Source organism: Triturus cristatus, chromosome 6 (assembly GCF_964204655.1).
Source record: "Triturus cristatus chromosome 6, aTriCri1.1, whole genome shotgun sequence".
Classification (NCBI taxonomy): domain Eukaryota; kingdom Metazoa; phylum Chordata; class Amphibia; order Caudata; family Salamandridae; genus Triturus; species Triturus cristatus.
The window spans coordinates 192,434,807-192,578,985 of NC_140589.1; the positions used below are offsets into that span (position 1 = coordinate 192,434,807).

Here is a 144,179-nt window from a genome sequence, read left to right on the forward strand (position 1 = left end):
ACTTTGCGCTGTTTTGCACTATTTTCCGCGTACTCTTCACACACTACGAGTAAAACCCTTCTGCTTACTCTTCATACCCTACGAGTAAAACATTTCTGCTTACTCTTCGTACAAGCATCAGAGAACCTGCTACTCCTTCAGTATTACCCTTTCTAGGTGATATAAGACCAAAGTTTCACCAGCGAACTCCTTTGCTACCAATTACTCTCACTTTTATGCGAAAGAAAAATAATCCCTAAATCAGTGCTTTTAGTCCTGCGTAAATTTCAGCACTTTCCTGATCCAGACAAGTAACCTCACTGCAGTATGGCTTCTATTCGCCACCCGCTATTCAATAGTCCCAGGAAATTCCAGACAACATAAAACAATACATAAACATTTAATGAATAGCAGTTGTTAGTGCATAAATCAAATAATTCAATCCACAATTTGTTCTACCTAACTAACCAGAACCTAACCATGCCTCTGCTACCAAAGAAAAACTGATAGAGCATGCGTTACCAGCTCAGGTTACACACACACATACACAATACTCACCTGGGCCCATAACATTCACACAAATAAGCTAGTAAACCCCGCGGACATCAATTTTGAGTTTTACCTGTAATTTGATTTTCACCTTTACCAAGTCTTACCAATTTGATCTCCTTATGATTCCTTTACTCAATGAATCAGGGTGCTGAGATAGTTTAAGCTAAAAAATAACATTTAACTTTAAACTTGAAATAACCACAAACTCGAGAAGTTTTAAAACTTTATCTAAATCAATAATTTTGTGAGTCAGAATCAATTACAGTTTAAACACATTCTCTCAAGAGACAAATTAAAGTCAAATATAGCAAAGTCAATAAAAATGATCAATGAAGACGGTACCTGCAAGAGGGAAAAGAGAGAGAGAGCATGTACAAAGACAAGTTTCGCTGAATTATATTTACCTAAAGTGATAGATGAACCCAACTCCTTAAAGATAGACCAGATAGAATCTCCCAGGACAGGATGAAGACAGAGGATCGGGCAGATTCAGATCTGGGAAGGTGACCTTTTCTAAAGTGCAACGCCAGCGTCGCACCCCTCTCTGGCACTGCTTCCCTGGGGTGTCCCTCTTCCGAAATCCTCTACTACATAATTAGATTATCAATCAGTATCTCATTTCTCAAGCAGAGTTTCTGGCAGCAGCAGGGTCTGGGACAGTGTCTCGGACAGAATCTGTAGCAGCATATATGTTGGGTCGGTAACGAGTCGGAATGACGGATCTGACAAGTCTGACAAAGTCTCTAGCTAACTTACCTCAATTATACTATTCTGTATTAGTGTACCACCCCCAAAAGTTTCAATCTTCGTGTTTTCCCCTATTCTGATTGGTAAGGGCGAAGAGGTGAGTTCATCACACTATATTAAAAGTAATATTTTTCTCTTTAGACCATTGTTCTATGTTTCCACCCCTTAATTTAATTTCCCATAGCTTTATTCCCACCCGCATTTCACATTATGATCAATACAAGTTATACATTTTATTCAAAATTGTTTTTCTCGTCAGGTTCATTAGTTGGCTTTCTCAGGCGTCTTTGCCCGATGTGGCCTTGGCTGTGATTCAAGTGTGTCATCATGGTTTCCGGGAAGTTTCTATGCGCCTGCTTGCGGATCAGGTGGGCTAGGGATTTCAGTCACCTTCCGAGGCCCAAATATGAACCAATAATAAAGTCAGAAAAAGACACGTTAGAATGCAACAATAAATGATTTTACTGTATACCACTTATCTCTACTCTATCCCCATTTACTTATTTTAATCTTTTCGCATTAGTGCTTAGTAGAACTTATAGGTTTAGTTTATGCAATAGCATGTGCATTACCATGCGAATTTCAAGCGGCCATTTTTAAAGCTATTGCGCAGCTGCAAAGTTTTCCCACCAAGCGAATACTATGTAGATGCAGTAGACGCATGCGCAGAGACTTCCCCGCGTTTTCAGGGGCCATTTTTTGACACTCAGGTTACTTGTTAGTAATACACGTAGGCAAGCATCCCCTGGATAAAATATAATGAATGTAATGCAATATTAGTATTTTACAAGACTTGTTGGTTTCGTTGTTACATGTTATTTGAGAGGGTTGCATACAAGCAAGTTTCTTGAATACGAAACCTTGCTCCATTAAGGGGCTGTCCCATGGATGATACCTGGGCATTCCCACGCTACCACATGTGGCTTTAAGACTAAGACATATCTACTAGACTGTTAGACAGGCACCAAAAATGAGAAAACTTTTATATTTTACAAAGCTTTCACTCACTGCATATGTACTGCGCTCTAGCCCACAAATCCAATGTGTGAAAAGCTTAAAGCTTTCTGTAAGCATGGTATTTGGAACTGAAAGGCAACCTGTAGTAGTCTTTGTAGTCTCTCCCTGTAGTTAGTTCCTTGTTTCTATGATGTCACTATTTCTTTTTTTTTTTACGATGTTTTATTTAGCACAAACTTGACTCGAAGGTATCAGGTATCAAAGCGCTTTCCATGAGCACCAGTTGCATTTTACATGAGGACACATTCAGTTTTTTTTTGTTAGGCACGGGTAGATTAAGTGATTTCCCAGAATCACAGGATGTTGGCGTCCTTGCCGAGACACAAACTCAGTTCCCCAAATTTGAGGTTGACCGCCATAGCCGTTAGGCCAACTCCTCTCCTTTCTCTCTTTCACTGTTATTGTGACCAAATGTGTATCTTTGATTCCTGGGGGGGCAGTTACTGTTATCCCCGAAAGGTGTGGAGATGAACAGACATTAAACATAGTGTTTCCACCTTACTGCCTCAGTGTGATCACTACAAAATTGGCAACGAATTGGCCTGTTCCTCTCTCCACCCACATGTGCTGCAGTCTCCCTGGTCGCGTTCTAGCTTTTTTTTGGCTGTGGTTAATTTTCTCTGTTTTTCTCAAGTTCATCATTTTTGTAGTTTGGTTTGTATTGGAGTCTCCTTCATATTGCCTGACATCATACTGTCTCTGGGCTCTGTTGGACTTCTGCTTCATTTCATCTGCTCGACCTGGCACAACATTGGTTCTCTCAAGGCTGCTCTGCCTGTCCCGGCTTTTGAGCTCTGTGGTGTGCCTGAGAGTCACATCTGTTGGTAAGTCATATCCCTGCTTCGGAGGATCTGTTTACCAGCTGTGCAGACTGAATTCTGATGACGTTGTAGAATCCCCATCTGTGTTGGCGATTCCTCGGAGTGTGGTCTCGCTCGTTCTCTCAGAGTCATTGTCGGAGTTTCCATAGCTTTACCTTCTATTTTCTGGTTGTCTGTGACATTTTCCCTGCTATATATAGTAGCACACACGTTTTCCAGCATCTATCTATTCCTAATACCGTTTCTCTAGTTACGTTGCTACTTGCGTTGTTGTGCTGCTGGGTAATCCAGATGTTCTTCATCACTGTGCGCCTAAGCACGTATCATCATTGCGCAAACACGGAAGCTAGCGTCATCAGCTACTGGACGCCATTTCCATTATTAAGCGGTAGCTTCTGTGGCTCCTCACGACGTTCTTCCTTGCTGTGCACATCAGTGTGTCTTCGTTAAACACACACACTTTATGCAACTGTGAGGACACTGTTTGCTCCTACGTGCCTTCGTGAAACATACAGATTGACAACTACTGTGAGTTCTGGCATTCTTGGAATTTATTCGTCTTGCTCTGGGAAGATTGTGGACCTCGATCAACGTTCTCATGAGGGTCCTTTTAACCATCATGATGATTTTCTTTTTTGGTTGTGTGTGTTCCCCGGGCCAGGAAATGTACCTTGCATAATTTGTCATTGTTGTTTAGCCAATTTACAGTACTTTCTGTTCACAGTATTGCTTCTCCACTTCATTTGGACCTTCTGTGGGAACCGTGTGGGTGAGAGTGCTTTATTCATTAATTACAGTGTTTTGTTTTCTATTTGAAAACACATTTAGCACAAGTTTGAATTTACAATGTGCATTTTTTTATGGTTCCTGGGGAGCACTGTTTAAAGTTTTAACATTGGCAAATTCTGTTTTGTTTGCACAATTTTCTGCTGTAGTTGTTGCTCATGTTAACAGTTTTCTTTTACAGATACAAGTTTCTTGTTTGAAGGGATTTGACGATTTTCTTCCACGTATATTTTGTTTTTTATCTAAATCAAATATGCAAAACGTTCAACCTCCTCCTCCCTTTTTACAGCTTCCAGGTGATCCACCTGTTAGGTGGAAGGTGTGGTATAGGACATTTGTTAAATATGTAGGTGCCATGGGGGGGGACATGGTTTAGTGTTGAGCATAAGAGATTTATTTTAAAGCACAATTTAGGTTTTGAGGATCAGGCTGTTCTTGAGCATTTGCCTCCTCTTGATCTGGTCGAAGGTGAGGACGAATTGAATGAATCAAGCAGTAAAGATGTTGGAGAAACAGTTTGACATTGAAGGCAGTTTGGTGGTTGCTAGGCATATGTTTTTTACAAGAGAACAAGACACTGATTAGAGTATTGTGTGCAAGGAGGAAGAGGAAGGTCTCTATTGTATGGGATCAATTGTGCAATGATGAGTTTTTGCGCATAAAACAAGAACTTGGCTCCTGTGGCATTCTGACCCTTTTTGGTCCTCATGTGAAATGTGTGGTGTAAGCCTGGGCGTAAGTCGGGGAGTTTTGCTATGTCGAACTTTGCCAAGTTACAAATAAACTCCACGAAGTTCCGCAAATGGTGGAGTGTTGTGCAAACAGCTGTCCGCGCTGGCCTTTCTGCAGCTTGGTTAGAAATTCTACCAGAGCTGCAGCTTGCGCTCGCGAACTTACCGTTCACGAGCGCGAGCTGGTAAAGCATGTTGCAACTCGCCTGTTTCTGATCTGGATGAGTTTGCTTCAAGTGTCAAAGTGGGTCATTGGGTTAGAATTAAGTCACCCCATAGTGTGGCAAAGGGTGTTTCCAAATTTGGTCCCCCTGTCAGAGTGCTACCTCTCGTTTTGCTGTTCGGGTAAATGGGAGGAGTTGGTGGAATCTTTCTAAGATCTACAAGGTTCCCAGGAGAGTTGTGTTGCAACTGGGGCTTTAGTCGGGTAATGGTGGTTAAGCTCTCCAACATTCACTTCGGCACAGTTCACAGTTGCCTCAGAGAGGCAGGTTTCCTTCATCTTCTCGGCCTCACAATTATGCTCTTGAGTATGTTTCTCCTTGCAGGAGTGGCAGGAGAGTAATTGTGCCCAAGCGCTTAGATCTGTGTTTCTTGGTCTGTATAGGTTTGCATTTGGTATTTTTATGCAATGCTTTTATTGTTTGGTATTTTTTATGCAGTGCTTTTATTGCGTATTTCATTGTTTTTTTCTGTTTAACCTTTTTTTCTGTTCTAGGTGCTCTTCTCTAGTTTTATTTAATGCTTTTCTTCATGTTGTGGACAGAAAGGAGATGTAGTAGTCTTTCTAGTCTCTCCCAGTAATTTGTTCCATGTTTCTATGATGTCGCTGTTATGGTGATGGAATGTGTATCTTTGAATACTGGGAGGCAGTTACTGTTGTCCCTGGAAGCTGTGTAGATGAAGAGACATTAAACATAGTGTTTCCACACTTACCTGCCTAGGTGTGATCACTACAGAACCCTTCCAGTAAGAAACCTATGGTAGATATTACACACATGCCTTTAGACTCTGGCGTTGAACTAACATCTATACGTTATTCCTCTACTGTGCATCATGGCTAATAACATTGGTAATACCAATAGCTTTCATACTTGTTATATGTTTGTCCTAGGCTTGGCCTTCACATTTTAGTGCTCTTGTATCACTACATGGGTACATTGTCTAGCTGGTATGGAACTGCTGCAGGTGACATATGGGCGATGCTTCATGTCCTGCATACTAAATGAGCTGGACATTTATCATTATAGGCAGAAGCTGTTCTTTAATAGTGTCTGCCACATGGCAATGTATAATTAATGTATAATGCATATTGAATATTAGAATCTTTTACAAATTGCGTAACTGGTTGAATGGGGTATGAGCCAGGCTCCAGCAGCAACTACAATTCAAGTCAGGGTACGGCACAAGCATACCCCAAACTAACCTGTGCTAAACCATTTGATAGCTTAGCACCGAGCAGTCTCGCTTAATTTAAAGGCAACGTGCGCAGTATTTGTGCAACACTTCAAACAGTGAAACAGTGAAAACACCAAACAAATAGCTCCCACAACAAGTTCGAAAAATAGAGCAAAATCTAATAAATAAAGCAAGACCAAATCAACAAACTTTCAGTCAGTGGAAACCAGAGTTATGAATTTTTAAAAAATTAACTCTAAAATAGCACCTAAAAGCATAAAGCACCAATAGCAGTTATCTGGTCACGCTGGACTGGATCAAAGTCAAACGTTCAGGCAGACCGCCATGAAGTGTAGGTCGGACACAGTCCCAGATTAGTCCCCCTGGAGTTTCACCTTCTCAGCTTTGTGGCAAGAGTCCATTTCACACTGGACAGGGTCATCAAGAGCAAGGAGAGCATCGCTGGTGGTGGTCAGAGTGGCACGAAGAGCATGCCGGGAGTTGTGGACGGGCGGGTTGGAGATTCTCTGTGGCAGTCCGTCATGGCATCAATGCTTGCTGTGTGAGGAGACAGGCTGGTGCCGTCTTACACTGAAGTTTGGTGCGAGCAGCACGGTTCAGGTGCGAACGGGCCTGTTCCCAGTTGGGAAGAGCCAAAAAGCTTACTTAAAGAGCTTATTGACCCACACCAATGGTCCAGGACCTGAGGTGCACCGCTTGAGGGTCAGGAACCCACTGAAGATGGGTCCAGGAGGTATTGGGGAGTCAGTTATTTTGCTGAGACTAAGATCAGAAGATAGGCAGACTATCCTTTGAGTCACTGTGAGGTCCAGGTTTCAGGATGGGTTGCAGGTCCAGTTCCTAGTCCCCAAGCAACAGGTAAAGCAGATGTGCACAGCAAGCCAGAAACTCCTTCAGGTTATCAGTCCAGCAGAGTGACAGTCCTTGTAGCAGCACATCAGTCTTTTTTTTATGGCAGAGTATCCACAGGTCCAGAATATTCCTTCTCGTTTTTGAGTGAAAAGTAAGTTGCTGTTTTGCCCCTGTGTTTGTTTGGTTAAAAATGACAATACTAAAAAATATACACCCGTATGCTTAAATGCGCTTACGTTTGTACTTCTTATAGATAATACCCATTAGGGAAAGCACGCCCGTATCTGAGCAAAATGAAAGTCGAGTACATTCAGAGTTTTGAATTGGTGAAGATGCGGTAAAGTAAGTCAGCTTATTAATAGTGTTTTAAAGTGCTTCATGCATTTTGCCTGTTTGGATACATTGTTAAATGAGGACAATATCGTTTTTTCATTTGTAGAATAAAGAGTCTTCAAGGATCTCAGTCCTGCCCATACTCTGCAGTAAAGGTACATATCTTTTTGGTGCTTCCCTCTGGGGGTGTAAGTCGAGAGTAGCAGTAGATATATTCAATACTTTGGTTCTTTCATTTCAGAAATTCATACTGGCAAAGTGTTAAGGGAGCCTCGTAGGCAGTAACATAAACGAGTCCAGTGGCAGAAAAGTCAAAAACTCTTGGAGCAAACGAGCTGGAGCAGCCGCTCCATCTCTAGAAAACAGGTACTCACTAAGTTAGTTACATGTACAAGAGAGAGAGTTAGTTCGGGTTGACGCTGTTTTTGCATCATTTATTTATTCAGTTTTTTGTAGAATATCCGGTCCATTTATATGAAGCCCTGATGATAGTCCCAGTACTATTCGCCTGGGTCTTAAAACGCGTTGGCATTTTGGGAGGCATTTAGTTAATTCTGAATGCGGCGAGAGTTGAAGGAAATTATTGGATAAAGGATTGATATAGTATTCAGACACTCTTTTGATGCTGGGGTTGGAATAACACATGTGGTTCAGAACATCGGATATTTTCATGTTTATTACTAAATTTTGTATATGATGTACATTTTCCTAAAAATATGCTTTGCATCAGATTAATGTATGAATTCATTTGCTGCTTTTGTTATGTTGTAGGCTGTTGACAATAATTTTTTCACAGTGTCTAAGTCCATTTTTGTCTTTAAGTGTATGTTAATGTGAATTGTATATACGTGTAAGTTCATGTGTGAATTTGATAAGTCTGTGTTTCTTTTTCAGTCCAAAAAATTGTTTTGATCAATTTTTAAATTAATAAGAAACAGGAATGGTCTAATAAAAATTCCATTCGGACAGATAAAAGAGTTGACTGTTAGTTACTCCATGAGTAGTAGGAGTGTACGGTAGTACGGAGCCGGGTTCATTGTTTTGTGTTCTGAACCTTACTAAAAGTAGCATTTTCAGAATTGTAATTTAAAATCCCACTTCATCACAAGTAAGGATTTTAAAGTAGTATCCCAGGGACAGTAAACATGAACCAGTCATCATTTCGCATTTGAAAATTGCACTTTTAAAATGTCATACTGCAACTCCAATATCATCCTACAGGAGAGATAGACCTTGCAGTAGTGAAAAACGAATGTAATAATTTTTTACTATGAGGACATGTAAAACATAAAAGTACATGTCCAACTTTTAAAGCACATTGCACCCTGCCGTTGGAGCTGTCCATAGCCTACCTTAGAGTTGACATATTCATTAAAAAGAAGGGTTGGGACCTGGCAAAAGGTTTAATTTAGTACACACAATGTAACAGAGAGGGGGAGAAGCATTAACCCTACCTCCTCCTCCTTAAACAAGATGCAAAAGCACAAAAAGAGGTAGAGCAATTAACAGTCGTCCTTATTCTGTTTGTATGAACGTAGTTAGCCAGGGGAACACACCTGATTTGTTAAAACTACCCTCACCCACAACAAGTTGTGCCATGCTTCATGATAGGACTGCTACTAACGCCTCTGCGCAGACCAACGCTAGAGGCGGAGCAATAGGGAAGGATAGACAATACAACAGTGATAAAGAAACAAAGGAAAAATACAGGATCCTATGAAAGTGCAGGAGAATGGTGATTTAAAACTAGCTTAGGAATATCAGTATAATATTTTTATTCCTTGATTCCGTAGTCAGAACTAAAAAATGGTATACTAAAATATACCTACGGATGATGGTGGTGTGAGTGGATTAAGTGCTCACCACCCTTCCGTCTGCATAGAGGTCGACATGTTTCAGCTGGTTATAGGTTCTTTATCCGGCCTTCATCAGGCCAGGTTGGATCCCTATGCTGTTTTTCCTAACTAAACCCCTCTTGTATACCCACTGTATGGGTTTTACTCCACCTGTGAGTCTGGAGTTGTTGGTAACATAACTCTTCCATTGGAAACAAGTTTATTTGGTCGATCGCTAAAAATGGCACTGGAGAAGAGGGCGACCCTCTGTAATCACACATTCGTCAAGAGTGGTCCGCCGCCAATATAGTAAGTCTCTCTCAGTGCCGTGTAGGCTAGTGGCGGCGGACCGTACCGTACCCGTTTTTTTGTGATTCCTACGTGCATAGCATTTTTTGATTCCAAAATAGTGAATTAGTAAAATTCACTATTTGGGAATCACAATATGTGGTCTTGATGCATGTGCCCCTAAATGCAGCCCTTTAAAAAATTTTAAGCAAGCATTGGCACAGCTAATAGATCTCACCTTTGGGACCTACTGCCTTTGCCAATGGTTTTAGCATTGCTGTACAGCATCCCGGATGCTGTGTAGCATAGCTGAAAAATAATTTAAAAAAAAACCTATGTTATGGCATGCATGTGCCTATAAAATTACGTGGGTGCCTTTTTTATATATATATTCAATTTGAAGCAGCAATAATACATGCGAAAGCAGGTAGAGGGAAGTAACACGGAAGGGAGAAGTAACAGGGGCAATGGAGAGGGATGCAAGCAACTTGCGGGAGCAGGTAATGGAAGAAACACAAGGGACATGGGTGGGGGAAGCAACACAGAAACACGTGGGGGGCGCAGACCACTCTTCAGCTTACCACCAGGTAGCTCTCCATCCTGACTCTAAAGCCCTTACCTTTTTCATTACCCCCTTTGGGGCACACCAATTTTGTAGAATGATGTTCGGTTTGGCATCTGCCGCGGCAGTATTCCAACATATCATGCAAAACATTCTCCAAGGGACTAACAAGGTGCTGTGCTTCCAAGATGACATCTAATGTATGGGGAGTCAAAGGAGGAACATAAAAAGGTATTAGGGGAAGTTTTTGGGAAGTTAAGCAAAGCAGGGTTCACTAACATAAGGACAAGAGCAAAATAGGTGTTGAATCCGTTGTGTATCTTGGTCATTCTATCTCTGGCGAAGGGATTAAACCAAAAACAAGTTTAGTCGATTCTGTCAAGTTGGCTCCAGCACCTACTAACAAAGAAGAATTAAAATCATTCCTAGGGTTAGTAGACTACATGTCCAAATATGTTAAGAGGTTTGCAGATCAAGTACATTCTCTCAGGAAATTACTAAAACAAAGTACTCCTTTTGAATAGATCTCCCAATGTCAAAAAGATGTTGCACACATCAAGCAGTCAATCATGGAAGCTTCCTTCTAAAGTATGTTTCATCCCAATGCCAAAACCACTTTGACTACTGACACCAGCATGAAAGGGTTGAGAGCCTCCCTCACACAGAGTATTGATGGGCAAGAAAGAGTAATCGCTTTTGCGTCTAGGACATTGGAAGATCCAGAATGCAACTATTCTACCATAGAATCTCGCGTTACTGGGCCATACATCATTTCAAATTCTTTTTGTGGGGAATTCCATTCACCGTAAGAACGGACCATAAACTTTTACTGCCCATGTTCTCCGCCAAATGTATTGAAAAAGCCACCCACACCTCTCAAAATGGGTGTTAGCTTTACAAGGCTTTAATTACACTGTGAGTTATGTACCTGTTAACAAGAACCAAATTGAAGATTGTCTGTCTAGACTTCCTATCACCAATGAGAACTCCCAGTGTAAACCCACTGAAGAAACCATACTGTCTATTGATATTCCGACTATTAGTAAGGATGAATGGGAGAAATGTAGGAAAGATGACACCAGTCTTACTGATCTTAAGAATTTCATTTGCAAAGGGGGGCCGAAGAATTGTAAGGGCTTATCTAAAAACCTTGGATATTTCTGGATTGTGAAAGACGAGTAAATCCTGGTAGGAGCATGACAAAAAGCAAGATTAAACAAGATTATGGGCTCCCAACATTGACTCCATGGTGGAGAGGTTTGTGAGGGATTGTTTAACTTGTGGATCTAGTGACAAGGCTAAAGTCATTAGTAAAGCCCAACTTCTTCCTGTATCAGTTCCTTCTAAACCTTGGGACAAGTTGGGTCTTGACATTATAGGTCCTTTGAATCTACTGAACTTCTCCCAAAGAATCATGTTTGTACTTTTTGCCATTGGATTTCCACCAAATTTGTCTCAACCATTACCACCTCATCCCTCATAGAATTTTTCAAGGATGTTTTTTCTAAAGAAGTCATACCGAGTAGTGTAATTACCGATAACGGGATTCAATTTACCTCAGATGAGATGATGCTATTCTTGAGTAAATTGTCCATTTCTCATCTCAAATTCCCTCTCTATTGTTCCAAAGCTAATGGGTTGGTAGAGAGAGCCAACAGGATGATAAAGAACCCCATTCAATTAGCCCCATCTTCTCATGAACCAGTAGAGGAGGCTATAAGGAAAATGCTATGGTCATACAACAGCATGTCCATTGCTATCTCTGGGGGGGAACAACCTTTACAACGCAACTTTTACAACGCACTACCTTTACAACGCATTTTTTACAACGCATAATCCATTACAACGCATGACATTACAACGCATGACACTACAACGCATTTTTAAAAACTACCTTTACAACGCATTCCATTACAACGCATACTACCATTACAACGCATACCATTACAACGCATAATATTACACTACACTATCCAACACTTACCCTACTGTTGCACCCCCTGGAGTTAGAATAGTAATTTTTACCCCTATACTATCCAACACTTACCCTACTGATGCACCCCCTGGAGTTAGAATAGTAATTTTTACCCCTATACTATCCAACACTTACCCTACTGTTGCACCCCCTGGAGTTAGAATAGTAATTTTTACCCCTATACTATCCAACACTTACCCTACTGATGTACCCCCTGGAGTTAGAATAGTAATTTTTACCCCTATACTATCCAACACTTACCCTACTGTTGCACCCCCTGGAGTTAGAATAGTAATTTTTACCCCTATACTATCCAACACTTACCCTACTGATGCACCCCCTGGAGTTAGAATAGTAATTTTTACCCCTATACTATCCAACACTTACCTTACTGTTGCACCCCCTGGAGTTAGAATAGTAATTTTTACCCCTATACTATCCAACACTTACCCTACTGTTGCACCCCCTGGAGTTAGAATAGTAATTTTTACCCCTATACTATCCAACACTTACCCTACTGTTGCACCCCCTGGAGTTAGAATAGTAATTTTTACCCCTATAATATCCAACACTTACCCTACTGTTGCACCCCCTGGAGTTAGAATAGTAATTTTTACCCCTATACTATCCAACACTTACCCTACTGTTGCCCCCCCTGGAGTTAGAATAGTAATTTTTACCCCTATACTATCCAACACTTACCCCACTGTTGCACCCCCTGGAGTTAGAATAGTAATTTTTACCCCTATACTATCCAACACTTACCCTACTGTTGCACCCCCTGGAGTTAGAAAAGTAACTTTTACCCCTATACTATCTAATACTTACCTTAAATGTAATTTAATATTATGCGTTGTAATGGTATGCGTTGTAAAGGTATTTTTTAAAAATGCGTTGTAGTGTCATGCGTTGTAATGTCATGCGTTGTAATGGATTATGCGTTGTAAAAAATGCGTTGTAAGTGCATGCGTTGTAAAAGTGTGCGTTGTAACGTCATACATCCATCTCTGGGGTCTCTCCCTTTGTCTCCCTCAAGGAAAGGAACCTGGGTTACAAACTTACTCCCAATTGGCTCCATGGGGGGTCCCCTATTTGGGTAGACAGGGATTCAGTCATGGGAAAGGTTGGAGGTCATCAACAAGATTACAAATCCAGATACGACCAGAAATGGGGTACTGTCAACAAAGATTGGCAAGAAAGTCAATGGGTGGTTATCAAGAAACCTAATGTATATTGGTCCAAAGTTTCTTCATTCTCAAAACCTTTAAGAATCAATAAGTCTGTAGTGCTCCAAGATGGTTGTACCTTGAGCAAGGACAATTTGGCTCACTGTCCTAAAGTGTGTTTTCCAAATTCTCCCAATGAGAACACTCCAGAAGCATCCACTTCGAACTCTCAAGAACCCAAGAGAATCAGGATTCGTCGACCACCCTCTTGGCAAGCGGATTATGACATGTAATCCTCTTCGGATAGTCTTCAGGTGTTTTCTGTTTCTTTCCGCTTCATTACTAAGTTATCTTCCCACTTTGTTTATGCCTTATGCATAGGGAGATGTGTTGTAATGTATTTATCACATGTGTATGTATATATCACACACATATACACCCCTTTCCTTCCCTTCTCCCTTCCCTCTTTTGTTCTATTCCACCTCTACTTCCCCCCTCTCCTTCCTCCCTTTAGTACATACCCATCTGTATAATCTTCAGGTGAAGTCACTGTCGAAAGTTGAGTGTGCTTCATACGTTAGCTGGTGCTTGAGGATCACGGGTGAATAAACTGACTTCTCCACCTCATCCTGTGTCTGTTGTACTTTCAACACATGGCATTGAATAAAAAGCATGCAAATGAGACTGACAGTGAAGCCAACGCATGGTAAGCAATGGGCAGGCCACCTCTATTTGCATCGCAAACCCACATATGTTCTGCAAACCTGGTAGGCTTAACCTGAAACCAGCCCTGCCCACCCTCTTCTCCGCTCTCTCTTTCCATCCAATTATTTTTTGTCCCCTCTTCTCCAGTGCTTAATTTATACCTGTGTTTTCTGAGGCTCGGCACCAGCACTTATTTGTAAACACCAATACGCATTCATGAGAATCCACCACATGCCGCTGAGTGTTTATTTTTTTAGCAAAGTCCATTAATGGAGCATTTATCTGTTTAAAATATCTTTGAAAAATGATAATGCTCAGACCTAAACCTGAAGATTAAAGTGACATGCGGGTTGTAACAGCTGCAGTGAACTGGTGTTAAATACCTTGTGCCCTCAAACTTTTTTTGCAAATTAATCACTGCTCCTGTCTCTCTTTTCCTTCTCTATCTCATCTCTCCTCTTTTTCCTTCATTTTGCTTTGTCTATGCTAGCCACCTCATCTGCATCAATAAAGTGACAGAGGTACCAGCTGTGTTTTAAAAACTGGTCTCTAAAGGCTTCCGTCCACCAGGATAGTGTCTGCTGATATAAACAGCCAGTTAGGCCAATCCTGTGAGAGAACGTGTAGAGCTGATCAACGAATCAAAATGTAAGGCTTTTTTTCCCAATGCTGAGTACTGTTGGCTAAAAGTCAGTCTATTTATGAGGGACAACTGCTCTGCAAGTCCATGAACTTGAGGAGCGAGGTCTGTCCATACACTTGACAGAAGTCTGGTAAGGTGTGATAGACCTCCGCCTATGGTTAAAGGTCTACTGAGGAGAAACCGGAAAGATAGGATTTTGTCAATTTTTCTTGTCAGAGTTAAACCTATTCACCTGGTAAACCACTATGTTGCTGTATGAGCAAAGTCTCTGAAAGTAACCCCTTCTAAAAGAGAGACAATCTCGAGGGAGTGTATTTGTGAAACAGCCAACATGAAATAAGAGGTCTCCATAAACGAAGGGGCATGGTCTGCCATCAGGCTCCTGGTATCCCTGCATGTGAGAGGGCAGCACCCTAAAAGATATAAGGCCTGAAAAAGCCACAAAGACGCTAACCAGGTTACAAATGGAACTATTAACTTCAAAGAATATGGTTTAAAGGTGTGCAAACCAGCGGTCTGAGGGGAGGTAAAGCAGGTGGACAATGGAAACGGAAGTGATAAACCTCAAAGTCATAATGTTGTAGGTTTTCAATGGTCATTCCTGTACTCTTCACACTATACTTGCGCACTTAACTTTAGCGCAAACAAATGTTGAAATGAATGTCACAGGAGAAGTGACAAAAAAATGCAAGAACCCGTATATTTTCTGGGGCCTTATGGAAGAAATTTCTTTACATAGAAAAACATTTTCCAGGCAGGTGAAAGAACAGAAAAAAAAGCTAAGGCATACTTTATTTCTAATGACAAACTAGGGTTTTTTCCGGTGACAGAAGATTTGCCAGTTTAGGACTGGTTTAGGATTAGAGAGAATAAGTTTGCTTTGCACTGAAACCTATGTCTATCCCATTCAACCAGTAACCTCTGTGAATCAGCCAGTGCACTGTTAAAAATATATGTTGAAACTGGGAAAGTTGTTAAAAACAAGAGGAAAGTACTGAATAATAACTAGGAGTGCTAGCTGCCCATGCTGTTTCAGATATACATCCCGAACTGTGAATCAACCACCGTATAAAATATATGTTAAAATATGGTAAGTTATCAAAAACAAGCTAAAAAGTGCCATCTACCTCTGGTGTTGTAGATGGTTGTATGTGATTTTGTAGAAAAACTATTTTATTGCATGCCATTATTGGGACACCATTTCACCTAAACTGTTTACCAGAAATTTTCAGAATGCACGGCACATACCATTTCATAGTAACCAATGCATAGACTATGTTTTTGTTTGAAATTGGCTTTTACATGCTTATTTTTTAAGGTGTAAATACAATGGTTGCAGATCTTATTTTCAGAAACAGTTCTGTTGGAGGTATTTATTTCAGTGCTTTAATTCAGGGTATATTATATTCGATTTCTATCTTTTACACTGTCAAAGAATTACTTCAATTGCTTTTCTTTGTCTGACCGCTCACCACCCCTAAACACCATCTTTCCCTGACCTCTCACAAACTCCAAACACCATCAATCCCTGTACTCTATAAAACACTCACCACACCTAAACTACACCCATCCCTGACCAGTAAAAGCCCTTTCTACCCTTATACCCCACCCATCCAAGAAACTTAAAAAACCCTCACTATACCTAAAATACACCCGTCCCTTAACCCTGAAAGCACTTTTGCCCCTACACTTCTCCCAATCCGGAACCATAAATCCCTAATTACCAATAAACTCCACCCCTTCCTCAACGCTACAACCACCTTTCTATGCCTAAACTCCACCTATTCCTGACCCCTTAAGCCCCTATTTACACCCAAACTCCATTCATCCCTGAACCATAAACACCCTTTTCTACTCCTAAACTCCAGCTTCACTGAATTCTTAAAACTCATTATCTCCTTAAACTCTACCCAATCCTCAACTGTAAAAAATCATCATCATCCCTAACCTCCACCCAATACTATACTTTAACCACGCTCACAGCCCTAAGCTCTGCCCATCAATGACCCCTAAAACCACTCACAACCATAAACTCCACTCATTAGTGAACCCTAAAAATCCTCACTACCCCTAAATTCCATTCATTCCTGATACCTAAAAACAACCCTCAACACCCCTAAACTCCATCCATTTCTGAAACCAAAGACACCCTTTTCATGCCTCAACTCGACCCATTACTGACTCCTAAAAACCCCTGATCACCGCTAAACATTGCCGGGGTCCCAAAAACCCCTTTCTATTCCTAAACTCCACCCAAGGTTAATGTAATTTTGGGGTTTTCCTTAAAATTATCTTTCCTTAAAATGTTTCCTTTACTTTTTGATTTATTTGTATTTCCTTAAAATTGTTGTTCCCTAAAATTGGGTTTCCATGATTTGGTTTCCTCCAATGTGGTTTCTTTGTTTTCATTTCTCCATTAATTCCCATACATCAGTTGTAGATAACGATACACGGTTAAATATATATTTTGAAAAATTTAAAGGTAATAACTTGGTATGCTCATTATTCATGGTGTTGACAAGGAAACTGTATTAGAAACCATAGGCAGACATACCCACATCTTCTATAGACATAATTTGCTTGATTAATGTTACCTGTTGCTGGGGGGGCGTGGCCATGCGCCGCGATAAGATGGTGGCTTTGACGTGAGCCCCGTGTCCGAGCAGAGTTCTTCTTCTTATGGCAGCCTTTTCCTGTGACGGTTGACATTGCTAGAAGCCGGTATTGTGCTTCGGAATGTGCGGAGCAACGTTTGGAGCCGTTCCGAGTGAGAATGCAGTCAGCTGTGACCGAAGGGCAGCGGCGGTGATTTTCGTCATATTAACGTGAGCAGACGCCATTTTGTGCCTACCACTCGCATTAATTAACTCCTCTGAGGTAAAACCGGCGTTTCTATTACTAAACGCACAGCAACAATTTTTTTCTTCTTTTTTTTCTCTTTGCCTGCTTCTCATTTGCTCCTCCTCAGGAATAACACCAGTGTATGCTGCAGAATGCAATATTTTAACCTCTTCAGCGCTGCGCGGATTCCCGCGCAGTGCTGAAAGATCTGTAATAGATTTCCTATGGCTGTTCCTTCGTCTATCTCTTAATTTTACTCCTCTGCTGTTTCATCTGTTCTCGGTGCTGTTAAGCTCCATGCTCACTTTGTTTACTCTTCTACTTAGATCTGGATATCTTTCCTTGGTCAATCTTTTTTTGTTTGTATCCTCTTTTCTTTCTTCATTCTTTTCTGTTTATTCTTTCTTTTTGACAATATGTAGTTTGATGCACATGCCTATTGCAGTTAGTTGTTGTCATACATTTTGTTTTTTGTATTCATCTAATAAGTGGTCTTTATCTGCTTCCAGCTGTTCCCCTGAAGTGTATCATCTCCATCCATGTGTTACCTTCCCCTCCCTCCATTATGTGTAATGTTGTCACGTGGAATGTTCGTGGTCTTGGAAACCCCATCAAAAGACAAAAGGTACTTTCTTATTTGTCTAAACTGAATTCACATGTTTTGTTTATACAGGAAACATATTGTAATGATATAGAGTCACTTAAATTGAAGAGACAATGGGTGGGTCAAGTTGTTTATTCTCCAGCCTCTAATCGGAAAGGTGGTGTTGCTATACTATTTCATAAATCGATACATGTACAAATTTTATCTGCAAAATGTGATAGTGATGGACACTGGGTAATGGCTAAGGTTGTCATACAAAATAAAGAACTTGTGTTATTGAATATTTATGACCCCGTTAAGCCAGACCCTGACTTTTGGAATAATATTAAGATTTTAGTCTCCTCTATGGATGGCCCAAATATTATTGTGGCTGGGGACTTTACCCATGGTTGGACCCATTCTCGGATAGACAATCTAAGTGTAAATTTAATCCTGATAAATCTCATGAATCATTTCAATCAGCCATTGCCTCTCGTTCATTATATGATGTTTGGAAGACCTGTAACCCTGATACCCTTGAGTTTACTTTTTTCCCAATGTTCATCATACTCGTTCTAGAATTGATTAGATTTTGGTCAGCAAACCCTTACTCCCATCTATTCAATCCTCTGAGATTGGATCTATTTTTATTTCTGATCATGCCCCCGTCCTTTCTGTACTTGACCTTTCCCTGAGTTCTCCAAAATTTGGTCGTTGGAAACGTAATAATTTTTTGTTATCAGACACTGCTTTTGTAACTGAAGCTACTAGTTTTATTAACACATTTGTTACTATTAACAATTCTTTGGACACCTCCATTACTAATAATTGGGATGCCTTTAAGGCCTCCTTCCGTGTCTTTACGATTTCATACTCAGCAAAAAAGAAGAAAACCGCTAAGGCCAACTATACAACTCTACTACAACAACTCAAGCTGCTGGAACATAATTACTTTACTTTTAGATCTTACTCTGTTCTACATGAACTAATTAAGGCCAAATCTGCTCTCAACAAGCTTACCACAATTGATGCATGTAATGTCCTTCTTAAAATTAAGTCTAAATATCACAGAGGTCAAAATAAAGCTGGCAAGAAGCTGACCAACTACTTAAAAAGGTAATCTGAACGTAAAAATATTGGTCCTATTCTTAATCAATCTACTAAATATTTAGCGTCCTCTGATGAAGATATTTCTAATGCATTCCATTATTATTATCAATCATTATACACTGATGATACGAATCCCTCCAATCAAAATGTATACACCTTTTTTCCCGGCCTCCCTAAACCCCCTCTGCTTCCTGATGAATTTGAATTACTAGAAAGAGAGGTTACTCTTCAAGAGATAACTGGAGCCATCAAATCCTTAAAAAAATGGAAAGCACCAGGTCCTGATGGTCTTTCTATTGAATTTTTTTTCACTTTTTCCTCTATTTTTGCTCCTAAACTTCTAGCCCTTTTTAACTCATTTATTGCTGATTCCAAAGCTTCTGGTTCCTTTATGGAGGCCTTTATTGTCCCGATTCCCTAACCTGATAAAGATCATTCCCTCTCTAAAAACTATCACCCCATTTCATTAATCAATTATGACTGTAAGATATTTGTTAAAATAATTGCCTCTAGTCTTGAGACTATTATCCCACTATTGGTTAAGACTGATCAAGCTGTTTTTTTTAAGGGCAGATTGGCTTCAGACAATGCTCGCATGTTCGCTAATGTTATCTCCTTTGGGAAAAAGTACAAATCTCCACTTGCAGCACTGTCCTTAGATGCTGAAAAGGATTTTGATTGCATAAACTGGCAATTGATGTTCAATACACTCCAATGGTTTGGGTTTGGTCCAAATTGTATTTCTTATGTTAAACTGCTATATTCTTTTCCTCGTGCTAGTGTTTTTGTGAATAACCATTTTTCGAAATCTTTTCCATTATATAGAGGTACACGCCAAGGTTGTCCCCTTTCGCCCTTGTTATTTGTGTTATGTCTTGAACCTTTCCTTGAGCGTATTCGAGTTAATTCACGTATTTCTGGTTTTTCACATAATTCTATAGAAACTAAATTGTCAGCATACGCTGATGATATTTTGGTATATATGTCTGATCCTAATAGCTCCCTTCCTCCCTTTTTGGATGAGGTTCTGTTGTATACCAGTATATCTGGATATAAGTTGAACTTTTCTAAAACAGAAGTCTTACCCTTGAACTCTATCTGCTATCAATATATGTGTAATAATACAAATTTTACCTGGTGTCCCACAAAAATTAAATACCTTGGTATTTGTTTTTCCTCTACCTTATCTTCCACCATTAGTTATACGTTTAATGTACTAACGACCAAAATACAGTCACTCCTTCTTTCTTGGTCCCCTCTTCATCTGTCATGGTGGGTTAGATTAGATACTATTGAAATGATGATTGTGCCTCCTGTCCTTTATACATTATCCATGTTACCTTTTCGGATCCCTGTTTCATATTTTTCACAGATTAGTTCTATTTGTATGAAGTTTTTATGGAATAACAAATACCCTCGCATTGCTCTTATAAAACTCAAAGTTCCCAAAGCAGAAGATGGTGTGCGTTTTCCTGACTTTAAATCTTATCATTCTGCATTTTTAATTCGTCAATTTTTTGCCTTGACTTATAATTTTGCTAATATCCCTATCCCTCGTTGGATTGTTTTTGAGCGTTCCGTATAAAAGATTTTTCTTTTCGAACTATAATATATATGTCTAATTGCACCTTCATATCAGATAATCCTATTCTAAAATACTCCCGACAATTATTATATAATATTTTTTCCGATGGTCTAGATTCATATCAATGTATTTTATCCTCCACTATTTGGTATAATATATTTATCAAATATAAACGTAAATCATTTTATTACAAACACTGGAAAGAGAAGGGAATTCTTTTTATTCATCAATTAATCCAGCATAATTCTATGATTCCCTTCCATGAATTACAATTATATTATAATTTACCCGATTCATTTGTTAATTAATACCTTTCAATATCAACAGCTTTGCAGTCTTATTTATCTTCCAACAATTTCCCTTCAGCTTCTCCCTTACTCACTTCCCCCTCACCGTTATATAGTATTTCTCAGGAACATAGGCCTAAGGCTGCCTCTATTTATAAGATGTTGTTATCGCGTGTTACTGAACGACCTAAATCCAATGTAGAATCTCTCTGGGAAGCAGACTTGTCTTTGTCACTTCCTATCTCTTCTTGGGATAAATTATGGCTCAAGTTATTTAAAACCTCTATTGCCGCACGTATTACTCAATCCCTATACTTTATTTATAGTAGAGCTCTTATTACCCCTGTTTGTATATCCAAGTTTTCCCCTACTTCCTCGTCCCTATGTTGGTCTTGTTCTGAGTCCACTGGGACTTTAATTCATCAACTTTATGATTTTTCTAATGTATTGAAGTTCTGGCAATCTATTTGGTCTAAATGTATGAACATTTTTCAATGGAATATTCCATTATCTATACAAAATGTTTTTTCTAGCTTCCTCCTCACCTGATTTTGATGTTTCTAATCATATTTCTTTGCTGTTTACTTATTTATTTCTCCAGCATTTAAAGTGATTCTGACCTGTTGGAAAGATAACTCTAAATTATCATTATTAACTTGGTGGAACTATATTTGTGACAAACACATAATTGCTACTGTTACTTCTCTCACTCTTTCTCAGAAAAATAAATCCAACCTATTTTTGCTATCATTTACCTCTTATATTTCTACACATGCACCTGCATCTTAATTGCTTACTTTCTCTTAATTTCTAACTTTCTTTTATTCATTTTTTTCTTTTCTTTCTTTCATTTCTTCTTTTCCTCTCTATCTCTTTCTTTCCTGTTATTTTCATTCTCTCTTTCTTCACCTCTTTTTATCTTTTTCTCTTTTGAATTATTTGCTCATGTTTTGCTCTTATATATTAATTGTTGTATTCTATTCATAATGTGTTCATTCGATTAATAATGTTTCTCTTATTTTGAAAACTTAATAAAAAATTATTAAACAAAAAAGAAATGTTACCTGTTGCTCCTTGATCCGGAATACATTTATGAAATTTCTCTTGTCATCACTATTCAGTTCATTTCTACTCTTCATGAATGGTTTGTGTAGAAAAGTGTGAATATCTTGTACATTTTGAATGACAGTTTTGTGATTTCTGGGCAAGAATTCCAAAGAAGGATATAAATTGTAGAACTACAATTTGGATAAGTAACAAGCAATATGGAACATTATATCTCAAAGCATGCATTATAGTAGTTAATAATTGATAGCTTTTAAAGGCGGTACAATATATGGTCAGCAGAAATGCATGTGTAATGTTTATCTTACACATGCATCTACAACAACAAAATATTTTCCTGTACCTGCTACTTAACAGGGTAATTGTAAGAAACCAGTAATGATTACAAAACAGTGTTGACATGATCACTGTGAAAAGGTACATTATTAGTTGGGGTGGATGGTAACCTACTATAAGTGATAAAGTACCTGATTTGTTAGGGCTAGTCAAAGCTTTCAAGATTTAAACCTGAGGCCACATCCTGGTAGCTGTGGCACACAGCAGACAGGCTTTACTTAGATAAAATGTGTAAAGCATTTAGAAGTATCAACACAGTTAGAAAGTCAAAACACATCACACTAAAAATCACACTCCAATTTAGAATAATTTTAAAAAACAATAATAATAAAAATTTCACATAAACAACAAAAATAAGGAAAACCATATATGTTAGAATTAGCCAACGGTAGCCAATAATCACTGTAGTTCAGAAACTTGAAGCGATTTGCACAACCGAGTGCGGTTCAGATGCAACCAGTAAATTGACTCCACTAGAACCGTGAAGCAGGAAAGTAAAAAAAGTTTCCACGTCCCAATCGGAAAAAGTACTTTGTTCTTTTTCTGAGGAAAGATGCTTGTCCACACATGACAAACCAGAACTAAATGTAATTGAACTACAATCAGATACTTTTTGTGGTTGGTTCCCATGATTTTTTCGAGCAAAATATGTCCAAAAGCTTCAAACCTTTATTGGTGCACAAGCAATCACAAAAATACACTTCCAAAGCCCCCAGGACTTCTGCAGGAACACATAGAGTCTTGTAGGGTGTTAGGAGGAGGAAAACAGCAAAGTCCTTGGATTTCAAGTGGAATGACTTCCAAAGTCTACAAGTCCTTCTCACAGGTCCCAGATCCCAAATACAGCATGCTTAGACAGCATGACAGCGTGATACCTTTTGCATGTCCAGCAGTATTTTTATGAAGGTGCCTTAGGGTGCCACATTTATGCTTGGCACCAGATAGATGGTAGGAGTGAATCTTTGGCACTCCCTAACCAATGGGCTGAAAGTTCCTGGGTGCAAACCAACTCACTTTTTCAGTAGTTTCTGTTTGCCTTACTACAAACAGGCCCAAAATGTAATGTACCAGGGCATTTTCAAGATGGCAAAAGTCTTCAGCAACAGTAGACTTGGGCTCTGAGCACTGGGGGTGAGTGTCGGAATTTCATAGGGAAATCACAGTGTCCTCCCACATCCAACACTAAAATCCCGTATGAAACAGTAGTCTAGTTGGACAAAAAAGGGACATTAAGCAATCATAAAGCAGACATGCAAGCAACAAACATGTTAAGCAGGATTTAATAGTGTGTGTAGGAACTGGGGTCACCAGTTCCCCGGGGGGGGGGTAGCTTGGCGCGAGCAGGCAGGCACCCGAAAGCTTAGGTGTAAAGTGGCCATACAGCACACACAACCACCGAGACAGGAAACGCACACAATGACTGACACCACACCAGTGAGTTTGAGTAAAAATCAAATAGCTTTTATCTAGATCAGAATCAGGGTAATCAATAATCACGGTATTTCTATTTCATTAAAGCATTTCATCAAGGATAAACATGTCATTGGGTCATTGGAGGCAACTAATCAACATCTCCCTCTGCAAGAGTAAACAACTCCTTTTGCAGTACTAAACATTTCAGTATAAATCAGACAACTTCTCATTAGGCAAGAATAAAACCTTTCGCCAGGCAGGAATAAACATTTCATTTAACCTGGGTAGCATTAGCTCTCTCAAACAGTATTTCCTTAGGCAAAAATAACCAGCTCATCAGGCAAGGATGAGCATTTCATGAAGCAAGAATCAACATGGCACCGGGCCGGAATGTCCACAGTTCCTGGGGCAAGAACAACTTTTCCCTAATCAGGGCCTGGCAATAGCCTGTAAGGAACTATTCCCCAGCTAGGGGCTAACTCTACTAAGTTCAGGCCCCGTTCAGGATGCCTTCCACAGCAATTGGGGGCCAACAGGGCCCAACTACAGTCTTCCCCAGGGGAGGGGCGATCTCGGGGCCTCCCTCTGGCCTTCCGCCCTCCTCCCCGGGGGTTACCTTTTTCTTCGGCCCCCTCGGGGCCCTTGCAGCGTACTGCAGGCAGATCGGGGGCTCGCTCTCCCTGGAGCCCCTCTCGCCAGCTGTGCGGACTTCCTGGCAGTGACCGGGATCAGCAGGGGTTACGTGGGGCCACCGGCGGGTCTGGATTAGGCCGGGGAGCCCCGCGCTCTCAGGGAGCCGGTCCCGGGCCCTCCTATAGCTCCTGGGGTCCTGGGACCAATTGCAGCAGGCCTCGATGAAGGCACGCCCGCAGCCACCAATGGCAGCGCAGCCTGCGGGGGCACGGTCGCGAGGGCCAATGGGTGTGCGGCGGGGGCGGAGTCCGGGAGGACGCCCCCGTCCCGTGAGGTGGGATGACGGCCTCAGGGCCTAGCGCGGCCCACTCTGGATTCCGGCGGCCCTCTCCTGACGAGGGCCTCCGCGAGGGATGAACAGCGGCAGAGGCCCACGTCAGGGGAAGTGCCCAGGTCGCGATGGCGGAGCCCCGAACCCCTCAGAGGCCCCGGCGATGACAGCGGCACCGGGCTGCGACGGTGAGTTCGCCTGCAGCGCCTCGGCAGGGGGGGGGCTTCGGGGACAGTTCAACAGTCCTGGCAATATCGCTGGTAACACAGCGCTTGGGGGAAAATACAGCGCTTTCTTGGCACAGCAGTTCTGGGCAGGAGTCCAGCGCTTCTCCAGGCACAGCAGGGGAGGACTGAGAAGCAGCGCAGTATGGTTCAACTTTAGGCAGGTTAGCAGTTCAGGCAAGGCAGGACAGGCCACCCGACAGTGGCAGTTCAGCAAAGGGGACCCAGGTGCAGTCAGGGAGCGCAGGGGTGACACAGCGCCAATACCTGGTTGATCCCCCAGTAGTCCTGTGGGCAGTTAGAGGGTCTTCTCGGCGAGTGTTGGTTCCTGCGCCCTTGGTAGGGGATTTCTTGAGGGGGGGGTTGAGTTTGTGGCTGAAGGCAGGATAGTCTCAGTAGGTCACTGCAGATGGTCCCTGGGTTCCCCTCCCGCCGGGCCAGATCAGTGGGCTAGTCCAGTGTTCCTCACTCAGCTTGGAAGGCAGCACCTAAGCCCTGTCACTCCCAGTGGTATAGGTTCCTTACTAGGCCCTACCGCCTAAGTCTCCTGCGTAGGTTCCCCCAGGTCAGTGATGCCCCAACTGACTAAAAAGTTTCTCTCCTTCCCTTATACATGCCCAGGTCAGGTGACCACACTCTCAGGCGGCAAAATGCAGACCCCTCCCCTGTTCTGGAATGTTCCAGGAGCTTCCCTATTCTAACTATCGGAGAAAAAGGCGGGCTGGTGTTGCAAGGGTCCCAGCCAGCTCCTGGCAACTAGGGCGCTACTAAAAAGACCACTCTGCAGTAGCAGGGGCCTGTGGCAGCCATGTTGGAAGAAGAGAGCACCTGCCCCTTAGCATTGATTAGCAATGGGAAGGCGCTCGGAGACCTAAGGCCAACGAAAAAGAGGGTGGAAAAAATGAAGCAAGGCTGACAGGTCTAACAGTGTGGGTCAAAAGGATACCCACAGCCCACCCTCTGAACATTCTTTGGAGTTCAGAGGAGTCATAACTTCTCACTCTGGTCAGCCTATTGTTTGCTCCTGGGAGGCATTTCACACCTATTTCACACCTATTTCCCAACTTGAGTACATGCTGCCAGCTGGTAGAGGCTTATACTAATTCCTAATGCTAGTGCTAAGGCTATGCCTTCTGACAGAAACGTTCCTAAAACTTTCTAAAAGTTAATTTTCTTCAGTATTTAATAAGAAATCTGACTTCATCATTAAATTGGATTTTCTTGCTTGTCCCGTTATCCAGATAGTAGTATCAGAATTGTATTCTGTACTCTAGTTTTCTACATAGTACATCTAGACCTGCCACAGTGAAAATAGCTTTTAGGGCCTTTTCACTGTAGGGCCATGATATAATTAATTTTCTATATGCCTCAGTCTTAAATACCATGCATAATACCTTGTGGGCTACAAGGATTACATCAGGTTGACTTACTAACATTTAAAAAGGAGGCTTCCACCTTTTAAATGGGTTAATTTAACAGGTGGCACTGCAGGTTTTACAATGCAGCAGGTTACAATAGTAGACGTGAATCTGTGTTTTCCTTTGTCACACAAGTGGATGGCAAAATAAGTGCTGCAGTCCACAGATGACTTTTCACTTTTTAAGCCCTGAGTGTATTTCTGCACCACATACTGTCTTATAGAAAAGTAAATAGGCCAATCAGGCATTAGCCAATGTCCACACGTTTTAGGTATCAGAGCACATACACTGGGCACTGGACAACAGTGCCTCAGTGAGAAGAGTCTAAATATCAGCAATAAAAATATGTGAAGAAAGTGGGGTGATCAAGCAAAGAGAGTCATTATCTCAATATAATATATTATTATTATCATAATAATTATAATAGTAATACTAATAATATTATACTACAACAACATCAGTAATACTATTAGTATCACTACTGTTACTCATAATAAAAAACAACAACAATAATATAATTATAACAAGAGGGTTACTCTTTGCTATGTACACATCCTCATGCAAAATAGGCTAGACTCTTGAAACATGAATTTGAGTCTATCTCAAGTGTGCTTGTCTACCGATCTCCAGGTTTCAAGAGTGGTTGTGTCTGTGCAATTGTCTGTTATGCTGTTTCACCTGTGGTACTTGCTAATGTTTTCTGTTTGTGCACATTTGCAAAGGTGTCCAAGTGCGCGAGCTTGTCTCAGCAATGTTGCATCTATAAGTCTAGCTATGAGGAACCTGTGTTTGCATTTCTGCTTCTGGTCTGAATGTGCCTCAATAGTTGATGTGGAATTGTTTGTGTGCCTGTATCTGAGTACCTGTCTCTGTTGTCTCAGTTTTCTGTGTGCTCAGCTTTAACGTTCTCAGTTTTTTGTGTGCATTTTAAATGCAGTGCTTAGTGTACATATATGTGGCCAACTTTATTGGTTCTGGTAAAGAGTCCCTGTTTTTTCTCTTCTTAGTTTTGAACTATGCTCAGACTTCTACCTGCTAACCCGGAGTTTTGCCCTGGAATAGGTTTGCAATGGCTTGAGTCTGGAACTTCAAGGTGTATGAAACGTAATTATTATTATATTGATGCAGTGTAACTGTCAAAAGCATCAAAAGTCTGTTCAGTTACAAATATGTTTAGTTATGAAAGGTGACAACTCGCAGAAGAATTCGTCTGATATCGTAATTATATTTGCAACCCCACAGGCATATTATGTTAAAAGTAGCAGTATTTCATTTGCTTTTCAGTGTCTAAGTTCATAAGTTCAGTCTTGGCTACAGAATATCCTGTTATTGGGGCCGATTCACAGAACTAATCTGAGATAAAATCCTAAACGTACTACTTTTGGTATTCACAGAAGGCGTTTAGTAGTAGTAAAGTTAGGACTCCTTACTTTACTACTACTAAAATGAGATAAAATCCTAAATTCACTACTTTTGGTATTCACAAAAGGCATTTAGTGGTAGTAAAGTTAGGACTCCTAACTTTACTACTAGTAAATGCCTGTAGATTGGGGTAGAGTTCCTGGCTGCATTTAACTGCAGGAGGCAAGCCCCATTTCTGTAAGAAACCCATTAGAAATATGGTGCTTGGAGGGGGGATCTTGTTCCTATTGATTTCTTTTCTGTAGGGAGCTGGCTGGCATATCCAATTTTGCAAACAAGTCTGTTGAATGTATGCAGCCTGGAAGGAAACTCAACAGTACCTTACATCCTTATCCATAGCATATTGTCTAGGTTTAGAGCCTCATCAGTTGCTCCATAATTGGCCCTTAACGAAACTGTGCAGGTGTGCAGAGCATATATGTTACAAAGGTTCATGGGTGCTGTATGTCATAATTTCTTTTATTTCAGCAGAATCTGCTTCTTTAAACTGGTATTTTTTTAACCAGGTGTTTCGAATGACTTTACATGACTTCAATAAACAAAATTTTAAAAAGCCTGTCCGCTCTGTGATATAGCTACTAGGGGTTGAGTTTAGGATTAAATTATTGAAACCTTTACTGGACCTAACAAGAATAGGCCAAAATAAAAGGCATTTGATGTGGTGCACTTGCCTTTTCTAGAATGTACTTTAATCAAATTTGGATTTGGGACGAAATTTCGGAAATGGATAGCGTTATTGTATAGTGAACCAATAGCAGCAGTGAAGTTCAACAGGAGGTTGCCATCGAGATTCCCAGTGCATAGGGTGACCAGACAGGGATGTCCATTGTCCCCTCTCCTCTTTGCGCTTACTATGAAATCCTTTGCGTGTGCCATCTGACAACACCCAGGATTAAGGGACTCTGAATCACTCCTGAGGATGTAGAAGAAGTAAATGTCTCTCTGTAGGCTGATGATAATCTCCTATGTGTGACGAAGCATGTGATAACTATCCCTGTCCTCTTTCACATACTGGAAGAATACGGGAGACACTCTAGATATAAGATCAACTGGCACAAATCCATACTATGCTGTCCGGGGCATGTACACGACTGGCCTGCCTTGCGGGGGAACTTGAGGGTGACCACTGAGGGCTTTCAGTATCTTGGCATCCTTATGACACCTCAGGGTCATGTGTGTCCCCTCTGCAACATTGGGAGGGTATTATCTAATTTTAAGGGAGAGGTCGAGCGATGTGAGGACCTGTCCCTTACCTTACTAGAACAGGCTGCCATTTTAAAAAAAATCACTTTACCCCAACTTATGTATGCCCTCCAAAAAACGTATCACCCACTCCCTAGGACAGTGTACACTAACCTTGCTGGAGAGGTACGATCATTGCTATAGCAGGGTGGACACCTCAGAACAGCGCTAAACAGCTTATAGCGCAATCACTACAATGGTGGGATATCGCTGCATGATATCGAGGCATACTACTTGGCCCCATTAATGAGTGGATACATACACTAAGACTTTATTTATGAAGGTTATTTTCCACAATGTAAACTCCCCTGATAGCATGGGAGCAGGGAGAAAAATCACTTGGATGGGGCTGCAGAGTCACCTGAGAGACGCCATTATGCTAAAGAACATGGCTTAAAGTTTGCTGGTAAGCTGCTAACCAGTGCTAAAGTGCTTGTTCTTACTCTACTAAACATGGCTAAATGGGTTTACACCTGATTGGCAAATTTGATTTACTTATTAGTCACATGTAGAGTGGTATACCATATACCTAGGATTTGTAAATTAAATGCAACTACATAGTCTTCAGCCCATACTGTGCCATTCACTTACGTAGTGCCGTAAAATATGCTCGGATCTGCCATTGCAGCCTGAATGAGGTTTTAAACTGCTAGTTCAACTTGGCAATATAACCTCCTTCCCAAGCCCCCTTTCATTGCATATAAGACACCCCTAAGGAAAGGCCCTCAGTGGCCTATGGGGCAGGGTACATTGTAATTAAAAGGCTGGATAAGTACTTTTAAGTTTACATGTCCTGGTAGTGGAAAAACTCTTATCAGTTTTTCACTACTATGATGCCTACATTACCATAGGATAACATTGGGTTGCCTTATTACATTTAATAAGTGCTAACATTTGAGTGGGACAATGTAAGCAGTTCATACTTAGTATCTATGGAATCGTAATGAAACATCCTATTTAATGGTAAAGTAGGATTTTAAAGTACAATTTTGAAAATGCCACTTTTAGAAAGTTGCTATTTCCCTGGCCTTATGCATTTGATGCCTGCAGCCTCTCTTGGGTCACATGACTGGGTGTGTAACTGACAACCTTTGTGAATTGCTCCCAGAAAGTCACACAATAGAGGGATTAGGTGTGCCATAAGGGGCAATCTGCTGTCAGGTATAGGGGGCAGAGCTCGGCTCAACCCCACTTGCAACTGAATAGGCTGTGCTCTGAATTCACACAAAGGGCTTGTCACCTCCACAATGTCTCTGCAGCCAGCTTGCAGGCAGGGTAGTAGTGTTAGGAAATTCCAAGCACTTCAAACAGAAACCTCTAGAAACTTGTCCCAACTTCAAAGGAAGCACCGAATTTAAAAGTAGGGACCTCAAACACACTCTTCAGTTCACATTATGGACCTGTGGAAGAACTCTCAGAGGACTGACTGCTACTGTGACATACTGTGCACTCTGAAAGACTGCTCTATTTTACCTGTAAGGAGTACTTCGCTGCCTGGAGCATGCCTTGAACCCTCAGGGGCCAGGCCTACTGTTTGAACCCTGCATCTTCACTTGAACTCAGGACTATGAAAGTCACTCATAGGGCTTGTTTGCTCAGCTCCTGTTCAGAGTCACAGTGACAGAAATAACTCCTACAATGGGAATCCACACCTGGGCCCAGCGTGAGTGAGTCCTGAATTACCATGTGGTGTACCGCCAGTCCTGGATGCTTGGTTGTGGTGCTAAAGCCTAAAGGTTGCCAGATAGCCAAAATCCCAAACTTGGGAATTTTTGGCTAAACTTGCTCGTCGATCTGTCCAAGGTGCATCACAGGTCTGCCTGACTTTGCGGCTGCTCCCTCTATGTTCTTGTCCGCAGCAGCATCGCCTTTTTAGCAGTCCTTTTCTAAAAGGGTATTCAACATCTGTGAACTGTCTTCGGCTTCACCCTACTGTCTTATGCTGCTTGAGATGACAATGCTCCCTCCTGAAACACTGACTGCAGCCTTGCCCCACTGAACTGTTCAAAATAAATATTCTTTTAAGTCAGAAGGTAAGCACTGACCAGACCCTATTGTATCGGAACTGTGCTCCACTGCAGTCAGCCATATTGGACTCTAACCCAGTTTGTGCAGTTAGATGTCCATGGTTGACTCTTTGATCTTTTAGACACTAGTTTTTACTGACACATTTAAAAACATAACTCTGGTTCTATTGATTGGATTTTTATTGTTTTCATGTCAAATTATTTGTTAAAATGTGCTCTTTTTTTCTAATTTGGTGTGGGATTTTTCTTGTGTTTAGTTTTCACTTTATTACTGAATGTGTGCTGATAAATTCATTGCCTCTAAGTTAAGCCTGACTGCTTTTTGTGATGAGCTACCCAAGGTTAACCACAGGTTAATTTGGTGATTATTTGTGATTCACCCTGCAAGAGATGCTTGGCATTGGTGGACCAGGGCTCACATCCCAGTCAGCCAACGACCCAATTTCTCACAAAGGGCAATAGATGTGGGAAACCAGCCTTAAAACTTCCCACTCCCCAGATGGAATCTGAACCCAGGGGAAGAAACTCAAGCTTATTGGGTAAGATGAGCTTCTCAGACACCTGCCAGAACTCTCTGAATTGCATGGGACAGAAGGACCCTCTACAGATAAATCTTGCAGTCCAAAAGAGTGCCCAACTCTTGAAGACCTTCGGCACCAACCTGAAGTTCAGGAGCATGAGGGTAGCAGTCGAACCCATAAGAGTTACTGGGATGAGGGTGTCCGGTATAGTGAGGTGACAGACACAAAACCTGGGCAACCAGAAGATTAGTAGTCCCCCAGTGTTACCTAACATTCCTCTTATACTTACTCTACAAAATCCCCTTGGATGTGCATTTGGGGCAGACCAAAATCTGGAACAGGTTGGTCAGCCACTTTTACTTGCCCCAGATGCTGTAAAAAAGGTGAAGGAGTTATATTGCTCCTGCTCTACCTTTCAAGCCAGTGGAAAGACACAAGGCTCCCTTGATCCCACTACTTCTGGTGGGGATGCCTTTTGAGAGGGTGGGGATTGACACTGTCAGGCCCCTAGACTCCAAAACAGCCTTAGAGGACAGGTTCATTTTGGTGGTGAATCACGCCGTCAGGTGCCCTGCTTAGTATCTTTACCAGAGTAGGATTCGCAAAAGACGTAAAATCAGATGGGTAGACTAACTTCATGTCTGCCTACTTTAAGCCTGTGCAGGATGAGTGTGAGATGACAGATAAGTTCAACACTCCTTTTCACCCCCACACCAATGGGCTTGTGGAGAGATTCAACAAGACCGTAAAAGGTATGAATATGGGGTTTTCCGAGAAACTCTAAAGGAAGTACTCTCCCATGCCTTTTATTTTTCTACGAGGAGGTACCAGAAAAGGGAATGTCTTTCACCACTTTGACCTTTCATGTGAGCACACTGTCAGGGCCCCTTATAGCTTGTCCAAAATGGGTGGTAGAAACTTCTCAAGGAACAAAAGCAGGACATTGTGGTCTATGTGTTAGGGTTGCATTCCCACGTGTCTGAGGATAGGAAATGGGATACCAAAAACTTGGAGCTCAGCTTGGAGCTTATTATGCAGTGGTATTACCATAAAGCAACCTTAGTGGAATACCAATGGGTGGGTGGAGGAGCTTTGGCTCCCAGGACTCCCCTGTACAAATTGACTTGGCCACTTACAGTACTGGAGAGGTCACCTACCTTGTGCACCTTGGTACCCCCAAAAATTCAACAGGGTGATCCATGTAAACCGTCTGAAGCCTCACTCTGACAGGGCAGACATTGCCATGCTTATAGTCACAGATGGAGGAGAGGAAGGGGAGTGAATCTCTTCCAGAGCTCCTATCTCACAAAACCAAGGATGATTCAATGGAGGGAGTAGTGTTTTCCCCTACAATTGACAGAACAGCAGTAGAGACTTGCCAGTTGCTAGGGAAGTTTGCTGGCCTATTTTCAGTGACACCTGTACTGATCCAGTGCTGTTTGCATGCCATTGACACTGGTGGCAGCTTACCTGTAAAAACCCAAAATCTCTGGGTTGCCAAATGAAGTAAGGGCCAGGAGTCAGGCAGTCATTGCCAAAACTTTGTCCTTGGGGTGATTGAGTCATCTAGTAGTCCATGGGCCAGCCCAGCGGTGTTGGTGCTCACGGCCAGCCCAAAAATAGGGATCCCAGAACTCAGATTCTGCTTGAACTACAGAGGAATGAATGCCATCACCAAGACTGATGCACACCCAATTGCCAGAGAAAATGAGCTCAACAACCATTTGGGGACTACCACGTATCTCAGGACATTTGATCTTACCTCCGGATACTGGCAGGTAGCCTTGACAAAGGAAGGAAAAGCTTCTCTCTGCATTGTGACTCTGCTAACAAGGCACCAGTGCATGTGCTCTGAACCATAAAACATTTTGACGTTTGCTATAGTACTAGTAGGCATATTTAACCTACCTTTAATTCTCTCATATATACTACAAAGTTCATCCAGGGCCTGTAGTGTAAATTTCACTAGTGAACTGTAGCACCATTCTGCTACCCATTGCAGTTAACAAGTAAAGAAGTTCCTTTTAAATATGAATATTTCTGCCCTATGTAGGGCAGATAACCCCTAAGGCAGGGTGAATGCTATTTAAAAGTAGGACTTTAATACTTGTTGCACATGTTCGTGTAGATAAGAAGTCTCAAAAGCTATTTTCACTGTAGCAGGGCTGGTTGTTCCATAGAAAAGTACTGGGCTACAATATTACATTTAATAATGCTAATTTTGCTTAGGAAACAGTTAGGAATATAATTCAAATTTGTAATAGTTATTTTGAATACAATTCAATGGAAACATTGAGGGGCTTATTTATGAGCCCCTTGCACCATCAGTGAGTCACAACCTGCTGTGTGAAATTTACAAGCACACGTAATGCCACTCTGCATGGCTTTTTGTGTAAATATGGCCCTATTTCACGCAACAAGTTGCATGTTAGGGGCGTGACATGGGTGTTGCTGTGAATGTTCTCCTGCAACTCCCATGTCCACAGATGCATTTCCAGATTTGCGAGCAATCGTAAACCTGGAAATGCATCAGAATGCTACGCCACCCCCAGAGGTGGCTTAGAGAGGTGCAGAGAGGAGAATTTTTTGTATTTCTCCTAACTTTTCCCTCTTTCAATGCATGCTGCATTCTACAGCACACAGTGGAATAGGAAATCACCTCAAGTGATTGTTATTATGCAGGAAGGTGCCCTTTCCTGCACAAAAACAATCTCCCCACTACTCAGGCATCCTTACACCATGGTGTAAGGGGCCTGCATCTGCGCATGGCAGCAGTTTGTGCACCAGCATGGGGAAAGTGACAGAGATTTGACTTGTTGCTGTAAATAAGGTGCATCTTTGTGCCTGGAAATTAACATAGTGTGGCACAGAAAAATAACTTGCGGCACTGTGCTGCATTACTTTCCCACAAATAAGCACCTAAGTTTGCAATAACTATTAAGGAAAGGTACTTTTTGCAAATTACCTTTTTCCTACCTAAAGCTTCTGGAGGCTGCGTTACATTAGCTAGAACAGTCGCTTGGTAGCTGAATAGTTCACCAATGTGGTGTTCTTAGAAAAGGACAATGGCCTTGGGTGTGGTTAGGTGTTTCTGTTCCTCTGGCAGGATGGCCATCAGGGTTGTTACCAGAAATTTGATTAACTTGATTAACCACAACGGGAATCTAAATTAGCCCATAAATCCAAAGTAAAACGTTCAACCAGGCCAAATCCGGTCCAAATACGGTTTCCGAATCTGACTTGCCCTTCATTTCAGTTGGTCTTAAATCGTGCCAGGGTACCAGTCCAGCTCAAACAGGTTACCATGGGTGCCCTTTAACACTTTTTGGCCCTAAGTTTAGTTGAAATTTAAAAAATGGATATATCCAGTTCTCCTTATTAGATTTTTGTCATTTTTTTGTTCTTTTGTTTATTAAATTAGTCTCTACTTTTTTGGAGTGGAATTTTTATTGTGATGTGTTTTTGACTTTTTAACTGCTTTGACACTTCTGTATGCCTTACAAATTTGTTTAAGTTAAACCTGTTTGCTCTGTGACATAACTACCAGGGGTTGTTCTCAGGTTTTAATTACTGAAACCTTTTCTGGACCTAACAAGAATAGTGATATTATTACTTGTGGTGAACTACCATGCATACCAATCAATAATCCACTTATTGCAATATGTCACTCTGCTCTACAGAAAAAAACTACAGGAAGTTTACAATCGGGCAACCTGAATTATATTTGGACTCAATTATTGTGGTCATTTCAGAAGCTGTCTTGAAACTTTGGTCTGAATTCCAATCAGAGATCTGATTATCTTTTGTACAGTGCTACCCTGCATAAATATTAGCAAATTTGGGTTTCAATATTTGAATTCTTGTTTGTACCAGTTTTACACTGATAAAATTATACATATGTATGTTCTGTTAATGACTTATAAGTAAACTGAGATTATCCATGGGTGTTCATATTAACCTTAGGCTTTCATTAAACAGCCAATTCAGCTTCAGCAGTGCGGAATCATCATATTCAAAGCAGTGTCCAAGCACTATGGAGGTGATGATATTGGGGACAGCAGAATTTATTAGCACACCGATGTCAAGGGGCTTTCCTAGGAAATTTAGGATTGAACAGAGTCAATTGAACGTAATGATACATGATATTTCATAGATATGTTTGTAGTGATGCATTTCTAATAGCAGAATAGTTGAGACATGCTTGTTCATGTGAAACCTTTAAGTGAAAGGGTTAGTTTTTGCAATATGTAAATGAACCAAACATAATTTCATAAAATGCTCAAGACCAAGACAGAAGAATGAAAACACTAAAGGTAGTTTACATCAGTGTCATACATAAGATAATTAAAACAACGTATGGTACCCATTGGCAGATCCAAAAGCAGCCGGTGGTCATAACGTAATGTTGTTTTGTATAAGCCCAAGATGCAATGTTATGATGGAAAGGTATAAGAATTTGTTCACAAAATAACAGCCATGCAATCTAAATAATGGTTTCCACTGATGCTCTCTAGATGTAAAAGCAAATATCTTAACGAAAATGTTTCACAGTAGGAAAACAACTTATCAAATACAAATAACTGTTTACATTCCAGAATACTTTCACATTCATTGTCCTTTAATCGTATAAGTTCTTTTTTTCTTTTTTTAAGTGAATATTTAATTTTCTTTCCATGAATACTTTGTAAATGCAAATCAAAGTAGAATCTAATTTGCTTTAAATAACTTTAGTTCCCAGACAAGTAAAATAATAAATAATGTTGGGGCCTATGTTTAGTAGTACTACAATAGTGCTACTAAAATGCTACAAAATTCTATGAACAAATCTACGAGTGTAAATATCCATCTCGGCCCCTCCTATCTTTTCTATGCGGAGATCCTCACACATGTGGGAGGGACCAGGTGAGTAGCTGGAAAAAGGAACATATTTAGTTATAAGTGGGAGGGGTTCAGGGAGAAGTAAAGAGGAATTAAGAGAGGGATTTGGGAGGAGTTTAAGGAGGGGAATGTACCCACCCACAAAAGAGTAAACCCATGCCCTAACGACTGACAAATGTTGCCCTGTGTGTAGGAGTGGAACTAGAAATCAAAATGGCAGAAACTTGTGAAGCAAATTAGAAGATAATAGCTACTGGCTGGCAGTTTGGGAACAGGCCATGCACTCATCGACAGAGTGGAAACCGTGCTTGGATACTACCGGTTTGAAAGTCAGTGATCTCTCGAAATGTGAAGATTGGAAAATCTTGTCCCTTGTTGGGAATTGAGTGGATGTCACTGAGCTGACGGTGACTGGCACCTGAGATGGAGCTGGTTGTGTGGGATATTTTTGCTGCTGGTCATGTAAAGGAAGCCAAAAATGGCAGCAGACATGCGCTGTATATATGCACAGACCCACAACAAATGCACATAACCATTCGGTTGTGCACCCCCGCCCCCAAACATTAAATAGGAGAACAGCGACACTGTGAGGAGAAGGTATTGGCAAAGATCCTGACCTCTCTGTGAGTCTAACCTCCACTGGTGTACTCTGCGATAATAGAGGTATTACTCACCCCATACTATCCCCACATCTCGACAATGGGTAAACATGGTGGCAAATAGCCTAGGCTGACATTTGAAAGGGGTAAGAAAGGCCCTCAATTGCAGGATCATGAGAGCGAGCATGATGGCGCCCCAGGAATGGTGCAGGTCACTGAATCTGGAAAGGGTGCAGACATCTGCACACTATTACTGGGTAGGAACGTTAGTCTGACAGCAATAGATACTAAAATATAATCGCTATTACAGCATATCAATGACACAACAAAATGTCTTGATAAGAAGCACACATGCTTAGATATGGCTGAGTGCTACATCTCTGACATTGAAGATGACAATTAAGGCCAAAGTAAACTACACAATGAAACATAACATAGGAAAACAAAAGCAAAGAATGAAGACTCTTAAGACCACTCCTGAAGGAGTAATCTACATGATGTGGGAATTCCCAAATTGACAATATGAAATGTGATGAGGATTATATGGAACAGATGCGGATCAGTATTTGTTGGGATGAAGCCAGATTCCAGAGTGCAAAAACTTTATTCAGTATTATACCATCAAAGTTCATGAACATCACATTATAAAAGAATTTATAGAAGAGACAATTGTTAAAAATTGGATTTCAGATAAAATACATAAAATATAAAACATGCATATGCTAGACAAAACAAGTAATGCAAATATAGCATGAAGAATAAGAGAGCTAGGGAATTAACCGGGCTAGATACATTGTTAACATTGGACATTGCTGGGCAGGATACGTTTTTTTCCTGATCCTCCACATCGCCTGCAAAGACCACAAAGACCACGCATTGGCTACTATCAGTTTTAAAAATTCTCAGAGCCTCTCTAAGTATCCTGATCCCAAAATTACAACAGAATGTGATATGTTCTAATATTCTGGTATGCAGGACAAACAAATAGAACATTCTCTATTGTTTCTTTAGGGTCAGAACATGATGGGCACAGTTCCATACTTGATCTAGAAGCATCCCCCCAAGTTGCAAAAAAGCAGGAGAGAGGCAGGGTCCCATATTTTAACTGTAAGTAAAGTTTTATAGCAATTGTGGGCTTAATTTCATCTAGAAACTGCTCTTGTGAAAATCCTTTCTTCTGCTGAAGAAATATCATGGTCAGGGAACCTAGATTAGACTGGCTGTACAGAAGGCTCAATTTTTAATGCCAGTATGTGCTCTTTTTTTGGGCATTAGGGATCGCACAAGCCTCTAAGGGAGCATCGTTTAACTGCGTCAATCTAATATTTGTGAGGGTCAACTTCACATACTTCTGCGAAGGAATGTCTCTGGCACCCACCAGGCTTAATATCTCAAGCAAACCTGCCTGGTAAGCAGACCGTTCAGGGTTAGCCCAGAGCCTCTTCCAATACAAAATTGGACTTAGGCCAACTACAACTACTATATATTTTTTTAACACTACTATATTTTTTGCCTTATGTTCCAGCTCAAGGGGAGCAGCAGGGTTCTAATGGAAAGCCGTTTTTTTCTCTCATGGGGTTTCAACTAAGCTGAGAGTGGACACATTCCTATGTCACCATAGCTCAGCACCATAAACAGCTGAGCCTAGTGCCTGGTAGTTATAGACTTGTAATGCAGGGGAAATGGGGCAAAAAGGTGAGACCTTGTGCAACTTGACTATACTCCCTGATGTTTGCTTCAACCTGAGTCTACACATTGCAATGTGTGTTCCAATTAAAGTGTTCAGTAAGGGTAACTCCCAAATAATCAAAGATGTGGATGCGATCTAATGGAGACCCTCTAAGTGTGGGATTTGGGCATGTGGTGCTGCAAGGGTTGAAAACCATATATTTAGATTTGGCAACATTGATGTCAATGAATCAATCAGTCAATGTTCTGATAGTTGCTCAACTACTCATCTGTGAGGGTCTCAAGGTGCTGGGTGGGGGGAGTTGTCTGTGGTTGTCGAAGAACCAGGAATTGAGGTCCTTCCTGAATTTGGCAGAAATGGTGGTTACATGAGGTACCGAGGTAGGGCATTCTAGGTATTTGCTGCGAGGTAGGAGGAGGATCTTCCTTCAGCCGTAGTCTTGCGGATCCATGCGATGGAGGCCACGGTCAGTTGCGTGGAGCTTAGATGTCTGGTGTGAGTTAAGAAGGAGAGGCAATGGTTGAGGTATGTAGGTCCGGTGTTTTAGAGGGAATATAGGCATGTTTTTGAAGCTTGCAGGTGATTTTCTTGTTGACACGAAGCCAGTGACGTCTCTCAGGTGGCCGGTGATGTGGTTGCGGCGTGGGATGGTCAGGATGTGTCTGGCGCAGTCGTTCTGGATGGTCTGCAGTTTTGTTTAGGAGTTTATAGGTGGAGCCCGCGTAGTGTGTGTTTCTGTAGTTGAGTCTGCTGCTGACGAGTGCATAGGTGCCCTTTTTTCTGGACACAGTGGGTATCCACTTGGATTTCTTATAAAGGAGGCACAGCATGTGGAATCAGGAGGACGAGACAGCATTGATTTGGCCATCATTGAGAGTGAGCAGTCCAGGCTGATACTGAGGTTTTGTCTGTGGGTGTGGGGGGATTCCAAGCAGTGTGGGCCACCAAGAGTCGTCCCAGGCAGAGGGGCAGAAGCCCAGGATGAGGTCTTTGGTCATGTCTAAGTTAAGCTTTAGGCAGCTAGTCATCATCCAGGTGGCAAATGCCTTCATCCCATTGTGGAAATTACTCTTGGCGGATGTGGGTTAATCTTTGAGGGAGAGGGTTAGCTGGGTGTCTTCCGCATAGGAGACGATGTTGAGTCCATGGCTTCTGACGATGGCCGCAAGCGGGCCATGTAGATGTTGAAGAGGGTGGGGATAAAGGAGGATCCCTGATACACTCTGCAACTCATCTCTGTGGGTTCTGAGTTGAACAGTGGAAGTCTGACTCTCTGCGTTCAGCCGGTGAGGAAGGAGCACATCCATTCTATGGCTTTGTCACAGACGCCGGCGGCGTCAAGTCTTGTGCAGAGAGTGTGGTTGGAGATGGTGTAGAAGGTGGCTGAGAGGTCCAGGAGGATGAGGGCTGCAGTCTTGCCTTGGTTGAGGAGGATGTGGGTGTCATCCGAGTGGCAAGGAGAGTGGTCTCAGTGCTGAGGTTGCTTCTGAAGCCCGATTGGGGGAGGTCCAGGATGTTGTTTATTTTGATGAACTCAGAGAGTTGGGCAGTGATGGCTTTCTCGATCACTTTGGTTGGGAAGGGTAGCAGAGAGCTGGGTCTGTAGTTCTTGAGGTTGGTAAAAGGTTTCTTCAGCAGATGGTTGATCTCTGCATGCTTACGGCCTTCCGTGAAGGTTGCGGACTCGATGGGGCAGTTGATGGTGCAGCAGAGTTTGAGTGCGATTGAGGTGCCAGCTCTCTTGAAGATGTGGTGAGGGCCAGGGTCTGAGTGGGCTCTGGAGTGGTTGCTCTTCATAAACCTGAGGTTGTCATCCAAGGTGCAGGTAGTTTAGTTGGTCGAGGTCTGCTGAGGGTTGGAGCCATTGAGTGCTGAGGTTGTGGGTGGGGCGGAAGAGTCTTTGCTTGCAAACCTGGCATAGATCTCCTCGATCTTGCCATGGAAACAGGTTGCGAGGTTGTCACAGAGGTCTTGAGAGGGGGGATGTCTGCTGTCTCTGTGCTGGGTTTCGCTAATTCTTTGACAACAGCACACAGTTATTTGCTGTTGTGTGCATTGGTGTTGATACATTCCTCGATAGCTGCTTTCTTTGTTGTTCTTCTGATGAGGCGGTGGTGTGTGCTGACACTGGATTTGAAGGCTGCATGGTCTGCTGTGATCTTGCTGCTCCTCCATCATTTCTCGAGCTGTCTGCAGGTGAGCATGGAGTCTTGGAGGGTAGAGAGAACCAGCTGGAATTCTTGGAGGGCTGCTTGCCTGAGGGTGTCCTGAGGGGGCTCATTGCAATGGTGCAGTCGGAGATCCAGCAGTGGAAGTTGGCTGCTGAGGTGTTGGTGTCTGTGGATGTCTGCAGTGTGGTCTTGCTGAGGGAGGTGGTTGTGATAATGTGATTATCTGTTCTGATATCACCTGGAATGGTAAGGTAGTGGGATTCTAGATTGGAAGAGGTTTTGAAGGGATAAGAAGTCAGTTGATGAATGGAGGTTTAGAGCTCCAATAAATACAATGTAACTAAGCATCTCTGGAGGTCTGTTTCTCACAGTGGTGAGCTGGTCTTCAGTGACCTTTTTCCAGTTTCAGTGTGTTGAGTAGGATGTAGCTGAGGTGGTCTGGTCCAGTTCTTGATGGTCGTGCGGTCGGTGAGTTTGGTGTGCGGAGTCCGCCAAAGGTGCAGTTGCAGATGCGGCAGTTAAAAGGGCCTTGGGTGTTCTTCGGTGATGCGAGGTGGCAGACAGAGTGGTGTCCAGTGGGTGCTGGCGTGGCAGCAGTGGATTGCCCGAGGACCAGGGTCATGGCACTGGGTGCAATCTGGGCATGGCTGGGCTTCCATTTGGCGCGCCTTCGGCATGCCCGCTGCATGCTGTCACCATTAAGTAGTGTGTGGGAGGGTGGACAGCTGGGAGATGGGAAAGCGGTGCTGGAGGGGGGCGGGGCTGCGGGAGGTGGGTAGTGATAGGGACACAGAGGAAAAAAGGTATAAAAAGTGAAAAAAGTGCAGAAACAGAAAGTGACAAAAAAGCATAAAAGATGAAGGTAAGGAAAGTAAGAAAAAAGAGAGATCAGAGGAGAAAAGGCAGAAAGCAGAGAGACAGAGGGCATAGCACCAGCATAGCAGAGATGCTCCCCACTGGACAACCAGGGATGAGATGCAAGCGGGTGCCTGTGAATGGAGGGGGGCTTCAAACTCGCACACCTGCCTTGGCAGGAGCTACCAGGTGAGCTGCGCGAGAAAGGAAACAGTTCACTGACAAGGTCTAGTCCTCCTTGTCTGCAGAAGAAGTCAAATCTATCAAGAATTTTTGGGTGGCTCATGGGATATTTTGAAAGGAGCAGCATGTCATCAGCAAGCATCAGGGCCAGCACCCTGATGTTTGCAAGAGACGTTGCATCTGACTCATGATGATGATCCACATAGCTCACTAAATAATTGAGAAAGAGGGTTGGTGCAAGTAACCTCCTTTTGACTGGGAATGAGTCTGGCATTTCCCCCTTCTGGCCTCATCTAACTTGGGCAACATTGTTATCATGCAACTTCATGATTATGCTCAATAGATACTGTTGAAACCCTATTTCAGCCAAAATTCTGCCACAACTTCGGGCGAGATACAAGGTCAAATGCTGATCTAAGATGAAAAAACACCACATAGAGGCACCCCCCGCCCTAGGAGAAGGAACTTCCTGTTATGGCTGTCCATAACCACCAGCTCAACACCCTCACTGTGAACCCCATCTTTGCTCCTACGTGGACGGGCAGATACCGGCAATGGCAGTCCATGCACTACTTTGAGGCTCCCCCCTCCATGCCCATAGGGTTTAGGCCGCTGAGAAGCATGACTGCTTGCTAAGTGCTTGTCTTGTTGGGGTTATCTACATTGTTATTTGACCAGACTACATTTCCCAGCATGCCACCCCGCCTACAAAAGTAGTGAAGAAATACTTCACAGGAGTATAACCCGTTAACCCAGGTGAGTCCGGGTAAAGTTTGTAACATACAACAATGTCTCAACTGGAAGTCATTTAATTAGGACAAATACAAAAAACGTGTTGGACATCACAGACGGAAGGGAATAAAGGAAGGCAGACCACAACGGGGATGGTAAAGAAAGGGAGTTCTTATTTGTACATGGTTATAACAGCACTACAGTACAGATTGATATACAGTGACCATTAACACACAAAGTGAGCACTGGACGTGGTAGTGATAGTGAGCAGCGCAGTGGCACAAGGAAGAGGATAACATCATAAACGGCGAACAGAGTGATAATAATACTGTGGTCAAAATAATGTAAATAAGGGTTTATATACAAAGTAGATATTTAGCATTCAAGACCGGTAAAATGACCACACCAGCGCCAATGTTTTTAGCTGGGTAGTCAACGGCGTTTCAACCTGATTGATTTCAGGTCATCCTCAGGACAATGATCAATAATTTAAAGCAGTGCTGTATAGAGGGAAGGAGAGAGAGAGAGAGAAGGATAAGTAACTAAGCAGCCCAAGAGTAAAGCAAAGGGAGAAGAGGATGATCGTGGTGGTTAGTAATTACCTCAGGTAGACGTGGAGTAACTCAAACGTCCTGGTCTGGTGAAACAAGGGTTTCCACGAGGGGGGCGACGTCAAGCAACTGTGGTGAAACTGCATGGGAAATAGCATGTGTGAGTACAGGGCCTAAAGTGTAGGCCAGATGCAAAAAATGGAAATTCGCTAAAGAAGCAACTTTACTTAACATGAATGAATCGGTGGGTGGGGGAGGACAGTGAAGCCCCGTGGTGTAGTTTACTTCTCTGCCGAGGAGAGATTATCTTTGTGACAGGAAGGAAAAAGCATCTTTTTAGGCCTGGGACAGACAAATTAACTGAATTAACTAGGAGACCCGGAGGGGGGACGAAACGTACTTGAAAGTTGATGTGAGGTGCTGAAACCAATACGGGAGCCATGTCGCTAAGTAGCAAATGTCGGGGCAGGGGCTGCATGAGGATACCTCTGCGCTGTAGCCTGCAAACGAATTTAGCGTTCGAGGGTACGACGTGAGTAGACCGGCATTAAGAGCCTGGTGCACCAGTCATGTGACAAGGGTCACATGGTGTAAAGAACTGGACCGGGAGTAGTGTGGGGCTAATGGGAGCCCCAAGGGGACCAGAAGGAGTCAATCTTAAAGGCGCTAGGCAGAATAGAAGACACCGACCGTGAGCGGTTCGAGACCCCAAATGGGGTATTTACCGTATTTGGCAAGAAATGAATTTGGAGCGATTACAAAGTTGGACCAAGCACTTAGCTGTTAAAAACAATCACTTATTTGTTGGAACTGAGTTATCATGATTTAAAACAATATAAAGAATGCTAAAAGTTGTGTAGTAGTGGCATTACTTGACTAAAGATATAAGTCATATTTGTCAATGGGCGACGGGGGAGGCGGGAGAAGGGGGGGAAGGGGCGGGAGAAGGGGGGGAAGGGGCGGGAGGGGCGGGTAAAAAAGGGGGTTGTGGGGGTTTTGGTAGGGGAGGGGGAAGTGGTCACATCATAACAACATTATTGTATTGTAACTCTACAAGACATAAACACTTTAATACGAGGCATAGTTAAGAAGGACACAATTGTATTTGAATTAAATACAGAGGGAAAGTAAACCCTCTGTGTTGGAAGGATAACCAAGGTAGTCATCTAACATTCATTTGGTAACACTTGGACCAGAGGAGTGCGTAATCATATAAGGATGACAATTAGCAATCCTTTGGTAGGGCAAACCTATGGAGCGAGTGAAATTAGGAACTCTATTCCACTCGTCCAGAGTGTTTAACCCATTGGTGACAGAAATGCAGCGTGCAATCCATCTGCACTCGCATTTGCTGAGCAGGAGTTGTAGGTTTCCACCCCTTAGCGGAAGTACTGTGCGGTCAATCACCTGCCAGGTTAGGTCTGTTTCAGAGTGTTTTTTTTCTTTGTAGTGTCCCACTAGGGGAGCTGTTTCAACGTTGCATCTGATGCGGCTTTGATGTTGGAAAATCCGCTGTTTTACCATCTGCGTGGTCTGTCCAATGTCTAATAGATCGCAGGGGCAATGTATGGCGTATATGACATTCGAGGTACCGCAGTTGGAAACGTTTTTTAGTTGGTAAGTGTGTCCAGCGGCAACAAATTCCTCGGTATTGTGGGTCAGATTACATGAAGCGCAAGTTTGACATTTGTAATGGCCTAGGATTGGCGGTAAGCCCCACAGCGAGGTCAGAGTTTGAGTTTTTTCATTTTTAGGCCAGGTAATGGCATGGACCAATTTGTCAACTAGGTTGCTACCCCTCTTGTAAGAGAACAGAGGTGGTTCTTTGAAGGGTGCATGGGTCTGCAGCACGGGTCAGTTCCTTTTGATAACCCTGCTGACCGAGTTGCTTGAAGGGCTGTAAGTGGATACAAATGGGATGCGTAGATTGGTGCGCCTGGGTGTCGGGGAGAGAAGTACCTACCTATGGCAATACCATGCATGTTTGGAAGCACGGGAAACAATGTATTTGGGGTTGCCCCTGTTGATCAATTTCTCAGAGAGGATGGCAGCTTCCCTGAAATAACCCTTACGCAATTTACAGTTCCTTCGGATGCGAAGAAACTGGCCATAGGGTAATCCGTCTCTCAGTCCTCTAGGGTGGTAACTTGAGTACATTAAGAGGGTATTCTGCTCTGTAGATTTGCAGTATACAGCTCTGCCCATGGCGCCTTCCTCTGCGTGGAGAGTGAGATCTAGGAAGGGGAGGTCATTGGTTCTTATATCAGAGGTGAATTTGAGATGATTTTGGCAGCTGTTGAGCCAAGCTATAAAGGTTGTTAAATCTACACATGTACCATTCCAGAGTAGAAGAATAACATCAATGTAACGATGCCAGAGATAGATATTTTTAAGGAATGGATTTTGGGCAGAAAGGAACTGGGTGGTTTCGAGATGGTGGACATAGAGGATGGCAAAGTTAGGGGCGAAGCAGGCACCCATGGCAACACCTTTGATCTGCAGAAAAAAGGGTCTTTGTAAAGGAAGTAGTTGTTGGTGAGTGTGATGTGTAGTAAGTCAATGAGGAAGTCAGTAGGGATACGATAGGGTCTTGGTCGTGCGTGAAGAGGTTGTGATATGTTGGTCAGGCCTTCAGAGAGAGGTATATTGGTGTACAGTGATTTGATGTCTAAACCTATCCTGAGTTCATTGGTATAGTCAAATGGTCTGTCTTCAATGATGTTGATGAGGTGTGTGCTGTCATTTACAAAATTGTGAGTGGCACAAATTCCTTCAGAAATTAATTAATGTATTTACCCAGGGGTTCCAGAATGGAACCACAGCCAGATACTATTGGACGCCCTGGGGGACTGGTAGAGTCCTTGTGAATTTTCAGTAATAACTGGGGTACAGGGGTGTGGGTTATTTAAGAAAGCGTGTTCCTTTTTGGAGATGATGTTGGAGTGTAGAGCTAGGGTGGTGACTGTTCGAATTTCGTTATGGATGTCGGGGAGAAGGTCTGTGGGTAATGGGCCATATGTGGGAGGCGTTGTTTAGTTGGTGTAGGACTTCAGTGTCATATTTATCCATATCCATGATCCCTATACCACCCCCCTTGTCCGCAGGTTTGATGACTATGGGTTGATTCTCACATAAGCTGTCTAGGGCCTGATTCTCCCTGATAGGTATATTATATGGGACAAACTCAGGTTGAGACTGTAATTCCTTGATTTCATGCATGACTATTCAGCATAGAAGCTGGTGGGAGGAAAGTTGAGGCTGGATGAAATTGTGTCTCATAGGGTTTATTTGAGTTGGGTTTGTCAGAGAAGAATTGTTTAAGGCGGAGGCATCTGAAAAATAGGAGAAAATCCTCTTGTAGTTTAAAGAAGTTGCTGCGATCTGTGGGGATGAAGGAGAGGCCTCTGCTGAGGATAGAGGTCTCATCTAAATACAGGATATGCTTGGAAAGATTGAAGATAGGAATAGGGGAGGCATTGGATGAACCATTGTCTGTATAGATATTGATGGGGTTGTGTACAATAGACAGCTGGTCCGTTCTGGGGTGGGTTTGTATGGTCAGCATTGGTAATCAGCTGGATGGATTCCTCATCATGTGTTACAGTGCCCAACCCAGGAGAGGCAGCAAAGTCAGCATTGGCAGTCAGTTGGATCAATTCAATATCCCGTGTGGCACTTTGGGGAGACATCATTGGAGACCGCACAGATAGAATGTTCGGCGTGTTTGTCGCTCGCCTGCGTATTGATATTGGTAGTTGGGTCTTGTTTGTCCTCGGCCACGTCCACGGTTTGCTCCTAAAAAAGCAGATGGTAGTAAGGGTTGTGGGTGGGGTCTGTTCTGTGAGCGTTCTGTGTCTGGGCCTTCTCCTGGGTCAGAGTCTTCTATGGATGTGTTGGAGGAGTCTGAGAAGGCGATGGCTTGATTGTTTCTGTATCTGCCTCAGTTCATGTTTCTTGGCGGTTGACAGGGCGTGCTGAAGAATGCATCAAGAAGGTAGGGGTAGGTTGTGTCCTTGTAGTTTTTTATGTCTTTTTGTATTTTGTTTATCTCCTTATTTTGTTCAGAGGTGTAAAAAGTAGCGATGGTACTGTTTACTTTGTCCAGTAAAGCTTTTGCGGCAGCTATAGATGTATCTCTTCTAGTTCCTTACGACTAAACACTACCATCCACAGGCCGAAACATGTTGATTGTTTCTAGATACAGCTGCCTATACTGTCGGCAGCTACATTACAAACTATTTGTTTTTACTCCTGCCACAGGGTAGTAGAATAAAGTTTGCCTAGGCTAACCTTGTAGGCAGTTTTAATCACCATTTACTATAGCACTGCACTTCACCCTAAACACACCACGCTCATGTAGGGTTTTAGGACCCTTCTCTCCTACAAAAACATCCCTGAGCTCCTACCTCGTAGTGAGGGGGTTATTGACATGAGGAGGCACCCATATGATGAAGCATAACACGTCTGGTGTGTGTGGGGAAGTGTCCTTTAAAAGGGATCCCCGAGCATGGTAAGCAGTTTCCACATGCCCAGCAGACTTACCAGTAGGACCAGTGGGCTCTTTTTGTTGGTTTGATTGTGAGTTAGTGGGGAGACGGCCCACGCAAGTCCTTTAAATCTCCTCATAGCCCCCCCATTTGTGAATTCTTAGGGTAAAACAAGGCAGTGCAAGGCATTGCATTACTTGGTGGGTGAAAAGTGACGAAAGGCCACCCAAATATTGATTTGTGTAGCTTGGTAAAAGTCATTCATGCACTTGCGTTACGTCGCATGTCAAAGGACAATGCAATTTTTGGGGGAAATTTGATGCTAGATATAATGGGTATTAGTCTAGTGGGAAACATTTTTCTTGACACATTAGTCAGATTAATTCTCATAAAATTGTACCACTGATTTTCTTGAACTTACACTTAATGCTTCAAATATAACAAGTGCAACACTTTGAGGTAATGTGTTCTTCTCAGAAATAATTGCTTTTCAGGGCACTAAATTCATGAATTTACTCCCATTTTATAAAGGTTTAACATTCCTAACAGAAAAATCTAATCAGGGGATTGTGCATGATTCTGACAACATGCTATCATTTATCACCAAGTATTTATTTTTGAAAACGGTATCAAATACCATCATTTATTACTAATTCTCTCCATTTGATATTTTGATGTACAACCTTCAGGTTCACCTAATGTTGATCTTTGAAGCACAGATCCTTGTATGAAAGAGCTCAGCCAGCTTGTAAAATTATTCAATGACTTACTGAGGTTGTGACTTTGGGCCTGTGGAGATCGGAGTGTGAGGAATTGATGGAGAGAGGCAACAATCTTCATGTGAGCTGTGAAAGAGCTTCCACAATGATCAGCCAGCTTGAATCAGTTAGGTAAAGGGGTTTGTGTGAGGACCTGCTGAATCACACTTGGTAGTGTGTATCAAGCGCATGCAAAGAAAATGCATTCGAGATTGTGTTACACTCTTCAAGCGCTAATGAAGTTAAGAGGTACAGAATTTAAATGAAAAGGGCAAACATCATAAAAATGAAGACATTCAGATCAACAGGGCAAAGAGTATAAAGGCAGCAAAAGAAATCCTACAGGAAAGCATTGGAAAAAGACAACCTATGTTATCATAGGCGAAATATAAAAATGTGAACAAGTAATTAACTGAGATGTTACAAATTGGACAGCATGGCCAAGAAATCTTCTGTGCCCAACACATCTGCAGCAGACAAACCACAAAACCTAGAAAGGTTCTCGGTGCTGACATTAATTTATTACCATTAATTAGTTTCAGAAGTCTTTGAAGAGAACATAAGGTGGCAGTTTAGCTGTGTCATGTTTCAATTACATCACGTATGTGTTTTATGGCTGCAGACTCCTATGTCCATATCACCTTGCTATGATTCACCTAGCAATTATCCACCATGTGGTGGATATTTTTACTATGCATTTTGAGAAAATGTTGCCACATTTTACTCTGGAAACACCACAGTTTGCTTTGTGATCCTAAAACAAAGTGCCACCTTTGGAAATGAAGTTGGAGGAGCTACCTTTGGGAGCCCATCTGAAGACATTGCACACTAGACACAGGCCCCCATGAATACAACCTTCCCAAGCATTATAGATACACCAGGGGAAGACAGAGGTGGTCAGATTGGACATCTCCTACTTTTGGGAGATGTCTCTATACTGCACCATGAAATGACCCCCCAAGAGCGTTGCATGTAATTGGCAAGGAACTATGCACATGTGGCTGACTCCCCAAAGAATGCAGTCGGATAGAATTTGGCATTTGGTTTAGCTAAAACCCTTCAACGTTTGACTTACACTGTTTTCTGGAGGTAGAACATCTTGCATGGATCAATCCGAAAAGCAGAAGCCGAAGGGAGCTTCATAAGGTTGGATAGGTTGAGCAAGCAGTTTTTGCTAAGGTTGTGTTTTCTGAGGTAAGAACTGGAAATGTGCCCCAGTCCTCCAGCGGTCAGATTGGCAGCAAAATGTAAAGTTTTCCTCTAGTTCTCGTACCAATCTTTCTACGAACATAAGTCATAAAATCTTCACCTGGCTCGCCAGACGCCTGCCACTTGAAATGAACATTAACAAGCAAGACACAGTACAAACCTGGCTCAATGACATGATTCTTGACAGTTTTGAACCGCAACTCTCAGCGTTAACTTGGATTTACCCTGGACACAACTCTTTCCCTCAAGGAGCACATTGCCAAAAAACAAAGACTGCCTGGTACCAGCTCTCACTTCTAAAGAAAGTAAATCTGTTTCACTCAGATAGCGACTTCAGAACTGCTGTTCAAGTCCTTGTACACTTGCATCTGGATGATGGTATTGCCATACTCCGCAGCCTTCACAATGGCACACCTGATGGACATCTTACACCCTGCAATTTGTGTTATCCAGGATCTGAAGAAATATGATGACACCACCTGAGCCTGATGGAACACTGTTGCCTCCTCCTGCCAGCCTTCACCATCTTCAAAACTAGCTGCATCATTTACAAAGCCATCACAACTAACACTCCCACTTATCTTTCAGACAAGCTCACCATCTCGGGTGGTTCTCAGCACTTTTGCAGGCAGGATAGCAGCAGCCTACAGACAAGGAAGTATAGCAAAGAAAAAAAAACAATACAGTAGGCCTTTTCCATCTATGCACAGAGAATCTGGACCCCATACCCATCAAGACTGCACAAATGATGCTCCAATTTAGGAAAGAGCTGAAGACTCACCCCTTTCAGGAGCACCACATCACAATGCATTAACCATGTGCAAATCAGCTTCCTCTCCTACTATTCCCAAATTTAAGCTTGCTTTTGGCCATGTACAGTGTTCCACTGCCTTTTGGTTATCTTTACATACATTAACCATAAGGAAACAGTTATCTTTTCCCACACACAATCATATTAGTGCCATGAATGTATTCTGCAAATTGTTACATATTCTCACTGTCATTTGATATTATTGTGTTTTATTCCATGACCTTAATATATGCTTTCAAATACTACATCAAATTAGTGATTTTATTCCTCCACCAGGCAGAAAACATGTCACCAGCAGCTACTGAGAAAACAATGTTGGGAGGGCTGTGGTCAGAACGTACGTTTGTCGTACAGTAAGAATAAAAACATTAGGATCTTGTGAGATGTAAAAATGCTTAGAATCTCTTTCCAATAAGCCTGCACTACCTCCCTCCCTAGCTGTACTTTGTTTTTGTAGTTTTTACAATAGATTATCAGCATACATAAGATTTGTTTAGTTGAAGTTTCTCTTAACTAAAGTATAACTAATTCTAATATTTGTTAGTGTTTTGGTTTACACATGTTGCGATTCAGGTATTGCCTTTTTCTGATTACTCTAATCAAGAGATGTTCATATATCTTTTTCTCATTTAAGAATATTATTTAACAAAAACTCTCTATGACCTTAAGATTTTCATAAAGAGGTTAGACATTAACTTCCTTAGTTTGAGGGGAAAATTTATCGGTTAGTTTAAGCTGGTGACATCCTTTCTAGCTGCTTCTGTGATTATGAAAGTCAGAAACTAACAATGAATTTTTATGTACGAAAATGCTTTCCTGCTCCATCAGATTCAAAACTTTTTTCCATTGTACAAAGTTTCTAATGTTGCCTTTTTGGATCGGTGATCATACAGCACTTTATTTATCCCCTATTTAGAAAGTAGAAAGTTTTGACTGATGAAAAAATACTACTAAATCATGATTTTATCTTTGGTAATTCTCTTTACTGCTTCTCTTGGAATTCAGGCTGCTGCTCTGGCAGCTACTATTGGGGTTGCCATCATTGGTGGCGCAATCAGAGGTAGGTGCACTGCAACAGTAACATTGGGTTACTTTCTCCTGATTTGTCCATGCGTGCATACTATATTGCGTCTAACATCGCGAATCAAAGCGTGAATCGATTTATGAGCTTCAACTTAGTTCAAATAATAAATAACAGCCAGAATTTACTGGCTCAACAAAGTGGCACGTATTAAAGTGGAAAGCTAAAGATACATACATCAATGAATTGCTATTCTACGTCATAGATGATTGTCAGGAGTCAGATTTCTTCTTTATCAAATATTAACTGAAGATCTTTCCTTTTTGATGTGAGTAAATGGAGAATTTTTCCTATGTCAAATGACTACAATACTTTTGAAGCTCGTCAAAAACACAAAATAGAACTCAGAAACTAGGAGAGCAGACATTAACAAAATAATGTTTACTTAGCAAGCCTTCAAAATGAAAAAGATACAAAAACATGTTACTACTAGAAGTATTCCTGGTAAATGTTCTCACTCTCTGTATTGTGTCTTACATTAAATTTAAGAGGAAGTCAATTTAGAGTAATCCTTGGGTCCTCAATAGAGTTAGTCAAGAAATGACTGTTTTGTTCTTTGTTTCTTTTCATGTTTTGCTTTACTGCCTGACGTTTATTGACTTTTGAGAAACAATTCGATTGACGATGTCAATGTTTACGATGTTTATAAAACCTTAACTTTTTGTTATTTAATTAATACTCGAACATCTTCACAACAGAATATGAATATATATATATATATATATATATATATATATATATATATATATATATATATATATATATATATATATATATATATATATATATATATATATTCACTTAAAAAACCATAGGTTTCACACATGTTATAGTTAGCTGGACATTTCACTCGTAAAAAACCATTGTAATTCCCACGTTATAGTTAGTTCAGTTAACTATAACTCGCGCACCCGCAATCCACTGCTCATGACGTCACATATTACATCACTCATGACATGGTCAGTGGCATCACTCATGATATCACTGATGACATCATCCTTGTGATAGAGTGGCGGTCGCGCGAGTTATACTTATCTGAACTAACTATAACGTGGGAATTTCAATGGTTTTTTATGAGTGAAATGTCCAGCTAACTATAACATGTGTGAAACCTATGGTTTTTTAAGTGAATTTGCAAGGTTTTTTAAATGCTAATTCCTAACTATAACGTGTGTGAAACCTATGGTTTTTTAAGTGAATTTGTAAGGTTTTTTAAATGCTAAGGTATGTATGTTTTTTTTATTTTTATATATATATATATTTTTTATGTTTTTGACGGTGCGCGCACCGTGCACGCACCGTGCGTGCACCCCGCGATTTTTTGAAAAAAAAATAAAATGTTTTTTTCACCCTTCGGGGTCCTTCAGGGACCCCCTGACAAAGACTAGGGGGTCAGGAACTCTCTACCCTGCCCCCTTCTCACGTTCTCCACCTTTCTTTTTCACTGTCACACACAAAACACACAAAATGGCGGCCGACACTTCCTGATTTCAACCGATTCGAACGTTGACTGACATGTAACCACCAATCAGAATTACGCTTGCGCACGTTAAGGTGCGCGCACGGTGCGTGCACGGTGCGCGCCTATAGATATTTATGTACTTTTAACTGCAATTTTCTCAGGAACTACTGAACAGATTGACACCATATATGCAAAAGGCACATGCCTGACCTGAGGACTACCTCTTTGCCAAATTTCAAGTAATTCTGTTCAGCCGTTCGGGCTGTACCTTCGACTAAAGGTCCTATGGGAAAATGCATGGGGAAAACGTGTTTTGGGACCCCCCTTTTTTCTCAGCCCCCGCTTGACGAATCACCCCGAGACTTTCAGGGTAGGAGCTGAGCGGAGCGCCCCATTATTTTTTAAAATTTCGCGAGGATTGGTCAACCGGCGCCAAAGTTATTCAAAATCGAAATTTCAGATTTCCTATGGAAACACAGTCCTAACTATAACTATCTACTGGCGACCGCCAGTAGATAATATATGTTCATATATATATGTATTAGTCACAGATATATATATCTATAAATATATATGTATTTGTATAGATATATATATATATATCACATTTTACTTAATGATGTAAATTGTGTTTATAATTTTACTACATTTCTATTGAAATGTTATTTATCCATTGGCAAAAATGATTGCTATTGTTGCCTTTGCAATCACTGATCTTTATTGTAATTCCCAATTTGTTAACTTAAAAAATTCTTATTGTACTATATTTAGCAGTTGTCATGAAATGTACCTCAACATATTAATGTGTGTTGTCATGATAGAGGAAAATTACAGTGATCTGGTTAAATACTCTGATGTGAAGCTACGATTATCCTATTTTCCCAGAAATTCAGTTTAATGTTGCTCTTCCCTAAGGTAATTCGAATGTGTAGCTCAAAATTTGATTCACTGTAGTGAGAATAAAAATTACTTAATCTAAAGGAGCTTGCACTAAATCATCCCTTTTTTGAAATTATACAATATTATTAGAATGTATGCTATGCTTGTGGTGTCGTAATACACATAATCACAAAGTATAGCCAAAATAGTTCCTTAAAATGTAATCTCTAATAATTCAACATCTCCCTACAATATTAAACTGATCAGGAAGGGGATCTTGTTATAGGTTCTTTACAACTTTGTAGAAAAAAGGAAATTGACTGTATTCATTTATTGTATATTTTGAGGCTATATTCTATGTGAAATGGGATCTGACATTTATTGCAATAGAAGGTAACCCCTTTGTGGCTTTTGATATATACCAACCTAACCATGTAGCTCTCTGTTTTCATGTGAAATGTTCATAGCATTTGAAAGTTTCTGTTGGAAACAGACCAAATGTTGTCTGCTAGTGAAGGATGGTTTCAGTTATGCCAGTGACTGCTAAACAAACAGTCAGGTGTAAATTCCACAGAGACTTTGTATTCCTTGGATTAAATGTGACTCTCTTCTGTATATTCCTTATAGACAGACACAAGTTCCAAATACTCATCATTATATATTAATGATCACAGTCTCAGTTGACCACCCCTTATTACAACTCATCATTCGCATTCCTATTTTTGGATGGTGTGCATCCTGCATATATAACCCCAAACATTTGTGGGACAGATTTATGTGGCATAGTATTTTAAAAAATATTGACGGGTAAGTCTTGATTTTCTATTCCTGATCTCACAAATATTTACCTACGCAGTACATATATATTCAATATATATTCATCTATGCTTCCTTATGTGCACTTACCTTTTGATATTTTGCCCCTCATTATTCTGCCCTAAATATTCTTCTATCTCGATATTATTGCTTCCCATCTTCAGTAGTACAACCCTTTTGGATCACATACTATTAAAACCGTAAATGATAAGAGCAGCTAAAAAGAAAGTTAATACTTTTACTTTCACTTTATGTTACTTGGTACTCACCAAATAATAGGAGGATGAAAGATCCTTTGCAGCATTTGCAAAATGCTGTTCAATCATCCTGATGCTGAAAACAATGATAGTGTGGTTTAGTATAATATTTTGCCAAGTCCTCAAACTACCATTCTCAAAAAAGAGATTCAAGGGGCAAAATCTTCCCACTTATTGCCCCAAATCAGGAAACACTGGATATTTGACAAATTTCAATTTAGTTTTCGATCTTGATGCAAAGTACTTGATGATGCACCTCAGTTTCTCAATGATTTTGACACCAGTAACTTACTTTTATTCAGCTTTTAGCCTGATTATTATAGAGCTGATCATTTGATATTGTTTATTAAGTTTCCCACTAATAGACTTCAAGCCACAGTCTTTAATAGTTGTCCTCATCTTCACAATTCTAGTTCACAATTTATGAAAAGTTAATTTTTAAGGTCACAGACTCATCTTCCTTCTGTGAAAGGTTTCTGAGAGTCCCTAATCCATCCAAGATTGAGAGCAAAGGTCGTAAACAAAGGTTTAGGATACTAAACATATTAATTGCAGTAATCTTTGGTCTTATGTTTCTACACTACTGCTAGGCCACAACTCTATTCAGGGTTTTAACATTCCCACCTCTGTCTACCTTGAAAGTGGTTCTCACAGATCCATATCTGACAGTGAAGATATTAGTTGATGTACAAGTACACCACCCCCATTCCCATGACTTCTTTGGTTTTGAGAGAGCTGAGTGAAGGCTGGGAGCGGGCAGACTACATTTTAGCATTTCACTGCCTTGCTTGGGTTTGAGACCTGAGTGCATTCCTGGAATTGCTGCAAAAGACTCAGAAAGTGACATCACACTATTGAAGAAAAATATTATTTTTCATATCTGTAATAGAATAGCTAGATCTATCCAGATTTTAAAAATTTGAACATGAAAATGATACGCAACAAATTATTTCAACTGGAGAAAAAGAAATATGCATTTAATTCCTTAACCCCTCCCATTAACTGGTAAACCAGCACTTTTTTCTTTTATTGCAAAATACATTTAATTGCAGTAAGACATATAGAGCTAGAAATGTTTTTTAACTAACATAGTTCCATATATGTGCTGTGAGAATTTCTGTGACTCTTAAACGCTTTTCTGAAAACATATTGACCAATCATTGTGGAGTAGAGTTCCAACTTTTAAAATCATGCAGCTGAATCACCCTTTGAGACCAGAACCTCATGACAAAGAACAGAAGAAGTTTATTCTTTAACTATGAGCACAAACGTTGTACACCAGTAACAATAGGACTTAAATTTTGACACTCCAAAAGTGACAGATTTTTTAAAATAGTGAAATGTCACTGTTGATGCATTACAAGCATAGATATCAATTTGTGTTAAATTTACTGTTCAACGGGCTTCATTCTAAAGATACCCATCTGGGGAGAGCCTCCTGATCAGAACTGTTGTGATGATTCCCTCTACTGGGAGGTAAGACATCTGCACTTCTCCATTTATGTATTAAACCACAAATGACTGCCCAACCCACATTAGGACTGCTAAGTTCTCCATATGGATCTAAAAACAAATAACCATAGGGTTTCATGACGGACATGACTGACAATCATACCGAACTTAATTTAAAACATCCTCACCGTTTTTCTTTTATTCACATTTGCATAAAGTGTGTTAAACAAAAATGACCTGGTGTAGATTTCAAACCTGTTTTGATACATTTAGGGCTGTTGTCACTGTAGATGTGTAATTTGTGATTTGTGTGGTGTGGGTGTGTATTTAGTACTAGCATAGCACTCCCAAGCCCAACCTTAAATAAACTCATCCCAGTTAGTAGTATTTATTCTCATTTTCGGACCATCCCTCCTGGTCCCTCCCTCCCCACCCAAGTACCCTGTTTCCACCGCATGTGTGGAGAGATCTCCATCACTGAGGCTTATTCTTATGCACTGGACATTGCCAGGAAAAGGCATCATTCAAAAAAGTATTTTCAGTCGGACCTTTTTTCTTGTAACTAGTTCATGTCAATGCCTTCAAAACACATTTTGTAAATGTTGCATAGTTTGGTGAGATTATCTGCACCTTTGGGAACACCTGCCTTATTTTCATATCAATGTTGGACACAGTACTGGTAGCTGAAACCTGGAAGAGTCTTGATATGAGCAATAACTCAGATCTCACGTCACCAGAACAGAAGTATTCTTAAATGTGATTCAGGTTCCTTCAGAATAGCCTTCGCTCACTTTTAGTTCCTTGGCCTTAACTTTAAGTCCGAGAAATGTGCAGGAGGTACACTATGTAGGGGTGGGTGCAAGTCATGGAGCTTCACTCATCTGAATTCCGTGGACTTACCTAAAAACTCTGTGGAGGTCCACAAGCGGTTTGTTGCATTGCTTGCACTGAAAAATCAGTGCAAATGGAGCCACACAGTGCGCCAGAGGGCTCTGCTTCTTTCTCTCGTTTGATAAGATTTTCTACTCAATCACAGCTTTCTCAATGCGAGCGTCCGCTTTCTCAAACCAAGCAGTAGTGACCTGCGCAACCGACCGCCCGCATTGAGATTTCCTCCCAGGAGGTGGTCTAGCACTTGATTTTCTTGCTCGCAATTGTCAACTAAACTTTGGTGAGCTACGAACAAGAAAAAACTCCACTACGCTGTGGTTTGTAGAGTTTTTACGGCACTCCGGAAGTGGAGCGCAGACCACTCGTACTATGTAACAAGCCATCCCAGGAAACAACACTACAATAGAAAAATAACACTATTGTTTACTCAGAAGACAGATAAAGTGTGAACCAGGCAGCAATATCCTCTTGCCTAGACTCCAAGAATGACTAATAGTTAGGCTTGCCCAGATTCTTACTCAATAAGCTGCAGAATACTGTGGCTCACTTCCTTTTTACACCAAAGAAGCATGATTCCTGGTCTAGATGCAAGAGAGCTCCAAAGCTCTGGGGGCATTTAAACTATGGCAGACTGGTCCCCATCCCACCAGGGTGGCAGAGGACTCGCAGAGGATCCGCCACCAATTTTTCAAGGGCCCACAGGGCAGGCGTTTTAATGTAAAAAAAACCCAACTAATTTGTATCTTTTTTCAAGACAACAAATAAATGGCCCGATGCAAAGGCGATTTTCTCCCTACGTGTTTATGTAGTTCCTGCCCGTGCCTACTATGTCTTGCAAGGAGGACAGGAACATAGAAAACTAATGATAGTTATTCAGCCCTAAATAGGGTGAAACAACGTTCACAGTGCGTGGTAAACCTTTGGAGGGTGGACTGCTAGGTCAGAAGTTTACATTGACAACCCCAGTTGTGGGTCTGCCGGTTACACATAGTGCATTTGCGACTTAAACTTGGGTAGGGGAATTGTGAGATTAATAAGGCAAGAGGACAGCTGACTTATAGCGGTTCTCCCATTCTTGCAAACTCTAAATCGGGGCCTCTGACGGTACTCTAATGACGTTTTTTGGGCTGCCTGTAATCACAGCAAATTCAGGCCTCATGCACACCCTGAATTGTGACACCTTGACTCTTTCTTTGGTCCTGTAAATATGTCAATATCTGGTAGGCTGTCTCTAGAACGATTCTTTCACTTCTTCAAATTCTTTTTTCATGGTACTTTGCTGAATTATGGACCATCTTTCTTTCCATAAAATGCTGAAAAAGATGAAAACATCTATGATTTCTATAAACTTGTTTTTCTGCTCACTAGAATCTAGAGCCAAAACACCTTTTATAACCCACGTACTTTACAAGCATATAACTACATAATTAAAGGGAAATGAAATAAAAAAACTGAAATTATCAATGAGATTGAAGCAAAATTGAATTAAACCAAAAAAAGGTTCAAGATATAGTTAAGGTAAAAAACGTACCCAAAAAGAGCAATCAAAAAATAATCACTCATGTTTGATTGATGTAACCAATTGTGAAAATTCAGTCAAGATATCCTCCTGGTACATAGGTTGCAAGTGAGAGTGGCCTGTAAGTGTATTGCGGCCAGGGTCATTCAAGATTGTAACCTTGTGACACTGAAATATATCTAAAAGTTAACCCTTTTCTGCAGGCCCAACCAGGAGACTGTTTCGTGTGAGGAATGTTTAAGCTCGGACACATGACTTAAAGTCTTGTGACCTCAATGCAGCTGTAGTAGGACCTTTGGAAAGTGCTTTACTGAAACTGACTATTAATTAGTGGACCTGTTCATTCCACCCTATGTTGAAGGTTCAATGATTCTAGTGTTCTTCACTTCATTGCATAGAAGAACTAAACAGGCAACCCACAGGCTGTCAGCCTTAGCAGGATCAAAGATATGAGGAATAGAGAGGGAGTAGGAGGTGCACAAAGTCTAACTATTTATATGCTAGGAAACATTAATCACTGCTAATGCCAACAACAGGTGGCAATGATACTTATGCATACAGCCTATTGTAACAATGTTGAATTGCACAGGGATCATATTTAATTTTATTGGCACTGTAGACTGAACAATCATGTATTGCTGATCTGATTCTTCTTTCAGGTCCCCTTGGACGAGGAGGAGGAACACCAGAACCACTACTCAGAAGATCAAAGCAAAATGAAAGTGGAGGCATAAACGCTTCATTAAATCTGCAGACTTCTAACCTACTCAACATTTCGTAATATTTTTGATAAATAGATACCACCATATTATAGTTAATCACTGGCAGAAAAAAATGAATGTTGTCTATTTTAAACAGTGTTTTACCATGGTATAGGTTATTTGCTAAAATAAAAGGGGCCGATTCACAGAACTAACTTAAGACAAAATCCTAAACTTACTACTTTTGGTATTCACAGAAGTTAGGATTTTGTCTTAAATTTGTCTTAAGACAAACTTAAGACAGACTTAAGACAGTCTTTAGACAGACTTAAGACAGTCTTAAGACAGACTTAAGACAAACTTAAGACAGACTTAAGACAGACTTAAGACAGACTTAAGACAGACTTAAGACAAACTTAAGACAGAATCCTAACTTGAGTCTGTCTTAAGTCTGTCTTAAGTCTGTCTTAAGTTTGAATTAAGACTGTCTTCAGTCTGTCTTAAGACTGTCTTAAGTCTGTCTTAAGACTGTCTTAAGTCTGTCTTAAGTTTGTCTTAAGACAAACTTAAGACAAAATCCTAACTTCTGTTAATACCAAAAGTAGTAAGTTTAGGATTTTGTCTTAAGTTAGTTCTGTGAATCGGGCCCCAAGACATTGGTAAGGTTTATGTTGCTATTGAGGTAAAATCTAGACACATACAACTATTATAGTTAATGGGTGGTTATATAGTTTTGCAATGTTGAAGTAAATAGTCATTTCATCTTATGTTACTTATCTTACTTTGTGTTTGGCTTACAATTCTTGTCAGATGCAGAGTGCTACATCCATGTTAATGAATCATCGACACTGTTAAGATCTGACAAAGGTTATAGGTTCGCTGCCACAGCCTCACAATGTAAAGTGGCTGTTGGAAGGACATTTTAAAAGTGAATATAAAACATTTGCCAAGTTTCTAATAGGGATAGAAAACATTCAATTTTCTCCTGCAGTTCTGTTATAGTTTGCAAACTTTTTCCGTTTATAAACTTCTTAAACACTAGATTACAGAAGAACGTTATTGGACACAATCCCATTGGAAGATATGCATTTCTTCATAATGTACTATTGTAGAATGCTTTTTCTTGTCCAGTTTTAAATGATGCAAATCCATTAACTTGCAGAGTTTAGAGAACAATTCACAAAGGTTGTATAGGAACGTCTTTGAAACTTCATAAATACCTAGTTCCTCTTATCCACCAGATGTTGCCATTTATGGTCAGTATTAGTTTTCTACTTGGAAGGGTCTATTATGGTCATGTTAGATTCTAATAAGTAGAGATACACCCAGATATCTACTACTCATATTGTCCCCACGAGTTCCGGACCCCCCTCACATCTTTATACTTTGTTGAAAACCACCCCTAAGGCCTCCGTTATTTATAGTTTTCTGCGGAATACGGGCACCCCTAGACAGAAATCCAAAGTGGAGGAGGCATGGGAAAGGGATTTAGCAGCTTCCTGGCCAGTATCCCTATGGAATGGTATATGGGTTAAGATACGTAAATCCTCTAGAGCAGCTAACATAGTGCAAACGTTATTTTTTTAACGCGGTGTCAGCTGAGAGCTGGAGAGCCAGGTTCGGCGGTGAAAGAGTCAGAGCCTGCAATGAGCTCGGGACTTCCGGGACCAAGGTTAGGCAGGTCACATGGTGCGGTCTCTCGAAGGCGGTAATTATTATTCCTTTACCGCTCTGGACCTTTTCACTGCTAACAACGGCAACCGGCGCTTATTCCACCCAGCACCCGCGAGCTTGTCTCATTCGCCGTCCTGCATCTCTTACTCGGACCGCAATCCTTGCCATCCGCACAGGCGCTACGGCACCCGTAGGTGCGGATCACAGACGCTCCTCCTCTGCCTCAAATCGTGCGGTTCCTCAGCACCTGAGGCTCCTCGGCCACCCATTCCTTCTACCTGTGGCTACTTAGCTAACTTCTCAGGCATCCTTACCTCCGTCCTGTCCTGAAGAGATCCCACCATCTGTTTGGGGATTGAAACATCGTCGACCTACGTCTCTAAACTCAAAACTTTACTGTACATTTGTTTTCTGAGTATGAGATGTTCATTTGACTTTTCGTATTTGCATTGTTTACTTTAAAGTCACTTTTTTAAGTCACCAGCCTCGGTTATGGAAATTGGCTGATTTCCTTTTAAACCTTCTCACGGCTAGCTCACTCATTTTTGTACTTTATTACAGTTCTTAAAATCAACATAAAAACCTTCTTTCATCACATACATTGTTCATTCTTTTGAATTCCAATTCTTATTGTAGTAATTGTGATATATTTTTCTTGACTTCTCTTGAATGGGACCACTGTTCCTTGAAAATACATGTCTACCCCCGGTCCCATCTGACCTCAGGGTTTCCTTGTTCCTCTTTTTACTCGTGGAGTGTAGGCCAACAATCTTCTGTGTAGGAGGTGCTCAAGGCTGGGGCTTCTCGGAGCCCAAAGCACAACTTCGAGGAGGACCAGGAAGATAGTGTTGCTGCAAAACTTCACAGTGTCCAGGGGTCATGGTTCCACGTCACCCACGATAGCCATGGGCCTCAGATTTGCTGTGGACTCAGGGTCGCCTCGGGGAAGTCTGGAAATCCACCTCTGGGGATGCAGAGTCTTCAGCTTCCGGCAGGAGCTTCAGAATTGCAGACCGGTCAGTTGCTTCTTTGGTGCCTGCCAAGCAGGGGAGTTACTCCTTGACCCCAAGGGAGATCTCTTCAGTCTTTTAGTCAGGATAGAACATAGAAGGTCCAGGATGTACATTGCAGAGTTTGGTCCAGGGTAATCTACAGTCCTAGGGACTGTATTCCTATACTTATAGTAAGTTTAGAGGATGGACTAACTCTAAGGCCCCACCTATGGGTGGGCCAGGAAAGAGGGGTGGTCACACCCATTTCCTTTGTCCAGTTTCACGCCAGAGCAGGTGCAGGTAGCCCCTGCAACCAGTTTGAACTGGATGCACAGGGACACCAAGTGTGCCCCCAGTGCAGGACTTCAAAGCACCAGAGAGTGCTCCCGCCCAGCCCCAATACACATCAGCCTGTCTGGGGAGGTGGAGACACCTCCCCTCGACAAGAAACCTATTGTCCAGGCCGTCCCTGCTGGAGTTTCAGTCAGCAGAAGGTGGCCAGACCTGTGTTTGTGGCAGAGGCATCCATTTTGTGATGCCAGGGCTCCGGAAAGTCCTACCGGGTTTAGCCAGTGTAAACATGTCTCTCCCTCCAGAAGGGTGGAATGCTACCCCCGCCACCAGAATTGGCGGGGGGTGTAGTATTCCAAAGTGTTTGACACCAAACACGACATGTTTTGATGCAGCCATCCCAAAGTTAGCATTTACCGCGAGGTTATAATGCACTTAAGAGTATATGGTATGGCTGTATCACAGAACAGCCATAAGGAAGTATTCCCGAAAGCTGCAGAGGGGCTCAGCTCATGCTTGGGCACCCTCTCACTTAAAAATCAAGCACTCTGCCTTCAGGATTGTCAAGGCCTGCCATAGGAGTGGCTTATAGGTTTATATGTGTCTGTATAGGGTAGTGATATAGGTAGCCTATACCACAGTAAGGGGTGCAAGCACACCCTTATCCAGGCTGCAGTAGCAGACCTATGGTGTCATTTTAGAGTGCTTCCCAGGGGTGTCATAATACATGCTGCAGCCCCTTGTAGGCCTCTGAGGTACCTATGCCCTAGGTACATAGTATACCATATACTAGGGGGTTATAAGGCAATCCAGAATCCAATTAGATATGTACCTAATGTACATGGAAACCATTTTAAAAGAGGAAGCAGCTAGGCTGTGGTCCTGATTAGCAGGGCCACAGCCAGACTAAGGTCGAAAAACAGTGAAACACCAGCAAAAAGTGGGGGTACCCATGTGAAGCAGATCCCACTCTCCTACACAACCCCCCCCCCAAACGCAGAGACATTAAACTAACCTTGACCAGTTGAGTCTTCATGTTCTAAGGGGGAAGTACCTAGAGAGTCCATCTGCATTGGCATGGTTACTCACAGGGCTATGCTCCACTGTAAAGTCGATCCCCTGTAGGGAAATGGACCACCTAAGCAGTTTGGGGCTTTCACCCTTCATTTGTTTTAGCCATAAGAGGGGCTTATGGTCTGTGTGAACAAGGAAGTGAGTACCAAACAACTATGGCCTCAAATTCTTCAGAGCCCAAACCACAGCAAAGGCCTCTCTCTCAATGGCTGACCAACGTTTCTCTCTAGGGGTCATCCTTCTGCTTATGAAAGCTACTGGCTGATCCTGACCTTCTTCATTCAATTGTGACAGTACAGCCCCAACCCCCAATTCAGATGCATCAGTTTGAACAATGAACTTCTTTGAGTAGTCAGGACTCTGCAGAATGGGAGCAGTACACATGGCCTGCTTCAGGTCATCAAATGCCTTTTGACCACTAGCTGTCCACTGAACCTTTTTGGGCATTTTCTTAGAAGTTAAGTCATTCAAGGGTGTCACTATTTATCCATACCCTTTGAAAAATCTCCTATAGTACCCAGTCAAGCCTAAGAAGGCTCTCACCTGAGTCTGGGTGGTTGGAGCAGTCCATTCCATTATGGTCTGGATTTTGCTCTGCAATGGTTGAACCTGGCCTCCACCTGCAAGGTGGCCCAGGTACACAACCTGACTCTGCCCTATCTGGCACTTACTAGCCTTGATAGTTAGGCCTGCTTTTTGCAGGGCCTCCAAAACATTCCTTAGGTGGACCAGGTGATCCTCCCAGGTGGAGCTAAAGACAGCAATATCATCTAGATATGCTGCACTAAAGGCTTCCAGGCCTGTGAGAACTGTATTCACCAACCTTTGGAAAGTGGCAGGTGCATTCTTCAAACCAATGGGCATTACCACAAATTGATAGTGCCCACTAGGGATAGAAAATGCGGTCTTTGGCATCATCAGCTAGTCTGATCTGCCAGCAGCCAACTGTCAAGTCAAATGTGCTAAGGTACTTGGCTGAGGCCAAAGTATCTGCACGCTCATCTGCCCTTGGTATTGGATGGGCATCAGTCCTAGTGACTGCATTGAGACCCACGTAGTCCAGACAAAACCTCATCTCTCTTTTTCCACCACTGGTGTGAGGTTTTGGCACAAGGACCACTGGACTAGCCCAAGGGCTATATGAGGGTTCAATCACACCCTAATCCAACATTTTCTGGACTTCTGTCCTGATACAGTCCCTGACATGGTCAGGTTGCCTATAAATCTTATTTGTAATAGGCAGACTGTCCCCAGTGTCCACTTCATGAGTGCACCAGGTAGTCTGACTTGGAGTCAGTGAGAACATGTGTCTGAACTGATTGAGAACCTGTCTGCAATCAGTTTGCTGCTGGGCAGTGAGGCTGCTTGCCAAGGCTACACCATCAACTGACCCATCATCAGGGTTCTGTGAGAGGAGGTCAGGGAGCGGGTCACTCTTTTCCTCCTGTCCCTCATCAGTTGCTATGAGCAAGCCCATGTCAGCCCTGTCCACATATGGCTTTAGCCTGTTGACATGGAGAACCCCATGGTGACTCCTGGGAGTTCCTAGGTCTACTAAATAAGTAACCTCTCCCTTCTGTTCAACAATAGTGTGGGGTCCACTCCACTTGTCCTGGAGAGCTGCTGGGGCCACAGGCTCCAACACCCACACTTTCTGTCATGGCTGGTAAACAGTCAGTACAGCCTTTTGGTCATGCCAGGCTTTTTGCAGTTCCTGGCTAGCCTCAAGGTTTTTGTTTGCCTTTTTCATTTACTCAGCCATCCTGTAGCGGAGACCAAGTACTTAGTCCACTATGTCTTGCTTTGGGGGCTTGAGAGGTAACTCCCATCCTTCCCTCACCAAACACAATGGACCCCTGACAGGGTGACCAAAAAGAAGTTCAAATGGGCTGTAGCCAACCCCCTTCTGCGGCACCTCCCTGTACGCAAATAAAAGGCAGGGCAAGAGCAGGTCTCATTTTCGCCTAAGCTTCTCTGGGAGTCCTTTGATCATGCCCTTTCAGGTTTTGTTGAATCTCTCAACTAAAGCATTGCATTGTAGGTGATAGGGTGTGGTGACTTGTAGTTCACTCCACACTCCTTCCACGTAGCAATTAAGTAACTTGACATGAAGTTTTCTCCTCTGTCAGATACTACCTCCTTAGGAAAGCCTACACTTGAGAACACACTAAAGAGAGCCCTTGCCACTACAGGTGCCCTAGTGGTCCTTAGGGGAATTACTTCTGGGTACCTGGTGGCATGATCCACTACCACCAGTATAAATCTGTGCCCAGATGCTGTTTGGGGATCCATGGGACCAACAATGTCAATCCCTACCTTTTCAAAGGGCACCCCCACCACAGGTAGCAGTATCAGGTGGGCCTTTGCCACTGGCTTGGCAGGTTACACAGGAGCGACAAAACTCTTTTGTGTCTTCAGACATGTGGGGCGAGTGAAAGTGAGGAACAATTCTGTCCCAAGTCTTGTTCTGGCCCAGGTGTCCTGCTAAAGGAATATCATGGGTTTGTGTCAATAGGAAACCCCTAAACTTCATTGGTATAACCAACCTCCTGGATGCACCAGGCTTGGAGTCTCTACTCTCTGAGTATAGGAGTCCATCATCCCAATAAACTCTATGGGTCCCACTAGCATTCCCAGTAGCCTCATCAGCAGCTTGCTGTCTGAGGGTTTCAAGAAAGGGTCAGGTTTTCTGCTCCTGGCTCAGATCAGAGCTGGAAGGGCCCCCTGTCCCCAAGAACTCAACCTGGTCAGGTTCAAGCTCCTCTGGGACAGTTCCTTCTTCAGGCTCAAGATCATCTCCCTGAGGAGACTGATCAGCATTCTGAGTCAGGTGGGAAGGTTCTGCCTCAACCCTACTGCTCCTCCTCTTGTGAGGCACCTGGTCCATTATTCTAGAATCCAGGGCCTGTCCAGCTTTTGACATTTTAGCCTGTGACCTAGTCACAGCAAAGACATGTGCAGGGATCCCTAACATTTCTGCATGTGTCCTGAGCTCCTCTTCAGCCCAAGCTGAAGTTTCTAGATCATTGCCAAGCAAGCACTGTACCGGTAGGTCTGCACTTACCACAACCTTCTAAAAGCCAGTTACCCCTCCCCAGGAGAAGTTAACAACTGCCAGAGAATGGTCTGTTCTGACATTGCTAGCATTGGTCACTTGGTACATTTCACCAAGTCTAATCTGCCCAGGATCCACAGGATCTTTTGTCACCATTGTGACACTTGCTCCTGTGTCCCTGAATGCCCAAGCTTTTACTCCATTAATTAAAGGCTGCTATCTGTATTTGCCCAGGTTACCGGGGCTCACAAAGGGGGATATATCCATGCCCCCATCACTGACAAGCACAGCCTGAGTTGGTATTCTGACTAGGCCAGAGTCCATCTCAGAACCCAGGGTCAACCCTACCACACCCTTATTCTGTGTATTCCCACCACCAATTGTAACTACACTAGGGGGAGCAGGTGCCTTAGGGGCATTGGTGGTGGTTGGAGTATTTCTTTGGCCTTGGTGCAGTCACTAGTCCAGTGAGTTTTCTGTTTACAGATTTTGCACCAAGGTTTCATTTGGCCTTTCCCTTTGTTAGCCTGTGAATCCCCACCAAAGAAGATTTTTGGGGCCCTTGTGAAGACTTCTGGTTTTTACCCTTGTCCCCACCCTTATCAGAGTTTTTAGAATCTTGCTTCTTAGGGTCACCACCTTGGTTCTGTACTTTCTGCCTCACCCTGATTCTGACCCATTTGTCTGTGTTCTTTCCCAATTCTTGGGGAGAGGTCAGATCAGAGTCTACCAGGTACTAGTGCAACAGCTGATTTTGATAGATATTAAGTATCTGGTCCCTCATTATCAGATTGTACAATCCTTTGAAGTCACACACTTTACTGCCCAATAACTAACCTTCCAGAGCCTTAGCAGCACAGTCAGCAAAGTCAACCCAGTCCTGATTTTGTGCCTTTTGGGTGTCTCTAAACTTTAACCTGTATTTTTCAGTGGTTAGGCCAAACCCATCTATCAGAGCACTTTTCAAGACTTTGTAGTCATCAGCATCCTCTTCTCTTACAGTGAGGAGCTTCTCTCTACCTTTGTCTGCAAAGGAGAGCCATAAGATTGCTGCCCGCTGACCTTGAGGGACCTTCTGTACTTTACAGGCCCTCTCCAAGGCAGTTATCCATTTGTGGATGTCATCCCCACTCTGGCAGGGAGGGGCAATCTTACTTAGGTTTCTATGGTCATTAGACCTCTCCCTATCTCTAGGGAAATTGCTGCCACCAAGGGACTCTAGTCCCTCCTTTTCTACTAGCTCTGTAGAGCTCCAGGGCTTCCCTATCTACGGCCATCTGCTGCTTTCTGAGGTTGAACTTGTCTTGCTCATACTTCAGCAGTCTCTCTCTCCTCTCCTGGGAGGTCTCCCTCCCTCTGTGAGATGAAACAAAGGTTCCTATAGGGGAGTTAGACAGGATAGATCCCCTTGACAGAGATCTATCCCTTCTAGCCCTGCTCTCAGGCCTACCAGGAGGAATAAAGGAAGTGGCATTATTGTCATCCTCCTCATCCTCATCCTGGTGGTCTGTGTTCACCAGAGTCTGGTCATTGTCACCAGTCTGGTCAGCATTAGAGTTAGGGTCATAGGGTCAGGGGAGTTTTCATCCCTAGACCCACCCTCAGGTGCTGCCCCACCCACACTGTCTCCATCAAAATTGGTAAAATTATAGAAGGGTTGGAAGAAAACAACAGGTCGGCTAAGACCGACGGTCCCACACAGGAAAAACAGGTGGAAACAAGAGCGTCAGGAAGGGCCCCGGATGTGATCCCCGTTTTGGATAATTTTGATGCCCTTTCTATAGAGGTTTTTGAGCAACTTGCCATGGGTATTTCCTCCGGCTCACCCTTGGACCCTTTTGCACACAAGGTCTGGAAAGCGTTCAAATCTGAACTGTTTCCTCCACTTAGACAGTTGTATAATAAATCCCTGTCTAATGGGACAGTCCCTCCCTGCTGGAAGCAAGCGGTTGTCTCCCCTCTTCTGAAGAAACCTTCACTCAACCCGGAGTGTTTAAAAAACTAAAGACCTATCTCACTCCTCCCTTACCCAGTCAAAATCCTTGAGTGCTATGTGAGCCGAGTACTTTCCCAGTTCCTCGAAGCAAACAACCTTCTGGACGAGGTCCAGTTTGGTTTCCGCCTGGGGCATGGGATGGAGACTGACCTTTTGACCGTGTTGGATGATCTTCGTCTGTGTGCAGACAAGGGTCATCATGCCATCTTGATCCTATTAGATCTGTCTGCCGCATTCGACACGGTCAATCATAGGGTCCTCCTGGTGCGGCTGAATGGAGTGGGGGTGACTGGTCTGGCTCTGAAATGGTTCCAGTCATATCTTTCGGATAGAAGCCAGGCCGTAGCTCTCCCCCCCTTTCAGTCCAAATTCACCAAAAGTCAGCATGGTGTACCGCAGGGGTCTGCAATAAGCCCCATCCTGTTCGATGTTTACAAAACTTTACATGCGTCCTCTGGTGGATATTATAAGCTCCTATGGCATAGGTTTAGTAAACTATGCAGACGACACCCAGTTGATTTTATCACTGGAGGGTGAGCAGTCGTCCTCCCTGGAGAATTTTCACGCATGTATGCAAAATGTGGCTTGTTGGTTAAGATCTAACTCACTGCAATTCAATGCAGACAAAACTGAAATTCTCTGTACTTTGGGCGGGAAAGTCTCCCCCTCCCTCCCGGTCAATTTCTGGCCTCTTCCTGCAGATCCCCCACTACAACCTGTTGGGGCAATCCGCAACTTGGGAGTTATATTTAATGAAAAGCTGTCCTTGGAGTCACATGTTAATAAGACTCTGGGGACTTGTTTCTCTCTTGCAAGATCTTTGAGGAAAATTCTCCCCCTGCTACCAGTTCATGTGCGTCCCCTGATAGTCAGGAGTGTGATCCTGAGCAGATTGGACTACTGTAACTCATTGCTGTTGGAATCCCCTCGATTTTTGATCGGGAAATTGCAGTGAGTTGAGAATATGGCAGCTAAGCTGGCTCTGATGCGCCCCCATCATTCTTCCTCCACTCAGGCCCTTGCGGAGCTACATTGGCTCCCCATAACACAGAGGATTTATTTTAAGTCCCTCTGTGTTGTGTTCAAGGCACTGCATGGTATGGGTCCCCTACCTTTGCAGATTAAATTTCGCTGGTATATACCCTCTCGTTGCCTTCGATCCTCCACGGCCTGCCGGGTGGGAGTACCTCGAATTAGAAGAGCTAGGTTTGGGGGACAAGCTTTTAGTGTCGCAGCTGCGAGACTATGGAATGCTTTGCCCCTGTAGTTGCGCCAGATAAAAGACCTTCTGGTCTTTCGTAAACAACTTAAAACCTGGCTTTTCCCAAACATTTTATATTTTTCCATCTGAGTCCTCTATTCTTCCCCGTGGGGTTGCGCCAGCTGAATGACCTTAGGGTCTCTCGTTTACTTTTAAAACTTGGCTCTTTCCTAAAATTTAATATCTCTATATTTGTCTCTAATTCCCTGCTTTTCCCTCTTTTAGCGGCAGGATGCTCGTCGAGTTGCAGTGCGCTATATAAGATTCTATTACATTACATTACATCATCAGGCCCACTAGGCCTTGTGATATCATCCAGTTTCAGTATCTTTATGAGATGCTGGGTGGACGGACTTTTGCCTGTCGTCAGCTTCCTAATGGAACATAATGCCCTAAGCTGAGCAAAGGTGAGGTCCTCATGTCTCTAGGGAAGGAGCTCACTGGTTCCTGGTAGGGACCCACTGGTTCCTGGCTGGTTAGACATTAATAATGTAAATGTAAATGTATGTGTCTTGTAAAACACAATGCTGCCCTGAGGCGTCATGGCGCTGTAGACCGCTGGGGAACCCGTCCTGGCTATCCCTGTGAGATAGTCCCTCCAGGGTATCTCCAAGGTGAAACCAGGCATCCTCGGCAAATGTGGGGGGCCGTTGTGGAGATGAGGCAAGTTAATGCCCAGAGTTGCCAAGTGTGATCCCTGGTTAGAGTAGGCACCAAAGTGAGAATTATCGAGTCCGCTGGCCCTGGTCCACGACCCTGCCGCGTCGGGAATTGAACCCTGGTCCCAGGCCGTCCTCTGCTTCTGGGTCTGCTGCCCCTAACCAGTGTGCCACACCACTCCATGTGGTGTGGTGTATTGCACTACCTACACTATTGTGGCCTACTAAACTCTCTTGAGTTGTAGAAAGGGTGTGCTATCCCTTAACACACAACTCTAAGTTCAGTAGAACTTACTGTAGCTAAACTTGATATTATATGTACCCAAGGTACCTTTAGTGGTTTTCAGTTGATCAATTCAATTGACATTATCTGGTAAAACAATAGCAAGCTGGAATCCAACATTCTGAACACCAATGTGAGAAGGTGGGCTGATATATGCTGTCCACTAGTTCTAGTGGGCACCTTGCATCAGTCCAAACAACCCCTTATGGTGAATGGTTAAAGACAACCTTATTTGAAAGCTATCCTAGTGGTAGCTATGGAGAGCAGCCTTCTGGCTAAGTCTTGAAGGAATGTAAAGCAGTTTGTTTTACCAGTCTATAATCTCTTGAATGATCAAATGAAAGGACAACCACACCAGGTATATATTTAAAATATATGTATTTAGGTTAACACACACCCCTCTAGTCTCTTTATGAGACTGGAGTTCGAAGTACTTAGTTTACAAGTGAGCAAGCATCAGTAAAATCACAAATACACGTTTGGGCCCTTGGGGCGTTCCAAACCATATACCAAAAAAGTGGAATAAGAACCACGACTGGAATAGGCACTAGGCCTATTGCCTCTGGAACCACTGGGACCCCAAGGAACCACCCAAGGTAGTGACACAGGGGACCCACGGGCACTGTATGTAGTGTGTAAACACAACCGCGGGTTCCTATTATCTTCTATGGGCAATGTCGCGGTTGGAATTTTAAAGATTAGGGACACTTCTATTCGAGTCAGGACCAAACCCTTTTGGACTTAACAAGTTTGAGGGCTAGCACCCACGAGAGCACCGGAGTACTCGAGTTACCTCACCCAGGGAAGCCGGGTGCATAGGTGTCTTTTTGTGTCGGGTCGCGTCTTCGATTTCAATGGAAGCCTGCAAAGAACTGCCTGGATCTATGATGTAAGGAACCTGAAAGCAGAGGGGACAGAGTCTGGGTCACTTGCCAGTGACCTAGGGCAGGATGGACCAATGCCCACAGATGTCGGGTGCTTCAGGTGAGTTGATGGGTGTCTTAACTCTTCAGCCACGAGGTCCAGGAGGTATCGACGAAGTCCATGAGCCGGAGTCGAGCTGTCCCACGAAGTCTGTCGAGTGCTGCGGTGTCGGCAACCAGAATGGACCCAACAAGCCTTGGCAACGGCAAGTCACTGGAATTCAGAGAAAGGACTGTGTTGCAGACCAGCAAGGTCTGAGGGACTCACTTAGTGAGGGTAAGTCAGGGCACATCTGGAGCAACCAGGTAAGCCCAATCAGAAAAGGAGTCGCCTTCATGGGGACCTGCTAGCCTACGGGCTAGTGATCGCAAAGGAGCCTTGAGCGGTCGCACTTGAAGCTGGCCCACGGGTCACTCATGGAGTGGAGGCCAACAATCTTTGGTGCAGGAGGTGCTCTAGGCTGGGGCTAATCGAAGCCCAAAGCACAACTTCAAGGAGGACCAGGAAGATAGTGTTGCTGCAAAAGTTCACGGTGTCCAGGGCTCATGGTTCCACATCACCCACGATAGCCATGAGCCTCAGCTTTGCTGTGGACTCAGGGTAGCCTCAGAGAAGTCTGGAAATCTACCTCTGGGGATACAGAGACTTTGGCATCCGGCAGGAGCTTCAGAATTGCAGACCAGTCAGTTGCTTCTTTGGGCCTGCCAAGCAGGGGAGTCACTCCTTGACCCCCTAGGGCGATCTCTTCAGTCTTTGAGTCAGGATAGAACATCGATGGTCCAGGATGTACATTGCAGAGTTTCGTCCAAGGTAATCTAAAATCCTAGGGACTGGATTCCTATACGTGGTTATACCCATTTCCTTTGTCCAGTTTCGTGCCAGAGCAGGTGCAGGTAGCCCCTGCAACCGGTTTGAACTGGAGCATGCACAGGGACACCAAGTGTGCCCCCAGTGCAGGAATTCAAAGCACCAGAGAGTGCTCCCGCCCAGCCCCAATACACATCAGCCTGTCTGGGGCACTCCAGAATCCAATTAGATATGTACCTAATGTACATGAAAACCATTTTAGAGAGGAAGCAGCTAGGCTGTGGTCCTGATTAGCAGGGCCACAGCCAGACTAAGGTCGAAAAACAGTGAAACACCAGCAAAAAGTGGGGGTAACCATTGAAGCAGATCCTACTCTCCTACAACACCAATGAGATCCGACGCGGGTGACAATGCCTGCGCATTGCACGGTTCATGACTGAGACGTGCGTACGCTTTGCCATTGACAGCAATGAGGTCCGACGTGGGTGACAATGCGTGCGCATTGCACGGTTCATGACTGAGCTGTGCGTACGCTTTGCCATTGACTGCAATGAGGCCCGACGCGGGTGACTATCATTCATGCGCATCAGGCAGGCATGGTCTGAGACAGGCGTACGCCGTGGCCATTGAATCGTATGGAGACAGGTGCATGTGAATTTTCAAAATACGCGTTGTACAGTCAGTTGACCGAGCCGGGCGCACCCATTGACTCTGGACTGTCATGGAGACGGATGCTGATTCAAAACGAATTGTACGAGTTGTGTGCTGGAAATTAAATTGGATGCCTACAACAATGTTGCAATTCCTAGGGTTTTATGAAGGTGAAGATTTGAACGATGTGGAAGATGTGTACGAGTCGTACATTTCCATGGATTGGCCAGATTCATAGAATGCAACCGTGTTGGACCTATCAATAGGGACACATGGCACAAAGTCTGCCTCTGCAGCACAGATATAAGGCTAGCTATCCCCCAGGGAGCTCACTTGCCTGCACTACATGCTACTGGACCACATCCCTGCTACCACTGCTGCTGTCTCTGCATCCTCTGGCTACTGCTATGGCACGTACTCTGGAGAGGGCTCCAGCCTTCACTGAGGAGGAGAACCAGGCTCTGTTGGACGGGCTCCTTCCACAGTTCAGCAAGCTGTATGGGAAACCAGGGGAGCAGGTGAGTGTGCATTCCACTGCCTTCCTAATTATGTATGTTGTCTGACTAGCAGTACTAGCAGTGTACGCCAGTGGCAAGCATACTCACTGAGTACTTTCAGTCCCTAAGGTGTGTAGGTACATGTAATGAACAGGTGTTCTGCAGCTAAAGTGCATTTGTGCAAGCTTAAACTTCCCAGGCATTGTTAACATGTCAGACATGCAGGGCATTTGTCCTTTTCCATGGGTGCACTACCTGTGTCACTCATTTTCCTTTGTGATGATGACATGTATATCAAACTGTGTGCAGCACAAATATGGGGAATGTGTGTTAATGGACTTTTAACTTTGTCATCCTCACAGGTTGATGCCCACCAGAAGCAGGAGATATGGCTTACCATCTCCCGGGCAGTTCGATCGGTGGGGGTCTACAAGCGCCGGATCCACAACTGCCAGAAGAGGTGGCAGGACCTTCGGGCCTAGACCTGGGGGATCGGAAGGGTCCAGCTGAAGCTGTCGCCTCCTCGCAGGAGGGGCGGACACCGGACCCTGACCCCCCAAATGCTCAGGATTCTGGCGGTGGTCTTCCCGGACTTGGATGGGCAGCTGAAGGCCAGACAGCAGCAAGGAGGGGGTAAGTCCATGCCTAATCTGTGAACTATGTCTGACATCCTATTTGCAGTCTTTTGGCCTGATTACACTTCCACATTACGTCAGTCTTGTAGTCCAGGACTCATGTCCCTCATTGCGTTTTGAATCCAAAGTTCACAGAAAAGTTTCAAGTGTTGGTAGCTGAATTGTCCAGAGTAAAGTCCACAGTCATCTGCTACATTATACCAACATAAACCTTCCAGGTCATGTTGGTGAGTTGTGTTATATATAACAAGGTGAACATTTTCCAGAACAGGTTTTGTGTCCCTGGGGGATGTGCATGGCCATCTGCGTCCCACTTGTCCTTCTTCAGACGAAAACCTCTTCTTCTTCTGGGGGGGATCCTCAGGTGCAGGCGCTGTGGTGCAGAGGACTCTCCACCAGAGTCTTCCTCCTTCCATGTGGCATTAGCAAATCTAGCGGGACCAGATGTTGTGGCACACAGGGAGGTGTGGGCAAGTTTGTGCTTATCTGGCGGAGGCTTGTCAGTATGTCCCTATGCACCGCAGTAAGTGCATCCCACTTAGACTCCATGTGAGCATGATGGGCAGCCTGCTCCTGTTGAATGTCCTTGAGGATCACCACTACCTGGCCGAATCCTCCTGTGCTTTCCTGGTACGCATCTATGATGCGTGCCAGTTGGGGGTCATCATGCAGTCCAGATTCCTCTGCAAGCCGTGACCTCTGCCTACCATCCCTCCCACCACCCCTAGCCACACAGGCAGGACCTGCGGCGGCATGCACAGGTGACCCTCAGCCACCCCCTTGGGTGTTGTTACTGGTGGTGTTGTCCGTAGCTTCCTGGGTGGCCTGTGTCCCTGTGCTGTCTGAATTCTGTGTCCTTGGTCTGTCCGAGTTGGCAGGGGTGCTCTGTCTGTTGCCAGATGTTAGAGGCGTAGGTGCAGGGGTGCAGATGTTGGTACTGCTGGTGCTGCATGATGACTCACATCGGAGGTGCCAGGTTGTTCTTTGTCATCCGAAGAGGACAGAGACTGATCCACACCAGAGAGCTGAGGGTCCGCTGGAGTCTGGGACAGGTACTCCTCTTCATTTGCTGCTGTGTCCCCAGCACCACCTGTGTTTGGAAGAGACACACAATGTAAGTTATGTTTCTACAGGCATCAATGGTTCACATGCATGACATTTGCAACTGTACGTCAGGATGCGTGCCTGTACACTGCATTGTCCAAAGTTGTCACAGACAGAGATTGATATTGTTGTAGCACATTGTCCAGCCAACATGAAGCATTTCAATGTGCATGGCGAAGTGTGTGCATGACCAGCTCATGTATAGATTTGACTGTACATGGCCATTGCTACTCAAGGGCCATCATATGGCTGACACAGGTGTGTCATCCCTGTCCACATTTGACCTTTAACGAGGACATACGTGCAATTCCACTTAGGATATATTGCAAGATTGGGGCATGTGTGGTAGCAGTTTTTGCTGGTCTTTGTGCGTCACATTGGTGTGTTGGTACGACATGGTCACAGAACGGTATGCCTGTGATCTCTTGGAAGAAAGTGTTTTTTGCCCTGTGTTCCTAGTTCCCATCTCATTTCATACAAGTGATGATGTCACCATAGATAATGAGGCTGGTGCTGAGTTTTGTACGTGCATATGTGATTTAACTTGTCAATGTTCTCCATGGTGATATGGATTGAGCAAGGCAGCTCTCTGGCTTTTCCATGCTCATGACAGTGATAGCCAGTGTTTTGTGTGTTGCAGTTTTGCTGTGTGAGTAGCATGTCTCCTCCAATGCAGTCCAGGATAGACCTTGTGTCTACAATGTCTATGACAGTGAGTGGTGTGTTGTGTGAAGGTTGCATATTTTGCAGAACGATGTAGGAGTGGAATGCAGCTCACAACAGCACCTAGTGAGAATGAGACCATGCTACGGTGTCAGCTATATTGGTGTGTCCATTCCATTCACTGTCAGATGTCCCCTGTCAATTATGTATATGTGAGTTCCTGTGTGTTTTGTGCAATGTACTATATATGGATCTCCACTCTTGTCATCTGCAAGACACACCTCCACAGCCAGGCCAGGGGGCACCCCTGGACACTGCATCCCCAGACAGTGAGTTTGAACATACGGTTGCGATGGCTGTGCGTGCGAACGTGTTTGGGTTGGCCAGTGCACATGTGTGATTTGCAGCCAGATCATTTATCAGGCCCGTGTGTCAGCCATCTTGCCCGGGCATTTACTTTGTGGGTGACTGGCACCACGTGTGCAATGTGTTTTAGCAGAGAAGGTGTGTGTATGGCCAGCATTTGTGATATTTGTTTTACAGTCAGGACCTCCTTCTCCCCCAGGCCAGTTATCCCATCATGAAGCCTGCCATCATTGCAGTGGGTGCAGGTTAACTTTGAGGATGTCAGTCAGTGCAGTCCTGTTGTTTGTTGGTGCACAGTTCCCAGCAGGGCCAAGTGCTCCCCACAACAGAGCCCAGTGTCAGACATCCTCTCATTCCATTTCCACTCCCTGCGAGGTGTGCATGGTTCCGTGTGAGCTTGCTGCCCATGTAGGTGGGTGGGGATTGTCTGTGACTGCAACTCCCATCATGCTCTTGGCTACACCTCCCTTCCCAGCATGCCCATACTTCCTTACTTTTGACTCTGCTTCCCTGTGAGGGAGTGTGACAGCAATGGCAAGATGGCATTCAGTGCAGTCCTGTTGTTTGTTGGTGCACAGTTCCCAGCAGGGCCTTGTGCTCCATACAACAAAGCCCAGTGTCAGACATCTTGTCAGTCCATTTCCACTCCCTGTGAGGTGAGCATGGTTCAGTGTGAGCTTGCTGGGCCATGTACGTGGGTGGGGATTGTCTGTGACTGCAACTCCCATCATGCTCTTGGCTACACCCCCCTTCCCAGCATGCCCATACTTCCTCCCTTTTGACTCTGCTTCCCTGTGAGGGATTGTGACAGCAATGGTAAGATGGCAGTCAGTGCAGTCCTGTTGTTTGTTGGTACACAGTTAGGGGAAGAAATATAATATAATATAGCATAATATAAAATATAGTCTAATAGAATATATTATAGAATATAATGAGTGTTATCCTACAAACAATGAGTAATGAATAAATATCCAAATACTCATCAGATTGAAGTTTCAAACGATAACGAAATGAGTGAATGTTTCATCAGATAGCAGTTTCAGAGAATAGTGAAGTAAATGACTTCTGACTGCTTTACAGTGGTAATCAAAATAAATAATAGGTTATAGTTCAGGTAATATCCTCTTCAGATGATGGAAGAGATTTTAAGGGAGAACGCGACTTGTCTCTGTCTCTTTCCTGTGTAAGAGCAGTTACTGCTTGAAGGGCTTGAGCTCAATCTCCAAAAGAGCGAATACGTCGATCTGGATCTCTTCATCTGCTTTGAGATCTATTTGGGTAGTGATAAGTTTCATCAGATGTTTTCTTGGATTTCAGGGAAGAAAGTGGAGATTGAAGCTCAGGTATAGGCATGTTGCATTCCATACTTTATGGAAGGAGAGTGTCAAGAAAATGAAGAAGATCCTCTGGTTTTAAGAAGTCTTTGGGGATGCCATCTTTTGTGATCCGTAGGCGTGCTGGTTCAAAGAGGCCATATTTGATGTCTAACTGACGTAAGCGGGTCTTAAAGAGAGAAAGGCTTTACGGTGATCATTTGTTTCTTTTGAGAAATCTGCTGTCATTCGAATCTGATGACCCTCAGATTGGTATAGACCATGCATTTTAGCTGCATTCATTAATTGACAAGCCTGTTCATGTCTTAGAAAGCAGACAATAAAGTGTACGTGGATGTACTTTTTCCCCACTTTTGAAAGGACTAATACGATGTGCTTTTTGTATCCCCAATGGTGGATCAAAAGTGAGTCCTGTAATTTTTGGGAGGGTTGCTATAAGAAAGGATTAGGCATCTGATCTTTCCAATCCCTCTGGAAATCCAAAGAAGCGCACATTGTCACAACGATTTCCGGCTTCCAAATCTATCCACTTACTCCTGAGGAAGAGAAGTTCTCGATCCAGAAAGTTGTCAATTCGGTTTTCAACTGTGGCTACACGTTCAATAAGTCCATCTAGATTACCTTGGAATCCGGCGATGGCTGCACGCATCGATTTTATTTCAGTAGTAAGGGTAGATATGGATGTCTCCATTCCCTCTAAACGCCGTCCAACCGCAGTGACTTCCTGAAGTATTTCCATGTTAGGGTCTGGTGCAGTAAACTTCAGAGAATTGGATGATTTTTGGGCTGGGAGGTTAGTATCCCAAGTATCTCAAACGGAACGACCTTGATTTAGAATTTCAGAGTATGAAGGTTGCTTTGTGGATTTACCAGTTGCTCTACCAGAAGGCGTAATGCTTCTGTGTAGAAATTTGTAGCTCAAGTATTTTCAGCAGATAATAGTAGTGCCCAGAAGCTAAAAGCAGCCTAACTCCAATCAACACTGCGTCACCGTATCAGCAATTCATCAGCAGTGAGGTCTCCTCAGACAGTTTTAGAAATGCAGGAATCAGGAAGTACAATCCAAAGAGGCGCAAACTCAGTCAGCTATCTTCTGTTCTTGACAACGTCAAAGCGCCGTAGTTAACAGTTGAGCCTTATCACATAGAGTACACAAGGCAGCAGACAAATGTAGCCAAAGCAATGAATCCTTGTCCTATGGAGCTGGCAACATTAATTATAAAGTCTCTGCGGACGTTTTCAAGGTTAAGAAGTCACTCAGAGGCACGCGGTTTGTCAAAGAGTTACATTTGTAGATCCAAACAACGGCGGACACAATGACCGCACTGCCCTATGTTGTTCCCTTGTTGTCAAATAGTAGTCGGATGTAGGGTGAGCGTGCAAAAAACAAACTCCAGCACTCGCCATTGAAGAGTGCCAACTGCTTAGCAGATAACTGAAGGATCGGAATGGTGGAGTGGTGCACTGCTCGTTATTATGACAGTAGTGGTCAATTAATCAATGAGTCTTGTTTATTTCCCAAGAAATAGGTTGCCAGCCAACGCGTTTCATTTACGAAGTGAACTTCTTCAGGGCAAGTATGGGCGCTCTTGTTGGATCGGAGCAGAAAGATGGCAAATGTACAGCGCGGGGGCAGCCTTGATAAGGGCCTGTATGCGCAACGCCTGTAATACGGCCTGCAGAGGAAGCTGTTCGCTCAAGGAAGAAAGTGTGGTCTAAGAGTGTTTACAAAGGCAGAATGCCTCTTACTGTGGAGTTGTTAGTCTTTATAAAAGAAAAGTCATCCTCATTAGCAGTGAATTCTGCTCCGTCAATTTATAAATGTAGGAGTCACGTATGAGGCGTGAACTCAGTCAGCTGCCCAGTTTGACAGCAGTAGAGTCTTGTCACACATAGTACACAGAGCAGCAGGTATGAAGAAACCACTCACCACTTTTTAAAAGGCACGAGCTCAGACAGTTGTCTCTTGTCAAAATTTGAATTGTTGAAGTCGACAATGAGAAACCACCTTGGATCACTGTTAAAATATTGATCCAAAAAACACTGACGTACAAAAATATCGATGTGAAAATATCACATACAAAAATATCGTCATCCTATCTATAAACAACGTTTTACACAAATATCGATATTTAATTATCGCCTTAATAAATATCTTCAACAAATATATAGACTGCAAACATATCGAAAACATAAATATCGAAAAATGTAAATTGAAAAGAAACCCTACAAAAATATCGAATACACTAATATCGACTTACAAATATATTTATAACTTATACAAAAAATATCGACAATACTATTTAAAATTAAATAAACACTCCTTTCAACTCTCTAATAATGTAATATATTAAAACAATAAAAAATTGATTACACCAACATATATTAATTTAATACATTTAAAATAAATATAAATAAATTATAAAAACTCAAATAAATACATACATTCACAAGAATTAATATATATAGTCACTAACACAAATTTCTTAGCATATACATATCATACACAACAATTTTCTAAATATTAAAATGAAATTATATACTCAAATTTTTAAATATCTACAACATAAAATATATTAAAAACAACTAAGAAGGCGAGTGGGAGGGTGAGTGGAGCTACACCGAGGAGTCCTCAGCACCATCTACCCCAGCTGAGGGCCACAGCAGCTCGGAGGATGACTCCCATGTGGAGGCGGGTGTCAGCAGCCACCAAACCCCAGCTAGTGGGGCTGTCCCCGCCACCGCCCCCACCACCACCACCACCATCACCACCCTCCCATCGGCTCCCATCCAAGAAGTCCATGGAGGCTCCCGTGTTCTGGAGCATGTCTCCTTTGTGCAAGGCACTGCACCCCTGCCACTGTGTCCCCTGCTGCCCTGAGTGTGGAGTATGTGGACTTGCTTCACAAGATCCATGTAGGGCAGACATCAATGCTGCGTGTCCTCCATGCACACACCAGTCTGTTGACACAACTGGTGTCGTTCATGGAGGGCATGTCATCGGGCATGTCTGCCCTACAGAGGACCAATCAGTCCATGGCCTCCTACCTGACAGCAGCAGCGTCCCTCTTCCAACAGTCCCGCACCCCTCCTACCCCAGCACCCTACCTGTCACAAGCACACACACACCAGCACATTCTCACAAACCCACAGACACAGGTAGCACACAAACACCCAAACCAATGTCTAGAGGTGCACACAAGCAACCTCAGGGGACTGATACCACACTCACAGGGGATGGTTTGCAAACACACATACAGGCATCCACAACCACTCCGCAGTCCTCCGATACAGCTCCCTCCCAGCCCCCTTACCTTGCCTCACCTGCAACCCCATCTCCACAGAAGATCTTCCTCTGTGACCATGGCCTCTTCCCCACCGATCCAGCAGATCCAGCATACAATGCGAAGAGGAAGTACCCATACACAGAGGGGAGTGCCCCTCACACCCGGACACCCTCCCCCAGGCGCAGGCAGACTGAGGCCCCCACCCGCAAGTCCCCCTGGACCCGGAAGAGCAAGACCCCACTCCGCCCCGCAGCTCCATGACACAGTCTCTGTCCTCCATTCCCTAGGTCACCACTCCACAGGTTCCCCCGGCACACCCTGCCCCAGGTTCCCCCACCCACAGATACACCATCCCCAAAATACTCAGGCCCTCCCCCCTACCACTTGCTCTTCCAGCCCCACCCCCGGTCAGCCTGTTTGTGCCACCGGTGTGGGGACCGTAGCCCCCCTCTGTCCTCACCTGAACCCTATTCTGCTCCCATGGAGTTTGGCACTGCAGTGGAGTCCACGAAGACCCCGTCAACTCCATCTGACCTGCCCACTGCAGTTGTGCCAGCACCCACACCATCTGACTTGTGCCCCACAGTTGTGACTGCATCCACTATGTCAGACAACTCCGCTGCAGTTGCCAGTGACTCTCCTGCATCCACCACCCCTTCACTTCCTCCTTCTGCTGAGCCCTGATCCTGTCCCTGCGGTGCCTGGCCTGCCTCCATGTATGCCCCTCCGAGTGGATGTCTCCTGTCCTTAGCAGGGCAGGCAAGCAACGTGTGACAGTTGGCACTCACACCCTATTTGGACTTTGGATATGGATTGGCCATTGGCCTTTGTTTTGCATTGACTTTGGTTTTGAATTTCAATTTTGCTGTATAAAGCATTTGTAGTTATCCTTGTGAATTTGATTTAGCTGTACGTTATGTTGATGATGTTTGCCATGACTTTGCTGTTATAATGCTGAATTTTCAATGTTGAATACTGAGGTGTTGATGTGATGTACTCCATGTGGTCCATGAGATATGTATCCTATTGTGGTCAGTATTCATGTGATCCTTTGCAGCAAACTGGGTGTGTCATGATTAACAATTTTTGCACATAGATGTAAACATTTCATTTACATGATCACCTCTGTGGCTTGCACCCATGCTCATATGATGTGCTCCCCATTGTCCAATTTGTCTATTTCTCTGACAGTGGGCACATCTCCACTGGACATGCCGGTGTGGGCATCATTGGTGTAGGAGCAACTGGGTCCTCTGTGCAAGTTGCTAGACATATGTATTGAGTATGTGCAGATTACTTAACCAGAGCCTTCATTGGGTGGTAACTGATGGCTGACTGATCAAGTGTTCTGCTGACATGACTGAGACCTGCTGGGACTATGTTTGGCACAGATGAGCTTCCACAGGAGTTGAGTCCCCTCAAGTAAGTGTGTTGTTCTGTAACATTGCCTGGGCCCATGGTGTGTGTTGTGTGAGCATGTGTGTGTGTGTCCACATCCCTTTTTCTACACAGGCTGTGTTCCCTTGATATGTTCCTGTTGTTGATGCTTGCTGAGTTGTCCTGTGTTCATCCCACATCTTTGTCCTGGGCTACCAGATATGTGGGTGCATGACACACTACTCTTCATTGGTGTTTCATCATTGGGATTTGTCAGTTCTGAGTGGTGATGATGTGGTCAGACACAGACAGGGGTCCCCATGGCACTTGTTTGTTCGCAATATCATGTAGTTGTCCCTAGGTGGTACCTTTCAATGATTGAGACATGTGTATGTGTGTGTGACTACTCCTACTCGTCAGGTTCAGAGGTGCAATGTTGGCAGGTGTCAGCATGTGTGCCTTGTGGTTCTCCTTGGCTTCTGCATTGTCCTGGGACTGTGGCAGGGATTCTGAAGGTTACGGGAGCTTTGACGTCATGGCCATGTACTGCATACTGTGCAGTATGTCTGTCATTCGTCGGGGTTGTAGACTGTCCTTGTGTGATGAGTCTGTGCACCTTAGATCCTCCCAAAATTACTGTGTTTGTCATGGGTGCATCTGCAATGTCACCAGTCCATGTGGGCTTCACTGATGCACATTGGTGCAGTTCAGGGTGTGTGGTGTTGAGAGTGAACAGATGTGAATGTTTGCATGGTTCGGCCCCTACCTCACATTTGTCCCTGGATGACGGGCCATGCTGAGAGATTTGTGTTTGTGTAGGTGTAATGTATGTTTGTGGCACCGGACACATGTCTGAGTTTCACAGTTTGTACGACATCTACCTTTGTAATCACAGTGGACGTATCATGCAGGCTTGTATCACCCCAGGTCCCGGGGGTAGTGCTGTTGTGTGTCAGTCTCTTGTTCTTTTAGTTGCTGCTCATTCCAGCCTGTGTCACATGTGTCTGTTGGGATCCCTCTCATCTCACTAAGCCTGATTGCCCACTAAGGGGTGTCCATTTAATGGGTTACTTTTTTATGGCACTGTGTCCACATCTGTGTCATTGTGGTTTTGCCCCCCTCATGTGTTGTGTAGTTGCCTGGGGATACTGAGACACCCATACACATGCACATGTTGTGTCAGATATGCAGTGTGAGGTTGCCTGTTTGTGTTTGTGCATCTGCACCAGTGCATTGGTATTGCTATTGTGGGCCATTAGCTGGATGATGTTTGGGTGATTTTCCCTGCTGTCCCTGTGAGTCATATAATAATATTAATAATAATAAAGAGGTTTATAAAGCGCCTGGTTATACTGACTAGTATGTCCCCGCGCTGCGGCACAATTAGACCATCCTCTGCTACACAATGACGGTCAGGAGAAGAAGAAAGCTGACAGCCCTAATCTGGCTGAAAGAGCCAGGTCTTCAATTTTTTCCGGAAAATGGTTTCGGACTGTTCCAGTCTTAATTCCATGGGGAGATTGTTCCACTGCTTAGCTGCAAGGTAGCGGAAGGATCGACCCCCCATTCTTGCTCTGGAAGTAGTGATGGGCAACAGGTCCCCTGTGAGTGGGGCTGGTAGTGGTGACGGTCATGCAACCCCTATGGTGGCCTGTTGCTAGTGGACTATATATGGATCCCCTGGGTGTGTGTGACATTTGGCGGGTACATGTCGTTTGTGTAGTGGGTGTCTGACTTACCGTCTGCGCCGTCCACTTCTGTTCCTGATCCGGTCATAGATGTACAGTACTGGTATGACTTGGGCGATGGGATTCATGATGTGTTTGTCTTGTACATGCTGCTTGTTGCTCCGCCTCGTACCCGTTGCTAGCTGGTCCGTCTCGTAGCCATGGATTGTGTTCTGGCGCGAATTGTACCTGCTTTCCTGGATGCTGTGACGTGTTGTACGTGGCGACCCATCCGGCGCATATGATTTGCGCATCGTACTTGTCCGGCCGGAAACTGCTGTGGGAACTGCTTCCGGTCGACTCGAATCGGCGATCGGAGGTACGGCTCGTATGGGAAATGCTGCTGGAATCGCAGCCTACATGTCTGTCGGAATTGTGTCAGTTATGCGCATCGTACTTCATTGCCCGAACGCACCGGCTCCCGGAACGTGTCGGTCGCAAGGTAAGGCTACGAACAGCTCTCCGAGAGCTGTCCGACCCGGATCGGAATCGACCCCTAAGTGTCCCTTCTATTTCTCATCCACTAAGTATCGTTTCATGGAATGTTCATGGCCTCAAACATTTTATTAAATGGAAAAAAGTATTATCCTACCTACAAACTAAAAAGACGGACATTGCTCTTTTACAAGAAACTCATCTAAATGCTTTAGAATCGTCTAAACTACGACGAGACTGGGTAGGAAAAGTTATACATTGTGGTCTGAGAGCACAGCCTACATTATATCGAGTAGATACTCGTATTCGGGATTTTGTTTGGGGTTCTATGCATCCTCGCTTAGCTGTCACCAAATTAACGGCTCTATGCCCTTATGGCGGCTTGGGTTTACAATCTCTGGAACATTATTCCTTAGCCTTACACCTTTTCCAACTATTTTATTTACTCCCAAAAACTCCACCGACCCTCCTCATTGGGCTCAAATAGAACATTATCTTCTTAATCAAAACAATGACCTTAACTTTCTTCATGGTATTAGACAGCCACATTCTTCCCCTCCACATCCGGTCATGCAAGCTACTTTTCAAGCATGGCCTCGAGCACATTGGCTTGTACAAACTTCTTACCATTTGCATTATAAAGCTCCACTTTGGAACAATGAAAGTATACAAATAAATAGTAAAGGACTTCAATGGTCTACTTGTATATCATGTGGCATCCATACACTTTATCAGGTCTTAGCAAATGGGGGGCTAAAATCATTTGACTTGCTTCAATAAGAATTTGATCTTCCATCACATCAACTACCACAATACTCACAGCTACAGCACCGTCTAAGAAGATGTTTTGATTCTTCCCCCTGAATATTACACCCTTCACCAATATTTGATCATCTCTATGTATGGGGACGACACAAAGGAGTGATGTCAGGATTGTATTATGTTTCAACTGGTCACTTATTTTCACAACCCTTGCTAAAGCTCATCAAATGAAGTGGCAGGAACGTCTACACATTACTATTGAAGATAATGTATGGTTGTATATATTTGAAGATCTTGAGAAAGGCCCTCGAGAAGCTCGCTTGAAATTCTGCCTTTTTAAAATCTTGCATAGCGGGTATTGGACCCCTTTGAAATGACAAAAAGCAGGAATATTGTTGCATTCTAAATGTTGGAGATGCTCACAAGTTAATTTTGATCTTCCTCATTTACTTCATGATTGTCCCTCCATACTGAATTATTGGACTTTCATAGGGACCACACTACAGAAAACTATTTTATACCTTCGTCTTCCACTTACCCTTTCTATTACTTTTTTGCATGATTTCAGAACTCTTACTTCCATTACACGTCCACAATGTCGCCTTTTACACACTGCACTCTCTACTGCTAAAATATGTATCTTTAAACATTGGCAATCATCTAAAGCTCCCTTGAATGAAGAGTGGCTTGTAACGGTTCAAATAGCATCTCATGAACGTTTTATATACCGACTTCAAGATCAAGAGAAATTTTCCAACAATTATGGAATCCCTTTCTTCTAGACCCCTAAGCATCCTTTCTCTCCTTTCATATATTTTCTTTACCTTCTACTTCTTTATACTTAGACAAGGAGTCTATCTCTCTATCTATACCTATCTCTCTTTTTATAGCTATACATATATATATACATATTTCTATATAAATCTATATTTATTTAAATTCTACTTATATTTACGTTAATATCCACCTATGTATTCCTCTACTTAGTTACACTTATTTATTTATTTATTTTACTCTTATTTTTCCTTTCCCTACTTATTTGTATATACATATTTCCTTTTCACTTATTCCTCCATTTATTTACATTTCATAATCTAACAATCTCCCTCATATCTTTCAACTTTTTCCCCACTTTATTACTTTTCTATAGCTTTTTATTTCTAATTATCTCAATTGTGCTTGTATATTGAAATACGTATATTTATTAAATTATTACATCTTATTCCTTTTTTAGCACCTTCTTTATATCATATAAGTTACCTTATGTAAATTTCTAATTTTCTCTATTGTATGTGATAAAATTATGTATGCTTAAAATGTTAACTGGCAATTCCATATCTTTATATTTATGTATTCATTACAAACGTTTTCAATAAAAATTTCGACACAAATAAAATCAGGTTTTAATCTACTTAGTGCATCGACTGTGTTGAATTTGACCTCATGTTCTAATCAAGCTCTTTCATGTTTAAAATATGCTTCTTATAAAATCTAATGGTTATGAGGAATTGGCCCCAAAATGTCTAAAACTGGGCAGAAAGTCTGGAATGGTGGTGGGTGGGTGGGGGCATTGGCGTGCCCGTTTCGTGCAGCCCCCACCCTAAAAAAACCTGAAAATAAATCCCTGGTGTATAGTGGGCTGTCTGCGCCCCCGGAGGGGCAGATTAGGGGCCAATGATCCATCTGCCCCCCGGGGGGGGCAGAAAGACTGTGATAATTTGGGGTTGGGTGGGGGCATGGGCCTGCCCGTTTTGGGCAGCCCCCACCCCTATTTTAATTGTCAAAAAATTCCCTGGTGTCTACTGGGCTTTTTGCCCCCCTGGGGGGCATATTGGGGGCTAATGCCCCCATCTGCCCCCAGGGGGGGCAAAAAGACTAGATGTGCCCAAACTAATTTGGGGGGAGCAAAGGCCCTTGCCCAAAGGGCCGCTGGTGTCTAGTAGATGGATCCCTGCTTGGGGATAGCCCTCCTGTGGCGATCCCCAAGCAGGGATCCACTGGGGAGGGGTATCATTGGAAAGGGGAGATTCTCCCCTTTCCAACGATACCTCTCCCGTCTTTCTACGTGCTCAGGGGGCTGAGATAGCCCACTGAGCACGTACAAAGTGAAACCTGAAATGCGCGCCGATCGGCATTACAGTGAAATGGGGGGGGGGGGCCTCGGGAGCTAGGGAAGCTCTTCCCCAGCTCCCGAGGCTATTTTGGTTTAAAGGGAATCCCTCTGGTGCCCGCACCAGAGGGGTTCCCTAGGGAATGCCTCATGACGAGCTGACACATGCTCGTCATAGGCACAGAAGGGGTTAAGGTAATATTTATTACAATTAGTACAAATACTCAGACATGCACTTTTTGCTAAGTAGAACTTAATACTTTGGGTCCAACTCATAGAGGCATTACTTCAGTAGTGCTACTTTACATACGTTACATACTCATAAAAGCTTTTGTGAATTGGCTCAGGGCAGGACTCATCATTTATCTAATTTGTCATTTCCCTGGGGTTGCTGAACCTTTGGAGGCTGCTTCTGAATCATCCTGGTGGCCTCTCGTGCCTTTGCCACTCCTTCCAAATTCCTTGTTTGTGTGTTAGCAAGCACTGTGAAAACGTCAGCAGAAAGAAGAGAAATCAAGGTGAAGGGAAGAGAATGGAAGGAAATCAATGGGATGGAGAGAGATTATAGAGAATAGGAGTAGAGAGAGAGAAGAGAAAAGTAGAGTGGAAAAGAATGGATGGGTGGAAGGGGTGGCTAGGGGGTGGAACTGGTTTGAACATTTTTGACAGGACTGCTTCTCGTTAGCAGTTAACACCTGCCTATAAATGTTTATTATAGTCTGCATGAAGGCAGATCAAGGAGCCAATACAATGTGCTCAAAACACACACTGATATAGTGTTATTGACATGCAGCAGTAATACTGTTTCCTTAACTACATTCCTACAGTATTTAGCTGCCCAACTTTAGAAATGATGATTTGTCATACAGTAAATCTGGATACATCAACTCACATAATACAACACTACTAATTTCTAAATCCCATTTCAATTAAAAAGAGGGTGTTTTTTTTGGTTAAATTGAGCGTTTCTGCTTCTTCATTACCTGCATGTGTTAGACCTGGTACCATTGGTGTGAGTGTCCCTTCAATTTTTTCTGATTGCCTCCTCTGTTTTTGATGTTTTGCTGGTTTAGATGATTTGGGAACTGTGCCTCTGCTATTCAGTGCCACAGTGCAAGTGCTCCCTCTGTTAAATTGATGTATTGATTAGGCCTGGGAAAAAATTTCGTTCCGTTCGCGGAAATTGCGATAATTTGACATTTTCGCGTTCCGCGGAGAGCGCGAAAATGTCAAAATTTCCGCTTTCCGCAGCTTTGCGATAATTTGTTTCTTGCTCGTGCTGTAAAATAATACATTCTTGCGCGCGCGCGATCGCCTTACCTGAATCCCTGCGTTCGCCGACAAGTTTTCTTGATCCGGTCGTGTTCTCCATGAGATGTTGGACTGTTTTTAGCAATTTGCGCTGTCTCGCGACAGTTCACGCCCGCAGTGACGTCATGCGTCACGCGATCACGTCTTTCTTCTCGCGATCATGCACCGCGAGACAACTCAAAACAAGATGGCCGCGCCCGCGAGCAACCACATGGGTAAGTTGGCGACCCGCAACCATGCAGAAAATCTCGCAAACATGCGGGGAAAAAAATTCCGCATCTTCACGATATTTCCGCTTGTTTGCCATAATTTTAAACATTTTCGCGATAATTTGCGAAAGTGGATTTCGCAAATTCCGCCCACCCCTAGTATTGATTAGTAACTCCATGATTGGGTTATTTGATTTACTTGTCAGACCCTAGTATAGTGTGCCATGTTTGCCCAAGGCTTGTAAATCAAATGCTGCTGCTGGGCTTGCAGCACTGGTTGTGCTACCCACAGAAGCAGCTTGTAAAGTGTGTCTCAGGCCTGCCATTGCAGAGCCTGTGTGCAGTCTAGTACTGCCATTCTGACTTGGTAAGTTCACACACTTGCCAGTCCCTAAACCTTCCCTTCTCTTCATATCAGACACCCCTAATGTAGGCCCAAGGGCCGGGTGCATTGTAAGTATAAGGTAGGACATAACCTGGTGTGTGTGGCATGTCCTAATAGTGAATTACAGCCATTTTCGTTTTTCACTATTGCAAGGCTACCAGTCCCCATAGGCCAGAATGGGCAGTTTGATTATAACACCTTATAATCCTAACTGACCCAGGGAACATGGTTGAAATTCAAGTTTATTATGCCTGAACTCAGAAGGATAAAATACATCTTTTAGTGAAGTTGATTTTTACATTCTGTGTTTGAAAATACCACTATTAGAAAGTAGGTATTTTCTTACCTAACCATCCAGCCTGCCTCTGCTAGTTTGTGTATTGTGTGTCTGGTTTTGTGAGTGACAGGGGCTGGGGGATTCCAGGAGACAGGGTGAGTCAGCACAGGGCTGAATACACCTATCTGCATGTAGAGTGGTGGGAGGAGTCGCACTTGGGTCTGAATAGGGCTGGGCCTGCCTTCCACAATGCTGGCTCCACCTCCTGTGGTGCGTCTGATGTCCCTGGCCCACCCTGACATAGTAAAAAAGGAGTCCTGTAAACAAAGTGCTCCAGGGCTGCACAGAACCGGTTTGGACTAGGTACAGGCCCCTCTGCCTTCAGAGGACAAAGGATTTAGTAGTATAAATGTGGGGACCCAGACCCCAAGACTTTAGCTCATTTCTGGAACAACACGACGAACCTCTGCCAAGGAGAAGAACCAAGGAAGCTGTAGGAGTTGGACTAACCCCCCCTGCCAGTGTGCTGTGTTGCTGGTTTAGCCTACAGTGGTGTCTTCAGTGCCAAATAGAGGAGAAGAAACTTTCTAAGAGCTTTCATCATCTTGTAGAGTATTACTCCAAGGGCATGAACTTGTGCTTGCCTCCTGCTGAAGTCTCAGGGACAAAAGACTTCACCACCAGCTCCCCTCTGAATTTTCATACTGGGAATTCTGTCTGCAGAAGCCTGTGTGTCGCTGGGAGCTGGAAGCGCGGCTCAACGAGAAGAAACGTGTTGCAGTCGCAGCTGTTGCCATCGCATCGCCGGAGAAGCGTGTCGCCGCCGCAGAGGTCGCCTTTATATCACCTGAGAAGTGTGCCTTCGTCAAAGCTGTTACCCAATGCATCACCAGAGAAGCATGTCGCCGCCGCAGAGTTTGCCGTCGCATCACCAGAGAAGGGTGTTGCAGGGCCTGTTGCAGATCCAAAGTTACAGAGTTTGACGCTAAGCCGCCGGGCGTGCACGCATCGTCGTCAAGTCGTCACATCAAGGGCGCCATCTTATAGCATCACACCGGATTGTCACATTGCATCGAGGCACCATCTTGTAGCATCATAACCGGAACGCAGTACGAGAATCAGCAACCATTATCAATTGTATATTTGTGGTACTTATGTGAAGGAGTAACCAAGGATCACAGAGTAATTGCGGTCCATGCATTCATGACAGTTTTGGCATTTTGGGTTATAAATTCTAGGTTTCACATCGTTTTGTTACCACCTTCATCTTTATTTGGAATTTGTTTTATAATTCTTCATCCTTGGTACTTGCCTAATAGCTAGGCTGGCATTTTCATCCATGCATATTTGGAATGGACAGCAGGCACAGCCTCCATTTTGGTAATTGCATGGTTTGATTTTACATTATTTGGACAAAATTTGTGCATAGGATTTTTCCACTCAAATCTTTCTCACATCTTTATTTTATATCTGATCAATTACCTTGTTTGTAAATTTTGCGTTTGTGATGGGGTCTTGTCAAACTGCAACACTTCTTTAGTACATGTAGTAAGCAACTTTTATTATCCTACAAATAGCACATGAGTGTGAGAAATTGGTTTGGTGGTTGAGTCGGGTGTAAACCCTGCTCAAGAAACAGCCACTGTCCCTGTCAAAATGAACTACAAAAGTCAATAAATTAACCTGTGCTTAACTCTCTGGTAGCTTGGCTCAAAAGCAGTCAGGCTTAACTTAAAGGCAATGTGTAAAGTATTTATGCAGCATACAAAGAGTAATAAACTGAAAGCGGAGCACAAGAAAAATTCACACCAATTTAGAAAAATGGAGTACATTTTAATAAATTATTTGATATCAAAATGTAGAACAGCATCAGTAGAATCAGAATAATTAATTTTAAAGTTTAAGGTAAAAACGTGCGCCTTCCAGATCACAGCGCCATCTGCAAACATCTAATCGCGTGAGACTGTGTCAAAGTAAAAACAGAGTGGATTAGGCCCTGTCGATGCCCTACCTTTGTGCTCAGGAGAAAAATTAACAAAAGGCCTCTGAAAAGGTAGAAGTTCAGTGGGGCAAGGCAGCAAGCGTTGTCCGAGGAAGACGCATTGAAGACTGCTGAATAGGATTTGCTGCTATGTAGAAGAACGTGCAGAAAATGCTATGATGTCAGGCCAACAGGAAATGCACCTTGAGTGTATAGACTAGAAGGTTGTTCCTGGTCTTCTCCCAGTTCTGAGAGCAGTTTTTAGCCCAAGTTTTGATTTTGGTTCCCTGGGCAACTTTAGCACCAAGCTCCAGGTCTGTAGGGGTACCACTTGGGGGGTTAGGACTCATTGAGGCTGGGTCCAGGGGCAGGTTCAAGATGATTGGAGCCTTTTCTATCAATGAGGATCTGATCAGGAGGCCAGGCAGCTAGCGTTTGAAGTCACTCTGGTAGTTCTGGGTTCAACAGCAGAACAGGGCTGAAAAAGCAGGGCAGTCCTCCGAGGATTCAAGGCAGACTCCAGACAGCAAGCAGTCCTTCCAGGTGCAGCAAAGCAGTCTTGTGAAGTACACAGCAGGCAATCATCTGAATGTCCTTCCACAGGTCTTACAAGTGAACTGAAGAGTGGATCTGCGGGTCCTAATTTTTATACCTTGTGGCATCTTTGAAGTAGGAGTTGTTTCTAGGCAATTTCTATTAACCCCTTCGATGCTCATGACGGAGCGGTTCCGTCATGAGCATCGGTTGAGCTGTGCTCATGACGGAACCGCTCCGTCATGAGCACAGCCCCTGGGGGAAGCGCTGGCGCTCCCCCCCTGGGGCATCGATCATGCCCCCACAGAGGGGGATGGCAGCGGAAGAGTTTCCGCTGCCACCCCCGAGCCCCCCCACGCTTCCTGATGACGTCAGCACGCACAGCGCGCGCCGGCGTCATCAGGAAGCGTTGGACGCGCTGGAATTCATTTCTTCCAGCGCGTCCAACGGGGAGGGTGAGTGTTTTGTTGCGGTGTGGCGGGGGGGGCGGAATTTCAAGGCCTTGAGGCATCGGGGGAGAGGAAAGAGTATTTCCTCTCCCCTGATGTCTCAATGCTGGGCATTCCTGTCCCACGATCGCGCACAGCGTCGCGATCGTGGAGCAGGGATGCCCCCACTAGACCCCAGGGATGTTGTATTTGGCCATTTTGGAAGCGACCCCTTGGGCAAGGGTCGCTTTCTTGGGGATAATTACTGCACAGACTTTTCTGCCCCCCCTGGGGGCAGATCGGTCCACTTTCGGTCCGTTTCTGCCCCCAGGGGGGGCAGAAAAGCCCACTAGACACCAGGGAATTTCGTTATATTGATATGGGAAGCGACCCCTTGGGCAAGGGTCGCTTCCCTGGGGGGTGATTATTGCACAGACTTTTCTGCCCCCCCTGGGGGCAGATCGGTCCACTTTCGGTCCGTTTCTACCCCCGGGGGGGGGCAGAAAAGCCCACTAGACACCAGGGATGTCGTTATAGTGAAATGGGAAGCGACCCCTTGGGCAAGCGTCACTTCCCTTGGGGAATAATTTTTGCACAGACTTTTCTGCTCCCCCTGGGGGCAGATCGGTTCACTTTCGGTCCGTTCCTGCCCCCAGGGGGGGCAGAAAAGCCCACTAGACACCAGGGATGTCGTTTTTTTGATATGGGAAGCGACCCCTTGGGCAAGGGTCGCTTCCCAGGGGGAAACATTTATGCTCAGACTTTTTTGCCCCCCTGGGGGCAGATTGGTCCACTTTCGGTCCCTTTCTGCCCCCAGGGGGGGCAGAAAAGCCCACTAGACACCAGGGATGTCGTTTTGTTCATTTGGGAAGCGACCCCTTGGGCAAGGGTCGCTTCCTTGGGGGCATAATTTTCTGGAAGACTTTTCTGCCCCCCCTGGGGGCAGATCGGTCGACTTTCGCTCCGTGTCTGGCCCCAGGGGGGGCAGAAAAGCCCACTAGACACCAGGGAATTAGTGCAAATAAAAATGGAAGTGACCCCTTTGGCAAGTGTCGCTTCCAGGGGGCAATTTTTATAATATGTATTTGGCCCACCCGCCCCGGGACAGAGTAGCCTTTTTTTTTCCTGCTGTTTTCTTCCCCACCTGGCACATAACCCGATTGACCATTTGGGTAGTAACATAGCATGTTGTAATGTTTATTGTTTTATTTTTTGTGAATTGCAATAGTAATGTTTTTTTTTTTAACTTTTTTGTTCTAGGTGAAGGCTTTTGCTCTTTTCAGTTTGCCGTGTTGTTACTGGTGGTTCTGCTGTTTGTGTAGTTTGGTAAGAGACTCTTTTTTGTACAATGTAAATGTGTTTGATTTCTCTGCATGAATTTTTTTTGCAAATGGTGTAATAATAGCAATATGTTTGTTTTTTGAGTGTCAAAAACTTTTTGCATTGGTGCTTGATGTGTATTTTGTTGTCTTGTGAGTAATTTGTTTTTTTTTCTTCTTTTTAGTTTGATATCGTTAGTTTTTGCTGTGTCACTGCAAAGTAGGTTCTGGTGAGTGTAGCTGTCTCTTGTAATTGAAATCTATAGTTTTTGAGTACATTGATCTTTGTGATAAAGGTACACATTTCTTTACTTACTTGGTTTGCACATTGTTGGTTGTTGTTGACTTGTTTGTGCAGTCTTCAATCTTAGTAAGTATAATGGCTAGCCGCAGGATTACTGCTCAGCAGGTTGTTGGTTTGCTGTTTGAGTCTTCCTCTGATATTGGTTCAGAGACTGACTCTCCATATGGAGTCATCGGATGATGAAGATACTCTTAGTGCGGATGAAGTGCCTGTGTTAGAGGAGGAGACTGATGTGCCGATAGTGCGGCAAGAGGCTTCTGGGCTGCAGCCTGCGGCTGCAAGGCTTCCCGTTGGTGTAGTGCGGCAAGAGGCATCTGGGCTGCATGCTGGGGCTGCAAGGCTTCCCTTTGAAAGTGATGACCTCTGGGTTGCCCCTGGCATGGTGCAGCCGGCATTGCCAGGGTTTACTGGTGTTCCAGGGTCTAGAGTGAATACTGAGAACTTTTTGCCGGTCAATTTTTTTCAGTTGTTTATGGACGATGTGTTTTTTGCAGAGATTGTTGAGCAGACTAATTTGTATGCCGAACAGTTTTTGAGGGACAACAGTGCCAGTCTTAAGCCACACTCTAGAGCTACCCGGTGGACTCCCACAAATGTTGAAGAGATGAAGAAGTTCTTGGGTTTAACTTTTTTGATGGGCTTGCTAAGGAAGCCATCAATGTCTTCATATTGGTCTAGCAGTCCCTTGATGGCAACGTCTATTTTTCCGGCAGTCATGAGTCGTGACAGGTATTTGCTTCTGCTTCGGATGATGCATTTTGTTGATAATGGTTTAGCGTTGCCACGAGATCACCCTGACTGTGACCGTCTTTTTAAGATTAGGCCTGTCCTTGATCACTTTGTTGATCGATTTTCTGAGATTTATGCCCCTGGGAAAGAAATTGCAGTGGATAAGTCTTTGGTGTTGTTCAAGGGCCGCTTGGTTTTTAGACAATACATTCCTAGTAAGAGGGCACGCTATGGAATAAAGCTGTATATGCTGTGTGACAGTAGGACTGGATATGTCTCTAATTTCAGGGTGTACACCGGTAAGGAATCTAGGTTTAACCTCCCTGGTTGTCCGTCCACTTTTGGAGTGACTGAGAAAATTGTTTGGGAACTTGGAAGAGGATTTTTTAACAAAGGCCACCATTTATATGTAGATAACTTCTACACTGGTGTGCGGTTGTTCAGGGAATTGGCCAAAGTGGACACTCTTGCTTGTGGCACAATCCGCTCTAACCGTAAAGGTTTCCCGAAAGAACTTGTTTGTCAAAAGCTTGTGCGGGGACAGTGCAGTGCGTTGCGTTGCCAGGAGCTTCTTGCTGTGAAGTTTACAGACAGGAGAGATGTCTACATGCTGACTACCATCCATGATGAAAGCACGGCACCTGTGACTGTTTGGGGTCAGGTCGCTGAAGCGCGCAAACCTGTGTGCATTTTAGACTATAATAGGCACATGGGTGGTGTGGACAGAGTAGATCAGAGGTTGGAACCTTACACTGCTCTTCGTAAGGCGTACATTTGGTACAAGAAGTTGGCTATCCATCTTTTCCAATGTTTAATGCTTTTGTTGTGTTCTAGGATTCTTGCCCTGAGTCAAAGATGACTTTTGCTAAGTTTCAGGAGTCTGTAATAGGCAGCCTTGTTGTAGTGGAACAGGCAAGTGTTCCTAGAGTTGGAGTGGTGGAGGATGTTGCTAGATTGAAAGAACGCCACTTTCCAGATCACATTCCTCCCACACCCGCAAAAGATTTTCCCAGTAGGAGATGTAGAGTCTGTTGGCGAAGAGGTTCGCGGAAGGAGAGTTGTATGTACTGCCCCGACTGTCCTTTTCATCCTGCACTGTGTCTCCCTGCTTGTTTCAGAGCGTACCACACGCAAAAGAATTTTTGGGAGCATTCATGAGTGGTAAAGTGAACTGCCTGGTCTGTATTCTTTGGATAATTTGATTCTGTTTCAAGGTTGGTGTTAGTGCAATGTATTTAGTTGCTGATTTTCTGTTAGAAGATTTGTACCTATTTGCAATTTGTTTGTGTTTTTATTTTTTTCTAAAAAAATCCTAAATGTGATGGCGGTGTGTGTAGGCTTGCGCTTGGCTGTTGGTGTGTGTGGACTGGCACTTGGTTGGTGGTGTGCGTGGAATGGTGCTTGGCTGGTGGTGTGCGTGGACTGGCGGTGTGCGTGGACTGGTGCGTGGCTGGTGGTGTGCGTGGACTGGAGCTTGGCTGGCGGTGTGCGTGGAATGGTGCTTGGCTGGCGGTGTGCGTGGACTAGTACTTGGCTGGCAGTGTGCGTGGACTGGTGGTGTGTGCGGACTGGTGTTTGGCTGGTGGTGTCCGTGGAGTGGAGCTTGGCTGGTGGTGTGCGTGGACTGGAGCTTGGCTGGCGGTGGGCGTGGAATGGTGCTTGGCTGGCAGTGTGCGTGGACTGGTACTTGGCTGGCGGTGTGCGTGGACTGGTGGTGTGTGCGGACTGGTTCTTGGCTGGTGGTGTCCGTGGACTGGAGCTTGGCTGGCGGTGTGGGTGGATTGGCGATTGGCTGCCGGTGTGCCTGGACTGGCGATTGGCTGGCGGTGTGCCTGGACTGGCGATTGGCTGGCGGTGTGCCTGAACTGGCGCTTGGCTAGCGGTGTGTGTGGACTGGCGCTTGGCTAGCGGTGTGTGTGGACTGGTGCTCGGCTGGCTGTGTGTGAGTAGTGACTTTCTGCTGGTCACTACACACACTGCTAGCTGAGTGCCACTCCACGCAATCCATCAGCCTGTGTAGTTGCTGGGTCTGGATTGTGGGCATGTGAAAGTGATGGGCCCTTGAATGGCGCTGTGTGCTGGTGTGAGTTTTGTTATGTGATGGGCCCGCGGCTGGCAGTGTGAATGGTTTTGTATGTCTCACACGTATGAAAGGTGTATGAATGGCCTGTAAAGAGGTTGGTGCCTTGTCGTGGCTTTACAGCTCAATGGTTCAGTTTCTCGCCCTTTCAGTTATTGCCAGTGCATTTCATTTCTGTGAAATCACTTGCTAATACAATTGTATCTACTGAACCATCACTCACCCTCGTGCCAAATCCAACCAGTATGTGTGTGTGCTTGCGGATTAGATGGCTGTGCAGTAATATTTGTCTTTCTGAAGCAGGGTGTACCTTGTCCCTTTTTGGTGAATTATGAAATGTGTTGCTTTTGTGCCTGGTGGTGCGAATGGTCTTGTTTGTATCATGTATGAAAGGTGTGTGAATGGCCTGTAAAGTGGTTGGTGCCTTGACGTGGCTTTACAGCTCACGAGCTGCGAGTCATTGGTTTGGTTTTTTGTGAATTTAATTATTGACAGTGCATTTCATTTTTGTGAAATCTCTTGTTAATAAAATTTAATACACTGAACCATGACTCGCCCTTGTGCCAAATCCAACCAGTATGTGTGTGTGTTTGAGGAATAGATGGTTGTGCAGGAATCTTTGTCTTTAGTTTCTCTGCCAAGGTACACTTTCCATGCAAGAATAACCCACCAACTGTAGATATTGTCAAAAACCCATGGGAGTTCATGGTGATGTCTCTCTTGTGAATTCCCAAAACATTTTTATCCCCAATGTCCAGTAAACCTCAAAATGTCTGCCACATTTTCTTTGCAATATTATTCCAAAATTCTCACGCTGTAGGAACAATAGTTAATCTGGTTTTCAGAAAAGCGTGGGTTTGGTAGGTTTCCGAAGATGGCCACCGAGCACCGGGTCAAAAACCAAAGTGACCCCCCTTGCAAAACCAGGTGGTTTTGCGATAGGCCATTTTGATGTCGCCTCACTACGTTTTGGGCCCTTGCCTGCCGCGGGTACTTGGGCCTCCCACACAAGTGAGGCACCATTTTTACCGGGAGACCTGGGGGAACGCTGGGTGGTGGTAAATTTGTGTGAGCCCGGTGATGCCACAACTTTCCCACCCCAAAATGTGTGAAAAAAGTGATTTTTTCAGCAAAAATTGAGGTTTGCAGGGGATTCTGGGTAAGAAAACGTTGGGGGATCCATGCAAGCCATACCTCCCTGGAAGCCGCCGGGTGTCTAGTTTTCAGAAATGTGTGGGTTTGGTAGGTTTCCCTAGATGGCCGCCGAGCACCGGGTCAAAAACCAAAGTGACCCCCCTTGCAAAACCAGGTGGTTTTGCGATAGCCCATTTTGATGTCGCCTCACTACGTTTTGGGCCCTTGCCTGCCGCGGGTACTTGGGCCTCCCACACAAGTGAGGCACCATTTTTACCGGGAGACCTGGGGGAACGCTGGGTGTGGTAAATTTGTGTGAGCCCGGTGATGCCACAACTTTCCCACCCCAAAATGTGTGAAAAAAGTGATTTTTTCAGCAAAAATTGAGGTTTGCAGGGGATTCTGGGTAAGGAAACGTTGGGGGATCCATGCAAGCCATACCTCCCTGGAAGCCGCCGGGTGTCTAGTTTTCAGAAATGTGTGGGTTTGGTAGGTTTCCCTAGATGGCCGCCGAGCACCGGGTCAAAAACCAAAGTGACCCCCCTTGCAAAACCAGGTGGTTTTGCGATAGGCCATTTTGATGTCGCCTCACTACGTTTTGGGCCCTTGCCTGCCGCGGGTACTTGGGCCTCCCACACAAGTGAGGCACCATTTTTACCGGGAGACCTGGGGGAACGCTGGGTGGTGGTAAATTTGTGTGAGCCCGGTGATGCCACAACTTTCCCACCCCAAAATGTGTGAAAAAAGTGATTTTTTCAGCAAAAATTGAGGTTCGCAGGGGATTCTGGGTAAGGAAACGTTGGGGGATCCACGCAAGCCATACCTCCCTGGAAGCCGCCGGGTGTCTAGTTTTCAGAAATGTGTGGGTTTGGTAGGTTTCCCTAGGTGCCGGCAGGGCTAGGGTTCAAAAACTACAGCTAGTCACTTTGCCAAAAAGGGTCATTTTTCACTGCAAAATTGAGGTGTGACCACGTTGCGTTTTGCGCCGTTTCCTGTCGCGGGCACTAGGCCGACCTGCACAAGTGAGGTACCATTTTTCTCGTAGGACTTTGGGGAACGCGGGGTGGGTGGAAATTTGTGGATCCACGCAGGTTCCAGAACTTTCCATCCCAGAAATGTGGGGAAAATGTGTTTTTTTGTCATTTTTTTACGTTTGCAAGGGATTCTGGGTAACAGACCATGGTGGGAGGCAGTCAAGTCACCCCATCCTGGATTCCCCTGGGTGTCTAGTTTTAAAAAATTTATAGGTTTGCTACATTTCCCTAGATGCCGGCAGGGCTAGGGTTCAAAAACTACAGCTAGTCACTTTGCCAAAAAAGGGTCATTTTTCACTGCAAAATTGAGGTGTGACCACGTTGCGTTTTGCGCCGTTTCCTGTCGCGGGCACTAGGCCGACCCGCACAAATGAGGTACCATTTTTCTCGTAGGTCTTTGGGGAACACGGGGTGGGTGGAAATTTGTGGATCCACGCAGATTCCAGAACTTTCCATCCCAGAAATGTGGGGAAAATGTGTTTTTTGTCATTTTTTTACGTTTGCAAGGGATTCTGGGTAACAGACCATGGTGGGAGGCAGTCAAGTCACCCCATCCTGGATTCTCCTGGGTGTCTAGTTTTCAAAAATGTATAGGTTTGCTAGGTTTCCCTAGGTGCCGGCAGGGCTAGGGTTCAAAAACTACAGCTAGTCACTTTGCCAAAAAAGGGTCATTTTCACTGCAAAATTGAGGTGTGACCACGTTGCGTTTTGCGCCGTTTCCTGTCACGGGCACTAGGCCGACCCGCACAAGTGAGGTACCATTTTTCTCGTAGGACTTTGGGGAACGCGGGGTGGGTGGAAATTTGTTGATCCACGCAGATTCCAGAACTTTCCATCCCAGAAATGTGGGGAAAATGTGTTTTTTTTGTCATTTTTTTACGTTTGCAAGGGATTCTGGGTAACAGACCATGGTGGGAGGCAGTCAAGTCACCCCATCCTGGATTCCCCTGGGTGTCTAGTTTTCAAAAATGTATAGGTTTGCTAGGTTTCCCTAGGTGCCGGCAGGGCTAAGGTTAAAAAACTACAGCTAGTCACTTTGCCAAAAAAGGGTCATTTTTCACTGCAAAATTGAGGTGTGACCACGTTGCGTTTTGCGCCGTTTCCTGTCGCGGGCACTAGGCCGACCCGCACAAGTGAGGTACCATTTTTCTCATAGGACTTTGGGGAACGCGGGGTGGGTGGAAAATTGTGGATCCACGCAGATTCCAGAACTTTCCACCCCAGAAATGTGGGGAAAATGTGTTTTTTTTGTCATTTTTTTACGTTTGCAAGGGATTCTGGGTAACAGACCATGGTAGGAGGCAGTCAAGTCACCCCATCCTGGATTCCCCTGGGTGTCTAGTTTTCAAAAATGTATAGGTTTGCTAGGTTTCCCTAGGTGCCTGCAGCGCTAGGGTTCAAAAGCTACAGCTGGTCACTTTGCCAAAAAAGGGTCATTTTTCACTGCAAAATTGAGGTGTGACCACGTTGCGTTTTGCACCGTTTCCTGTCGCGGTCACTATGCCGACCCGCACAAGTGAGGTACCATTTTTCTCGTAGGACTTTGGGGAACGCGGGGTGGGTGGAAATGTGTGGATCCACGCAGATTCCAGAACTTTCCATCCCAGAAATGTGGGGAAAATGTGTTTTTTTTGTAATTTTTTTACGTTTGCAAGGGATTCTGGGTAACAGACCATGGTGGGAGGCAGTCAAGTTACCCGATCCTGGATTCCCCTGGGTGTCTAGTTTACAAAAATGTATAGGTTTGCTAGGTTTCCCTAGGTGCCAGCAGGGCTAGGGTTCAAAAACTACAGCTAGACTCTTCGCAAAAAAAGTGTAAATTTTCAGTGTGAAAATGTGGTGCGTTCACCTTAGTTTTTGAGCCACTTCCTGTCGTGGGCACTATGCCTACCCACACAAGTGTGGTACCATTTTTATCGGGAGACTTAGGGTAGTTCAGATTTGTAAAGCAGCTGTTATTACCTATTGATTTTTGATGCATTTCTCCCTTCCAAATGAAAGACATTGTGTAAAAAAAAAGTCATTTTGAAAAATGACCAATAATTGTCATGCAAGTATGAGTATTCCCAATTTCGAAAATGTGCAAATATGCACTGTTTCTAAACTCTGTAATTTGTTCCCATTTCAGAAATACATAGGTGTCTTTCATACCGATTTTTCCATGTATACTTTTTCCCACAATAATTGCTATATACCCGGAACAAAAAAAAAAACATTACAAAATGCTGCTTAGTTTTTTACTCTGGGTTCGTTGGCTCTTAGTGAACCTACAAGTCCTATATATCCCCACAATCAGGAAGGTCCACCGGATGTAACGGTACATTGCTTTCAAAGAGATGTCATAATTCGAAGAAGTTACAGGTGAAAACATTGACTCAAAAGACTGCTTTTTTCAACAAATTTTTAATTTTTCCTATATTTACCTGTTAGTTTCTATAAAGAAACCTTGATGGATCTACACAAATGACCCCTTGCTGAATTCAGAATGTTGTCTACTTTTCAAAAATGTATAGCTTTCCAGGATCCATTTTTGCTTTTCTACCCATTTTTACCATTATCTGGAAGGAGGTTCAAAGCACAAAAAATAGCAAAAATAGGGTATGTCCCAGACAAATGTCAAAACTGTGTAAAAAATGTTGGATTTCTAACAAAAAACTGTCATTCCCTAAAATCTGGAGAAATTGTGATTTCAGCCCCACAATCCCTTTTTTGATATCATTTGCAGAGAAAAACCCAGACGCTTTCATTTGCAGCCACTTTTCCCCATTTTTCACAAAAAAACCACAATTTTGCTGTATTTTGACTAATTTCTGGGAACCCTCTAGGAGAATCCACAAACCCTGGGTACCTTTAGAATCCCCATGATGTTGGAAGAAAAGGACGCAAATTTGGCGTGGATACCTAATGTGGTCAAAAAGTTACAGGGGCCTAAGCGCGCACTACCCCAAATAGCCCAAAAAAGGCTTAGCACAGGAGGGGAAAAGGCCTACCAGCGAAGGGGTTAAAGTGCTTGAAATTTTCTACTTTCCCAGCAGTGGCTCATGGTTGTCTGAATGAACAGTCAGGGGTGACAAGTCCATTGTGTGAAGGCACAGCACAGCCTATCAGTTGCAAATGGGGCTATACTCCTTTCCACCCCCATCCTGCCAGTTGTTAACCCAGCCAGCCACACATAATCCCACTATTACGTGGCTGTAGGAAAGTGGGATCTGCTTCTACGGTTACCCCCACTTTTTGACTGGTGCTAAGCTGTATTTGACTAGTCTGACTGTGATCCTGCTTATCAGTATCCCTGTCTGTCTTCTTTCTCTCTAAATTGGTATGTTCAGTACTTAGGTACATCCTAGATTGGATACTGGAGTACCCTTATAAGTCCCAAGTACATGGTACCCATGTACCCAGGACATAGGCACCCCAGAGGTCCCCCATGGGCTGAGGAATGCATTATGCCAACAATGGGAGACCATTCAAAATGGAACTACAGGCCTGCCATTGCAGCCTGTATAAGCTGGTGCAGCACCAATTTCTAAAGATATAGGTTTTCTTTGACCAGGGTCACTGCACCTAAAACATATAAGTCACCCCTATAACAGGTTTTTGCAATCCTGAGGGCAGGGTGCTTGGTTCTACGTGAGAGTGTGCCCCACCATGAGCAGTACACCCCTACAGCCTATGGAGTCCATTCTCCTGGGTTGTCAGTGAAGCAGCCATATACAATGGGGCACCGTGTAGTTACACGTTGACAATCTTGAAAGTGGCTGTAACAAATCCTTTCATGTTTGGTATCAAACATGTTGGAATCATACCCCCACACCGTAAATGGTATGTGAGGTATGATTCCAAGCACTGGAAGAACCCTCCATTAGGCTTACAGTGTTCCCGGTACCAGCCTTCTTGACCCTGATAGAACAAAATGGTTGCTGACGACCAGAGACAGATTCTGCCCTCCTACTGCTGAGCCAAGCTTGAGCAGGGGAAAGCAGAACAAAGGCATCCTGTCATAAGGAGGTGTGACCATCTTGCAGAAAGGATTTAGTGTATTGGGGTGGGGTAGGTGTGTTTGCCAGCACCACTCAGTCTGTATGAGGGGTACATTTGCTGTCCCCATACATAGTCCAGTTCAAAACAGTCCTGGGAGCTTTGGCTCCCGCTCTGGTGCGAAACTGGACAAAGGACATGGGAGTAATCTTCCCCCGTCCAGACACTCCCCGGGGAGGGTCCCATGAATCGTCCCAACCCTTTCCCCAGGGTACTTAAGGGCTTACCTGGGTGTAGGTCCCTAGATTAGTCATGGGACAAGATTCAAATAAGACTCCTCTTATTCTTCTATCATCTGAGCGCTCTGGACTTCGCTGGACTTCTTTTGGGCACAATTTCATCTCCCTTCCAGTCTACTGCATCATTTGTGCTTGTGCACCATACAGGAACCTCCCAAGTCCTGTTTGCATCAAAGACACCTTAAGGAATCTATACAAAAATACTGTGGGTCTGATGTTCTGTATAAGGGAAACACTGACAAAACAGACAAGTGGAGGCACCAAAAAATATGATCAAAGAGATATATCAAAAAAGTTTAGTTCCCATCACCCACCAGAGGTGGCTTATCATCATCTGGGAACTAAGGACAGTACTAAGAGAACCGACCACTCTGATGGTTATGGTGGTTATCCAGTTGTCCCAGGCATGAATATAAACGGTAGGGTGATGGTTGCAGTGCAAAAAAGTGGTACAAACAGTAAAGAGGAAAAGTGCTATTAAAAATGGCTACCAAGATGCTGTAAGTTTTATTCTGGCGCTATCTTGATGTCACTTTAAAAACAGTGCGTAGACAGCTTAACAAATAACTGTCAGATTGACGGTCTACATGTTTCGGCTTCTGGACCTTAGAGTCCAAGCTCTCATCAGGACCATGTTGACGCTACTGCAAAGAGGTGTATAAAAAAATAGGAAAAACAAAAGGTTATTATCCAAGTTGGTATACAATACAACCTGATTGGCTCTGTGTGTCCCTATGGAACTGTTACAGGTCAGAAGAACCTAGATGAAAATAAAACAAGGAAAGCTCAACTTAATCTTATACAATGTCAGTGTAATTACAGAACATATCCTAAAAGAATTTTTGGTAATTTTTTTATATAATACTCGTAGATATATTACATGGCCGTAGTCAAATCGATGCTCGGTGTGTGCACTTACCCAGAAAATTGTGGGTACGCACCTCGCCTCGCCTGGCATCTGCTCAGGGTTTTGAGGCACCACTCTACAAAAGGAAATTTCAAGGTAGATTTTAGATAATAATCCCCAGTGGACAAGAGCAGTTTAGTTCACGGAGGATAAAAGAAATAACCAGATGGAGTGCTTAGCTGGACAAGTGTAAGAACATGGCAGGGTCGTGGTCTTTGAACAAAAAGGGGGGAACCGAAGGAATTCCCTCTTGTAATGTATTAACAATATATTCAAATATATCACATGCTTGCATAGGACAGGCTATGTGTTAATATCCTTCAAGCATTAAAAGCACCATGTTAACTTTTACAGAAAGGGTGACGTATCCTTGGTGCATAAGGATACAAGGCGAAACCCCTCGCTGTCTATAATGACCTGTGGAGAATGGAAATGCCTCATCAACCATTAGAGGAAAAGGCAACATTGGGAAATCTGCATGCTGTTTCACACAGGTAACAGTGGAACGCACAAGAGCCGACACTGGTCACTAGGGAGCACGCGAAAGAGCGCGCCAATGAAAAGAGTGAAAAACACGCCATTAAGTGATAGTTTGCAGAGGTCAACACACAAACACCCACCTGTCCGTCGGTACCCCGCTCTGTCGTCCGAGCTGGAAGGGGAGGTGCCGACTGGGCAGAAGAAGCATCATAATATCGCGTCCGTGTGCGAATCAACTTCCGTGTCAAATGGCTACGGAGCGTACAAAGGTCCAAACTAAGTGTGTTGAAGGTTAGCTGGGAAATGTAGTGCCGAATGCAGAGGAGTGTCTGTATTCTGTCATCGATAACTAGAATTTGAGAGGGACAGATTGCAAGATCAAATATGCATTCTCAAATCGATTTTTTTAAATCGATTTTTTAAGAATCGATTTTATAAGAAGAGTACAGTGAAGGTATGGAAAACTAACAATGAGTAATCTATCAGGATAGTGATCTTCTAAACAGTCAAAGTGTACTACATCTCTCATCTTACTGGTCTCGTATAAGTCATGCAATCAAATCAAAATATAAATATACACGAGAAACAGCATATGACAGAAAAGTATGTTGATGAGAGAATCAAGAAAGGTTACAGATAGGATCCAGGCTGAGTGTTCTATGAGTTTAAAGTGACGACCACGGAATGTCGTCATTCAAACCAGATATGTCACTTTTAAGTTTGAAAACCCATTTCTGTTCTTTATGGAACAGAAATTTTGTAATATCCGTGACATGTGTGGGAATATAAGGTCTGATTGTGCTCTTGTGCTCATTGATGAGCACAATCAGACGGAACAAACAGGCTACTAAACTCACCAACCATTTCTTGTCACTCAGACATAAACCGGAAGATTTGAGATGGCTGGTTTTGGAACCCTATTTTTGCTATTTTTTGTGCTTTGAACCTCCTTCCAGATAATGGTAAAAATGGGTAGAAAAGCAATAATGGATCCTGGAAAGCTATACATTTTTGAAAAGTAGACAACTTCTGAATTCAGCAAGGGGTCATTTGTGTAGATCCATCAAGGTTTCTTTATAGAAACTAACAGGTAAATATAGGAAAAATTAAAAATTTGTTGAAAAAAGCAGCCTTTTGAGTCAACGTTTTCACCTGTAACTTCTTCGAATTATGACATCTCTTTGAAAGCAATGTACCGTTACATCCGGTGGACCTTCCTGGTTGTGGGGATATATAGGACTTGTAGGTTCACCAAGAGCCAACGAACCCAGAGTAAAAAACTAAGCAGCATTTTGTAATGTTTTTTTTTTTGTTCCGGGTATATAGCAATTATTGTGGGAAAAAGAATAATCGATTTGAGAATGCATATTTGATCTTGCAATCTGTCCCTCTCAAATTCTAGTTATCGATGACAGAATAGAGACACTCCTCTGCATTCGGCACTACATTTCCCAGCTAACCTTCAACACACTTAGTTTGGACCTTTGTACGCTCCGTAGCCATTTGACACGGAAGTTGATTCGCACACGGACGCGATATTATGATTAGGCCTGGGCCAAAATTCCATTCCGTTCGCGGAAATTGCGATATTTTGACATTTTCGCGTTCCGCGGAAAGCGCGAAAATGTCAAAATTTCCGCATTCCGCAGCTTAGCGATAATTTTTTTCTTGCTCGCGCTGTAAAACAATACATTCTTGCGCGCGCGCGATCGCCTTACCTGAATCCCTGCGTTCTCCGACAAGTTTTCTTGACCCGGTCGCGTTCTCCACGAGATGTTGGATTTTGGTAGTCATTTTGCGCTGTCTCGCGAGAGTTCGCGGCCGCATTCAAGTCATTTTTCACGCGATCACGTCATTTGTCGCGCGATCACGTCTTTCTTCTCGCGATCATGCACCGCGCGAGTATGAGAAGATTGAGATCTCGAACATGTCATTCTACATCGCGAGCCAGAGAATGAGGACGCGGGCACATGAAATCGAACGCGAACAGGAGAAAGAGACCGCGAACACGTCATATCCAACGCGACAGGGACAAAGAAGAGAACGCGATCATATCGTTTTCGACACGCCGGCGGAAGTAATGTAAAGCTCGAGAACTCAACAACGTAAAATTTACAATTTGGAGAGGAATATCGGCTCTAGCAGCATGAAACCATCTGCAAATACTGATTTTGGATGAAAAGAACTCCTTGCATTCACATTTGGCTTTCCTTTTTTGTGCAAGGAGTCATTTTTTTACAAGGTGGAGAGAGGGAGGAAGTGACACAGATTCTCCAACTTCCTGTTCCTGTCCAGCAGGCTCCTCCTAGTGCTTTGTCCATCTCCTGCTCATTCTGCCTTTGGATTTGGAGCTGGAAAGATCACTCTTTTTGTCTGCTGCATCATTGCAATTGGATTTCAGGATTTTTGGAATAGGATATTTTACAAGTAAGTGGTTGTTGTGTTTGATTGTGGGCATTTAATTTTTTTTAATTTTGTGGGTTGTAGTAGTAGGCCCGAGCTAGCCATGGGCATGGCCTCATGGGTGTGTGTGTGCATGATGAAGCAACTGTTCCTTTTGTTTTTTGAATATATTTCATTTTCAATCACATTTAGGGCATGGATGGCATTGGATTGAGTTGGGGAAGTGTGTTTTTTGGGGTGGCCTTGCTGATGTTGTTGGGCCTGGCCATGTGGCTGGTGGCCATTTTGAGGCCTAGGCCTGCAAGCTTGCCTGGCCTTGTCTGCCAACAGGCCTGCTTTCATCCACTGCTACCAGAGCAGGTAGCCACAGCTTTAGTAATCTACTGTTTTCTGTTTGCTCTGTTGAATTTAGACATCATTTTGGGCATGGATGGCATTGGATTGAGTTGGGGAAGTGTGTTTTTTGGGGTGGCCTTGCTGATGTTGTTGGGCCTGGCCATGTGGCTGGTGGCCATTTTGAGGCCTAGGCCTGCAAGCTTGCCTGGCCTTGTCTGCCAACAGGCCTGCTTTTTCATCCACTAGGATCAGAGCAGGTAGCCACAGCTTTATTGATCAAGTGTTTTCTATGTGATCTGTTGAATTTTTAGACATCACCTTCCTGAGAGTGTAGTGTGTGGCTGTACACAGTACTAGTAGTATAACATAGCTCTAGTTAAAAAAAAGTCATAAATGGCTAGACTATCTTTTGTTTGCACTAGTACAATACTAAGTAACTGAACCACAAAAACAAATGCAACATTTCACTGATGTTCTTCTCCTGTCTTCTTTGCTTTTAGGTGCACAAAAGACAGAGTAGGAGGTGTCATCGGCATCACCTGGCTACCCGTTGTACTGCCAGCCAGACAGAAGTCCTGCTGCGCATCACGCCCACGTGTGACCAGAACTTGTTGTGCATCTGCCTCCTGCCTGACATCGGAAGAAGATGGCCCCAAAGAAAGGTACCAGGTCCAGTACCAAGAAAGTTGCTGGTGAGAAGAAGGAACAGAAAAAGGAAGTGCCATTAACCACGACTGGTGGTGTGCGGGCCAAGGTTTTTTTTGGCACCAAAGCTTTGTCCGGGAACCAAGCTGGGACCAGCACAGCGGTCCAGCAACCCCACCAACCTAGGCCCAAGGGCTTTACAGTCGCAGAGGTAGCCAGTCTACTAACGGGCAGCGATGTTGAAGAAATGTCATTACCGCAAAGTAGTACACAATCAAGTTCAACGCAGGCGCAAACTCAGCATATCAGTGTCAAGCTGCCGCAAAAAGAACAGCAGCAGCCGCCGCAACAAGAACAGCAGCAGCAGCCGCCGCAACAAGAACAGCAGCAGCAGCCGCCGCAACAAGAACAGCAGCAGCCGCCGCAACAAGAACAGCAGCCGCCACAACAAGAGCAGCAGCCGCCGCAACAAGAGCAGCAGCAGCAGCCGCCGCAACAAGAGCAGCAGCAGCAGCCGCCGCAACAAGAACAGCAGCAGCAGCAGCCGCCGCAACCAGAACAGCAGCAGCCGCCGCAACCAGAACAGCAGCAGCCGCCGCAACAGCCCACCATAGTAGTTGTTGCTCCTGACGTAGGGGCATTTCAGGAAATCGAGCTTCCTGCAGACAAAGCGGAGCGAAGTCAAACCACTGTTTCAGAACATCTATTGTCTTCCAGACCACCAGCAAGGAAAAGGAGGCTTAGTCCATCATCTTCTTCTTCAAGCCCCGCTTCTGATGATCGTGATGACACTTGGGTCCCACCAGCTCGGTCTGAGAGTGAAGTACGCCACAAGACATTGCTTCTGAAAAGGAAGGTCCCAGAAAAACTTAGAGTTATGGAGGTAGATGTAGAAGAGGGGGGTGATGATGTTGATGAAGACGAGCCAGTCATCACGCACATTACTCCCGCCCCAAAGGGATTGGAGACCGACATTCTCACCCTATCCAGAAAGGCTGCTACTGAGCGGGATGTAGCACGGATCTCACCAACACAGGTTACACCACCACTACCTCCAGCTGCCATATTTTCCAAGGCCCGGCAGGGACCTACATCCAGCTCAACCATCTCAGTAGGAAGTGGTAGTAAAAGTCACAGTGTAGGTGGACAGGGTCACATATTTTCAAGCACCCCCTCAAGTTCATCTGGTGTTGAAAGTGGCACATCCAGCAGTGCCAGAAAGTTCTCCTCCCCAGTTTGGGACTTCTTTTCTGTTAGCACCAAGGAGGAGAACGTTGCTATATGCGCAATTTGTCGGCAAGGTGTTCGGCGTGGTAAGCTTGGTACAAACTATGGTACCGGAGGACAAGCAAGTCATCTCAGAATACACCACACTATTGTGTGGGAGGATCACCTACTTAAGTTAAAAGGAAGTAGGAAAACTAAACCCTTTGAAGTTGGTCAGGAATCAGGGAGCGATATTATTGTGGTGGCAGGTGAAGAACAGGGAGGCATTTCTAGCCCTGTCTCCAGTAGTGCAGTCACTGCAGTGGTAACGCCCACATCCTCCTCAGTAACATCAGAGTGGCACCGCAGTAAGAGCCATACTCAGAGTGTGGGTGAGACACCAAGGCGACCGGCGAGTACCTCAATGAGACAATCTGTGTCGTTGAGCCTTAGTGGGTTAATGGCACCACTAAGGAAAGTAAGCCAGCCTACCATTGACAGCATGTTTAGGTTGGAGGGGCAGTTCCAACGCAACCACCCAACGGCACGATTGTACAATGCGAAGCTGGCTAAAATGTTAGCGCTGGACCTTCTTCCTTTTTCATTTGTGGAAGGGGTGGGTTTCCTTGAATTTGTGTCTGCCATCTGCCCGAAATGGAAAGTTCCCAGCCTGTCCTATTTCGCAAGAATTGCTGTTCCGGCACTACATCATGATGTGCTGGAATTGGTTGGTCACGGTTTGCAGCAGAGTGCTGTGCACAATATCCACCTGACAACAGACATGTGGACCAGTTGCCAAGCCACAGATTACATGTGCATCACTGCACACTGGATCTCTTTTGTGGGGGTTAAAGATCAACTATCTGCACGAGGTGTTGTTGACACAGCTGCGATTTTTGAAGGTACTCGGAAACATGCAACTGTAGCCATGTTCGCCATGGAGAAATCTCATACGGCTGAAAACATTTTAGAAGAGTTTCGCACCAAGGTTTTGGAATGGCTGCGGCCCAGAGGGCTTGGTATTGGTTTTGTTGCCACAGACAATGGCAGTAATGTACTTAAGGCCATGGAACTTGGTTCCTATTTCAGGGTTCCGTGTTTGGCACACTGCATAAACATTATAGTGCAAGACTTTCTGAAAAAAGAACCCATAGTAAGCAATTTACTGTCCATCTGCCGAAGAATATGCACTCATTTCAGCCATTCTTTTAAAGCTCGGAAGCAGCTGAGGATCCTCCAACGTGAGCGTAGGATGCCAATCAAGGCACTCATCCAGGAGGTGGCAACACGTTGGAACTCAACGTATTACATGCTTGATCGTCTGTGCGAACAGCAGAGGTCACTCAATGATTATGTCTGGTACAGAAGCAGTGATGCTAGTGTTAAAGGCATGACCCTTCAGAGGGAGCAATGGACGCTAATTCAATGCCTGACTGAGATGCTGTCTCCTTTTGAGGTCTTCACACGTGAAGTCAGCAAGGAGGACTGTACAATGGGCCAAGCTATCCCATTGTTGCAAATGCTAGAGCATGAGCTGAATAATGTGTCTGAATCCTACAAAGGTATAGAGGACAGAAGGCAAGCCCACGACTTGGTGGAGAGCTTATCCAGGCGCTTATCAGAAAATGTAAGGATACAAAATAAAATTTTGTCACAAGAACATTACATTTGTGCCACAATTCTGGATCCACGTGCAAAATTAGGACTATTCCTTTCTTTTTCCGACACTGATGTTGCCCGCTACAAAAGTTGTATAGCTGAAGTAGCCATCAAGTTTGAAAACAAAGGGCTGCTAATTAAAAGCCCGCCACATCAACCCACAACAAGTACTGATACTGAAGCAGGCCATGCAGAATCAAGTGCAACTTCGTCGGCTGAGGGCAGTGCGGTTGGCTCACAATCGCAACACTCACCATCACCATCGACTACAAAAACAATAACTGGATCATTCAGCCGAGTACAATCATTATCAGATTGGTATGTAAAGATGGGCCTTAAGCACAGTGCTGATGCACAGAAAAAACAGCACAAAAGCTTACCAGCAGCAACCCTGAACATTGAGCGGATGGTCCAGGCCTATCTGGACGACCCAACAGAGGTGTACGTTGATCAAAACCCAGTGCAGTATTGGTATAGGAAAAGGTCTGAATGGCCACAGCTCAGCAGGCTGGCGATAAGCTATCTGGCTTGCCCTGTCGCAAGGGTCTCTTCCGAACGTGTTTTCAGTGCTGCTGGTTCCATTGTAACCTTGAGAAGGACCAGTCTATCTCCCAAAAACGTGGAGAGGTTAACAATGATCAAAATGAATCAGCACTTCATACCACCGAATTACACAATGCATGAATCAACAGAGGAAGATGAGGACAGCGGCTCAGGTGACGGAAGTATTCTGTCAGATGATTACCTACTACTGGAAGATCCCCCAGAGTTTGAGGACGAGCTATACTTCCCTGACAATTAGGCTCGCACTTACTGTCTTCCTCCCTTTTTTCCCCCTTTGTTTGTGTCTGTTGTTCCGGTTATAAACTTGTGAATCGCAACCAATGCATTATCACCGTCTTCTAATCTTCTAATTTAAGATACAAGTTTCAGGTGTCTGCCATTTGACACTACAGTCCTCAGAATCCAGCTCCTCCGCTCGATCATACTGCATCTCCTGGTCAATTCCATTTCCCTCATGAATGATGATTGGATGATGGTAACAACAAATTCAAACTTTCCTCGTCCTTCCAAAACAAGTGGACCATGAATCTGATGACTTCTATAGTTATCCTCCTTCAGAGCCGAGAGAGACTGGCCATTAACTGAAAATAAGATGCAACAGGTAATGATTGATGCCATGCATTGGCCGCAGAATAGCAGACTGAATGATGTAGATTTTGTTGTGTGTGTTGCGCATGAATGAATTGATGTAATTGTGCACTGCCACTAATCAACATTCTACAGAACACACTAATTTTCCCCTTCTGGCAAACAAGAAATGTGTACTTCTCCTGCATCTTGGTGATACATTGCTTTTAATTCAATACAGGAAGGGGACTCACTCAATCTGCGCAATGCAAATGACTGTGACTTAACAGCAACGTCCATCATGATGATGGCGAAAGAGACGGCCTGCAGCGTTAACGAGATGAGATGCAACAGGTAATGATTGATGCCATGCATTGGCCGCAGAATGGCAGACTGAATGATGTAGATTTTGTGGTGTGTGTTGCGCATGAATTGATGTAATTGTGCACTGCCACTAATCAACTTTCTACAGAACACACTAGTAATTACTAATTTTCCCCTTCTGGCAAACAAGAAATGTGTACTTCTCCTGCATCTTGGTGATACATTGCTTTTAATTCAATACAGGAAGGGGACTCACTCAATCTGCGCAATGCAAATGACTGTGACTTAACAGCACCGTCCATCATGATGGCGAAAGAGACGGCCTGCAGCGTTAACGAGATGAGATGCAACAGGTAATGATTGATGCCATGCATTGGCCGCAGAATAGCAGACTGAATGATGTAGATTTTGTGGTGTGTGTTGCGCATGAATTGATGTAATTGTGCACTGCCACTAATCAACTTTCTACAGAACACACTAGTAATTACTAATTTTCCCCTTCTGGCGAACAAGAAATGTGTACTTCTCCTGCATCTTGGTGATACATTGCTTTTAATTCAATACAGGAAGGGGACTCACTCAATCTGCGCAATGCAAATGACTGTGACTTAACAGCACCGTCCGTCATGATGATGGCGAAAGAGACGGCCCGTTAACTTAAGATGAGAAGGAACAGGTAATAAATGATGATAATTAATGGCATGCATTGGACACCTGACTCTGAGCTATCGGTCTTTGTGTTTGCGTTGTTTGTTGTGCACAAAGTGATGTCAAAGTGTACTAGTGGTAATCTATCTTTCTGTACACAATAAAGAATGACTCAAGTCAGTAATATTTATATTTCTACTCTTGTTGTGTTATAAAAATTACACTTGTACTGCAGGCCGATCTTCAGTCAGTAGAAGTATCAGAGCTGATGATGAAGTCAGGAGGATGTTTCATGAGTGGCATAAAACGGAAAAGCCTAAAGGTAAACACGTGAACAACAACCACAGCACACCCAAATGTCTGTGTAGAAGTTGAATAGAGTGTAGCGGTGGGATGACTGCAGTGCATTGATTTTACTAACTTTAACTGTAAAATGCTATGTCTGGAATGGATAATGTGCTTTGCGTTTGTCCAACTCTTTGAGAGAAAAAAAAAGGACTCTAAAGTGTTAACGTAGGATGTGCTAATGGTAAGCACTGTGGGCCTGATCTCTCCTGTTACTGTTGAAGGTCTATGCTGGAAACAGACTACAGTAGAGATGATGCATATGCATACATGCCACCTCGGAAAGTGTTCTTGTTGCACTACACCATCACTTGTGCATTTGTTTTCACTTTCTTTCTGAATATCCCCTTTGGTTTTCAATCTAAAATTACAGGCCGGGCCTTGTCCAAAACTTTGTAAAACATTACAATGCATATTAATTACCTTGCCAATCAATCACCTTTTTATTCCAGCCGGGCAGTGGCGAGTGGTGAGGCGACACACCCAAGATTGATGGACGAGAGGAGCAAGAGGAATGCCGAGATGCAAAAAACCAGTCCACATTTTTGACCAGGATAAGACAGTAACAGTATCCACTTTTCACTTCTTTTAAATAATTTGATTAATATCTTGTATACATTCTTTACAACAGTGTGTTCTTGGAGTTGTTATTATCAATCATCATTACGTTTGCTCTGTGTTTACGATTCTTCACTACCAATATTTAAAATTTCTATTTGCTACCTGTTAACCCCTTCCATGCCCATGACGGAACGGTTCCGTCATGAGCATCGGTTGCGCTGTGCTCATGACGGAACCGTTCCGTCATGGCCCCGCCCGCGCTCGAACCCTTCAGCACCGCGGGGGAATTCCCGCCGCGCTGAAGGGGTTAAAGTATTAAGGCCGGAACAGAACAAGAAATAGAAGTGTATGTAATCCGGGTCTCATCATGCATGCATTTCCTTTTTATACCTTAACATATGGAATGGATATGGTATGGTAGTCTTCAATGATTGTCGTTTGTTAGTCTATGTATGCATACTGTTTTTCTATGTCAAACCTTTCCCAAAATCCCCCTTCCCATCCAATCAACGGACCCTAACCCTCTTCCCCCGGGCTGTGTGACTTATTGTCGAGGTGTAACTAAATTAAATGTACACCAATACTTAATCACACACTTGCTGGGGCGGATGTGGTGAAAGCAACACTACTTCAATTTCAATGCAGAGCGATGATCTTCTTCTGCTTGCCCACCCATGAGTAGGATATTTCAGAGGTTATTTTATTTAACAAAGGAACATATACCTCAGCATGAATTGCCGGCATTGATTGGATTTGTTTGTTGTCATTCCTCATATACAGCACTAACTGTTAGACTGTAGGCATAGTCAAGTCGACAAAACTATAGTTTGTAACTCTGTCTAGTAGGCTATCCTCATAATAACCAGCATTCAGTTTTTTTGTCAAATATTTGAGCATATAATTGTTGCTCGGTAAATTCTGTGATGTACTTCATTCAACTACTCCTCTAACAGTCTCTCAAAGGCGATTGACTATCTCCTTTTCTTTTTTTGGAAATGCTGCCACCCTGCCAGTGTATACTACTACTACTATACTACCACCACCACCCCAATCATGGCATGTATGAAAAAGGAAACCATCTTCACCATGCAGCCAGTGCTGTGCCACAGTTGGACATAAACATCAAGCACCGGTAAGAGAGAAGTTTGGGGGAGGCAGAATCAATAATGGACATGTTGTCAATGATTTCAGTTTCAAACACCACTCCAAAGAATGCATAGTAGGACCAGTCAATGAGTGAGGTGTGTCGCATCTATCTGTTTGTGTCTTATACAGTCAGCAAATTATTGAAATCAAACACACGCTATGGGCGGCCATGCACCAGCAAAGAAACAGTGTGATGTAAAACAGTTACCCCACCTACAAAACATTAACAACATTGCATGTAACATAGAAAAATATATTTAATTGACCCTAACAAATAAACTAAACCCACAAAAGCTGACCCACCCACCTCCCTAACCCCAACGACTGTCCATAGAAGTAGAGAACGCCCAAACGAGTGAAGAACGAACAGGAATTAAAAAAGGGGCAGTGACAGGGACTAACTGGTGGGGCGGGACTGGAGGAGGACACGCATCTGGTCCTCTAAATGGGCGACGCGGCGTCTAAGGCCGCGGCAGTTGCAGCCACAGTGGGGGGGGGCACCGGAGATGACACGGTGGCGGCGGGCAGCCGTCCGGCTGTGGCGCCGTACCGCTGGAGGGCGGTGGCTGGGGCCCGGGGCACTGGAGGAGCCTTCAACAGCTGCAGCAGCCTCCTCCTCCTCCTCGGCTAGGACCACCAGCCGCCGGTATTCCTGCTGGATTGCCTCCAGCTTCCGGCGCCGTGCCTTGGCGGCCAACTCCTTACGGTTGACTTTCGGAGTTGCTGTGTATCAAAAAGAAAAAAACAAGACAATTGTAAAATATAGTCTTAATAAAACAGTAGGACAAGGTAATTATTTATACACATAGTGGCATGGTAGAGTAGCACTATAAAATAAAGCACAGTAGTACATAACATTTTAAATGTCGCCCGTCCTTCTTCCTTCCACCTGTCTTACACTTTTTAGTTGAACAGTGCACCAGGTGCTCTTCTCCATAAAACTTTCAAAGCGGAGTTGAAATCAGATAGATGAGGACATTGGTTACTCAATACTCCGGCTCCTAGTCCTATACCAATTAAAGGGAATTATAGTCTTCTAGTTCACTCTTCAAACGTCCCCAAGAACTCATACTTACTTACGACATCGGATAGCGGGCGGACTTTGACCGCCCGCCATCCGACTGCTAAAAAGGGTGGGGGTCCCGTGGGGACAATTAATTAGGATGATGCGCCCGGCACAGAGGCGGGCGCACCCTGTTTTTTTTAATTTAAATTCTGGTTGGCTTTGCTGAAAGCAATGCTAAAATGTTGTGCTGTTTTTCCAAGCACAACATGACGGGCCTCGCACGGAGCCTGTCACGTTTTGCTTTGAAAGTCGGGGGGGGGTACCATAGCATCGGTAGGTACCCTCCATGGGGGCCCCCAAGCATACTCTGCAATGTGCGCATGCCTTTCCGTGGCGGACGGCAATGCCGCCACGCAAAGGCATTCCAAAATGCAGATTATATGGCTGCCGGTGTGGTGAGAGAGACACCACCGCCATATTGAACCCTTTTCCGCCTGGACATGTCTGAATATTTTCTACAGGGATGGCGGGAGGTTTGCCCCTGCTGTGACGGCAGTGAATTCCAGCCAGCCCGGCGGGGGCAATACGCCCACCATCCTAATGGGGCCCTAATTCACAACTGTACAGTGTACAGTATACATATACATCCAGTACACCTTTGCAGTGAGTGTGCTGTCAAGTTCAACAATAGTTAAAGATTATGAATCTAACTTACCACCGCCTGCCACTGGTGCTGCCACTCCCCCTCCGTTGCTATCTGCAACTGCCGCATCCTCGCCCTCGGCGTCGCCTTCGCTGGCCCCAGCAATGGTGGTCGGTAGTGCGCCTAGAAAACATTACACATTTATTAGGCGACATATACACCTCCCCCCTATTGATCAGTAGCAAGGTTGAAAAATGAGTTAATACTAACATACATCACTAGTACAAATCAGGTAGTAGTAGAGTAGACACTAAGTTATATGATCATTGTAGCATTTGCTTGATTAGCCCTAGCCATGCACATGTGACGTTACCTTTACCTTGCAGCTTCTTAAGACACCTTTGAGCCCACATGACCTGCCTCACACTGCTACTGTCTAGTCTACGCGCTGCGTACAAGCGGTCAACAAACATTAACAAGCCACTTTTTTAGGAAGAACTGGTGTACTACTGTTACTGTTAGTCCATATTGCTTATCCATAGATGCTACACTTTTTGGCACGGCTGAGAAATGCTTGCAAGTTGCAATATACTAACGCACACCATTTCTTTTTTCGCATTACAGACGCAAGATTCCCTTCTACGAACCAGAGCTTCTGAACGATGCACCAACTACCAGTACTAGGTTCTTCTGAGGTGAGGGGTCCCTTCACTCACATCTTCATTTATAAATGTATATAAACTAAATTGCTATGGGATGGTGGTGCTGCCTTCCACCACTTCAGTTATCATGATTTAATTCCCAACTGTATAAGTGTAACAATGTATATTGTTTTAATGTTATTGATTTGCCGGTTGGTGCTGCTAAGAAAACAGTGTACAGACCTTCTCAAATTGAAATAAAAATTTTAAACTTACATAGACTTTGTGGTATTTGGTGTGGAGTGGACTAACTTACACGAGTGAGCAAATTAAAGTAAGGGTGTGCATGTGAATTGCTTCCACGACAGAGGTTGGGTGTGTTATGTTCTGGGTTGTCTACTTGTTGGTTATCTTGGGGGGAGGGTTCCGAGACCTAATAGGTATGACAAGACAGTACTATAGTCAAGCAGTGGAATTGTGGTGGGTGCGGAATTTCTGATTGAGGTGTGCAAGGAAGGTCCAACCTACCATCACCAACATCCTATTTTCTGGTGCAAATGTATGTGCAAGATCCCTACAACAGTGGTATGTCCTATAGGGTATCATATCAAAATATTAAGAAATCTGGTAGGGCTGTTGCTGCTGTGAATTTTCAAAGCCTAAACATCAATAAGAGTAAAGTAGTACAAGACAACGACCCAACGGATTGTACGAGCTACTGGTGAATATGAGTTTTATATTACAACCTTTCACAAAGAGTGGCACTGGCCAACTGGGCAAGACTAGCTACTACAGTACAGACAGACAGACTGATAGTATGTAGTAGTACTCAGTCATCATAGCGGAGGCAGGGATAAGCTTTTTGAAACCGTACAGATCGAAGGATAATTGGTGGTAAAAAAATAGCATTTGGAAACACACTATAGTTCGGGAGAAATGGGGCAGTAAAAGTTATGGAATAAGAAATATTATTAAAAACAAGAAGACTTACTGGGGCCAGCAGAGGAGCCCTCAGCGGTGTCCTCCTGGTGGTGTTCCTGTCCCGCCGACTGCCCAGTCCCTGCCCGTCTGCCCCTGGGTGCTGATGAACAGGAAAGATATAAGAAAGAGACAAACATTGATGGATGGTGTCAAGCAAATACAATATTTTTCAACAACGGTCAAAAAACACTTATGTAAACAATTGCAATAACTACATTGACCGATCTCATCTGGTCAACATGTAATATCGGGGGATTCGCAGTTCGACTACTTAAGTTACTATTTATCAACAGTAATCCATTCTTCCATTCTGATTCCAGAAAACTAAGTTACAAGTAAGCCTAAGTATTAGTACAACGTACCACCCAACCTAGCCCACCTATTCCAGGCATGCCAATTGTACATTAAGTATGCATTTCCACTGTATTCCTCAACAATGTGTATGATCCAATCATGGCGGACACATGAACATGACTACATTTTTTGTATACACCAAATTTTGGTTTGATTGATGCTGATCTGCTACTGCTAAGTAACTGCAAAGCCTACCTCCACTCATTGAACAAACTAGAAAGGTTCTAAAGACTGCCGTACTAGCAGCACGTCACGTAACTGAGTGAGGGGGGCATCACGCATACCACTAACCAATTAGAAGCTCATACAAAGTACCTAAACCTATGTATCAATCCGCCCCTATCTATTAGTGACAGGACAAAGTAAGGAGTGGACGTGAGTCACTGTAGCATTACGTAACTTAATTTCTCTAAAATAAACTCGTAAAGAATCAGGCTAAGCAAGCGCAAACGCAAAGCTGCAAACAAGTAAGATTAGTAGTAGCGCAGAAGAGCACCTGTGTCATAATCACAGAAGACTTTTAAACGTTATTAACCTGGAATGTATTGCAAGCAGCAACATTCTAGCTGGTTGGAAGGAAAAAAAGATATTCGCAATATATAACATAGAGCAGAAGAACAGACACAAAGTTGTAATAATTAAATAGGTACTCACCAAGCCCCGGGACCTCCACTCCTAGCAGGTCCAGCAGGTCCTGCTCACGGTCCAGGATGTCGGACCACCGGTGCGTCAGCTGTGCCTGGGTGCGCCGGACCCCAGAGATGCGCGACACTGCCCGGCGCACCTTCCCCCACCGCTGCCGACGCTCCCGGAGGCCGTACCCGGACCCAGGCCTGCCACCTGCTGCCAGGGTGGAGGGGAGGTGGCGCTGCACAAAGAAAATTAGTGCAGCCAACTCCGCCTCCCCAAATAAGGCCCGTGCATGCACCCCTTGTGGGCGCCGCCTTCCGCAAGGAAGGCGGTCGCGGCTCTGGCTGCGCCGGCGAACAGCCCTGCCCTTGGACATGGTTCTGGGGACGGGGCGGGAAAGAAAAGGTAAAATAAATAAAGGAGTAAAGGAAATAAATAGCGGGCAATACAAAGAGAAAAAGTAGCTAAAAAACAAAAAAAAAGTAGACAAAAACCAAAAATATAGAGGCAGGAAAATAGTTAGAGAAATAATAAGTAATAAAGATCCAAAAAAAGTGGCTATAAACAAAGGATTGAAAAGATTTAGGGAGGATTGAAAATCAGGCCCCAGAACCATGCAATAGAGTGGAAAACAAGATGGCCGCGCCCATTGCGACCACGTGCGCAAGTTCGCGCGATATTTTCTCCCTGAGCAAGCAAAAAGCAACGCGATCAAGTAAAAGCGATCGCGAACAGGAAATATCGACCGCGAACATGCATTGCGCGAACCAGAACAGGAAGTAAACAACGCCAGAGGGCGGGACAAGTGAAAACAAAATGGCCGCGCCCGTGAGCAACCGCATGGGTAAGTTGGCGACCCGCGAACACGCAAAAAATACCGCAAACAGGCGGCAAAAAAACTTCCGCGTCTTCGCGATATTTCCGGCGTGTTTGCGGAGATTTTCTACATTCTCGCGATAATTTGCGGAAGTTAATTCCGCAAATTCCGCCCACCCCTAATTATGATGCTTCTCCTTCCTAGTCGGCACCTCCCCTTCCAGCTCGGACGACAGAGCGGGGTACCGACGGACAGGTAGGTGTTTGTGTGTTGACCTCTGCAAACTATCACTTAATGGCGTGTTTTTCACTCTTTTCATTGGCGCGCTCTTTCGCGTGCTCCCTAGTGACCAGTGTCGGCTCTTGTGCGTTCCACTGTTACCTGTGTGAAACAGCATGCAGATTTCCCAATGTTGCCTTTTCCTCTAATGGTTGATGAGGCATTTCCATTCTCCACAGGTCATTATAGACAGCGAGGGTTTCGCCTTGTATCCTTATGCACCAAGGATACGTCACCCTTTCTGTAAAAGTTAACATGGTGCTTTTAATGCTTGAAGGATATTAACACATAGCCTGTCCTATGCAAGCATGTGATATATTTGAATATATCGTTAATACATTACAAGAGGGAATTCCTTCGGTTCCCCCCTTTTTGTTCACAGACCACGACCCTGCCATGTTCTTACACTTGTCCAGCTAAGCACTCCATCTGGTTATTTCTTTTATCCTCCGTGAAGTAAACTGCTCTTGTCCACTGGGGATTATTATCTAAAATCTACCTTGAAATTTCCTTTTGTAGAGCGGTGCCTCAAAACCCTGAGCAGATGCCAGGCGAGGCGAGGTGCGTACCCACAATTTTCCGGGTAAGTGCACACACCGAGCATCGATTTGACTACGGCCATGTAAATATCTACGAGTATTATATAAAAAAATTACCAACAATTCTTTTAGGATATGTTCTGTAATTACACTGACATTGTATAAGATTAAGTTGAGCTTTCCTTGTTTTATTTTCATCTAGGTTCTTCTGACCTGTAACAGTTCCATAGGGACACACAGAGCCAATCAGGTTGTATTGTATACCAACTTGGATAATAACCTTTTGTTTTTCCTATTTTTTTATACACCTCTTTGCAGTAGCGTCAACATGGTCCTGATGAGAGCTTGGACTCTAAGGTCCAGAAGCCGAAACATGTAGACCGTCAATCTGACAGTTATTTGTTAAGCTGTCTACGCACTGTTTTTAAAGTGACATCAAGATAGCGCCAGAATAAAACTTACAGCATCTTGGTAGCCATTTTTAATAGCACTTTTCCTCTTTACTGTTTGTACCACTTTTTTGCACTGCAACCATCACCCTACCGTTTATATTCACGCCTGGGACAACTGGATAACCACCATAACCATCAGAGTGGTTGGTTCTCTTAGTACTGTCCTTAGTTCCCAGATGATGATAAGCCACCTCTGGTGGGTGATGGGAACTAAACTTTTTTGATATATCTCTTTGATCATATTTTTTGGTGCCTCCACTTGTCTGTTTTGTCAGTGTTTCCCTTATACAGAACATCAGACCCACAGTATTTTTGTATAGTATATGTTGATTTGGGGATTTATACTGTAGTTGGTCTTTAAACATCTCCCTTGGACCCTCCCCCACCCCTTTCCTTTTTGTGAGAGATTTTTGTATTGACCTGAAGGAATCTCCCATTTACAGGCACCCTAACTAAGTCGATCGGTCTGCTGATCCTGAGCGCCTCTGGGCTCCTTAGGGTCTACAACACAGGTGGCAATTTTCCACAGCTCCTGAGGCCTGCCCTCTCACCAAGTTTGAGGCCAGTATCCCTTGTGGAGGTTGCAATTACCAAACCCCTCAATTTACAGCTAAAAAGAAGCTTGTTGGCTTTCTTCTGTGAAGATCTTCGCGCTCCACGTAGCCCCAACCTCGACCACCTCTAGTGACTAGAGTCTTCAGCCACACCGCATCATGTGCACCGTGGTCTGCATCTTTTTGTGAGCCGCTTGAGATTTTCTTGCAACTCCTGTGCCTCCAGTCTGTGGGCCCATTTGAGGGACACATTTTTTTCTTTTGGGCTCCCCTGATTGCATGCCCTGACTCCCCCTGCTTTTGGCGAGTCCCCTGGATCTTGCTGTTCCCGACATTGCTTTTTCTACACTTGCTGCATTGGTTGCATTTGCCGAGGCTTGTTGGTGTTCCTTCCGAACACTGACCCCTCAGCACTCAACATCCTTTGTGGGACAAGTCGTGCATGGCTTCTGGTCCTCCTCAGCATCACCTGGCCCTCACAGCTGCAGAGTCAAGGTCATCATTACCCATCCTGCAACCCCCAACATCAGAGGGCATTCGGCTTCCAAGTCTCCTGGTAACATAGTCTCTGTTCCCTCTGCTTGCAGGTACCTCTCATCTAGAATCCACCTTGGGATTCCACCTGACACTTTCTCCTTCTTCAGTAGCTGCACTTTCCTGAAGTCCTCAATTGGGATCTACGGCGGTTTCCGACACTACTTCACATCTATGCACTCGACTTCCCTGGTGTAGGTAACATGGGTACTAGGGTATCCACGAGTGGGCTGGCTCTTCAGCCTTCTGTCTTCCATAGGGTTTCTCCAGGATCCACTTGGAAGGGTCCTTAATCTTTAAAAATCCAACCACGACTTACACTTAGAGTTTTATGGAGCTTGCTGTTGTGTTCCCACACTGCAGAAGCTCTGCATGGGGTCACTCACCTTGGGTGGTTCCTTGGGCCCCCCGCTCTTCTACGCCCTCTCCACATTGTCTTGACCTGAGTCGTGGTTCTTATACCATTTTCTTAGTATATGGTTTGCCCACCCGGACCCATGGTGTATTCTGTGCTATTTACTGTATTTCTATGCAAAGTATTGTGTTCATTATGTTTATCTCTGTGTAGGAGATATCTAAATCTATTAGAGAGTATTATGTAATAAATACACATTTTTAGAAATACATTGTGTGTTTTGTTTTCACTTAATCTATACTATAAGATTGTATTCTGGTTAAACAAGCTGCTTTATACTCCTTCTGGACGAAGCCTGAAGGCTGCTTTCCATAGCTACCGCTTTTTAAGGTTGTCTAAGACCTCTTAAATCATCATAATGGTTGTCTGGACTGATGCAAGGTGCATTAGTGGACATCATATACCAGGCCAGCTTCTCACAGTGGCTATCTGGCAGGAATAAACAAAGTCCAACTACACCCAGTCATGTTGTTACATAAATTCTTACTTCACCATTAAAAATTATTTTTTGTTACAATTTCTTGGACACCAAACATAATCCTATAGTAGAGGTAGGCCTCACTGTAGCGAAAAACAAATGTAGGAGTTTTCACTACCAAGACCAGTAAAATCTAAAAGCACAAGTCCAACCTTTTAATTACAATGCACCCTATCCTATGAGCTACCTAGGTCCTATCTTAGGGGTGATTTATATGCAATAAAAAGGTGGTTTGAGGCATGACAACAGGTTATATCGCCAAGTCAAATTGGTAGTGTAAAACTGCTTTTAGGCTGCTATGGCAGGCGTAGGACATGTTTTGAAGGGCTGCTTAAGTGGGTGACCCACTAGCTACATTTTGTTTACAGGCCCTGGGTATATGGCATACCACTCTACAAGGGACATCTGACTACGCCAATTAGGTGTAAGCCAATTTCACAATGTTTAAAGGCGAGAGCACTTTAGCACTGGTTAGCAGTGGCAAAGTGCAGAGAGTCCTAGACCCAACAGAAACTATTTCAGCAAAAAGTGGACTGTAAAGGCAAAATTGTTTGGGAGTGACCCTGCAGAGACAGCCAAGTTAAACAATGAGCATCATCTTTATTGCCCTCTTCTGGGATGCCCTGACACTTTATAACTCTCAGATCTATTCTTAGTACTATATCTTCTCCAAGCTTCTTGAGGAGCCAGTCAGATACTTTGTTTCTAAGGTTTTAGTTGCTATTTTGAATAATGCTTATTTTCAGTAAATTGTCTAGGTTATTTTAGCAGTGCCCAAGGTTCTTCCGCTCTGACTATAGCCATACTGGCCAGCCTCTTAATCAGCATGAATACATCCCTATTGTGAATGTCTTCCCCAGTCTAAAAAAGCTGTCCTTTCATGAGGTTACATTTAAGGGCATGTAAGCTGGCCCTGAAATTTTGCATGTCTTTTACATTTTCTCTCATATTTTGCAACCTATCTGCCATCTGAGCATTTAATCGTTTTCTTTCACTTACATTTGAGAGCTCATGAGACCAATTCCAGTGTTTAGCTTGATTGTTGATGACAGGATGAGACAGTAACCCTAATCTTTGTAAAATAGACCTTAAAAGCCATTTTATTTCAAGACATTAGTTCATCTTTCTGAGTGTTTCCCAGATTTGTAATATTTTTTTGCCTCCCATCACTTCTATTTTAAGTGTTGGGTAATACTCTTACTTCTTCCTTATGAGTCTCTTGTTCAGTATTCCTAACAGAAATGACTCATCATATCCTCTTAAATTTAAGTTTTGCTTTACCAGGGACATCCTCTCTTTATTCTCACCTCTCATCTTTTAATACTTGTCTTCCAACATATTTGGACAGGACCTTGTTGGCTTTGCTTCGTAGTCAAACAATGAAATGACCATTTCCACTCTCTTCTCATTCTCTGTACCTCCATTTGCAGCAGGAAATATGCATCTATTGAGGTTCTTTAACTTCCACTAATCCTACTTCAACTATAGTCCTTGTAATAGAAGCTGTCAGGGATAACATCCTGTCCAAGGTTCAGTGATTTGATGGAGATGGATGCATAAGTGTCACTAGATTATTCAATATATCAACCAAAAAGGGACAGCAAAAGGATGGCACGCATTATGAAGATGCAGCCATAATTATTCTCTTGATAGTGTTCTTTTTATCTGGGACTAGAGATGGCTTGTAGTAAACCTCAATAGAACCCTAGACAACTAGTTCTAAAGTCTTAGTATTTTATTTTACTTCTATTTATAACATGTTTGAACAAACAACAATTATTATGACATTAATTTCATGTCATGAGCTGAGCGACACATCAGTGAATTACATTTATTTTAATATAAAACATTTACATAAATACTCCACCACAAAAAATAAAAAATCCACAAATGTGATAAAGCTTTATATGAAATCATCCAGGCATAAATACACTAGTAGACAATACACATGACCAGTCCCTATTTACAAAATCAAACAGGGGGACACTGTTTTGTTCAACAATATGGCGTGTGCCTACTGTCCCGCCTGTGTCATGAGTAACAGCCTAACACAATTTGAACAGGTGTGGAACAAATGGGGGGAACAACACTTCCAACAAATTTCCTCAAATCACACCCTGTAATTATACGCCTGTACTCTAAAGTCAATGCGTTTCGAACCCCAACTTGCTGGGGGTTTCTCCTCAGGACTAGGACTGGATCTCTTCAGGTTGGCGTTGACTGAATCAGAGGTTGTAAATACAATGGAAAGGTGCTGACGCTGTTCAAACGATGTGGCTTCAGAGCGTCTGCAAGGAGTATCAATGGAATGAGACCGCGCATGCTTTATGTGCATACCAGCACTTTGGTTTTCTCTAAGGGAGGCCTTTGCGTGACCGGCACCTTTGTAAATTCAAGCTAAGAGGGGAACCACTTCCTCAATCTCTTTGCATTTCCAAAAGGCTCTCAATTCTGAAGAAAATGGTTGTCATTAGACTCGCTTCCCCGCTCAGCCGAGCAAGATCAACAATCTTCTGCTGGACAAACTTCTCGGATCAAGCAATGCTTCAGCACTGAGATTCTATGTCTCATCAACATCAAAAGCTCAACCTATTTAACCCAGTCAACCTGAAACTCTTAGGGCCTGATTTATATGTTGGCAGAGATGGAATTCCATCTTGAGAGCGATGGTGCTTTCCCTTGCCAACATAGTGGTCTGCCACCCAATTTAAATGCAGGCAGACCATAGTATGGCCATGGCGGTGACTACTCCGCCACCACCATAGTCTATCTTCTATGATGGCCAATGGAGTAAGGACTATCATAGAATTGCCTATGTATTCAACAGCCCAATTAGAGTGGGTAGACACATAGTTATTGTTTACTACCCGTCACTGCCAGGCAAACCCTGGTGGTAAGGTACAGTGAAAAACACAGAATGCCCCCTTTGCCATGAAAGATGACTCCCATGGCATTTGGGAATTATCTTAATTATTCTCAAATAGAAATTCCCACTTTGGAAGTTTCTTTTTGGGGAAAAAACGTTTATTGTAAGGCTCTATCATATTGGCAGATCCCTGCACCAAACTGTAAAAAGCATTGACAGGAACTGCCATGACAGTGGTGTCTGGTAATGCTTAAAGAAATGACCACCTGCTTAGCGGTCATTTCTAAATCTGGCAGATTGTACATTCATCACCTCAATGGAGTAATTTACTCAGTTGCCCTAGAGGGGTAACATTATCTCAACAAGGATCTAAATTATGTCTTTAATTCTCTAAATGTATCCCCTGGTTTGAGAGCTACTGGACTGGTTTGAATTAGCAGATGTTTTCCTAATATTTTGTTCAGCTAGGTAACTGAAAGGTTTTTTGGCTTATTTTGTCTTAAATGAGGACACATTCCTTTAGGATTTAGGGAAATTATTAGAATGAAGAAATCTTTAAGACAGGGCTCTCTGTTTGAAATACTAATTTTAAACTTTTTCTCAAATTTTTTCTGGGAACTCTACATAGGCAAACCAGAGTAACCATAAAATATTTTTGCTTGACCATGGGTCAAGAGAACAAACTCCAGAAGACTAAAGAAAGTACAATGATATAAAAGAAAAATCAGCAACTCAAAGACTACAAGGCAAAGGAAAAACAATGAAGATATATTTATTGGTTAATAACTACAAAAGAATCAGAGACAAAAGCTAAAGGAAATGTGGAGATAAATGGTTTAAACGTTTACATTTAGGTAAATGGGACCAATGCATCTCTAGTAAATTTGCTTTTCTGTATGGTAACCCCAAGATGTTCTGTACCGAATTTTGATGGTATTAGGACCCACAATGCCACGATGCATTTGCTCTGGTACTAAAATGGTATTGGAAAATTGGTATCACTCAGTTTGTTAATTTTACTGTGCTACAACACCATTGAAAACATTTGTGGACTGCAGTATGCATTTACACCACCAATTTATAATACAACAATGTATGCCTGCCAGGAGCTGTGCTGTGCTCTTTCAAGGCCACAACGTAATGTACCACAAAACAATTGTCCTCTCTGGACTGGAAACAAGCATCCTTGGACTGGTGTCTGGGTTTCACCCTTCATCAGCCAGGAGAGCTTGACTCCAGTGGCATGGAGCGCATGGGACCCACGTCTGGGCATACCCGTTCCACTCGGGGTGACAAATGCAAAAAGAACAAGTGATGGACAGAATGCAAAACAATGTCATACATTCATCACAGTTCAGAGATCAGGGCCTAAGTCCATAATTTTTCTTTGCTCTCCATACATTCCGTCCATCATGTGTGTGTCTTTTGCCTTCTCACCCTACGTGCGCCGAGTAAGGTAATTGTGAATATAACACTGCCATCTGTCGCTTTATGTTCAATGAAAGTATTTTGTACATGTTAATTTATTGTCGACATGTAGATTTGTAAAGCATTTTGTTGTAGTGAATCACCACAATCAGTGGATGTATTTGTCAAAAAATGTTAATAAAATATTTTTATTTTTAAAAAGGTGCACCGTGTATGCCCAGACGTGGGTCTAGAGCTCACAGTGTCACTGGATTCAAACTAGCCTGGCTGATGAGGGATGATTAAGGGTGATGCCCCGAAACGGTCCCAGGCTGGTTGTTTCCCGTCCAGGGAGGACCTGGCTTGGCAGTTCAGGCTGGGCTGTTCCCATGAGGCACATGGTCTAGACTGATTTGCATATGGCTGGGTCTAAACTGGGGTGGCATGGAGAGCAAACAAATGATGGATGTAACCCAAATCTATTGTCTAGGGTGAATGTTTGATTTACTCATCATTCCGTCCATCGTATGTGTGTCTTTCGCTTTCTCGCCCTATGTGCCCTGGGTATGCCCAAACGTGGATCCCGGGCTCACTGTGTCACTGGAATCAAGCTAGCCTGGCTGATGAGGGGTGATGCCCTGAAACAGGTCTCAGAATGCATGTTTCTGGTCCAGGGAGGACCTGGCTTGGCAGTTCAGGCTAGACAGTTACCATGAGGCACGGGGTCAAAACCGACTAGGGCTGGGTCTAAACTGGGGTGGCATGGTGAGCAAAAGAACAATGGATTTAACCCAGATCTATTGACTGGGGGTGAATGTTTGATTTGCTCTGCATTCCTTCCATCATCTGTGTGTCTTTTCCCAATCCAAAGTTAGCACATATTAAATGTAAATAGGTAAACCAGTGTTCCATCGTAACCAATGAAGGAGTGAGAAGTCTTTATGATGGGTACGCTGTCTTCTTCCCAAATTTCAATCATAAATACACCAATGGAGGGGAGACCCAGCATTCATAAGGTGCATGTGTGCACTGTATCGGAGATTGGTAAGTTTAGGCACCCAGGTAAATCGGTGCTGTACTCACATTTCCTCAGATTTACTGTTACATATATATATATAAAAAATATATACATTACCTACTGGCAGTCGCCAGTAGGTAGTTATAGTTATAGTTATAGTTAGGACCTATTATCTATAGGAAATCCGCAAAATTCTATTTGGAATAACTTTGGAGCCGGTTGACGAATCTTCGCGAAATTTTCAAAACTGATAGAGCTCTCCGGTCAGCTCCTATCCTGAGGTGATTCGTCAAGCGGGGGCCGAGAAAAAAGGGGTGTCCTAAAACTTGTTTTCCCCATGCAATTTTCCATAGTAACCTTTAATCGCAGCTACAGCCCGAACTGCTGAACGGAATTACACCAAATTTGCAAAAAGGTAGCCCTTGGTTCAAAGTCGTGCCTTTTGGTAAAATGGTGTAAATCCATTCAGTAGTTCCAGAGAAAATCAAAAGTAAAATCACATATATATCAGGGCGGAGCCTAACCACACATCTCATTGAGAGATCTGATTGGCTGTCAGCACTTCATCCAAGAAGTGTTGGCAGCCATCTTGGGACCAATATACATGATAGCACCTCATTAGAAAGCATTGCAGTTAATAGAAGGTTTTAAGACTGTAGTTACATTATAAATCATTTGTTGATGGTACCATACTCATTTTAGGAATTGTGGTGTGTTCTAAGGTGATTTTACCAGGTGAAAAAGCCTTCTGCTGGGATATCATGAATCATGTTTGAGAGAAAACTATTTTCTCATGCTTTTCCCACAGAGGTTTGGAAGGTGATCTATAAGGTAAACTGAGAGCATATTTTCTGTAAATTCACATTATCTTTCTCATTCATGTGAGATTGAAGTCTGACATTCTCAGTAAAACATGTACATACAACAAGGGCATTGACTGTCAGTTGATTCCTTTGTGTTCTACTGCAGCTTCCCAGAATGTTCTAAAGAACGACTAGAGCGCTAACAGTCCTACTTATGACAAACGTATTGCACAGCTGAAGCCATCTTGATTGGAATAAAGTGGTAACTCTTAAAACATTTAATTTAAAAAGGAACAAAATTAGGGGGTTCATTTTGTCATAGAAAGTATGATCAGTGCTGCAGAAAGAAAAATTAGGGCACATTTTGAGTGATTTCTCAAATCCTCTTCTATTTCATTAAAAGATTCTGACATTCAGACTGAAACATGCACTTTCAATACCAGCGGCAGACTTCCCTGGTAAACAGTAGCTTTACTACAGGGATCTAATGAGCAACTAGAGTGCTAACATTCTGAATTTATGGCAAATGTGTGACACATCTGAATGCCTCCTTGATGGAATCAAAGTAAAAAGCTGAAAGTATTTCCCACTGAGGAGACTGTAGTAAATGAGGAAATTAGGAAACTTCATAACAAATAAGTCTCCCAAGATGGCCACCAGAAACAAAGGAGCCCAAATGTAGCACAAATATCACCCAGATGTAGCCCAAGTATAGCCCAATGACAGAATATCCTAGAGTGTTCTTAAGAACAACCAGAGCGCTTACTGTCTTACTTCTGACAAACGTATGGCACACCTGAAGCCATCTTGATTGGAATAAAGTGGTAACACTTAAAACATTTAATTTGCATAGGCACAAAATGAGGGGATTCATTTTGCCATAGAAATTATGATTAGTGCTGCAGAAAGAAAAATTAGGGCACATTTTGACTTCTCAAATCCTCTTCTATTTCATTAAAAAATTCTGACATGCAGACTGAAACATGCACTTTGAATACCAGCAGCAGACTTCCCTGGTGAGCAGTAGCTTTACTACAGTGATCTAATGAGCAACTACAGTGCTAACATTCAGAATTTATGGCAAATGTGTGACACATCTGAATGCCTTCTTGATGTAACCAAAGTAAAAAATTGAAAGTATTTCCTACTGAGGAGACTGCAGTAAATGAGAAAATTAGGAAACTTCATAAAAAAATAAGTCTCCCAAGATGGCCACCAGAGACAAAAGAGACCAAATGTAGCACAAATATCACCCAGATGTAGCCCAAGTATAGCCCAATGACAGAATGTCCTAGAGTGTTCTTCAGAACAACTAGAGCGCTTACTGTCTTACTTATGACAAAAGTATGGCACACCTGAAGCCATCTTGATTGGAATAAAGTGGTAACGCTTAAAACATTTAATTTGCATAGGATCAAAATGAGGGGGTTCATTTTGCCATAGAAATTATGATGAGTGCTGCAGAAAGAAAAATTGGGGCACATTTTGAGTGATTTCTCAAATCCTCCTCTATTTTATTAAAAAATTCTGACATGCAGACTGAAACATGCACTTTGAATACCAGCAGCAGACTTCCCTGGTGAGCAGTAGCTTTACTACAGTGATCTAATTAGCAACTAGAGTGCTAACATTCAGAATTTATGGCAAATGTTTGACACATCTGAATGCCTTCTTGATGGAACCAAAGTAAAAAACTGAAAGCATTTCCTACTGAGGAGACTGCAGTAAATGAGGAAATTAGGAAACTTCATAACACATAAGTCTTCCAAGATGGCCACCAGAGACAAAAGAGACCAAATGTAGCACAAATATCACCCAGATGTAGCCCAAGTATAGCCCGATGACAGAATGTCCTAGAGTGTTCTTAAGAACAACTAGAGTGTTTACTGTCTTACTTATGACAAAAGTATGGCACACCTGAAGCCAACTTGATTGGAATAAACTGGTAACACTTAAAACATTTAATTTAAAAAGGAACACAATGAGGGGGTTCATTTTGCCGTAGAAATTATGATTAGTGCTGAAGAAAGACAAATTAGGGCACATTTTGAGTGACTTCTCAAATCCTTTTCTATTTTATTAAAAAATTCTGACATGCAGACTGAAACATGCACTTTTAATACCAGCAGCAGACTTCCGTGGTGAGCAGTAGCTTTACTACAGTGTTCTAATGAGCAACTAGAGCGGTAACATTCAGAATTCATGGCAAATGTGTGGCATATCTGAATACCTTCTTGATGGAATCAAAGTAAAAAACTGAAATCATTTCCTACTGAGGAGACTGAAGTAAATGAGGAAATTAGGAAAAGTCATAACAAATAAATCTCCCAAGATGGCCAACAGAGACAAAAGAGCCCAAATGCAGCACAAATATCACCCAGATGTAGCCCACATGTAGCCCAATGACAGAAGTGTGAAAAACACTTTTTATTTTTTGTGTTTTTGCAGTTTTATATAGTGCAGACTTGTCAGGTATTGGAGTGCTTTACATGAGCATTGGTTACATCACACAAGAACAAGTTCATTTTGGGTGTAGACATGGGGAGATTAAGTGATTTGACCAGAATCACAGAATGTCGAGCTGAAGCAGAAACTCCAACCTGGTTCCCCAGTTGCAAAGTCTGCAGCTCTGGAAGTAACACCATATCCTCTCCCCTAAGTGCAACATTTAATCAAGTGGTCAACTGGATAAAAAAACATAAAGATAACAAATAATTTAAAAGTGCTTTGTTGCTATTTGAAAACTCAGAAAATATGTTCTCATTTTAGTTTTTTAGAGCACTAACCATAATTTTGATGCAAATAAGACCCTCTCATATATGAAATTTCTAAAGGAAATGCTCTAGGCATTACAGTTTTGATTACATCAAGATGACGTCAGGCGTTCCACACTTTTGTAATAAATATAGAATGTTAGCAATCTAGTTGTTCATTAGGATGCTGTTGAGAGGCAGAGGCCAGGGGCACAGACTCTAAAAAAGGAAGGCAGGTAGGAGGATGCAGAGGCAACAATTTGACCACACTAGGCAGGCAGGAAGGGCAGTGGCAGCACAACAGACTATGGAGGGCAGTGGAAAGGGGGGCAGGGGCAAAAACCAACAATACAGGACTGGCAAGAGAGGCTGAGGCAATATAATAGACCATTGTGGGCAGAAGGAAGAGGCAGTGGTAGTACAACCATACATGCCAACAGACCCGATTCAGCCAGGAAACGTCCAATGTTTTTAAGCTCAAATGGGCTTTATTTGGTCGGTCTCCAGTCTACAATCTCCTCTTTTTCAATGTAACTCAAAGGGGAAAATCAATAACCAGGTGTTTCCAAAATCTCCCTCTTACCAAGTTCAAAATGTTCGCAAGTATGGTACATTGGATCATGGTAGGCAGGAGAAATTTGGGTAGGGACATGGACTCGGATAACAGAGGACATGAGGGACATGGAGAGGTGCGCCAAACTGACCCTACAGGGCAGGCATCAGTGTTTGCAGCAGCACAATACACCACACAGGGCATGTGGTACGGGAGTGCAGCACAACAATCCATAGAAAGCAATAGGGAGGGGACAGGACCATGCACATGGACAACAGAGAACAGAGGGGAAAGAGACAATGGTAGCTAGATGACCATAATGGACAGACAGGAGAGAAAGCTGCAGCATAACAGACCATATAGGGCAGGAGGGACGGATCAGGGGCATTACAATGGAACAGACAAGCCAGGAGGGAGGGAATAGGGGTCTGCACATGGAAACAGAGGGCTGGGGGCAAGGGGGCAGGACAGGAGCAACAAGTTGACCATGGAGGTCAGGCAGGATGGGCATTAGAAGCAAGACACACCATGAAGAGCAACAGTGAGACTATGATGGCATACACACAGACCATGGAGGGAAGGGTGGAGGGGATCAGGGGCAGCTATCTGACCACACAAGGAAGGTGGGAGGGGCCGTGGCAGCACAGAAGACCATGCATGGCAAGCAGGAGGGTTAGTGGCAGCACAATGGCTATGATGGGCAAGAAGGAGGGTGCATGGGCATGCACAAAGGACCATGGAGGATAGAAGGGAGGGTCAGGACATGGGCACAGATAAGAGAGTTCCAGGGGAAGGGGCCTCACAACAGACCACGCAGGGCAGGCAGGAGGAGCAGTCGCAGCACAACAGACCAGGGAGGGCAGAAGGTTGTGGCAGTAAAATGGACCATGGAGGACAGGAGGAAGGGGATAGGGGCATGGAATGTGGACAGGCAGGGTGGAGGTGGTAGGGACAGGTTACAGTCATCTGACAATGCTAGGCAAGTGGGAGGGGAGTGGCAGCTCAACAGAACACTCAGAGTAGATAGGAGTGGCAGATCCATGGAACATGGTGGGCAAAAAGGATGGAGCAGGGGCATGCACAAAGACATCGGAGGGCAGGGGAAAGGAGAATAGGGGCAGTAAGCTAAGCACAGAGGATAAACAGGACGTCAATGATGGGGCATAGAATTGGGCAATGGAGGGCAGGAGGAGTGGACTGGTACATCATGCTAAATGGGGGGCAGTGGCAGCACATCAGACCATGCATGGCAGGAGGGAGGAGGCTAGTCCATGGATTCAGACAACAGAGGATAGGGAGGCGGTGGATGGGGCAGCAAGCTAACTGTTCCGAGAAGGCGGGTATTAGAATCTTTATTGTTTTTAAAATGTGTGTCTGTGCAAACTACTTAAAATATGAACAAGTATGCAGCATAATCTCACTTTTATTCAGGAAGAAGAGAACGTTTGTGACTGTGACTCCGGGCTCACTTGGCAGAAACACCCCCTGACCCTCCACCCCCCATCGCAAGATGTAATGCCCGTGAAAAGGGTAGGTGAACGCAGTGTTATATAGAATAAAGTCCTGAGAGCACGATTGAAAACTAGATATAGTGTATGGTATAAACTATGCACCAAAAAGTGTGATATAAGGTAAACAGGAGCATGAAATCTAATATGCAATACATTGCGCACAATGACAGATTCATTGGAGAGCGTTAGATAGCACAGGCACTAGCGCGTGCTATGCGATATGCACCTTGGAGTGTAATATGCACAGAGCAGTGTTCTGTAACCTAACTAGTCTCTAAAGTTGTAATATAAAATATGTGCTGGGGATTGTAACGTTGCTTATGCGCTGTGACAAAGATATGGATCCCAGATTGTAATATGTATGGCATAGCGCTTTGCGTTATTACATAGGCATCGAGGAAGGCACATTTGATGGGGCAATATAACCCGTGCGAAGACAAGTGTGGCATGGCATATTCACGGGGTGGTGTTACAGTGCACATGGGCTAGAGAGTGTCATAGCATACGCACTAGCTGGTGGAATACAACACCGGCGGGCACTGGTGGGTTTAACACAGCATTGGGCTCAGCCAGGAGTGCACTGTGACTCTCAAGTGAGGTTTGCCTCCTTTCTAGAGAGTAAAATATAAAGTATTACAGATCTGGTGGTGGATGTGTATTTTATTAACCATGAGGGGGGTTTCTTGCATAGTTTGGATCGAATTTTTGTCAAATCCCCTTTGAATGTCTTGGTGTGCATGTGTATTAAATGTGCCCGTCAATAGCTAACCATGTTTGTATAAATAAACAACAAGGGTGTCTATTTGGAGAGTACCCACCGGCGGTGGCGCCGGGATTAGGCACGGTAGGGCGTCAGACACGTCAGAACTTCACTAGCGGTGTAAATACATTCCACGTGGATTCATTGTATGCATAGTCGCCTTTTAACGAATATCACGCAAATCGTCATGGTGATAGGTACGTACGGTTTGTCCAGCATGTCCTAGGTGTTCCTATAAATATATTTAAAAAAACAAAGGCCGGCTCCGGGGGATGGGGTCCCTGGGGCCATAAGTGGCCTGAGGAGGTGGGCAACGCAGCCCCCCTCCTAAAGAATTTAAAAAAAGAAAAGGCCATGCCGCGGGGGTTGGGGTGCCAGGGGCCGATTAAGGCCTCGGGAGGGGGGCCACGCAGCCCCCTTCTAATTTTTTTTTTCTAAAAAAAATTAGGGGGCAGGCCCTAGGGGATGAGGTCACCAGGGCCAATAAATTAGAAAAAGAAGGGGTGCCACACAGCCCCCCTCTTAAAATAAATAAATAAATAAAAGACCGGCATCGCACCAGAGGCCACGCCCCCTCCTTGCAGCACTCTGCCTACGCGCCCCCTGGCGAGTTGTAAGTTAGGGAATTAATTCGCCTTCAATACTGAGGGTCCCTGAGGGCCAACTAGCCCAACAGGTATCTCCAGTATGCTCCAGGGAGCTGCGTTGCAGACAGGTGTTCTGAGGCCACGCACCTTTTTACACCACTCTGCAACGCAGCTCTGTGGCGCTTACTCGAGGTACCTAGTGGGCTAGTTTGACCCTAGGGACCCTTAGGATTCAAGGAGACTTAATCTCTCAACTTAGAACGGCCACAGGGTGCGTTTACACAGTGGTGAAGGGAGGGGACAGGGCCTGAGGTGACGTGTGCAAACACACCCTGTGGCGCATTTTAAGTTGGGGAAATAATTCCCTTTCAATCCTGAGGGATCCTGGGGGCCAACTAGCCCACCAGGTGCTTCCAGTAAGTGCCACTACGCTGCGTTGCAGAGAGGTGGTGCAAGCCGTGCCCCTTTTTACACCTCTCTGCAATGGTACTTACTGGACGTGCCTAGTGGCCTATTTTGCCCCTAGGGACCCTCAGGATTCAAGGGGACTTAATCACCCAACTTAAAACGGCCACAGGGCATGTTAACACAGTGGGGAAGGGAGGAAACGGGGCCTGAGGTGACGTGTGCAAACACGCCCTATTGCGCGTTTTAAGTTGGGGAAATAATTCCCCTTCAATCCTGAGGGCCAATGGGGGCTAACTAGCCCACCAGGTGCTTCCAGTAAGTGCCACTGCGCTGCGATGCAGAGAGGTGGTCCAGGCCATGCCACTTTTTACACCTCTCTGCAACTCAGCTCTGTGGTGCTTACTGGAGGTACCTAGTGGGTTAGTTGGACCCAAGGGACCCACAGGATTCAAATGAACTTAATCTTCCAACTAAAAACGGCCCCAGGGCATGTTTACACAGTGGTGAAGGGAGGGGACAGGCCTGAGGTGACGTGTGCAAATACGCCCTGTGGCACGTTTTAATTTGGGGAAATAATTCACCTTCAATCCTGAGGGGCCCTGGTGGCCAACTAGCCCTACAGGTGCTTCCAGTAAGCGCCACTGCGCTGCGATGCAGAGAGGTGGTCTAGGCCGTGCCCATTTTTACATCTCTCTGCAACGCAGCTCTGTGGCGCTTCCTGGAGGTACCTACTGGGCTAGTTGGACCCTCGGGACCCTCAGGATTTAAGGGGACTTAATCTCCCAACTTCAAATGGCCACAGGGCGTGTTTACACAGTTGGGAACGGAGGGGACAGGGCCTGAGGTGACGTGTGCAAACACGCCCTGTGGCGTGTTTTAAGAGGTAGTTTTAATCCCCCTATATATATATATATATATATATATATATATATATATATATTCACTAAAAAAACCATAGGTTTCAGGGGCGTTATAGTTAGCTAGACTTTTCGCTCGTACAAAACCATTGAAATTCCCCCGTTATAGTTAGTTCAGCTAACTATAACTCGCGCGCCTGCAATGCACTGCTGATGACGTCACATATTACATCACTCATGACTTGGTCAGTGACATCACTCATGACATCACTGAGGACATCTCAAATGACATCACTGATGACATCACTGATGACATCATCCAGTGAATGTGTGTTTTTCTGAAAATTAAATATGTTTTATATATGTATATCTCAAGGTCGATGGAAGAATAAATGGGTATATAAGTGTCTAAATAGATGATTTGTTTTTGAAAAATTGATCGTATAACTGACTGATTAAGTGTATCTTCGTGAATACATGGCTTAGTGAGTAATGTTTAAATATGTAAATATCGATATCAGTCTCTCACTTTGTGTATAAGTGGCTGCATGTGTTAGTGAGTAGCTACATGAGTGTCTATATAGGTTATTAGTTGTTTTTTTTAGTATCAGTATGAGTGTCTTAGTGTCTGTATGGTTCGGTGGGGGGTAGTATGTAGTGCATAGATGCATGAATTAGTGACTCACTGTTAGTATGTGTTGAAGACAGCATGTGTGCAGGACTGTATGGGTGGATGAGTGTGTGTATGGGTGTGTTAGTGGGTGAATGACTATCTCAATAGTGTCTTTATGAGTATCTACATGTGTTTTAAACTAGTATATGTGACTATTGGTGTATATAAGTGAGTATATGTGAGAGCGAGAGATTGGAAGAGTTCCTGTATGAATAAGTATGTGTTTCTATAAGTGATTGTTTAAAATACTAAGTATGTGTAAGTTTCTGTAGAAGTAAGTGTTGTGGTGTGTGTATATCTGTATATGCAAGTAAATGGAGATTTGATTCTTTATTAGCATGAGTGACTATATGTTTATTAGTAACTCTATGGATGAGTGGTGTTGTGTAACAGGATGTATAGGTGTATGAGTACTTATGATGAGTGAGTACATGTATGAGTGACTGTATAGCTCTGTTGGTGAATGAGTGGAAGTGTATGTGGATCTTAGAATTACTGAATAGGTTGTTGTAACTGGTATTGGTATGTCCATTTTTTTCGAAAATTGTAGTTTCTATTTTTGAATGTGTGTATCAAAGGTTATATTAGGGTAAGAGGAGGTCTGCCACTCTATCACAAGGATGATGTCATCAGTAATGTCATTTGAGATGTCATCAGTGATGTCATGAGTGATGTTACTGACCATGCCATTAGTGATGTAATATGTGATGTCATCAGCAGTGCATTGCGGGCACGCAATTGTATTTAGCTGAACTAACTATAACGGGGGAATTTCAATGGTTTTGTTCGAGTGAAAAGTCCAGCTAACTATAACGCCCCTTAAACCTATGGTTTTTTCAATGACTTTCTAAGGTTTTTTAAATGCTAATTTCTAACTATAACATGCCTGAAACCTATGGTTTTTTCAGTGAAAAAAAATATATATATATATATAGATATATACATTTATATATATGTTCATACATACATATTTAGTATCCCCACCCACAGGTACCACCCATGGCATGTTTCAACATTGGACCCTCACCCAAACACTGAATGTGTCTGGGTGGACTTAACGCATTTGTAAGCAGAGTTCTTAGTCGATACTTGATGAATTCAGAGTACCGTTTTGAAACATAACAGTCAAGTTCTAAATCGTGTAGTTGGTATGTGTACGCCATGTATCGTAGTCAGCCAAGGATGGAATTGGTGGAGTATTTCAATTTTTAGCAGTAGACAAACTGAAACAGGTAGTTTGCTGAACCGTCTGATTCACAAAGATACGTTGAGATGGTATTAAACATGCAAGATGCAAGGACTCAATACCCTGGAGTTACCAACTTCGTGTTCCTAAATGGACTCTAGGTTAATTATTACCTTCTAATAATCATAACCCTTCAGGGACAATTCGGTCATGAAGGATAAGGAATATACCAATTTATTTGTTGTGAGTGGGCACATTTTTTTTTAAATACAATACTGGGTCTGATAGATTGTAACCAGAAAAGTATGCAAACTTCTGTTTCTGTGTTATTGTGTTATTGAACTCCTCTGAAATGGTGTTGGGCAATGCTTCCACTGTGTGTAATTAAAATGTAGTCTTTCAGTACTGGACTTGTGCAAAAATTGATGGCCATAATGTTGATAGCAAAATAAATAAGCATAATGTGCTGAATTTAAATACAAATCTTCAGTATCAAACAAAGTGTAATATTACAAATCAGAAAACACTGAGTAAACAGCGTTGACATCCCAATCATCTAAGTGCACTCCAGGTAAAACGACATCACCCAAAGAAACTCAGAAGAGGTATGGAATTTGCAAGATTTCTGTTAGACCATAGATATCAAATTGCTCTTTATCCCAAATGATGCCATCAGTGACTGGGAAAGCTGAAATGTTAAACAGAGCTTGATCTCGTTTCATTTTGTGAGACGAAGTATGTGGGGCCAAAACTCCGTCAACCTAGTCTGCAGCAGAGCGTTCAGGTAAGCAGTGGCCATTAATTAATAGTCACAAAGCCAACCCACATGATGAGTAACACCATCGACAACACAATCTAGATGTATGTCCATGGTGGGACCAGGTAAGTTCTTTTCAACCAGGAGATGAAAACACATATCCGTTTAGGAGGCTCTTCCATAGACGAGGACAAGGAAGATGTTTCTGAAGAAAAGTTATTTGTGTCCATATAATAACCACTGAATCCTAGCTGAAACAAGGGGGGCTGTTCCTCTTTGGAAGGGGAATGAACTGAACTTTCAGGAATTTCAAATATAATTTCAACTGGTGAGAAGCATACTCATTTTCCACCGTTGTAGAAGCAGAAGGCAAATCAGACAATACATCAATGGAAGTCTTCATCTCCCCTTCCAGTTTTTGGGGAGAATTCATGGAAACAGAATGCCTTGGATAAAGGGAGACGTGCCTCCTCTGAATGTTTGTAGGCATACCATTGAGTATTGGCCATATGGTGGAACTTAACATGTTCCATGGAAATGAAATGTTTCTCCTTGTGACCAGGCAGTGGTGGTGAAATAAGTAGAAGTGAAAATCCCTTGGTGGAAATGTATACTAATACTGGGTCTCAAAATTCCAGCACAAGAAGTTATAGCCCATATGTTAGATAATGCGGAGTTAAGGATATTCCTACACAACTATGAAATGTATATTAACAATTATTATTTTATAAAAAAATCATCACTTACTACTTTAAAACTGATTAAACTGAAAATGACATCAAATTCATATACCATTAAAATACTTTGTTACATACATGCAAGAAAAAACAAACCAATGATTCAATACAATCATTCAACATAGGAGTGATTTCAAGAGCTGTGATCCCTAGTGTGTGCCAACAAACATTCAACAGAGAGACATATACAGACAATACATTTTGTCTTTTAGAAACACATCCGATCTGAACAGTTCAATTGCAAATCCTAGATACAATCTATTATTTTTATCTATAGGATCAGCTATTTCCACGGATTGTGTTGAATGAAGCGTTGACGCGTTTCAATGGTTCTATTGATATCCCATCTTTATCAAGACAAATATAGGTCTCTCTTAATTGGCACTGTATGGTTGCCTTTGATCACCGTCCTGTAGGCAAATACAATATATTAATATTTCATAGAGTTCAATGCTGCACTTCATAAGCGGCTCATTGTTTCATTGCAGTACCCACTTTCTTAAGTATTTCACAAGGTCTATTCATTATTTATGAAGTTACAGAGACATGACATACATATTTTGTCCAGCAATTCAAATCGTATCTATTAGCTCTACCAAATGGGCTCCTATGGTCCCGTTCACCACCCTTATTAATCCTAACGTGCTAACAGAAGGGCCAACCCCTATTACACCTAGTCAGGGAACTAATTGAATAAACAAACTGAGGGTATTTTACCTTATTTCATTTTACTGACACCTCCATTCGCTTTGATTTTTTGGGCATGTTATTTAGCCTCTAATCCAGAGAATATACAGAATATATATCCATATCAGCAGTAAGTATATACTAATTATTGTGACAGGCTTATTTATAGGCATTTATGTAAGCAATGTCCTATTCTCACCTAATAAAGTCAGTGGTGGAATCCTTGTGTTAATTTCTGTGCAGAGCGTTTTTCTCTGGAGTGTTTCACTGGGTGTGTCACATTAAAATCACTAATTTTGAATCTAAGGGCCCGATTCACAGAACTAACTTAAGACAAAATCCTAAACTTACTACCATTTTGGTATTCACAGAAGGCACTTACTCATTTCGGTATTCACAGAAGTTAGGAGTCCTAACTTTAGGACTCCTAAATGCCTTCTGTGAATACCAAAAGCCTCAAAGTTAGGATTTTCCTCAGTTTAGGAGTAGTAAAGTTAGGACTCCTAATTTTAGGACTCCTAAATGCCTTCTGTGAATACCGAAAGTCTCAAAGTTAGGATTTTTCTCAGTTTAGGAGTAGTAAAGTTAGGACTCCTAAGTGTACTACTCCTAAACTGAGAAAAATCCTAACTTTGAGGCTTTTGGTATTCACAGAAGGCATTTAGGAGTCCTAAAGTTAGGACTCCTAACTTCTGTGAATACCGAAATGAGTAAGTGCCTTCTGTGAATACCAAAATGAGTAAGTGCCTTCTGTGAATACCAAAATGGTAGTAAGTTTAGGATTTTGTCTTAAGTTAGTTCTGTGAATCGGGCCCACTGAATAAAAACCTAAAGTTAGTTTTCTTTTTATCAAGATTTGAAATGCTAGTGTTTTGTTGCTTAAATAACCTAACATACCTAAAAATACTCTGCTTACTTCTCACCCTCTCACTTCAAATCTTACTGGTAGAATCTTCAAAGGGGTTACTGTTGTGCGCAGTCTCTAGTTGAAATAAACTGAAAAGACAGAAAGAGAAGAGATCCCATACCTGCTATTATTATCCTAAGAATTAGATATTGGCTGAAAAACTGACTATATATAGAGTATCCCTCCATTAAAATCTCACTATTCGTTACCTTAAAATCCCGGTAGAGAGGCTGCAAAGCGTCCTACCGCTATGGGTAAGCCAAATGAAGTGACCTTCGCGTTCGCGCTTAAATATCTAAATTTAAAGCATGCGATTGGCTCCCCATTATTCTCTTAACCCCTTTGCCGTGGGGGTAATTCCCCCACGGCGCGGGGGGGCGCGGCGCCGCGGTGCTCGTGACGACCCCAGCTCGTCATGAGGTACAGTGGAGCTGTGCTCATGACGAGCTGGGCTCGTCACGTGTCCGCCCACTGATTGATTCTCCCGCACAGGCGGGAAATCTATTGCGCGTGGGAGTGCAGCGGCCATTATGACGAGCCCAGCTCGTCATGAGCACAGCTCCACTGTGCCTCATGACGAGCTGGGCTCGTCATAAGCATGGAAGGGGTTAATACGTGCCAGCTGTAAACATGGAGCCTCTCCTCCCGGGCCCACTAATTCTGCCATAATTTACCTGGAAGCAATCCTGTTAGGGTCATGGCATCGTGATATTACTTTCTCTGCCTTCCTTGACCCGGAAACACTCGGGTTAGAGGAGGAATACACTTCTCTGCCTCTTTTGCCCCTGAAGTTTACTCCTCAGAAACGAATAATTATCTACCACTTACTATTTATCCCATTATATAATACACTTGTAAAGCGGGCTTATGAGCAAGTAATAATCCATCTGAGGAGTAAACTTCCGGGGCAAAATATATTTTGTGTAGCAAACAAAGTGGCCTGACCATGATACGTCAGTAGCCTTGTGTATGAAGAGAACTCCGCACCAACCACGTATGTGGCCGTTCATAATGTTGATGAGTACAGACGAAACACGTGTTGGCTGCATTGTTTGCTGGGAATTTCTTTGAAACCAATAAAAAGAATGTTTCTATGCAAGGTGTTTGTGGACTACCTTTTATACCCTGCATTGTACTGGATTTGTTTCACTCGCCTCATGACTATGTGGATGGATTAATTTAGACTGTGATGAACAAATGTCCACTATATCTGTTTTGGATTCATTTAAACTAAGAAGGGTGTGCTGTAATAGCTTTCTCTTGGAAATCCAAAGGGTGTCCAACCAACAGAAAATGTCCCTACATGAACAATGCTGAATGTGAGGTTGTGAGATGTTTTTGCCAATTTCACAAACCTTCTTTCTGTAAAATGGGACAGTTGTGTCTGGAAATCCATGACCTCCTGTACAGTTTGTTAAGGCCTGTAGTGAAGGGTTTTTCAGAGATGAATTAGCCATGTAATAGTTTCAGTGTAGAAATGTCAGGTTGTGTCTTTCTTGGGTCAATATAAGCACTTCACATTTGTCTGAAGATGGGAATCCTTTTAGCAATACAGTTTTAGTGTTAGGAGGTACAACATTTATAAAGATATCCATTTACAAATTAAACATATAGAAATTGGGCCTAAGGCTCTAAGAACATCTCCCTGCACACAAGAGATTAAAGGAACACCTTTAAGAACTCATATCATAGTTAGGAGGCCAGACATGAGATTGCACTGAACTGAGTAGATGGCTGAATTGAAGCTAACAAAGCTGAGACTTAAAAAACAGCACATCCCAAGTAACTGTTTTGTGGAGTGAAATCAGCTAAATGTTATATTATGTTGAAGTCAGAAACATCCCCATTGAAATTTAGAATCAGGTAGGGGATGTAATGACGAGGATAGCGAATGAGGGAATTTTCAAACCATTGAGATTTCAGAGTGTTTGGTCCATGTGGTTGTGTCTAAGTGGGCTAGTGGAAAGATAAGGCAATGTGTAGACCATAGAGATTTTATTAAGAGCATCTTAGTCAGTACATTTTTATTACAAAGAATGTGTGAGCTTTTAGCTATGAGTAAAGAGGTTAAGTGCCTCTAATCAATTGACCAGGCATCTACATTTTACCACATTCCTTTGAATCTGCCTACCACCAATCTCACCACTTTAATCACTTCCTTTAAGGGGTTACCAGTTCAAGCATATGCCTTTTAACCT

General features: G+C 43.6%; 1 long non-coding RNA gene across 1 annotated transcript; it reads left to right on the forward strand.

Annotated features, from left to right (window-relative positions):
- Positions 1-3,509: 3,509 nt before the first annotated feature.
- On the forward strand, positions 3,510-59,619 carry LOC146816619 (uncharacterized). The gene is made up of 4 exons (XR_014962471.1): positions 3,510-3,644; positions 17,098-17,236; positions 17,762-17,877; positions 59,390-59,619. It is a non-coding gene; the product is annotated as an uncharacterized LOC146816619 (long non-coding RNA).
- The last annotated feature ends 84,560 nt before the right edge of the window (positions 59,620-144,179 follow it).